The sequence below is a fragment of the Pezoporus wallicus genome, unplaced genomic scaffold (assembly GCF_028554395.1).
Source record: "Pezoporus wallicus isolate ANWC-B61680 ecotype Strahan unplaced genomic scaffold, APGP_CSIRO_Pwel_v1 contig_3952, whole genome shotgun sequence".
Taxonomy (NCBI): Eukaryota; Metazoa; Chordata; class Aves; order Psittaciformes; family Psittacidae; genus Pezoporus; species Pezoporus wallicus.
This window is the reverse complement of record NW_026635034.1, coordinates 6,214,274-6,319,685: the sequence shown is the minus strand read 5'-3', so window position 1 is coordinate 6,319,685 and position 105,412 is coordinate 6,214,274. Positions and strand designations below refer to the sequence as shown.

Below are 105,412 nucleotides of genomic sequence, written 5' to 3'. Positions count from 1 at the left end.
CCCGCTGATGAAGAAGGAAATAGGTGGCTGAAGACTGTAGGGTCACATTTCAGGGAGGAAGTAGATGAACAATAGAGAGCACTACTGGTCTGTAAGGGCTGGTAATGACAGAGAAAGAAACACTTCTAGCACCTGTTCCTGGGATGGAACAGGACCAAGAAGACTCTTGCCATTTATGGTGTCCCCAGATGTGGTTCCAGTGCCCAAATGCTGCTGTTGGCAGTACATGAGTCAATAAAGTTTGTCACTGGGTCATAAAACAGGATAAGCCCTTCTCTGCTGGGGGAAGCGCTGCTGTAAAACCATTATCTCAGGTATCAGGAGCAGACTAACAATGGAAAAAAAAAAACATTCAAGAAGCTGAACAAACATTCAGATGATTGGCCTGCACTGTGCTCAATGCCGATAGCTGTTCCTGAAGTACTGAGATCAGTGACAGGGTTATCGCCTTCAGTACAGACATGTGGCCAAACAGCTCAGTTTCACTTTCACATCTGATAGGATTTTGCATCTTTTAAACAGATACCTCATTGGAATTTAAATTCCCTTCTGAAAAACGTAATGCAAAATTTCTGAGTATAGGAGCAGTGAACTCTGATCAGAGTCTGTCCAGAATAACCCTGCATGCTGTGTCTCCCCTCTCCTATCTCTGTTATCTCCCCAAACCAGCCTTATCTCCAGAAGACTACTGGAGAGGTGGAGCTGGGTTGTGTTGTGTTTTTTTTTTATATTATTTTTAATACATTATTTGCTTTTGATGCCAGATGTGAATAGCTCTTTCTAGTAACAAATTTGGTGACCTTAAATGAGGAAGGAGCAGGATGTATGCCATTTTCTTCCAAAAGGAAACTGTAGACATTATTATGTAAACATCCATGCAACAATGTATTGCTAATGTCAGGATAGCAAAATTCAAAGTGACTAGATACTGAACTGAAACATCTCATTGAAATGTCCACTTTTAACTTCCTTTTGTCCCAGCATTGGTGTTGGCAGAGAATGCAGTGAATGAATAATGTTTCTAGTCTGCAGTGAAGGTGATCACATGCTAGAGCTCCAAAGAAGAAGAAAATGCATCCCATAGACATGCAAGGATGCAGCTTTTTCTCCTGTGTATAGGGTATAAAGTGTAAACAAGTTGCAAAGGTAAGAACTCTGCTCTGGTTTGGCCAGCTGGAAACTCTTCAACACACTGCAGAGAGTTTCTCCATCAAGCCGTGGTTAAGACGCTGGGAAAGGACAGGGAAGAAAAAGCAAATTTCCCTGCTATTAAATGAAAAAAACCCAAATCAAATGTTCCACATATTGACAGCACAGAAACACACCTCAGTACATACAGCAAAGGAGTTTTTAGTGTGCATAACCTGTCAGCCATTCATCATAGTGTACAAAGCCTGAGATGTCCTGCTATGTCACCTGTATTCTCCTCTTTTCTCTTCTATACAAAGGGAGTTCATCTACCCATTCTACACAGAAGTGGGAAAGAGGAGCGTAGAGAGTTTCTTCCAAACACTTCAAGAGCAGTTTGAGATCTTAACCATGAATGCAGGGGCACAGAGGCTTGCTGGTATGTACACTACATGTATATAGCCCAGGTCTTAGTGTACAGAAGTCAAGAGCTGAGTCTGTCTTGGGCAGACAAAGATCAGCCGGTCAGAGGCAGGAACACCGTGTCCTTACTGAGCATGGGAGATCTGCAGCAGGGATGGCTCTCTCCTTTCACCTAAGCCCTCCCCCATAAAATAAGATCGAGTCCCCTCTCACTTCTCATCCTGTCAGACTGGGGTTCTCTTTCCAAAAGTATGAGCAGGGGAGGGGAGTAAAGGCAGAGGCCCAGCAGGACCACACAGAGAGGTAGTAGGGTCAGGAGTGTGGTCAGTAGTGAAACCCATGAGCCACCCAGGACAGGTGGAGTCTGAGGTAACTGTTTTGAAGCCACTACCACACTACTGAATTTTGCTCTCCCAATAATTCCAAGGAAACACTGTTCTTTAGATATTGAGAAGCTTTAAGCCAGTACTGATCATTCTCCCCCTATTCATATAAGGAGAAAAATAGCTACATTCCTAGTTGACAATTTTCACAGGGAAAGAATTCCATTGATTCAAGAGTGTGGATCAATCTTTAAGAAAAGAGCATGTGAACATAAAAGGCCCAATTTCAAAAGAACCCTCCAAAGTCATGAATAAATTTTTAAACATACGCAAGTTTTGCATTAAATACTCCATGATCATAGTTTTGCACATATACATTTGTATGCAAACTGTCTCATATGTGAACCCTATCCATGTTGCTATCTTGCACTTTCCATTTCGTGAGGTGCTGCCTATATTGTGTCTGTAGAAGCCACATAGATTATTATATTTGCCTCTGAAATTCTGTCCCTGGCCACCTCACCATTTTTGCTTTCTTCGCTCAAATTTCGTCTGAGATCAGACTCTAAATGCTCTGCAGCGTGGCCACTTTATGACCAACTTTACTGTAAGATACTGAAATAAAAGTATTTTTTTTACTCATCTATCTATAGCTGATATAATTTTCTTTCCTTCTTCATTTCCTTTTCCTGTATGCAAAAATGTGCCAGCGATGATTACGGTGATTAGTATTTTGCCGATGTCCACAGTAAGCTAGTGCTTCTCTGTTAAATATTTTAATAGGAAGTTGTTCTGAGTCACAACTGAGCCTTTCCCCTGTGCAAGGCATGTCTGAGAGCACTGTCTGAAATCACAGAGCTACTTCGTGTAAGGCAGAAAGAGGCTGTGATGTTATATGTCCATCCCAACATGCACTGAAGGGCACTTACCGTGCCCATTAGGATGTTCTTAATTACTGGAGATAAGAAGCTCACCAGGGGATCTTGAGCCTTCTCTGTAATAAGTTTAAAAGGGAGAAGGGTGTGTGTCATAGCTGGAGCATGTTACCTATACTCGGTTTCATGAATCTTATACAGTGTAGCAATCTCCTAATCATATTAAATTAGACAATCTTTAAGGTGATTGCTTCAGGTGTGTAGAGGTGTGAACGTGTATCCTAGAGGCAGAAAAGATGGGAGCGCTTCAGTTAAAATTAACTTCTCTCTGACTGGGAGCTTTCCATTATTAATGGGAAAGGTTTGTATGGGATGGAAACGTTATCAGTGAGTATGCATTGCTGCCATTCTCTGTAGGCATTTCAGCCAAAGCTACAGCAGACAAAATATGCCTACAGTGAGTGCTGCTTAACAAGTTCCAATTCAACCTTTGTTTTCAGTTGCTTGTATATTTTTCATCATTTAACCATTAAAATGGAGAGTGTCCATGATGACTGCGTGGCTAAAACATACCCAAACCTCTTCTGACAATGACAGAGGAAGAAATCACTGTAAAATTACCAAATTGCCAGGTACCATGTAAACAGAGCCAAGTTGCAAGAGTCTGAAAAACATTCATATGTGCTCAGTAGGGGTTGATAAACAAGTCTTAGATGTTCTGTCTGGACTAAATGTGCTCTAGGCTAAAGTGAATGTGATTCAGCTCATGACTGTGGAAGCAAAGCTCATGAGAGTTAAAAATGGCTAGACAGTGTACCAGAGTGGAGGGATCAGGCATACATGCAGAGAGAGAGCTAGGAAAAGCTGGAAGGGGACCAGGAGCTAAAGCCTGGGAAGGACATAAGGAAAAGCAGAAAGGGGTCAGGAGATAGAGGTAAAACCAGCCACAAATTTAAGATGACAAAGATTGCAGAACATATTAGAATTCATCAAGAAAACCCACACATGACCTGACAAAATTCTGTGGCCCACTGTGTCTCATTCTCTGACGGTAACTTCTGCATACAAAGACTAATGATCTGTTACTATGCTGCCAATTAACTCATCAGCTTATGTGGAAATCTTGACACTGCATTCAAAGACACTGGACTCCATGACCTAGTAGAGTGTCTAAGTGGTAACCAGCCAGAGATTTTGTACTGGGGGATAAAACAAACAAACCAACCCAGAAAGAGATTATTAAAGACTGTATCACAAACCTCCCAAGAAGACAGCAGAATTAAAGTTGCACCAGCAGCCTGAGCCCAAGCATTTCTCAATGTTTGACTACCTGACTTTGCAACTTCACTGTTCTTTGCTTTTTCTCTTGTGGCATGTGAAACGCTTTAGCAGTCACTTGTTGAGAAACACTCATCAAAACCTAGCGCTTCCATTAATATGCAGTAAACATTACACATGATATGAAGATTACCTTGTTGGACAGAAGATAAGACGCACAGTCTACTTTGCTGTTCCCATAATTTTAAGTGTTTGGCAGAGGTGTCATTCATTGCAAGCAAACTAAGGACTTCTCATCTCCATTTGATATACTAATCTATAAAATGCCTCTTCAAATGGCCAGGTGAGAAACCCCATCTCTAAAATAAGAAACTCATAATACCTAGGAAAAAAACCCTGCAACAGACATTTCTCCTCTGGAGAAATATTTTAAATGTGTCATCTAAAGCCTCAGAGATTTATTGGCTGAGAAATATGCTGAGAGTTGGCAGGAACAATAAATTTAGTGCCAGATTCATGACACTAACCCCATCGTAGTTTCCCCTCATAAATACTGGAGAAAAGGATTTCTCTCACATGTCCTCTGGTACATTCGTCAAAGTACTTTTTGGAATGTGGCTTAATGAATTATTACATCCCAACATGGACAGCAGGACATATTTATTTAAGAAGCTTTGTATCTTCATGTCTGTGTCACCTGAATGACAGTGCTAGAAGCTGAGGAACAAAAGAAATAATGTGGCAAGCATGAAGATTCTTGAGATTGTGGCTGGTTTGTACCACTGGGTGATACTAGTACTCAAAGGCACTTGCGGGTAAGGACTGAGATATTGCTGGTGTTTAAGGTGTTGAGGAGAGTTCTCAGGCTGTGTGGCTGTGGTGATGCTGAGGGTGATGACCATGATGGATGCCAGGATGAAAATGGGCATGGGGAAGTGCTTGGAGAAGTAGATATGATACTGAGCCTAATAGGTTGCAGGGGAAGAAAGTCTTCACCGGCCGGGCAGAAAGTGGGGCAAGTTACTCATTCTCAACAAAGAGGGACTTAGCAGTCTGGGCAGCCACTCCTTTCCAGGGAGTGAAGGAAGCTGGAAGGGTGGGACTGAAGCTGCTGTGTCCACCACCACCACACTTGGTCTGAAATGCTATCACTTAAGCCTTCTAGTGTTCTCTGACAGGTCAGCACACCACCCTGTGCAATGCAGGAACTGGTTCCAGCTGGCTCCTGTGAGAGCTTCTTAAAAGCACATTTCTTCACACATTCCACATACCCACTACCTCCAGATCACGTTTCTTGTGATGGCCTGCGAGAGTGCCCCTTCCTACTTACATCTTGTCATGTGGCAGCCACATGTTGATTGTTTCCCCATTAACCATGCCAAACCTAATATCCTGCTCACCTATTTGTCTTTCAGAGATCTCCAGGCTATACTCCCTGCTCATGACACGTCCTTCATATCCTGCTTCTCAAGAATCACAACCTCATTTCTTTGGAATTCCTTCCCCAAAACTCCATCCCTCCCAGACACCCAGGACAGCTGATTAGGTCTACCACATCTCTAATGAGTGTGGGTTAGAGTAAGAATGTAAAGAGCCTGGAATTAAAGAGGTATATAGGATGAGAAGAAAAGGTCATGAGTAGGATGTGGAGGAGGAAAGGATGTTAGTGCGCTTAATAATAATTAAGATTATAACTTGTAATTAACATTACCTTGCCTGGTGTTTCAGTGATCCCTTTGTTGTATAATGTATCCCTTTCTCCACAGTCTGACTTTGTTTTCCTCAACACTGCCCTCTTCAAAGAAGGCACAGTTTTCTTCTGAGTTTGGAAAGTTATATGTTTATAAATAATAAATAGAATAATAATAAATCAGGGCTACTGCACTTGCTAGCAAACAGCCAATATGCACTAGATCTCTCAGAAGTCAAAGGGTCTGTTTCTGCTACTGTTTATGACTCTTTACCTACTGTGGATACTGAAGTTCTGATTCATATCACTGAGAAACTTGAGTTGCTAAAATGCGAACTCTCAGTAAGATACAAAGGAAATATAAATATTACAAAATAATACACACCCTAACAGACATGCAGAGAAATTATTATGAGCCAGGAGATGTACATATTTCTAGACAAGTGACAACATTACCATTTAATTAGAACATAGTGACTTGGTAAGCAAATGGCTTATTTCTGGACACTTGTTTATTTTCTTCTTTAGCTGTCACTTATGTTTAAGTGGATGCTGTCTTATTGAATATAAACAGTAGTTCAAACCTTCCCACTGTAGTTCAGAGAACTACAATGCTTCAGAATAAACAGAAAAATAATACCTATCATCTTCACTGAGTAGCAGCAAGGGGCTTAGTATATTGCTGGAAGACAAGCATAAAATATTTAGGCTGGTTAGTATTAAGAAAGTCAAAGAGAATATTATGAGATGAAGCAGCCAAACAGAATTGGCAATGATAGTCTTATAATGGGCAGGTTTTTATAGACTGTTACTCCCACTGGACACGATGCTCCTGATTTACTCAGGCAAACCTCCCACTGAAACTTTCAAAGGGCATATTGCCTGTCTAGAGATTGCTTGTATTGCATCCTCCCTCTGCAACTCCATGGGGTCTGACTGCTTGCTGTACTAGGCAGATGCTAGCCCTATGAAGATAAAAGTCAGTGTTTGCTGCCATGTGGCCCACGGTGCCCAAAGAGAAGTAGTCTGAACACTCAAAGCTGCTTTTTGTTGTCCAATGGTCAACAGGGAATTTCTGGAGCATAGCCAGCAGAGGAGTAGTAGAAAGGCAAGAACGGATACATCTGGCTAGGCACCACAGACCTTTTGTCTGCAAGCCTCAGTTTAAGCAGAGCTTGAATGAAGTCATTTTGGACCCTATCAACAGGTAAAGATCAACTTTTCCACACGTCTGTGTGGAGGACAAGTCTCAGGCAGCAATGGCAGATGAGTTGGTTTGCTTTCCCATGCAGTGTTCTCCTCTGCCCACAACCAGCCTTCAAGGATAGCTTTTACCTTACAATGGTAGCTTAGGGAACTCACAGCATGTAGACTTCAGCGTCCAGTATAGAAGGAATCATTTCCTGGATATCACTAACGTCCACATAACATAAAATTACAATTGGTAACAAAGGATATGGACAATCAAGATTCTGGGCAGTAATATAAACTAGTAACAGCAGGCTATTCTATAATTGAGAACCATAACATGTTTTACATCTAGTACTGGCCATTGTATGCACTTTGTGCAATTTGTTTATTTGTTTCAGCAATGAGACTTTAAATGAACAGGCAAAAGATGCTCCCATTTTGTGTTCATTTCCTAAAGCTGATGAAGTGACCTGTATACAAATCAAAGTGAGGAATTAATTTCTCAGCAAATACATAATTTACAATTACTGTAATTGTCACAAAGGTCAATAAGCCAAATGTTGGTGCAACTTTGCTGACACCAATATAAGGAGTAATCTGGCCAGTGTACCTGGTGTACCCATTCCTCTGCTGCAAAAGGTGATGAAAGGAAGCATACTCACACAAGCCTGCTGAGTGTAAAACTCCCATTAATTCTGACTGCTCATTTGCACAACCAGCAAGATTCTGCATTTGAGTTCTCCAGGCTACTAATGAAAAACTGGAAGATTAAACTTATACTACACGTTACTTATACATACATCACATGAAATTGTATTCGGTGCAGTATACACACACAAAGCTGATGTAAACCTTCAGACATCAGAATGTTAGATACACATCCCCTTATTTCCTTGAATATGAACTCATTCTCACACACACACATTCTCATACACACACACTGTAATGAACCTACTGGTTCTTACTGATCCTGAGAATCCCTGAAGGGCTGGGCGGAGGTCCAAACATCCGTCTCATAGTAGATCACTCTGCCATATGTTTGCCTTTCTACACAAACATTTGCCAGAAAATCTATCACCGTCAATGCAGCACCATCATGTGACATGATAATAAAAATGTTTATGTGCAGTCTCTCGGCGTTTTGCAGGGGGAAGTGTCTGTAGGAATGAGGATACTGCTGCACCCTCTCTTTTAACTGCCACGTTTTTTTTGGCTACAGCTTTGATCCTCTCAGTGTCCTTCTTCTGTCAGTAACCACTCTGGTTTGGATTAAGGACAAATGCTCCATTTCTCTTGTTTTTCTTAGTGAAATGCCCCTGCAAGCTCCTTTATTTGAAGCTTATGCTTCAGACCCTTAAAAACTAGAGCTTTGAGCACCTAAACGCCTGTCTCCAGATTCATGGCATGTAGTTCATTGCCAGAAATGTCAAAGGTTGCTGCCCTGACACACAGCATGCTCAGCTCCAGTCTTCCACTGAATGGGCAGCAGCATTTGGAGATGCTGCTACAGTAATAAGCAGAAGCCAAGTCAGAACATGTACAGTTGTTATTACAGCAGTTGATGGGGATCTGGGTTATGTTGTGATGCTTGTAAGGCCTGGAGCTTTATTGTTACTGTCTGTTCACATACTGACTGAATCACCCAGATGTCCTACAAAAATTCCAAATATAAATGACTGAGTAGAATGAAAGTTGTAATAGAGACACCTCCACGTGAAAAATCCTACAAACTAAAGATTCTTACTTGAATGTTGCCTCTTGATATTGTGTCACCATGCATTCAAATATGTCTGTGCAATGTCAGCAGCTGAATCTCTACTGGATTCAGTGGGGCCTTCGCTTTCTTGGCTAACAAATCTGCTGGGGATGGCTTTGCTTTTAAAATGTTAATTCGTTCCATCTTTAAGGCTGATGAGTGCCAATGTTGGGCATCTGTTTTCTGGCTGGTCAGTCTGAGTTTTTTATCTAAGAAAACGTGTCAATATGGTGACAAAACTGGTGTCATTTCTAATCCTTAAAACCTACAAATATCACACAACCTGGGTCTAAATTATAGCATACACACATGCACTGTTGGAGCATGGCTCTTGCTATTAAGAGGGAAAGTTTTTTTTCTACATTTTGGTGGGGTTTTCACTAGAAGTCAGGGAGGCACAGCTGGGGGCTCCTGCACTATTTAAAAGGATACCGCAGGGCTGTTTTAGTGTAAAAGCAAAAACAGATGACACTATGTGAAAAGGGCTTCTCACTTGCCAAAACCTTTACAATTTCAAAATTCATCTTTGCATTTTTTCATATTCATTTCTGTGATCATTTATAGCATAGAAATGCTTCTAAAGTGGCCTCCAAAGTAGACTTTCTAAATACCCTTGCTTTCCGTTGTACTTCTAAGCATCTTTTTTGTAGTGTAAAAGGAAGATAATGTTCTCTAAAATTAGCTTGCTTTCTTGCTTTCCGAAATACATGTATGACAACTCTTGCTTTCCTTACAATGCTAATGATGGGCATAACAGGTAAAAATACTAATAAAAACAATGGGCATTTTAAAGGATTCAGTAAGCTACATGTTCCTTCCAGCTGCAATCTCAATTATTTCATCAGAGTTGAGCACAACAATGTAAGTAAACTTTTGCCTAGTGTTTGATCCTCTGTGAAATAACCAAATCCATTTGCAGCTTTGTAGCTGCTATCCTAAGCTGGCCATGTGTTTCTCTATGAACATTGCTTGTACTGCCAATTCCTATCAAAACCTGCTCAAATAATTCTCAGTTTGGATCACTAGACCTTTTAGGATATTTTTGAGGATGCCATGGAGGCCACTTAGAACACTTTATTCATAGTAATTTTTCTCCTTAAACACTAAAATGGTCACCAGAGTGCTAAAGTAACTTAAAACGTCAATGCAGATTGGCGCGCTCATAGGGATAAGCACTACAAAACTAAGTTCAGCACGCTGTTTGGAAATGTTGTCGTGGAGTGTATAGAGGGAAATCAGAAACTTTCTCTTTACTCTGCACATCTAGCACACAGCCCAGTAGGGCCTACATCTGTGTCAAATGTTTGTCGCAAAAGCTAGGTACAGACAGGTTATGAAAACTGCCTACCTCTGGAGAAATGAATAACTTGCAGGCCCAGTATCATAGTTTCAAAATATGAATTTTATTCATGATCAGTGGTAAATAATGTCAAATATATTTGAATGATTAGTTCTGGCATATCAGGGAAGCTAATCTGTATGATTGCAAGTCTGTACTTGAGGAAATATATTCTGTATATTTCAAATATTCCAAGGCCACATATTCTATTTACCACAGAAAAATAATGTTGTTAGTGTAGATATTACAAAGAAAAATCATGTTGTAGTATACTGTAGTCAAATATGATGTTAGGAAGGAGTATGAAAGGATCTTCTGCCTCTTAAACATCACTGAAATGGGTAGGTCAATGGGTTCTTTGTGTAAGACAAAACTTGTAAGACACATGGTTTCTTCTAAAAATCAAAAGCCAAGCAGCCCAAGAATCCCTAAGATATGTCTAGGGCTGGTGTGAGAAGTGGTATGCCAAAGCAAAAGAGACAGGGCCAAATAAGAAGAGACAGAATCTGAAAACTCACTGAGAAGGACTTCTGAAAAAGCAGTTATGTGTAGAGGCTGGACCTTGGGGTGGGGAGCTGGATGAAAGAGCTTTAGGCCAAGATTATCTGATTTCTTCTTTAATCAGAAAACCTGTGACTCTGGATATTCATTCAAATAAAGAAATGTGTGTGAACTGAAGTAGTCCACAAGAATTCAGTATTGACTACTTGGGTTAATAGGAGCAGAAATGTGTTTGTATGAAAATTAACTGAAAGAAACACTAGCAGACAGAATCATGAAATACTACAAAGCTGGGATTCCAAAACTGGCTTTGGTCTGAGGATAAACCATGAAAGTTCTGGCAATTTTTTCTAAGAAAAATGAGAAGTCCACTGGGAAACTTTAGTTAAAAAGTTAATATCCCAGCCTCTCCAAGCAGCCTGTCAGACTGTCACTCACACTGAAAACTTTACCACCATTCCTTGGACACATGGCCACCAGCTACACTCAGTTTAAAGCAGCAAAAGCTGCAGCTGCAAATGGCCAGGGAAACAGTTAGAATGTGATCTCATATATATATATATGTACAATGTAGCTGGTGGAGATGCTCTATTTGAGCACAATCAAAAACTTGAAGTCTGTAGAAATCTTTCCATTAACTAATAAACTTCACGAGGGCCATTTTACAGCATAACTTACTCCAAATTGCATTGATCGTGCTGTTTGTACTCTGTACCATGCTAGACCAAGGTACTGACTGACCAACCCCAAAGATTCCAGATGCTGCTAGGCATTTTATTGTGACTTTTTATGGATCTGGGGAGGAAAAACCAGCACATACTTCTGAGTTGAGGTTTCCATGAGAAATGTTCTTTTTGTTTTGAGCTTGAATCCTGTTGTCAGGAGACAAACTCAGGGCTCTTCAGAATTATGCCTGGTGGACACTCCAAACCTCAGGAGCTTTGGAGGTTTGCTATTTCTGGTGCTGTCCCAGAACAAAACTGGTTTCCTTTTCAGAAATGGGAAGCCAGTGCTTCTGACAGATACCAAAGCTTGCAACCTACTGGCAAAAAACTACTGGATCAAGTCCTTAGCTTTATGCAACCTGCCCTGAGATGAGGAACTGGCAGCATACTGCTAACTGTACCATTGTGTCCAAAAGCACTGCAACTATTAATACAACAAAGGATCAATGAGGAAGCTTCTGCAGGACAGACTAGCGCAGGTATCATGACTTCAGCATCTTGATGATCATTTGTTGATGCAGCTACTGGCTCCTCTGAAGATACTTAGCACATGCTGGTGGTACTACCATGGTGTACTTGCTAGGACTTGTCCAGCTGGGCTTTCTCTTCTCCCTGGGGTCCCCTAAGTTAGCAAAAGGCGCATCTCCTGCGCAACTACTGCCCACACCATAGACATTCTGCTTTCTGCCAAGACACCAGGTCAAATGGACTGTTTTCTCCCAGAGGCGGTCCAAAAGTGTTACCATTACTGTGCTCATGTACAGATCCAAGTTAGATCATTTATTTTCTTTAAAGAGAGACATTCAGCTCTCACAGAAAGAACAGAGGGAAAAAACACATAAAGAATATCTATCCTGCCACTAATGTAGTGCTTCCCAGGCCTTTGACCTTTCTCAACAGGAGGGTTTTCCAAGCTTTGTTCTGTTAACAGAAACCTGTGTTACCCTGAAGTACTGAACAATTTCCAGCAGAGGTCTCTGCCTACTAATAATTAACGTGTGGCTGGCCTGCTTACTCATGGCAGGGTTCAAAAATCATTGCTAGGCTTTGTCCCTCCTCAGGCTTAAGAAAGAAACCCCAGGCTTCAAGAATCCGAGTGCCTGAGAAGTCGTCATGTACTTCACGGGGCAGTAATGCCCATCTATTACCTACACAGAGATTCTCAAGAAAGGTTTCCTTATGCAAGATATTTTAAATAACTCTGTTGAGGTTTGCATGGCACATGTAGGCTATCTCCCAAACCCAACATATGTCAAAGAATTTAAGAATTAAGAACCCCTCATTGTTAAATACATTAGAGAGTTATTAAGCTATAAATATCACACTTCTGGATGCAAACCAGACAGGTTTATTTCAAGTAAAGTAAAGTGACTTCTTCTTTCTTCTCAGAGTGGATTGTGATCCCTAAGTTAACATCCAACTATGGCCTTGGGGAACTGCTCCAAGAGATAGTTAGCTTTCAGGGTACAATCTCTTTGCTTCTCATCTAATACAGATGTACCGCCTGCTTATGAGGAAATGATTTATTTTTATGCCTACATTTCCCTGCCTCTAATTCTATTCACTTATCTACTTCACCTAGTGGAATGCACAGGTAAAATGCAAGGTGCTAAAAATAAGGATTAAACATTTCTACCTTTAGGTTGATATTTAATTGCTCTGTGCAGCATCTCAATTTACCACGAAATTTCAAGAAGTCTCAAACAGAGGCTCTTTTGAAGTTCAAACAGTATCATCGGGGTGGGGCGAGTTCCCTTCCCTCACCTCAGGAAAGAACTTTACCCTCCTCTGTGCCAAGCCTTTTGCTGGTGCGTACACCTTGTTATGGCAGAGAACAGTGTGATGTGAGAGTCTTGCAGCAGAATCATCCTGATTTCCCCAGCTCCTAGGGGACACCTAGGAGCACTCCTGGCAGCACTTGCAACACTTGTTGCACTCCTTGCAACACCTTCCTGTGTGAGAACTTTACAGTGACTCTGGTACAACACAAAAATACTGCTAATGGCTGTTCACCCTGGAAGCTTCTCAACAAACATATCCTGGCATAGTCCTTCAACGGGGATGTGAAAGGTGCACATTCCTTTCATCTCCAGCTTTCCAACATTCACAGTTCCATGTTTCAAACTGAAACAAGGCCACTGATCAGCGCAGCACATCTGTGTCACCACCACCAGCTTCTGTAAAGAGACCACTGGACAACTACCAATGGAGCATATGCAAGGTCTGACCCCACCAATTTCAGTGGTGTGACTCACAGCAGTGGGTTTTGTTAGGAATGCCTGAAGAATCACAAGCCAATTTCTTAATAGCTCTTACTCATGTCATAAAATCTAGCATTATTAGATGGTAACTCTACACACATAAATGTTCTCACTCACTCACCTAATTTCCACAAAATATTACAAGCTGGGGCATTGAGGCAGTACTGGAAGCTGCATGTATAGCTCTGAGAACAATACTGAAAAGAAATTCAGCCTTAAAACAACAACTGCAAATGAGAAAAGGTATTATGCTCTTTGCAGCACGTAGCACAAGACCTACAACTTACTTTAGCACAGGAGCACAATTTACCCTGACCTACACAAAAGTAATTTTACTGAAGATGGCATTATATGGATGCCATTGCAAGACAAATTCCAACAACACCATAATTCTTTTCTGATCTTTGACTCAATCTCTCCTATTCATGCACAGCTAGCAGGAGGTGTATGTACTGAACAAATAGTCAGATTATGTGCTCACTTGCTTAGTGACCTCACTATATCAAGTCCTTTGGGACAAAGTGAAAGAGAGGAACTGCTTGTGCACGAGGAATTTTAATCAAACAGTAAAAAGTTCCACTGTATCTCAAACTGAATGTTTTAGTCAAACCAATGCCTGCACCTATCTTCTGCTTATAATTCACCATGAGACAGAAGTCCCTTGGCACCCTGGTAGATACTCTGGCAGTCCTTTGAAAAAACTCAGTAGGCCTTTGATTTGCGAACTCTGGGTAGAATATGATTCATGTTATACTCCCTCCCTCCCAGCAAAAACCTGCACTCCAGCTAAAGCTGATCCTTGTTCTGTTAGTATTGTCCCTGATTTAAGATGGTGTGTTGATTTTTTGAGGAACTCACTGTAATCCAATCTGTCCTACCTTGCGTTTAGCTGAAGAAACATACTGAGTTTATGATATCAGGGAGATGAGAGGCAGACCTGCTTAACCTCTGGATATCAGGGCTCAGTTCCAGTTCTGACACTTTGCAGTTCAACGCTTTCCTCCCACATAGCTGCTGCAAGTCCTCTTTCTACCCTGCCAGATAATCTTATAACTGGAAGATCCTTGGAGAAGCTACAATGGGAGTCATAATTGTCTGAGAACAAAATAAAGACTTAATTTGGAGTTATGGATATTCAGAACCTCTGAAAATTACCTAAAAGTCGTAACAATATCAGAGACTACATCTGAGGAGAATATCCTTCTCTTTCTCTAAAGTCAAGAACAGCAATATTCTCCTCTATCCCAAGAATGACAAAGACTGTTTCATTGACACCTCTGAAGTTCTGCAGCTATCTCGCAAGTACCACTGTGGTCTGGAACAGTAAGTACAAATCACTTGAAAATGGACTTAGGTTACAAGTACAAAGGCACATTTATTGTGTTTTGCACCTGAAGAAGCTTAAAATGAGTCTATTCGATTTAAAGTTTACCAGAAAATCACAGATTAAAGGTCTGCCTTGGTTTCAACTATTAACTGGATTTTGATCCACACGAGGGACCATAACACTAAGAAAAGTATTAAGTAAAGAAGAGCAATAAGAAAGAAGAGAGAATATGCATTGGCCCTATTTGTGTCCAAAAGTGTCTCTTCTGTTCGTTTCATGTGAAGGACCAGAGCGACTGAGGAAATTTCTGTCCTTGTTTAGGTCCCTAAATAAGACTTATGTTCCTCCTTTCTTCCTGCTCCAAAATTTAAGGCCTTTCAGTAGCCCATAGCTACCTTCCAGAAATGAAAATAGGGCAAGAATGGACCATGGACCCAGAATAATCCAAGCAGTAAAGAAGATTTGTAGGTCTTTTTTCTTGATGTGTTCTTAGCAGAGAGGTTCAGAGCCATTTTAGCACACATCATTCCCCAACATCTATCTTTCTGCTTTACAGCTGCTAAAGCAAAGCATTTAAAGGTGTCCTTCTATTGAGGAAGTTCACCATTGACCTGGAAAAAATCATTTCCCCCACCATGGATTGACTTCATCTGAGATGCACATTTACTATGTGAAAGCAGAATCTGGGAATAACAGCAGAAGTGCACAAATTATGCAAGATCCTAACTTTTAATCTTGGAATGCAGTCCAGGTTTCAACACAACACAAGAAAACAACAGAAAGAAGCAAGTTATGAGATTACAATTCTTTACTTTCAGTTTTTGGAGCCATGAACATTAAGTTCTCAGAAATGTTTCAATACTTGCAGCAGAAGAGAATTCACATGTATTCTACCTGTCAGATATTTGGCATAATACTGCCATTATTTAGCTGGTTTACAAAACTGAGTGCTATTCAGTTACCTGCAGATGTGAATTCAAGGCTTTCATCAGATTAGATGTGTAATTCCAACAGCCACTGTCAATTTCATGCATGAGAAAGCTGCACAGACAGCATTCAGTTTTAAAAATAATAAAATAAGACTTCTACTGTGTATTGCTACTCAAAAGTTAGCACTTTAATGAGAGATAGCTTTTCAGGGCAAAAGGCCTGAAGAAATGTATGGGAAGGCCATGATTTGATCACCTGAATAGTCTTTCCTCATACCACAGTCCATATAAGAGAGATCTCATAACAGTCCTAGGGTAAAGATGCAACATTGGGCTTGGTTTTCACACTGTAAACAACAGATAAAAAAGAAGTACTAACAACACCTGGAATTATAATGTATTATGCTTTGGGCTGGCTGGAGGAATAAATGCTGAATATCTGAGCATTCCCAAACCACATTTACTGTTACATGCCAGCGGCACTAATTTCTCTATTCTTGCATCCCTTTTCTCACATTTCTAATCCCTACTTAACTTTAGATTCTGTAAAAATTCTCAGGACTGAGAATAAAAATACAGGTGCTTTTCCCCTTCATTTAATCAAACTATTTCTGGTGTTTTCCATCAGTGCAAAGAAGCCACATGGCTGCCAAGTAAAGTGTAGCACTTGGTGTATGCCAGGCCCCTAGGTTGGAAAAGTGGGATGAAAAAGTCAATCACGGTGTTACACAGAAAAAGCCTTAAAGCACACCCAACCTAACTATACTATTCTGGCACATTTTAAGCCATGCAGTTTGCAATGAAAATAATCATAGGTGCATGTATTTGTCTCCCTTAGGGCACTAATCCTTCAGACACAAGAAGGCTGTAAATGGACTCTTGCACCAGGATGGATATAGGACCATGTATCTGGATCCAGAAACTTGGACTATCCTCTAGCTTAGACATAGCTTCTATAAAGCATAGAACTATCTTGAGTATCCAACTACCCTAGTTATTTCTTCCGTACAGTAACCTACTTCCACTAATATGGCAGCATGTCATTATTTTTGACAAGAACAACAACAAATAAAGCATCCAAATTCTACTTGTGACTCAGTGTCAAGTCCCTAGAGAGGCTGCAAGGCCAAAACCCTGGGGAGGGAGCGTTTTCTTTTCAGTGTGTGTTTCACTTGAAAGTATTTTCTGTACACAGAATCAAACATTTTTATCTTCATTTGAAATGCCCTGAGACTCTCCTTTGCTATTCAGTTAGGAAAGGGGTGCACTCTGCTGTTTACAGAATTTGTGCAATTTTGGGATTTTCAAAGGCACTGCAGTAATTTTCCACTTATGTCCATGTTAAAGCACATGAGAAATACATCTAAGAAAGAGCTGTGATTTAATATAAAGATAGACACTATAAGGAGAAATTGGAAATCAGAAAGATATCTTCTCCATTTCTAGAAGAGCATCACTGCTTCATGAAGTATTCTCAATTTCAGGAGCAGGGTGCCAAGTAGGGTGATATTTCTGGTCTGTTCTGCTAAACCCTGTTCTGCAGAGATGTCTGGGATAGAGCCTGCTCACTTTTAGTTTGCAGGATTCTTTGTGGTATTTATATTAGTGCAAAAGTTGTTGATGTAATGTCACGATGGTGGTCTTCTACCCAAATCCAACATGTAATTAATGTGATGAAAACCACAACTTTTCAAAGAAAATTTGGCATGCTTTTATAGAAGGGTGTGCAGACTTCTTGAGTTTGCAGTACATATCTGAATGCAAATACGCATGCTTGATTTCCCCTGAGTGTTGTGTGAACAGTTATTATTACTGACCTGGAAATTATTCTACTTTCCCTGTTTGACTATTGTTTTTGTCTGGGTTATATGCATCCCTGAAACCAGATGTGCAACACTTGATATATTTCCATTACTTAACATGATCATGTGTATTTATTATCTTGAAGTTTGAAGTGGTAACAGTTGGTTTGTGCTGCACACTTCATGATCTTGGTCTGTTACAATGACCAACAGGCCTCATACAACAAAATACAGTGTGTTGTAAGGAATCTGTGTCGTTAGGCACTGCCCGGGATATTATTGCAATGAACCTCTTGAAACAAGACGAAAGAAAATTTAGATTTTATTTTTCTAAAGCATGCCTGTGTAAAATCTGCACAGATTTTACACAGGCATCTACCATGTGGTGGAACCACAATCACCTCCCACTGTTAGCAACAAAAAAGGCTGGTCTGGCCAGTTCTAATTCCATCCAGAAGAGTGCAGCAGTATATACCCATGCTGAACATGTCCTCACAGGACAGACTCAGAAAACGGCCCCCCAAAAATCACCCGCTCCCTGCAATAAGCCTGAGATGTAGAACAAAATAAACACCATTTTAACAACAAATTGATTTCTTTCAGTCACACAGAAGGGTAATGGGATAGGAGCTGACATCAAATAGTGGCTACTGCTCTTTAGCTCTGAAAACAGGGTAATTCACTTTTTATTGCCATTCTACTGTAAATAAAAAGACTGCTGATGGAGGAAGTGATTGGTTATGAATACTGAAGATTTTTTTAAAGACAAGGAATTAAAAGGTAGGGGAGCATAGTGCAGTTCAAAAACTACCTTTGCAATAATCCTCCATAGGGACACAAAAAGGATTTTGTAGAACTGAATTCTTACATGTTCTGCAATATGGCAGCATACACGCAAGCCTTTATTAACTCAGTTACTCTCACAATTTTATCAGGAGGGCAGAAACTACTATTCTGACTGAGGCATAAAATGCCTTTACACATCTTGCTTGAAATTAAACAGAAAGTCAAGAGATACGGCTGGAGTTTTCATGCAGCTCTCCTAGGCTCCAAACCATCTCAGTTACCTATAGATAGCCCTTTTCCTCCACAAGAAGAATGCATCCTTGGAGCATGTACCAGACTCACATCTGCTCAAGGGCACTAGCAAGAGAGCATTGTGTGTAATGCAGTGCTGGCAGCTAAACATGAGAGGAGGCACTGTTATTTTTCTTACAGCTGAACTGCATGGTCTGAATGAGGGGAACACCCCCATCCTTTTCCCAGAAATGTTATGGGTGTTCTCACCCATCATTGTTGCGGAGTTCTGGGTGAGAAATTGAGACTGCTTTCCAACTGTCCCTTACAAGTGTTATTTCTTCCGTCATGACAGAATACAGGACAAAGAGGGGACAGGAGCCCCCTCAAACACAACAGGGAAAAGTCTAAGAACAGAGAAATTGAATCAGAGAATACAGACATTTTCCCTTTCATCATCAACATGCAGATCTTTCTCCATTCCTGCTTTATCTCCCACAACACCACCACCCGCTCACTAGCAGTGGCTGTTGGTGCCTGCAGAGCTTCCAAAATAGGTTCTCCTCCATTTGTTTCCTACTGTTTTCTTCAACAAAGAAAAGGAGATGAAGAAATAGCTGAAGGGTAAGGATGGGCACAGCAGAAGCTGTAGCTACTCCACCAGCTTTTGTATATGCTGGGCAAAGACATGGGTTTTTGCTAAAGCAAACGGAGACAGAGAGCTGGGAGAGCAAGCTATTAGATGATCTCATTAAAGGATTTTTTCCTGCATATGCCTAGGAAGGCACAGGGGTTAACAGTCTACAGGACATCAGTGAAGGCTGGAAGCTCTGCACAGTGACTTTCTGAAGAAAGAGAAGCCCTCTTTTTTGTAGATATTATTAACAAGCTCTGCATTCTTGTGCATATGATAGTATTAGACAAGTTAGTTTGGAGCACATTGTATTCAAGCTGTTCACAGCCTGAGAAGCCTGCATGTACCTCTCACTTGCACATGGCCTCTCTGTGCTCAGGAATCCAACGTAAGGTTTATATCATCCCACACAGAGGTGCAGATGTCTGCTTCCCAGAGCAGCAATAACATGTCTCCTCTCTAATAAGTTATGTTGTTTTCCTAGCGTCTCCTCTGAAGTCACTCTGGCTGCTCCTGGTTCTTCCACATCTCTATACACCATACACTCACACGTTTCATTCTCTTTGAGAATTTTTGGCTGGAGAGTGTCTGAATGTCATAAGGTATCTCTGTCCAGATTTTGAACTTGCCTAAACTGGCAGAGCTCACTCTCAGAGTTAGTGTTTCATGTCTATACAGGATCTGTCTCCTGCTATCTTACCGGCAAAGATAACACTTTTCAAACTACATTTGTTACATTGGTCATGCAGGAATATAGCTGCAAACTAAGACATTTACAGTGGAGATGGGGGTGTAGAAATTAGTAAAACTTATTAGTTCTTTCCAAGTATTATATTTTGACCTGCTCCAGTAAGCTAGTAGCGATTACAAAGCAGTATAAGCAGCCAATATAAGCCTCTGTACTAACACATGTAACTTATGATCCTTGTTGAGACACGATTTCAGTAATATATGCCCTGTTCTACTGAATTCATTGAAATTACTTCCAACTTTTATTACCATAAATGAGAGTGGAATTAGCTTTAACATGAATATGCAACCCGATGCATATGCACTTATACTATGTATTGATGTATGTGTGCATAAATTACCTATGCATGGAGCACATATATATACTGTCATTCTTATAAATCAGCAGATTCAGATAAGTATTCTTCCAGAAAGAGGCTTATATAATGACTATAATTAAAAATAGTAATTTTGGAATTAAAATGAGAACTCCGGTTGAAATCTTTTTGTGTGCTCAGCTTTACTGCAGCGCAGTTTGCTCAGTATAGACCTTTACAATACTGCGTTACGTGCAACTCAAGCACCCCATTAAAAAAAAAATCATGAAGCCATTGCAGTTTATGATTGTGAACAAATGTTCTGAGTAGCTCTTTCTGAATTTGAATGGATGCAAAGAGAAAGTTAAAAAAATCCAGGATGGTTCAGTTCATAATTGACAGTCACCTCACTGGTAGCTGGGTTTATGGCTTTAGGCTTCAGAAAGAAAGGCAGGCTGGGCTTCTGGACTTGAGAAATGCTAGTCTGTGGTAGGAGATGTGCAGGCAGGGAATAAGTAGGAAATGTGTTACACATCTTAAGAAACTCACAGTCTGACTTGAAACCTCAAAAAGTCAACAGGGAAGCTTCAAAAGTACTGAATTCTCTCACTCATATCATCATATGACAGGCAAGGCTTAGGTGTTTCCTAGTGCTAGAGGACATCAAGCAGCACATCAAGATGCTTTCCCAGAAAAGGGTAACTAAGTCCAACCCTGACAGCTTCTTCCAACTTGCAACTACCCATTAAGTGTACAGTCTTCAGTGATTGCCTCTACTTCAATCTGTAAGCTTCGTAAGAGTGGTAGAGGTGGGAACTAATGATAACAGTAATAAGAGGACCCACTATGGAAATCCTTACACTAAATGAGCTGAAACTACAGAACAAGAAGACTAGTGACCAAAGATTTAAAAGACTGAAGCAAAGAATCAGCTCACACTTAGGACATGTTTGGATAGACCTCAATTTATTGAAAAGGAAAAAAAAAATATCAAAAAATGATAGAAGGATTGTGATATATGGTACTCCTTACAATTCAAACTAATGAGAGTTTTGCTAGAGACTTTGGCAAGCACAAGTTTGACAAAACTCTTTTAGTACTGCACTCAGGAGTTAAAAGCAACTTCTCTGCTTATTAAACACATGCATCAGCAGGCAATAGGCAATATGGCAAATAATTCACAGTCAGTTTTACCAGTTTAGGATAGGAGCTACAGAGACACAACACAAAGGGCTACAAGTGCTTCTGTGAAGCTCTAAACCGGTGCAGAATTAGATGAATTGCTCACCAGTGAGGGACTGTCCCTTCATGGCATTACTTTTCTTTCACCCGTTTGTAGAACACACATGAAAGCCGAAGGGTGCTCACAACGAACAGAGCTGACAGGGCTAATGCTTAACAGGGTGATGTTTCAACAGTACATTTGCAAGTTAGCAACTTCGTGTAATCCAAGGAGTGCCAGAAGGCATGGGGAGCTGAGGGGTGGGGGTGAGGGCAAGGGGAAATTAAAAACCAGTCTACCTTCAGAAACATGCTTGCTGAGGTTATATGGAAATCTCACTAGCCAGAAAACTGTTCAATAGGGTTTTCAACAGTTTACCAAGTAGATAAAAGCTGACTTGGCCATGCTATGTGTGCTTAATCCAACTTCACACCTTACCTTATATATACTGTTTTGCCATCCCCTCGAACTTGGGGGGACTGGCAATAAATGCTGCTCTGAACAAAACCTCTTTGATCCAGCCTTCCTTCTCTTATTTCACTGTTGTCTTTTTCCCAATTCAGAGTCAAACCCTCAATTCAGTTTGGAGATGGACACTCACTTGCAGGCTGAATGGAATCCTTATGGGTTGTATTTAGCTGCATTTCTTAAACCTATGCTTGCTGACTAATCAGAAGCTGCTTGTGAACCCTTTTCAAGGAGGACCTGGCACCCTATTTAAAAATCCCTGGACCAAATCCAACTAGTTTAGCTGTTTTTTTAGGCTTCCCTATTCAATGCAGGACATCAGACAGGTATTTTCAGAACTTGTTTCTCCACTTTGCTGGGTTTTACAGTGTATAACTTCACTAAAGATTCATCAGAAACAATAGCCTCTGGTTTTGCTGCAGTTCTTTTCAAAGTACTTAGAAAACTGGAGCTATAAAACCAGATCCCTTAGACTCCATTCAAAAAGGATTTCTGCAAATACTCCTGTAAGCACTAGGACACTCATTGTTCCAGAGCGATATAAGCTTGCTACCAAGAACTATTCAAAATACCTGTATTCTGAGAAATCGGATGCTCAATCGTACAGAGAGGCTACCCCGCAGTGTGCGTCTGTGCCTTCTCCTTTGGAATCACAGAAAGATGTCAGGATCTAGTTTTTGAGGCTCTTGTTTTCTAAGGAAAAAAAAAAAAAGAAGATACAAATAAAAAAAATGGAGCAACATACTTGGGTAGCAAAGGAGGGCATGTGCAGGCCCAGTTATTTCAGGTAAAGATTTGAGCCTCCAACCCTACACACTGGTAGCATCACAGATGTAAATAAACATCTCTGAAACTAAGCCTCAGTCAGTGGAAGTTGCTTCAGCTTTCCAGACCGACTCTGAGAAGCTCAGAAAAGAATGGTACTACTATTCTGAAGTGAGGTTGCTTCCTTCAACATCTGTGGTGAATATGTGATACAGGCTGCTATAAGCATCACACGTATTTAAAACTAACAGGAGATGTTAAGGCTTGGTCCAGCCACATTGTGGTCATTAGGAGGAGGGAGCTACACAAATGCTTCATGAGATACATATGCTGTACTAGAGTACTAAGGGCTTTGCCTATTCTGACAAATCTCCCATCCTGTCCAGATTTTTGAGAAATAACAGGAAAATCCCCTATCCAAAATACAAAGTATAAATAGGGCCCCAAATATTTGTCTTTTAGCACAGTCCTCAACAATGAGATATTTACCTTCTGTTTAGCTGATGGCATTTAAATTAATCTCTACCCTTGCCTACTGTACAAAGGAAAAAAAAAAAAAAAAAAAAAAATCAATAAAATATCTGGCAACATTTATTACATTATTTCTAATGGCTCGTTAAAATAATGACACCTCCTTATTATGGAATAAATTAGTACCATTGTCAAAACAGTGCTCTCTGCAGATGGAATGTGTTTTCAGATTTTTTTGTTTTTAATTAGGAATAGTAGGGTTTTTTTTTTCAATCACAAAAGCCTACTTTTCTGAATCAACCAGAGGCATTGTTATTTGTTTTTATTAACACATACAAAATTATTAGGGTATACAAATGCGTTTCCTTTTTGTACACAGTGAAAGCTAAATAAATGGGCATTACAGCATCAGTTTACATCACACTTTGTTTCAGAAAACACCGTTTATGATTAAACAAATAGGTTTATATATATATATATAAAAAAAAAAAGAGCTTGAAATAGCTGGATAACAAATCATTGATTTATACTATCAGAAGGCGGGGAGCAATTGTGTCTGTAATGATTGTGCCCTTAGCTTTCAAACCATAATCTCCACTGACATGAGTTCCCATTTAAAAAACACAACCAAACCCAAAACACAGCCGAACACCACCCAAAACCAAAAGTCCCAGAACACCAACCCCGCAGAACACAAAACCTCAAAGCAACGGCACAGCTTTCCTCAGGCCAATAACTTTTCCTGATGGCTTCAAGCACAAATGGATTATTTTAAATATCACATAAACCTACTGTAAATTAAAAAAATAGAAGATCACTTTACACAATGCATGGAAACCATATCTAGTGAGCACAAAACATTTACAACTGTGTCATGTTTTTTCCTTGCATAACCCATACTCACACACAAACCAGTTTTCAAAAGAATTAGTGAAATATTCAGTCCACTTTTGTTTCTTTTATACAATATGAAATGGTTACAATACCATAGTATTTTTTAGAATAAGTTAAACATCAAGACATATGGCAATAGCATTGTACTATTCTTTCTACATACATATGAAATCCAGAAATTCAGTCTATTTTTATTCAGTCACAAAAATGAATTAAGACTAAGATCCAGTTATACTGGAAAACTAGACTAGTTCTAGAAACCACAAATACTGTAAGCACTTTGGTATAATATGTACAGATTGTGCTGTCAATATCATGCTTGCATACTAGAACTGATCAACAGATCTCAGCTTGTGAATTGAAGGAAAAGAAAAAAGACACTGTAAGACCTGCTTTCTTATTTCTTTCTCTTTTTGGAAATGATTCAGTGAAAGAAGATGCACCACAAGTACACATGCAGCATTTTTATGATGTGACTACAAATTAAATATTAAAGTGGTTTTTAAATACAATGCAAGACCAGTCTCCTTAAGTGCACAGAACATAATGCAGAATACTGTTAATTACAGGGACAAGTACAAAGATATTAAATGTTTTAACAGATACTGAACAATGTTCTCATTAAAAAAAAAAAAGAAGGTATGAGTGAGAATAGGCATTCTTCTATTGTTACGAAGATCAACAAGTTTTATCTCCCACTGGTAGGAGAAACAATAACTGCCAATTCATGAAAGATATCTGCTGCATCCATTTTATCTGTCTCTTAAAGGCATAGAATTGCACCTTCAGACTCTTGAGCAGTTTGGATATTTGGGTATTTTTTTCCCTTTTAATTTATTTATTTATTTATTTTTAACAAAACCTCTTTTCCTGGAAGTGGAACTCAAAAAGTGCATTTTAAATTAAAGGGTTTACTTTTCCCCTCTATTTTATGAATGCATTTGCTGTGGTTTAGAAATTTTAGCTTAACCTATTCGTTCCTTCTATCACTACAATTTATCAGAATGTCTCAGATCTGTTGAGGCAACCCTGCCAAGTTAGGTAGCCCCTCCTTTTGCAAAGCAAATGGTATTAAATGCTAAGAAAGCCAAAATACTGCAATCTTTATCCAAGTGAAATGCCAACTTAAAGAGTAAGGACTGCAGGATTTTCAGATTTGAACTGTATGCAAAGTCTTCCCGAATTTGTAATTTATCTTTTGGATTTTGGGAGATACTAAAATGCAAATACCACATTCAAATAATACTGCAAGTCAGCTTCAGACTATGGTCTCAGGAACGAAATGATAGCCCCAAAACTCTCAACCCAACCAGAGGAAACTCACCCCAATCCTTACTCATTTCTCCCACAATAAAACAACTAATTTAACATGTAAACACAAGGGATGATGTTTCTCATTTGAAGCTCCTACTGTTGGCAAGTAATACTTCATAGGTATCAAAAATACTTTAGTTAATGTCTCCATATTTCCCCCATTTCTAAGATGCTTTCTTTTCTTTACGGAAGCTTTAGCTATTTAACATCAAGCCAAACAATTGCACAAAAACTACAGCACCAAGCTTTGCTAAATGAAACTGCTGGAGAGCACACACAGGAGAAAAGAATTTGACCATGTTTTTTGAGTGGGCTAGCAGTCAAATGAGTTTAAATAAAACTAATGTTAACACATTCCTTAATTGAAATGATTCTTAGCAGAAATAAATGCAGATCAGCATGATCTTACTGTAGGCTAGTTGGTGACCCAGCCAGACTTTTGTGCAGGTTAGGATTTTGACTGTGCCTGTTCCGACTGCGAACAGATGAAAACATGGTGTTGCAACCTGGGACTTTACATTTGTGGAGCTGGCGAAGATGCACAGTTTTGTAATGAGCCCTGAAAGTTCCTTTATTACTGTAAGTTTTTTGACATATATGACAAGTTATCGGCAAACTGGAAGCTAAATTTGTAAAGTTTTGATTAGCTTTCTCTATTAAAGTACAGTCTTGGTAGAGTTCATCATTGGGCATTAGGCTGGGTCCTTCACAGCTTTCATCACTATCATCCATGGGCATGGTGCATATTTCACTTCCTCCATCAGAATCCCAAGAAGAATGAGCACTGCTCTCAGATTTAATGCTGGAAGTAGTGCTTAGATCCAGAACAGCTCCATCATTCGATGGATCGTATCCATAACTCTCAGAACAGGGTTCTCTAATTTTGCTCACTGGAAAAACGAAGCTGCCTGTTCTGTTCATTCCTTTGAAGATTACAGAAGTATGTCCAACATGTTGTTTTAAAGAGACATCTTGGCAAAACTCCTTAGCCATGTCTTTCAAGAGGTATGTTGCATTGAAATGGTTGTTGAATTCCAGTGTATCTTTAGTCAGAAGCTTATGATGAAGATTTAGGTTTGAACTATGTCTAGAAGAACAAAGACAAGCTTAGCAAGAAAGCGTTTTGCCCCACTTAACAGCGGTTTCATAATGATTATTAACAAAGAAAAAAATCAATATTTAGTAGCATGCATGAACTGTATACTTCTAATTTGACCAACTGCCACACTGGGAGTGCACACAGATGATCTGAACTTGCTTGCACTGGCATATATCAGAAATAACTCTACAGAAATCAATGTTTCAAATTCTCTCCTGCATTGTGGATAGCTGTCTGCTCCACTAGGTCTAGTGCTGGGCCTAAAAGAGTTGGAGGACAGACCAAAAACCTGCATACTGAACCGAGACCAGAGAATGGACTGAGGGCAGTAAGAAGATTCTTTCCCAATGGACAATGCAGGAAAGGAGTGACACCTGAGTCTGCAAAAAATACTGATGATCTCAAATACTGTAACCATGTGCCAGGGTGCAGCTGTACACATCAGTACAGAGCTTTCACTTGACAGGATTTTCCTTGAAGTAAGGAATTTTACATTTTATGCAACTTGCAGGTTTCAAATGGGCATCTCTAGATTCAGTTTAAAACCACCAAAACATATGAAAATCCCTGCTGGCCACTGAATACAACCAATCAGCTCACTGAAAATTTCCAGGCTCTGGATAGGAGATTCAATTTATTGCAAGACAGGGAAAATATTAATTTTTCTCTTTGCCATTATGGTTTAATCTGAACCGTGAACTGTTCAAATGTGCATAGAAATGTGGCACTTGCAGTCACAGCACTCGTCTAGAAACTTCTGCGAAGTTTCACATAACTCAGTTGTTTCACATAACTACTGTTTTGCACAAAGCTTGTTAACTTTCTTGTGAGTTGGCTCTGTTATTTTGTTTTTTTTTTTTATAAACCATCTTCCAAAAGCACCTATGTTAAAACTTAATGTATGGGTGCAGAAAGGAATTCATGGCATGTGAATGCAAATCCTACTGCTGGCCTTCTTTCCTGTGGCCCATATCACAATTACAGTGGAGAGGAATTCACATCTGGGAAGATGCAGGCAGCAGATGAAGCTGTGCATCTCAGATGCAGCGGCCAGTCCTCAGAGACCAGTTCATCCTCTCTCTGGACTGCATCAGCTGGCTCCAGCACTCCTAGCAGATTACAGACAATCTAAACCTTGTGTCACTCTGAACAACTATCCAGGCATGCTTCCTGCAGCCAAAAGCTGCAGTAACACTCTTACAGGAGAGATAGAAAACTTACAACACTTAGTTGCACTTTAACAGGTTTGTTATCTATTACTTATCAATTCAGATACATAACTGATAGTCAACAATAAAGCTTCAGTTCTTGCTTCTATGTATACAATAGGCTGAAATGAAGTGATTTACAGCAACACAAGACTGCAGCTAACAGTAAACTGAATTAAAATCATGATATACTTTAGGAATTAGTATGCAATCACACATAAAAGCACTACCAATGTGGATACACACCAGATAGTGTTAGTTCAACTAGCACCATGTAATGTTAATTTTTGTACCGACATAGCGTAATCTTACTTTTCTTATGGGTTTTTCCCCACCAGTCTGTTCAAAATCCTTGAGTAAAGCAAGGACAAGAGCAAGTGAAGACTTCCTGAATTGATCTCATTGCTTTTTCGTTAAAGAGCACTGTATATATTAAAATACACATGATAGTACATAATAAACATGTAAGTTCACACATGCATCTATTGGCAAATTGCTGAATTCATACCCTTGTGGCTTTCCCTTTATGTTCTAAAGTATTCTTTCAACTATTGCAGTATTTGTCAGTTATGAAATTTTCATGGCTTTATTTAATACCTTGTCTAGTGGAAAGGAAATGTTTCTTTCAATGGATTTTCATTTCATGAATGTTCTGATAAATTATCGTACCTGTTATATGAGGATACACAAAAAATCTTTGCAGGCTCCATTCCTCAAACACTCATTTTAAATTCAAATTAGGCTCCATTGTGATGGTAAAATAAATACAATTTTGCTCATAATTTTCTTACCTGTCTCGACTTCTACGAGAAGGGAAAGCAGCATTACAGCCCTCAACTGTGCAAATATGCATTTCTTTGAGATGTACATTTTTAAAATGCATTTTTACACTGTAAGGGTTTTTAAAAGTCTTCTTACAGATGTCACAATGAAAGCGGCTTTCTTCCTTCTGAATCCCTAGTGCATGTTGACTGACATGATCCATATCTTTAGAGTCTTCAAAACAAGGAATGGCAGCACCCCTGTTTGACAAAGTGCTGAAAAACCCCCCGGTCAGCAAGTGGTGTTGCAATTCAGGGCAGTCATCTTTAGGAATCCTGCGCTTTGACTGCTCTTTAATATACACGGGGGGTTCAGTCATTGGTTTTATAACATCATTGTGGTGGTGTTTTGGATCTTCATACATAATCTCATGGGAAACTATTTTTAATGGCTGGTTTTCTTCTGGTTTAACCTCTTTCTCATAGTGATGCAATTCATTCTCAGAGATATCCTTGATGTATTTGTTATCTGGTGCAAAGACAGATTCAAAATACTTTGGGCCCTCTACCCCAGAGACAGATTTCCATGAATTACCTGAATGGGGGTGCTTTTCCACCCTGTCGGTCACCCGCTTCTCTATCTTATGCTCACAGGTCTCAAGCTCTCCGTCGCTTACCACTTGCAGACGTGTATCATCTTCAGAACTGGCAACATCACTGCTTTCATTTGGTGTCTCCACAGCTTCTTTCTCTATCTTAATAGGCATGCTTGATTTACGAGATTTCTTCTTGGGTAGCATGTCAAATGGCAATTCATTTGAAACAAGCTGCTCTGGTATAGAGGAGGAAACAAGAGGCAGAGAAGGAAGAGTACCTGGAGTATTTGCAAGCTCAGCTGGTGTGACTGGACTACGGTAAAAAGGAAGAACAGGCTGTACTGTCTTCAGGTTTGGAAAGAGGACACCATTCTGCCCAATACTGGGAAATCCAGCCTGACCCTTTGAATCTGTACAAGAGCTGGCATAGCTGGTAATAGTTCTGCTATCCGGAGCTAAAATTGTAAACTCTGTCCTTTTACTATCTCCAGGTCCAGCAATGGTCAAACCATTTCTTAGATCTTTATCCCTGTTATTTCTATTCATTGGCATATGGAGTCTGGGGTTAGGATTTGCACTATGACGATTTCGACTACGCAGAGAGCTAAATACCATATTGCAACCCTCAATTGTGCATTTGTGCTTTATCTTCAGATGAACAGCATTGTAATGTATTTTCAAAGTACCTTTGTCATAAAATGTCTTTTCACATGCAGTGCAGAAAACACGCCCTTTCCTTGGCCCAGCGCCATTCTTTTCAACAGATTTCATTTTGTTTTCTGGAGATAGTGCTGTCATTTCAAGCTTTGCTGCTGCATTATGTGAACTGGAATCACTTAAAAGGGCATCATCTTCTGTTTTAGTGGTGACATCTGGACCATTTATGCTCCTCTCATTTTCAACTTGAAATGGTGCAGAACTAGAAGTTAAGAAGCTGCTTTCAGAAAATGGTATCTGAACATCTTGTTTAGTTTCACTGCTATGGTCTTGACCTTGCTCAATCAAATGTCTTTCTGGTGGTGAACCTATCAAAGGTGGAGGCACTGGACTGAAAAACTGAAATGGCAGCATGAAAGCCATGTTATTTACAATATTCTCAAAGGGATGAATGTTGGTGGGACTCATTTTGTCCAAGGAAGCAGAAAAATTAGGACTGTGTTGATTGCAGCTCTCAATGAATGCCCTAATATCCAAATTGGCAGTTGGTGGTGGTATTATAATGGACTGCCCTTCTTTCTCTTGAATTGCCATTAATTCTACAATGGACTTAGTTTCTCCAAAACGAAGAAACTGCTGCAAAGTAGCCAGTTCTTCTTCAGCGGTCATTATGCTCCAGTGATCCAGCACCTTTCCTGAAGCATCCTAAAGCCAAAAATATTTGAATGAGTCCAAAATTAGTTAAGGCAAACAAAAAACCCCTCCCCTGAATCTCTCATTTTTTCAGGGATTAAAACTTCATATCTAGTGAAATGATAAACTTGCTCTATTTAATGAGAGATTAATGCCAATTCTGTGATACCTCTTTCCAAATTTTACTACAGTAGTTATATTATTTCTTTCAGACTGACAGTAATACTTTCCAATAAACTATTTTTTTTCCACAAAAATTAAGACACGTCATTTGAACAACAGTTAGTATCATGTAAGTACAGACAGCAGAGATGGAGCAATCAGACCAAGATTTAGCTCCTCATTTAAGTCAAGTATTCTTTCATAGCAAGTTTAATAATCTTCCAAGCAACTAAGATCAGAGAACAAATGAACCTGTATTGATCTATTGCCAGTGTTCACAGAGCACAGCTGTAATTACACTAGTGTTGGAGTTCTTTCAAACTCTAGCTATGCCTAACTTTTCCCAATAACTACAATAAATATTTTATCACAGAACATGTATTTGATGGCCTACTGAGATTTTTCACAGTGCATGTAAGAGTTCCTAAGATGATGAAGAACGTAACATTATAAATTTTTCATGTGGTAGAGGTTCAAGGTAATTGATTCCGTATTTTTAATCCTAACACTAAAAAGCAAGATTATCAAGACCATTAAATATTGATTCGTGTCATAATTTAAGATCATAATGTTACTTTACATAAAAGGTAACTTCCACAGTAGCAAGGACTAACATCAGTGTAAGCACATAGGGCCAAATTCATTCTTGATGTAGCTCCAGTAAGGTCAGTAGCACCACACCAGAGATGAACATTGTCCCTGGTGTTTAAAAAGATGGCAATTTTATTTGTCAATGTATTATGCTACCGTATAAAAGTAAACTCCCTGTTTAAATAATACTAGCACAAATTCTAAAGCCTTTACTTTTATACATTCCCAGTAACTTTTCTTTTTTCTCTTGATTTACCTTTGTTGATGGATATGAACAAAGTAGGAAGATTTCAGATAAGCCTGACTAAAGGCGAGAGCAATGACCAAAAATCCACCCTTTTTTTTCCAGTGCTAAGCTTGTACAAGTCTATTACTGCCTTTCAGATGTATCACATTGTTAACACATTGCAAACCACTGACAAGACTAAGCTAGAACACATTATGAATTACATGTGTATATTTAAAAAGCCCCTCTAAATACCTGTAGCACATATCCACGTATATAATCCTGTAGTGTCCAATCCAGGGCATGGAGAATCTGTATCACCTCTTCCTGCTTCAGTACACTGAAAAGCCGATCTAGCAGAATTTTAAGGCGCACAGGAATGGCTTGGGTTCCATACAACATGAGGCTACTGATATCAAAAACAACATTGGATTGAACTATTTCTACCTGGCTTGATGGGTAGAGGCTGGGAATCCTTAACTTGCTCAGGGCTGAAAATAAAATTACAAAATGTAAATAAACTTGAGTCACAAGAGATAGATAAAATTGAATATAACTAATACTGGGGTTTGGGGGGGGGGTGAGGGGTGGCATAAAAAGCATGCTATAGCGAGGAGGATCCTAAAAGGTTTTATATAGATTGCAAGAACAAATATTACCATGTGCTACCCATCCATGCCGGCACTGGTCACATTGTCGCTGATTTATTTTCCCAGGTTTGAAACACTGACAGCTACAGTTCACGAGAGTGCATCGGATAGCCTGGAAATCAATAGAAAGGATGATAAGTAATATATAAGCACCGTCTAGAGTGTGCAGAGTATAGATATAAAATCCACCCATAAAATCCACATGAAGACAGAGTTAGCATACCAGCACATACCTATCAATGTGCAATAGAAATAGCCTAGGCAAAACCTGAGTTATTCAAGATTACCTCTGCTTTAAAGAGGATCAGACACCGTATAGAACACTAGAATATTATAGAAACAAAATATTTAATGTCATACATGCAACACTTCTGTAGATTTGTTTAGGCAGAAGCACCTTTATAACAATAATAAAGTGTTCTTGTGCATTCACCTCAGCTACCATCTTCATGCAAGCCCACTTTTTTCAAGGAAGGTTTGAAAATAGACATACAGATGAAAGTCCCACTCAAAGTTTTGCTGGAACTCTGTACTGCAATATAAGAAGTTCTAATGAGCAATGCCTTATCTCTGCATAGATGCCATCCCTTATGTACAGCAGTATCCACATAGAAGATAAGTATCCTGTCCAAGATACAGGAGTCCACTAGTGCTTCTCAGTAACAAAGCTCATCAAAAAGTACTCCAGCTCCTCACACACTGTAGCAGTCACACTTGATAAGAGAAATGCTTAAAAGATAATAGGCAAAATAAAGAACACGCAGAAATAGCAACCAGTTGCACAGTTCAATTTGTGCATCACTTTACTCTCACCGAGGTCATCTATAATGCAAATCAAATTAGTATTCAGATATTCCTAACCAACAGGGTGAAACAAACTTGCTTCCAGGAATACATGCTTACTTCTGTATGTGCCCATCTGCTGCAAAAGGCAGACAGACAACTTTGAGGTCCTAGTTAAAGCACCATAGGGATCGCTATAGAGCAAAGCATTTGTAAGATTCTGTATTGCTTAGATCTGATACTGAGAATAGTTCCTGTATAAATGGAGTATTTATTAAGAGAGGGAAAGTGAAGAAATTAATGTGCAGAAAGTCTGCACTGGAATAAATAAATAAAAAAGATTATGCAATTGTAACGTGTCTGCAATTTTCTGGTTTTAAAGAAACATGTTATGTTTTGAAGTACAGACAGCAAATATGAAATAAGGCAGTTATACCCACCACTGGCTGCTACTCATGCTCCAAGGGTCATATGCAAAATGGGGACTTCCTCTACTTATTAATACCCATAGAAAAGCAAGACAAGACTTGAAAAGTAACTTCTTTTCAATGCAGGCATCCCCACATTGGCAGCTTTGAAAAACACACAAAGAAGCAAGTTTTTGGACAATCAGACTAAGGAAAATGAATGCAGGAGGTGCTTAAAATGAAAATGACATTAAGAGAAAGATAATTTCACTGGGTGTTGCAATGCACATTTCTTTAGGTTTGAAGAATTTGACTGATTAAGGGCAGAACAAGACACTACAACAAGTACAACAATCTATTACAAACAAGCTTGTGCAGGATATTTGGATGCTTAGTGCTTTAAATGACTGGATTTGGACTGAGATTTTAAAATCTCAGTAGCTGGCTTATTGAGGAGTTAGCTTACATGCACGTCTCCAAACTGCAGTGACTTGATGCTGAGATTCATCTTTATTTGAAGAATCAGAACAAGTGGCAACAGGGCTATTGAAATCTCTGAATCATTTTGCCTTTAATCTTTTAAAGGAGCCATTGCAAAATACTGAATTCTTGAGAAAAAACTCTGTGTTCCCCATAAAGTGATAAAATACACATCAATACCCCACACAGTGTGAATTGCTTCACTTTAATAGAGGATATATTTTCACTTAGATGCTAAAATACTTTCATATAACAACAAAAAGCCATAATTTTTTTACAGAAAGGTTGGAAAAAAAAAAGACACAGTTGGCTGCTGATTCATTTCTATCACAAAATATCCAACAATAATGCAGTTGAAGTCTTCTCCCTCTGTACATACATAATATTCTGTGCCTCGCACAGACTGAACCCCTACCATAAGCAACCCTGCTAGGTTTGGTAAACTACTGTGAATTCCACGAATGCATCTTTTGCAGTCCCTCCAGACAATATTACAGAAGATTACTTCCTTTTTCTGCAAGAAGTAACAGAAATATGCACAATGAAGAAAGCTGCCATGATGATAAGTTAATTAAGATTTCAAAATCTTTGAAATTCCTTTTCCTTTGGACATGTTCTGCAAACCAGTGACCTTCAAAACTATTTTTTCTTCTTGATTTGTGTACTTAGACAAGAAAGATATACTGCACAAAATCCCACATTTCAGAGCTTTGCGTAACATCTTTTTTCTATATGATACATGTATTTATTATGTCTTCCTGCATATGTGTAGAAGACTGCACAGGCAAAAAGTAAAAGGAGGACATTTTGCTTTATGTCTATGAAAGCGGCTATTACAGAGTGAAGTTCCCTTCTCTTCTAAATATGGAACTGATCCCCTCTCAAGTCAATATGTTACTGCTTCTGGACACCAGCCTTAGATGAAATTAGCTTGCATACTGCCAACATATCAAAGTATACCCTCAAATCAGGGATCTGCTGCTGATTTAAAAAATGGCTTGTAAGAATCCCTGAGAAGAAACATGCGTGATTCAGGTTGGTAGCCTGCCCCTTCATTTGTGCTCAACCCAGTTTGTGTCTCTTAAAACTTCTCTGGCAACATTTGTGTTAATATAGTCACAGAGAATATATAACATGGCAAAATTAACTTTTAAAATAATCAGTGAGTCACAATTCTAAATCTTCATTCATTGTTCAACTTAAAAAGGCACTTCTAGAAGATGCACTTTGATTATCTCCCAAGTTAACTTATATCAGAGTTCAATGAAGAGAAATTTGGCAAAACTTCTTGAGATTTATATGCTTGTCTTTTGCCTGTTAATCCTACTGTCCTTTATATGCTTATTCTAAGGTACTGTAATTATATCAAGTCTTTTAATGAGCTTTATTTTCCTAACAAGTGGAATGTACATACAATTTCATTCTATAGAACAAAGGAATAACTTTCTATATTGCATACATGTAAAACTTCAGAATTGTAATTAAAGGATTGGAAATGTAGATGGAAATTAAAGTGGAAATTTTTTAAAGTTCAATCCTTTCATTTAGGTCTATTAATTTAGTGTCATTTTCCAGAAACATAAGGCAGATATTTCAAAAAATAGATCTTATGCTATCATCATGGATCTTGTTATTGCTTTCCAGTCACTCTCTCCCTCACAAATGGATCTTTCTAAACCCATTATCAGCAACACTTTCTTCATTTTATGTATTATTTTTTAATAGAGTTGAAAATTCTGATCAAAATTTCCTGTGGTTTTACCAGCAGGACTGTGGAAATCCAAATGTCGGATTTTTTAATGCAAATAATTCCTCATTACGAGAGAAACAGATGAACGATTAAACTGGCCATTATAAAGCATCTAACGACGAATCGCTGAGAAAGAAATCTTAACATCTGTTGCCTGAAAGTCATGACTGCTGACATCTTTCTTTGCCAGATATTGATGTGGCTTCGATTACGCTTTAAAACTTACTGAACATTACTTTGCAACCCACTCGCCGCCTTCACAGAAAAGCACAAGCTAATAGGACAAATTCATTCTCATTGTGGGATATAATCAGGCTTCATTTCTAAGCAGGTTTGAGATCATCTATACTCTCCTGAAGCCTTTTGGGACCTACTCTTGCTTGCAACATACTAACAGCAGGTTTAAAACAAAGCAGCAAGAGGAGAAGGGCTGTATAACTGTACCAAATCTCATTTAGTGTTAAGTGGATTCTGGTTTGACAGCACTTTGGCTTGGGAAATAAATTAAAAAGTAAGCAAGTATTGAAGACTCTGTCAGGACCGAGTTAGAGATCTCTGCTCACACTGGAATGCCAGTCTGGCTCTCTGCATGCAGTGAGAGCTGCAAATGCAGACACCACTAAAATGGAAGAGCAAGTCCCAGATTACCCTGATAGTGTTTAGTGTTGGTATTGCACAGGTCAGCAGCCTCCCTTGTTTCTGGCACCCAAGAAAAAACCTTGTTCTCTTTGCACAATGTTACCCCTCCCTTTAGAAACTGCTATTTTAAAGCTACTGCCATCCCATGAAAAGCATGAGAGCTTTGCTGCTCTGCTATGAGGATTAATGACAAAACGCTGCCATTGATGCTGTGTTACAGGGACATCTTTTCCAATCAGGGGTTAGAAATTCCTATCAATTTAAAATGCAGGGTTCAAATAAAAATAGGAATTACATGAAAGAAATGTGTGAAACTCCCACTAGATGAGACGTAACTTTTCATGTTCTTCTAGCAACAAGCTGTATCTCCTATAGCCATCTCATCTTCATTTCCCAGAAAAAGTAATTCCACTGAATATATGTAACCCTCCAAGTTACGTGCTCTGGTGAGAAAATATCCTATAGGAAAAAACAGGGACATGTCCCACTTCTATAGAATAAACTTGCAGGGGCTCTACAGTAAGAACACTTGTGGAGGAAGAGCCAAGAATTATAATAGGGGAAGAAGATCAATTTGTAAAGCATTAGGATTTTTGGTTTTGTCTGCCAATCAGCTAAACCATGAAAGTCTTTGTACTTCCTAGAGTACAGGTAACAATTTTCTCACATATTAAGAATAATCCACAGAAATTAAGCTCTGTTTTGTTTACAGAACTAAAATTAAACATGGGACATATGTATGGTTATTAGGAAATACTTTCTTGCTTGCACTTCGCAAGAGATTTGCAAGGGAAGTAAACGGATGGATACATTTATCTCTTAAATTAGAAGTACAATCCACAGCTAAAGGACAAATCCGAATCTGTGTGCACCTTTCAGTAAAGAAAACAGTAACTATATATGACAGCGAAGTTGCCTTCCTGGCCAATTTGCTTTCTTTCCTGTTAGTGCCGTTATCCACTGGGTTTCTTGTGGTTGCAAAGTTTAAATAAGTCTTCCTTTTTCACCACCCATTTACATTTGATTACTTCTGTGTTTGAATCCTTTGAACAACCACTGAAAGCAGAGATTAATTAAAACCCCCTTTATCTTAAGCACCTCTGTCAATGCTTTGCTTTTCCACACCATACAATGAGCAAAGCTTTGGTTTAGCCTTTTTTTTTTTTTTTTGTAAGGCAACTTCTACCACTTCACCTAAGGATATATTCCACTGATACATAATACTGTCTTTTTTATCATGATTTAGAACAAGTTCTCAATTTACATTTTGTCCACCTTACTTTCACTGTACCACAACTCAGCTGTGCTTATCTGTCTCACACCAACACCATTTTTCCATCATCTATCCCATACGTATTTGTACCCACCCTGTCCCCTCCATAGTACATATTTAGCCCTTGTGCGTGTTCTCCCTAAACACGGACGTCAGCTTTTTGTACTCTGTGGAGCTCTCTGCAGTTTACTGAAATTAAAATATATTCCAGTATATTCCAAGTGCAATCACAAAAGGTGTTGGGCTGCTCCAGATGGTGTTAAGTACTTACTGAAGATATAGCTCAACAATTAAACCTAAAATGCACGCTGATATATCTGTTAGAGTTTAAATTAAATATCTTACATTTCTATTGTTCCTTGAAAGCTTCAAGGTATTCCCAGTTTACTAAGGCTATAAATCCCATCTGCCTGTAGAGAACATTAGGGGAGCCCCTGCAGCACCTTCAAAGAAAGGCTTTGGGCCATTTTCTTCTTCCTTACATGCTCACTTCAAAGGGGAAACAGGGATGCCTGGAGGATGGACAGAACATGGAAACCCTTCAGTGCCTGTAAGCAGAGCTGGGAGGACCCATAGGGAATGGGGAAAAGAGACACACCAAGCAATAGTGCACTGAAACACACTTACATGTGTACAGGTCTGACAGCAAGGGCCGCTTTGAGTTACTCTGCACAAGGTAGACTTGGCCCATGCTACGACTTGGCATGAACTTGTTCAGTTCAATTTTGTGGTATTTTCTGCTATCATGTGTTTACAGTTCTCAGTCATGGCTGAGGTCAAAGCCATGCTGGTAAGTCACACATCACTGATAATACACATCCACTGCCTGCCTCAGTCCTTGAAACAAATGGATTTCCATTCATGGACATTTATGCCTGTGCAAGTACATCTGGCTGTTGCAATCTCTGCTGTTTCTATACTGAAGTTTAAAATACTTAAGACTAAAATAATTACATAAAAGTATTAAAACAAGGAAAAGGTCCCTATAAGATTACCAATTATACTACACTGAATGCTGCACACACTATTTCCACAGTCTTATCTCACAGAAAATGTTTCTTACAAAGTAACAGCTGCCTTTAATACAGTTATTTAATAAATATAATAAGTAACAACAAACTTCTTTCATGAGAAGCAAACAAGCAAAAACAGACCTTACAGTTTGTTGTATCCATATTTTGAGCTTTTAATTAAGCAGAGAAAAGTTGCACACGGAAGTGACAGAGTAAACAGCACCGACCAAATAGCTCCAACCTTCTCCATTAGAGGACATGTTTGAAATGCTAGCCCTCGATGATTCATCTGACAAACTGCTTATTAGTGAAATAATTTAGCAAAATTCTTGTCTCCTGCTCAAGAGACCAAGCAGGAGACAAATGAAAAAGATGGGCCATGACTTGCCTTTTGCAGTGCCACTAAACACAAAGTTACACTCATAACTCAGTGCCTAAATCCACGATGGCTCCTCAATCACTGGGCTGGTTTTCATACGCACCAACCATACACACTAGCTCCTACCAAGCTCAGGAGGTGCAAGAACCTTTGAGAAACCCAGACAAAAATCTTTTGTTTCAGAGGCCAAACAACACCTGTTGTGCTGAAGATTTTGGCTGGTGCCAATACCACTCAACTCCCACTTACCCCTTCTCTGCGGGGAAATTATGTTATGATTTTTACTCCTAAAAGAACACAAAGGCCACAAGTTGAATACATTTTCTAGATAAGACCACAGAATACATCCCATTAATTATCTGGATCCTTATGTATATATTCATACTGTTTATTTGGGGTCAGATACCAAAACCTGACCTCCTTTTAAACAGCCACAGCTTGAACATACACATAAATAAGAGTATTTACAACCCAGATCCTGCAGCAAGTTGCATTACCCCATTAGCCTCTCCCTCAGTGGGGCTGAACAAAGATAATTTGGGCCTAGAATTTGACCAAATCTCTCTCTTGTGGGTGTAGCTGAGCACCTTGAGCTAAAAATGTTTAACTGTCCTTGTAATAATTAACCAAAATATCCTCAAAACCATCTAAAACGTGAAGGGAGGAAGTGAAAAAGCTCAGTAAGATGGAACTGAAATTAGGTAATACTTTCACACGATGGCACCACCCCATCAAATCAACCATGCTTGTGGATTTAAAAGACAGTTTTAGCTGGCTACGGAATTATGGGCCACAAGTCCATGTGTCACCACTTTGTTAAATAAATTCTCTGAGAACAGACCTGAGACCAAGGAGCTGAGATGAGACTGAACTAAATCAGACTCAATCCTAGAGCCACTCTGGGCTCAGCAGCAGCTAACGGAGAGGAGCTCAGGGCAGTCCCGGGCACAGCAGCAGGGTGAGGGAGCAGAAGGGAGCCGTTTCTGAGAGAGGCAGCATGCTACAAGGCCAAACTTTAATCGCAGCATAACTTGTGGGATGAAAATCACTCCTCATGCATGTCACTTACCCTAAAGGGCCCCTTAGGGCAACTCTTGTTAATGGCACTGTCAAAATAATTATAAAGAGAAAAGAATGTGAGCACACGCGTGTGTGTGTGTGAGCACACACTCAGACTGCTGCTCTTTGAACAAAAAGCACTGGACAGTAAAACTTAATTCTGCCGTTCAGCAACATGCTTGTAGATACATTGGGTTATGGTGCAATTAATCTCACTTGTTAACAACAGGTGTGTGCTGACAGACAGCTTGGTCAGACCTGGGCACGCATTTAGATCCTCTTTTACCGTTCAGTTTGGAAAAGAAAACAAGAAATACAAATTGAGGAATGAAAAATGTCACATTATCATTTTCTTACAATTATTTACTTTTGATTCTGAAAGAGACTACAATGCTACGGTTCCACTGGCATACCTGCCCTGGCCTGCATAGGGCAGAAATGTTTTGCTGAGTATTAAGCCGTGTCTATCACAAGGTATTGAAGTGACTTCCTTTCTTCATAAATTTACAGGAAGAATTGTTCTTCTTAGTGCATTCCAAAAATAAGTAACAGAGTGCTGCGTGCTCATGACAAAAAATGCTCAGGCTTTAGGAGTCTGGATAAGTCACTGGACAGAAATGGTGTGAAAGGTCTTATGATAAAGCACAAGATGCCATTTAATGTAGCAAATAAATTGTGTGCATACTGTTCATCTGTATTGCCATGCTATGCGTGCCACAGTAAATGGTGAAAGTACAGACCTATCCATGAACTGAAATTTAATTAAATATATAACACCAAGCCCCATGTTAGCAAGGAATAAGTGTTATAAACCCAAATTCACAAATATCATAGAAATGAAAAATATTAGTATAAATCAACGGCAAGCCCTTTAAAATATGTCTTTACCTAGCTTATAAAGTGTTATATATGCAATGTTGGTGAGTTAATGTTTCAAAGACAATCCTAACTTTTCAGCTCCTCACACAGATGCTTAAGTCTCAAAGCCATGAAATATTAATGCCTATTTTTTTTCCTTTTTTTTCCCCTGCTACAGAGCAAAGACGTAGATTAAAGAATAATAATAAAAAAATAACAGCTCTCTGAAACATTCAGCATTACACAATTTCATTTAATGAAATTTCAGAAATTTTAAACCCAAACAGTATTTGTACACATACACGTGATACTATCTATGGTGCTGCAGTTACGCAATATTTTACGCAACAGGGTCGGCTCCATTGGTAATTTCACAATTTAAAACTTGGAAACTCAGTATTCCCTTTTAGTGAACACACGTGAGGAAGATCTTAAGTGGCTTTCAGATATCAGGTCCTTTCAAATGAAAAAATACCCATTTCTCATTGATAATCAGCTATATTTGAAATTCGAAGTCAAAAGTTTGTGTTTTGCCACTTTTTTTCCCACTTATTTGTTTAAAGAAACAATCCTACCATGGTTTTAAAGTGTGGAATGAAAACGTCATTCTTTTTTATTTTCAAAATGACTGAGGAATGTTAGAAATTGACACTTTTCCTCATTCCCTCAATAATATTTTTTTTTTTTAGGCTGAATATTGACATTTCAGTCCCTAAGCAGATTTTTGAGATTGTAACTAGCAATAAAATAGCAAGAAGTAAAAACTAAAAAGAAGACAGACAATGATGCTTGCTATAAAACTTCAACTGTAGCCTCTGTTAGGACAAAAACTACTGGCTGCCCAGTACATAGACACTGGGAGAGCTCCTGCACCACTGAAGTAAAGGAGGGCAGGAAATGATCCAGAAGGCCAAACCAATAGTTTTTCTTCCCTGGATAGATGTTTTTCTGGAATGATGAATTCAAGTTCCATACCTAAAATTTAGCTCAAATCTGCATGAAAAATGTTTACTCAATGCCAAATCATACCAAAAAGTGCATTTAGAATGTGTCTATGTAGCAAAAATCTGAAATTAAATGAAAACATTTCTGTTCTTGTCAGAGATGTATTTAACATTATCATAATGAAGTCTTTATTACTGAAAACAAAATCAGCCACTGGCTGGTTTGATGAGAAATGGGATGAAACGCTCAGCGTTGTATGAATGAATTTTTAACAGTATCATGAACAGGCATGGAAGCTGGAAGTCAAGACATATGGTATCAAAAGGCAAAAGCTTGTTGCAGCCTAAGCAGGCAGAATTTCATCTCTGCTATAGTGAAGCGCATGAAGTGGCCCAATAATAATTTTAATAATTTTGCCTGTTTCCTTGAAGATTTGGCTTTCCTGCAGGTTTGGATATGTTTGCAGAGACCATTATTTTAGGGTTCTGGAAAGGTTAGAGATGGTTCAGTAGTTCAAAGAATAATCAAAAAAATTAATTTATAAAAACCGATCAAGCAAAAACATATCTATAAAATAGAACAAAAATGTATTTTCCATAACATTAGTTTTCTCATGTTCACCTATTATCCAAATAAAAGTCTGATTAAGCTGCAAACTGTTAAAAACTCTAGAGTTTAAATCAAACAGAAATGAAATTATGCTGATTACGAAGAAAACTTACTAACAGTATACACATAATGGTAAGTAGATCTAATGTAATATAAATGATACGCTCTTCAAAAGTCTGTATTTTCCCCCTTTTCTGTAAAAGCAGCAATTAGAAAGTGTATATTGTTTTAATCACTAGAACAAAGAAAACCAACAGGAACTGTTAGTAGTTACAAATAATGCTAGTCCTACTTTGCACCATGACCTAAGTGGAGTGAGGCTCCCCACCTCCCACTCCTCCAGCACTGAGAGCTGAGCCACAATTTCACTGTTTTAAAACCAAAGTACAGAAACAGAGACATTTGTCTAACACACCGCTTGCATATTTTTCAGTGAACTGCAGTAAACAGAACTGTATTTTACAAAAGGAAGTTAAAAATAGAAGCATATGATCTTTTCCCACCTAGAATTGTATTCTTACAATTAAAGACTATTAGCTGGCATCCCTTTTAACCGTCAAACTCAGACAGTGGCAGTTCTATAGCCACAAAGAGAAGCAGTAAATGAGAAGAACATGTTACTACACTGCATTTGAGAAAGTTTGGCTCCAAGCTATGCACTGATTAATATCAGATCTCCTTCTTTACTTGCCTCTTGACAATCTTGTCACATCTGGCTGACAAATCCTTACAAGCTTATCCAAACCAAGGCAGCCCAGATCATGCTCCGGGAGTAGCTTGAAGGAAGCGGCAACACCAGCCATGCACTGATGTGCCATCATGAAACTAATGAAGCTGACTTCACTTGCAGACTGCAGGAACACGAAGAAACACAACATGCCTCAAGGTTTTGCAACATAACACAGAGTTAGCTCACCAAGATAAGACAAACAATCAGCTCCCGAGGTTCAAGAAGCCAAGTAGTTACATGAATTACAAAAATTTATACAGAAATCGCCTGAACAACAACCTCAGCTAAATGAGCACAATAAACTCCAACTTCAGATCAGACGTGAAAATTGACTGCTAAATGCCTTTCAAACAATGTTGGGGCTTTTTTTTAATTAAAACAAAACTAGTTTATTTCATTTTCTCTCACCCACATCCCCAAAATACCTGCATGTTGCCTGGCTCCTGGCTCTTAATGAAAAACATTAAGAAAAAAAAAAAAAACAAGAACGAAAAGAAAAACCAGGGTCACTTTTTATCCGCAGGATTTTACAGAAGGATAAACCACAGCCTGTGTATATCAGTAGTCCTCCCCTGGGTTACCGATCTGCCCTCGCCTCATTTTTAAACCAAGGATTCGTTACGCAGAGAACTAGAAGTATTTGGCCAATTAATAAACCAGAAAGTAAAATGCTGTATCTCACACACATCTAACAAACCCTCATTATGTATGGGCTGACAATTAAACCATGTTTATTTTTCTATGTGAGGAAAAAATAATCAAAATAAATTAAATAAGCGCCTTGTATCCTGATGCATTTAACCTCTTAATTAGTGCAATGTATTTAAAAAGCCGGACCCCCCAATACACACACACACAAACACTCACTTCCCCCCCCCCCCCCCCCAGCTCCCCTGCCTCTTCCCCCAAAATACAAACAGGCTGATCCTAAGAAAATAATTACTGGCCTTATTTTCTGGATGCTAAATAGTCAACAATAAATTGTATATAAAGGGCATACATTAGATTCCACTTTAGTGGTAATTTCTGAAGAACTTCGTAGTGAAATTACACTGTTGTCTGCTCTCCAGTGCATTTATACGTCATGCTAATGATAATGTATCTTCTTTAAGCACTTGACTCAGAACACATCTGAGTCACAAATCACAGATTTTATTGCTATTAATGTATATTGAGGACTCGTACAATTAAACATTGTCAAGTATTTATGATTTACATGCTACTACTTCAATTGGAAAACAATTACACAAGTGATGGCTCTGCTTATTATAATCAGCCTGCAATTCTGCATTACTGACTGTAGAACAGAAAAGTCATACAGTTGTTTACAGTGCACAGCAGAAAGAAAACCAGGATTTTTCACATAAACTAGTTTTCTACTTTCACAGTACCTTTCGTAATTAAGAAATGGAGAGTACAGCTCCCTACAGCTCTCATCTCCATTGTTCATTACCCAAAACAACACCATTGCTAGATTTTTTTATATCTCCACAGTGCATAACCACAAGTAAAAGTTGCACAGCAAAAAAAAATACACATTCATATAGAACTGCAAAGAACTTTCCTTACCTCAGACATTCTTACTGTGCTTATGTTTCCAGAGCTATAAAACAGTTTCCCATTCCCTCAGTGAGTTGTACAAAGAAGTACTGGAAACACTCCTGCCTGTACAAGTACTAAGGCAGAACCATCACACGCCTCTTTACTCTTGTCTGACTCTGAGCACCTCAAGGTCTGATGTATGCTCAGGCTGTGCACAGGGGAGTGAAATAAGATCCTCCCCCTTGGTGTTCTCCAGACCTACAGTACGAAGTTGTGTCTGCCTCTCACCTCTGCAGCCAGCTCTCACCTCGCTGCCCCGCAGTGGTGTGCTCCAGCGCGCTCCTCCAGTCGCAGGGCAGTCCCCTCACAGCTGGCTTGAAGAGGGCATGACACTCATCTTTCACAGAGATTTGATCAAAAGGAGGCTTGAGGCGCTCCTAATGCAGCGCGAGGAGATTCTACCTCTGCTCTGGCAGCCTAAGTAATGCGTTAAATCAATGCAGCTGACCTAAGGCCTATTACAGGGTTTTTTTTTTCTCTTCCCGGAGTGTACAACTATCTGCAAATAAGCTATGAGGTACTTATGATTAAAATTACTTTTTTTTTTTCTTAGCGTCAGAGTGTTGTTTTTTAAATTGCAGCTGCTGTGTTATTTGTTTCTTTTTCCTTTCTTTTTTTTTTTTTTTCCTTTTTAAACATTTGCAGGTTTCAAAGCTCCACCGACTGGGGTGTGCATTTTTTTTAAAGTTACAATATTTCCCCCCATCAGTTTAGTTTTGAGTTAGGGCTGAATTTTATTTCTTTTTATGAAGTTGAAGCTTCCTATTAACAGAAGCACAGGTCATAAAGACAGGAGAATTACCTTCTAGTAATTGGGCCAAAATCTGGTTTCAGTTATTCAGGTGTTGGGTTGCATTCGTGAGTTACAGCAGGATTTTTGTCATAGTCATTTCTCACCTATTTAAAAAACCAAAACAACCCCCAAACAAAACACTTCTCCCTCCTCTAGATAATTTCTTGGCACTCTCTTAACTCAGGAATACACAGTACTACGCCCACACGAGCAAGACGCATTGAACTCAGTGGGAATCCTTGTAGGAACATACCAGGACAGTATTTGACCAGATGAATGCCTGTAAAGCCATAGGAAAGGCAGCAGGAAATAAGATGGCTGTAGGGAGAAGACAGCTAACGTATTATTACTGTTGGTTAATTCGTTGTCTTTTTCTAATCCCGTTTACTATTTGCTAGGTATATGCACAGTGCTTAAGGAGAGAACCTAATTTACCTTTTACTAACTACTGGAGTAAACTTAATGTTAACTCCATGGAGGTAGCTGGAACCAGGCCAGGAGGTTCCACATTGCTATCACATTGGTGATAACCAGAATGTGGTCCCACAAAGCGCTACATGAAGCACATGCTTTCCCTAGGTCTCTTGGTTTCTCCACCCTATACCTTATTACTTCACTGAGCTACTGAACAAGCCGGAAAACCAGAGAGGGGGATTTAGTTTCACAGTATGGTCTGCCAGATACTTTTGCCAAAACACGCTGGAGTGTGAGGACAGCCAAAGAGCCAACCACCAGTGGTCACTTGGTCCTTCCCAGCAGAGGGGAAGGGGGCTCCAGGGACACCTCTGCTCCCTGCAACATGCCTGGGACAATTCTCTCTAGGGAACAGTTACACATGGATTATCAGCTGTCTTTTAAATGGTAGGAAAAAGCACCTAAGAAGTCAGGTCGACCACCATGCTGTTTGAAGTGACTCTTAACAGCACTATTTTAAATGCATACATTCTGTGACGAGGACAAAACCTAACTGCTCTCTCATGATGGGAACTCAAAGCTGAAGGCACACCTTGTTACTAAAATCGTATTACCTTCTTAATAAAATAAGCAGCGATGTAAGTAAAAAGGACTCTACCTGATTGAGAATTCTGCAACAAAAGTGGGAAGAGTGGTTTAAGATTACATAAACTGCCAGAAGCTCTGAACTGACTTCAAAATGATAAGTGACTAAAACTTAGATGTGTGGAGAGCTGCTCTCCCCTCTAGCCAGTTCCCAGGAAAAACCTATTTACTAGCTATCTGCCATTTGCCTGGAAGATGATAATTCTTATTAAAAGGGCTAACTATCCATAGCGAACAATTTAAGACCAATTTACTTTTGTTAATTAATTATCTACTAACAGTCTTTTATTTTAAGCGTTGTTTTCATTATTCAAGCTTTTTCAATGAATATTTTATGGGAGCATATTTATGCCTTGCTCTTTTTAAGCTATCCACTATTACTGATTAGCCTTTTTTCACTGTGTTACTATCTGAGCACCTTTTTGTAAAATCCAACAATCTTTAGCGCAATGTGACATGTGCAAGGCACAGTTTGTTCCTACAGGTCAGCTTGGAAAGAAATACTGGCACATTTATCAGTGTTTTCAGTAATTTCAGCTGATCTGTAGTTCAAGCTTGCTTGTACAGAACAGTTACTGAGGTGTTTCCTGAAGAATGATCAAAATGGAAACTCCTTTTCCAGTAAAATCTAGTGGAAAACCAGCTTCTCATGTACAGAAACTGGTACTGGGAGAGAGCAATAGGCTTGAGCCAGAGGTCCTGGGCTTCATATGGGGCTCTGCCACTGAGTTGTTGTGTGACCCTGGGCAAGCTATTTCAATTCTGGTTTCTATGACTTCACTTTTGAATGTTTTTTTTTTTTTTTTAATTTTTATTTTTTTTCAATCTATTTGAGTTGTATGCTTTTTGAGGAAACCACAGCATCTTACTGTGTTCTCAGGGACAGTGCCAAGGGCAAAGTAAAGGGGTCTGCAGGTTTGGACTCCATGTAAGTCACAACATAAATACCCAGAATCACAGTGTAACAACTGTCCAAGGAAAGCTGCTTTCTCCTCCCACCTGTCCCAGCCTGTTTCTTCCTCTCCATGTCTCAGCCTGTGTGTTCAGAACACCATGAGTGTTAAGAGGATGTAGGGCAGATTGTGGAGTGTTAAAACTACTTAACCAAGTACAAGAGTATTCATAGTTTGAAGAAGGGCCCCCACACATGGAGCCAACTATAAACAAGGAGCTGCTGCTCTTACCTAGTTTCATTACCTTGGGACACTTAAAAAATGGGTATTAATCCTAAGGAATCACTACAGTTAAGCCAGTGTGATACAGCACAAAAGCACAATAAAATATCCAGGAAAAGTTTTCTCCTGACTTTTCAGTTTAAATCATGACCTGAATTTTAGTGTTTGATTCCAGAAAAGGAAAACCAAAATTATTCTAAAAAGAATATTAATAAACTATTCAAGAACCAACTAAACATTAGGAGCAGGTCTGGTCTTTTCTGCTGTGTTCTCTAGGCAAGTGTGCCCATACCTTCTGCAAGAACTTGCTGCCTGCTTCACACTGTTTCTACCAGAGTTAGCTGCAAAATGGTGTTAACCTCCGTGTCCTCCCTGCTTGGCCTACATTCCAAACACATAATACACTACGTCCCTCTTACTTAAATCAGTGCTGGCAAATATCTTAGTGCTAATTTAATGCTCTGCTCGCTTATCGCCTTGGAGAGATGTGTGGATTAAACATTTCACCTCTTTGAAGTCATGGTCAGCCCCATGATCATACAGATTCACACAGTTACCTTTCAGGAGAAAATCCAACAAGAGAAGGGGGTGCGGTCCAGGACTGAAAGGACACAAGATTTTGGCCAGGTAGGAGAAGAAAGAAGAAACAGACTGTGAAAACCAGGAGAACTGAGGTTCTGTCAGCAAGATATAAAGACAATTGTGGGTTTCAAACAACTTGCAAGCCCAGTGAAAACAATTTTAAACTTAGTGTGCTACAGCATAGGTTTTGGGCACAGGCTGGTTAAAGGCTTAAAGTACTTGATAAAGTTTCTTAAGATCTGTGGAAGGTCAAGTAGAGCACTCCAGTTCCCATCCAAGCAACAGAGAACCCCAAATCTCTTGTTCAGTATTTCCAGGTAGGCTGATTTGGTAAAGTGGTCTGAGCAGATAATACTGAGCTATAATGCGTCCAAAACTTTTCCATTAACAGTTTAATCAGAGTTCAAATGTTGACCCCTGTCTTGGTATTTACATTCTAATGCAATTAAACAAACAAACAAAAAAATCCCAACAAAAATAAGAACACTACCTGGCTTTGCACTCCTGCTTCAGGACTAATTTTCATTTAACTGCTCACTGCATTACTTTTCTTCTGTAGCTCAAAATGGCAATGAAGTCAAGTGAGCACCAGTATTACCAAATGCTAGTATTTCAAGTAGTGCCTATGCAGACCTAGAAAGACATCACCAATACCAGATCGTACCACTAATTCCTTCCTGGGGAACTGCCCCTCCACTGAAACAGTCATTAGTATCAAGAAACCCTGCAATTATCTATAGTGAAAAGACCTGTCTGAATAGTAAACTTTTAAAATATAATTTATTAATTATTGCTCTATGCCACAATGTATTTGTCCTTGAAAAACACGATTCTATAAGAGTTTGCAATCTAATATAGTTTGGTTTTTTAAGTCCTTTCCCAAGGCCAATTTCTCACCATGAATGGTACAGTATTTATACAATATAGCTTAATTATGCATTGCAGAGTAAAAATTTTTTAATATATTGGTTTTAAAACATATTGCTTTAAAATGTGAAACAGAATAAACCAAAGAACTTGGTTTGACTTCTTTGTGCTAATCACTACATTTGTCAGTAAATATCATGTCATATCTTCTTAATCTCTTTGCTAATGGAGGTGGTTTTGTTGATGATCCTCCAAACAAAACCTTCCCCTGCTTCCAATGATTTCTATAGTTGTGTATTTTGAGTCCCCGATTTTCATTCTTCATTGTTTAAAACTTTTTGGAGATGTTTTAGGATCACCAGAAGACACACTGCTCCACCTGACTTTTGGATAGCATTAAAGTATTTTAAATATTACTCTATTCCACTCTTTTGCTTTCTACTATTTTAGTTTCCTCCCTTTAATGCTTTTTTGCACTGAATGAGAGAGATACACAACTTTCTCCTAATGAAAGCAGTAGCATTAATTCATCGTTCACATCTGCCATACTGGTGAGTTCACCCAGTTTTGTGATAACTGGACCGTTCTGTTGAATACTTACAATTTCATTCCAGGACCTGGCAACATTTACAAAAACTCTAAGTGACTTCTTTTCAGCATGCTCTACTTTGTGTTTTTCAACAGCTCCATCTGCTCTTTAGGTAGGTTTCTCTGATCCTTTCGGAGAGCTTGCAATTCAGAATCTTAATGAGTCTAAAACATGTATCTTCTCTGCAAGCAGCATTCCTCCCTTCCACTTTCCCCAGCTGTTTAACAAACACCATCTGACCCAATGTAGAGCCTGGAGCACCCAGCTAAACTATCAGCCCTTTGCAAACTTGCCAGTTGCTCCTATTGTGGGTTTTTTTTTTCTCTTTTTGGCAGTTTATAATGTTAAAATAAACATATAACCTTTCCCCTTCTTGCTTAGTAGCTTTCTGTACTTGGATTTCAACATGTGTAACCCAAGAGTAGAAGAAAAGAAATTATAAGAAGCTTACATAGTGACATTATTTTTAACATGTTTTGTAAAGCAGATCAACCTCCACAAATTTTTAACTTCAAGGAGAAGAGAGTGTCACAGTCCAAATCCAGTCTGTAACTAAGGCTTGCAAACAGGCTAAAAAGCACCAACTTGTGTTTTGTCTAACTTAGGGGTTTGTCTAACCCCTAGAAACATATTTATTTGAAAGTACAGAAATAGAGACATTTTGTATATACATGTATATACATGCAGTAAATATCAAGATTGGAAAAGTTGTTACAAAAATATGGATTGCAACACATTGCCATCCAAAGTAAGCATATTTAGAGAGTCACCTGAATCAGAACAGTTTTAGTCATGGAATAAAGGACTTTTTTTGTTCCCTCCTCCCACCCTGGGCTTTGAGAAAGCAAACTCACTCACCCAGGGATTCTCTTCTCTACCTTTCTAATTATTGTTTTTAAATTACAATGAAGTATACAGCTTCCATCTAAATGAGTGGCATAATTCCGTCATATGTGAATGTCATATGTATGAGATACCTGCCCAGCTAGAGATATTGCTCTACAGTGAGATGGGAACGCTGCAGCAAAGACAAAATATCTGAGTGTTCTCAGCAGCACTGCCCATCTCTCTTTGTGTGGTCAGGCTTGGTTGGGGTGGGTTCACATGGAAGAGATCAGAGAATGCGAACCTACAAACTTTTGGGCTAGATGTGAAACGTGTTACCAAATGAAATGCAATTTCCATAATATTATCTAATAACCAAATAATAACAGGAATTGAAAACTTTCTCTGTCAGGGATTAAGGTAGGAGCTGTATTGACCACACATTTCCACTTCTGGACAATTCTACTGACCACCCTCTCATGTTGCGAGTCCTGTGAGGAGTTTAAAACATTTAATTACTAACTCTATCATTAAGGAATCTACTTTGTCAAACTGCAGCTCCTAACATTAAGTCTCTTAGAGCAAATCAGTTTTGATACTGATGTTTCTCAGAGGTGCAGCATTTAATCCTCAAATTACAGCACAAGTTTTAACAGGCAGGTTCTGTCTGTCACCAAGATTTAGTAATTAACAAAAAAATTCACCCCCCTTCCCAACACTAATGGTTTATCAAAAGAATACCAGTAATTTCAGTTAAGATATACTGATGAACTAGGCAGAAATACAATGGGGAGACAGACATATTTACCCTATCTGATTGAAAGGGCTGAGACAGAATTCCAGAGACATCGTGTTGTCATAAGAGGAATAGTCAGGAACCACGTTTGTGCCCCCAGGCCAAAGGGTGTGACATCGGGCCAGAGGTTTGTTGAAGTCAGAATGAAATGCCTGCCATAAAACCTAGCCACTCATATTCACATGGCTAAAGAAAAGGAGCGTCGGCAATATGATACCTGAAACAGTAATGCTGCTGGGGTTTATTCCAAAGACAATTTAGTCCTACCAATACAAGAGACATTTACTTACAGTATGGAGCTGAGGATTTCTTTTCACAGCCTCCAGCATTTTCCTTCCTTTTGCTTATGGGTTTGTTGTTGAGTTTCTTTTCTTTTCTTTTTTTCTGTCCTCCTTGTTCTGTAATACCAGGTAGTGGTTTTCAGCCGTTTAAACTATGGCATATAATAACTGATGAGTAACACAGCAGTAATAGCAGTGGTGGCAATTTTGCTTTGTTTCATGGGAGTGTTAGAGTACTACAAAGATGACTAGGACATGTCTCAGTGGCAGACTGATAAATTGAGAGATGAATTTTCCCTGCCTACAAGTGTTGTCAAGTTTTAGTCATAAACATCACACGGGTTACAGGACACTTATTTTTCCAGGCAATGAAATAGGAAGCAAACATTTTGTATTTTTAAATGAACTTTTGGATGAAGAATTATTGGAAAAAAAATTACTATGGAAGATTTTTTCCCAAGCTCGTAAGCTACAAATTTCTGACCAAATGGTTGAGTTTAACAACCATGCCTGAAGTACTGTTGCTAGTAGGACAATTCATGTTTATTATGGAGGCATATTTAGCAGTTCTCCCACTCTGCTGAAGACTTTTCTTACAACTTCATGTTTCAGCCAAAACTTCATATTGTTACATTTTTCCATCTACATCCTCTTCTTATTGATTGGGAGGAAGAAATTTCAGGTTCCTATTTTACAGTGAAATTCCAAGAAAACTTCCTTGAAAGGGTCACCCATCCTCCACTTCGCAGATTCCTTTAAAACTTCCTCTTTTATTAACTTACTCCAGACATGTGCCTGTTCTTTTTATGTCTAAAATACATGTTGAACTTCTGAAGTTTACCCAGGAGTGAAAGCAGAAGGTATAGCAATGTCCTGGAGTAGCATCTAACTACCCCCTTCAACCAGGATAGCACATCAATACCAGGACGGTTTGCAGTGAGCTGTTTTTAATGGACAGCTCCCAGGTGACACCAGCACTGCTGCAGCAGCAGCCGCAATATCATACATCCTTGATTGAACTTTGATTAATTTTCCAGACTTTCAGAGCCTGTGGCAAAAGGATCCACAGCGGTAGCTCCAGCCATTAACTCCATCTTTTGTGATTTCTCCTTCTTCATTATGTTTGGGTCTTGATTGAACTTTGTTCCAAGTTAGTAGCTTTTGGCTATGGACAAGGGAGGTAAGACTTTAGAAGCGAAGTGCAGAAGGATAATATGTGAAAACCTTGCAGTGAAAGCTGCCTGGCTATAGTTGGAGGTAGCCTTGGCTATACCTTGATGATGTGAGTGGTGTTAATAAAAATGTTGAAGTTCTGCCTAACACCAGTCTAAACAACACAAACCATCAATTTATGCAGCCCTAGTCCAAATGTCTTCCAACATTTGTGCATAGCGGATGCCATTTTATTACATCGAAAATTCTAAGTTGCTGCAGTTACATAATGAATAAAATTACCGTTCCTGGGCAAAGCCAGAACTTCACAGAGGCACATGTTTAAAATACAGGAATAGTTTCAGTGGCTTCCAAAGATTATTTGCAGTGTGCTGCTAAATGGTGCAAGCAACTATTTGCCTGCTCAATAGGACATCTTTACACTGCAGAGTCAACCTAGTGTCTGTTATATTATCCAAAAAAAAGAAGTCTATCGGCAGCTAGGAGAGATCTTATGGTTCTTGAGAAAAACCCTAAAACTGACAATACTTTACTCAAAATGTTACACTGAATTTGTCCAAATGATCCTTCACTGTTTTCACTACCTTACTCTTACCTCCCTCAGTTTTGGTCACAGAATGTCTAAACACTTTACTAGTAAAGGGCCAGTTCAAGCTTACGATTACTTCATAACCTAAAAAAAAAAAAGGGGGAGGGGGAAATGGAAAAAAACCCACAACACAGACACCTTCCCCCCCTCCCCAACCCCCCCAAATTCCTTACTCTTTTTTTCAATTACTGCTTGAACCTACCACTGTGATACATTCTCAGAATCACTTATATCTAGTTTTATTGCCTCCTGTTGGTATTTGCCAATGGTGGTGTATGCAATGGTATGCAGAGGTGGCTGTAGCCATCTGCAGAGATTTTTGCCAGAACCTACAAATGCTGTGTAAAAGCCCCTTTCAGAGCTTGAAAACTGAAATTAACTGATGGGAAAAAAATATTAAACTATTAAGGGTGATTCAAAATCCACTATGAATCAAAGATATACATGATGTTTCCACAACATCTGACACAATAGGGCTTTGTCCCTACAAGAGGCCTCTGGGCATTCCTGTGATATAAGCAATAATGGATTTGTCTCTGCAAAGCTGAGTTATTGTGGCACCTCCAATACAGGCAACCTCAGAAATAATTGAAAACCTGGAAATAAAGGTAACCTTTAAAAAATAAAATACATACATCCATACATATACATATATAAATAAATATAACTCTTCCTTGCTTTAACCTTTTTATTCCTTGCCAAGAACAGCTGGCTGAGGAATCGGCATCTGCCGTGAACTCTCATTTATTTTCCGATGCTGCCTCGCCCCATTGCCCAGGCGGTCTCCGCAGTTCCCCTCCTCTCATCCCCTCACCACTTTGCCTTCCTCTGAACCCAGGATGCAGAGCAGCCTTCCAGCACAGAGCCCTTCTCCACTTACACACACCCAGGTTTCCAGCCCCTTTCCCTCCTGCCAATCCCAGTCTCACTGAGCTTTCTGACAGGAGACTGCTTATACAGAAAAAACAGAACCTCTCTGCTACCTGGTATTTTTTAGGCAGCAGTAATAAGACTTTTGCACTGGAAATTATTAGCTTAAATGTGTTCAGACTGGAGTGAAACTCCTTGTGAGCTCAAGCTGTATCTATCTGGGTGATCTGGACACTAGACTTGGGTAAAGTGGCTGGAATGCTTATTTAGACATCTAGACTTTGGGAACTAAATAAATTGTGGGAAAGTTTGAATGTTGCAACAGGTAGAAGCAATTCAAGGAACACAAAATGTTGCTATGAATAAGTGTTGTGTTGGCTACTGAGTCCCTTAAATGTTAGCATCCATGCCTGAAATGCACTTGAACAAGCACAAGCCTATTCTACAGTGAGACCAGAGCTGCCCTGTTAAAAATGTTGAAGCACTGGACTGGTTACCAGGTCTTCCCCTCCATTACTACCCTGGTTTAAAATAATAGGGGAGTATGCATAGCATGAAAAGTGGAAAAGCAGAAAAGTGCTTCAAGACCAACTACTTTTTAGTGAACGCTTGGGAACTGCTTGGAGGAGCGCCAGGCCTAGAACAAGGTGCGAAATCATACAATTAAGAGAAGGATGGCAGGTGTAAAACAGAAGTCTCTTATGGAGCAGTGGTTTCGGTATAAGATCTGCAGGAAGCTGACTGCCAGACCGACACAGAAGTGATTGAAGAAGGAGGCCTGGCAGGATTACCACAAGGAAGTAATGAGCCTTCAGGTATACTAACACACACACAGTTTGTGTGACTTCTCACAAACCTCCTTTTCTCTTTTATGTTGTCCTAATGTTAAAATAAACCATACAGTGGTGGTAAGAAGGAGCCTGAGGCTCCTTAGAGAAGAGCTGAATGGTCATTGCCCTGTACGATGTAAGGCAGCAATACTGCAACAGGCTGTACTGGAGCAGCATGGGGTTAATGGCAGTTCAGGATTACTTTTGATGCCTTTTTCAACGGCTGGGACAGGTGTCCCCTCCTGCTGAGGGTCTCCACAAGCTAAAGGACTTCATCCTGCCTTTGCACTGCCAATGTGACTTGTGTCACTTGCTTCAAGGGAAGCAGTATCAAGCCCCCTAGCAGTAACTGTGAGACACTTTGATTAGCCCAGCCACATGCCTTGTTCCAAAGCCTGCAGCTCGTCATAAATTTTTCTGCATTAAACTCTTCACCCCAATATGGCTCTGCCATACACAGCTTGCCCAATAGATTATTAAGAGAATATTCTTTTTGAACTGTCTGTTCTACAAGCAGGAGATGCAGCTGACATCCAGCATCTGTGACTCTCTAGTAAAGGAACACTAAACCTCTACATTGACAACAACCTGAATAGGCAAGAAACACTGAACTCAAAATCAGCATTTAGTGCTATCTTGTTTTGAGATCATTCATGCTAAAATGAGGCCATGATATTGTCATCACAATCTTTACTAAAAAACTGTTGCAATTGTAAAGAAACTAAATTAATTAAATACTTGGTGTGATCTTTAATTTTCTCTGTAGAAAGGACTACTAAGAAAGAAATGCCTTTTCGTACTCTGAACATATTCAAATCTTCAATGGTATAAATCCATTTAGTTCCAAGAGATGCAATTTACAACAGGTCTGTAATAAATTCCCTGTAACTCCAAGGCTGTTCTTTTCAAGTAATTTCAACACATTTGTTTTTTTTTATATTTTATTATAAAAACACCAATAAAAGCCTGACTCTAAGCTTACCATTATCTCCCTTTTACAAACTGGTAAATCTGTGATTTACCCAAAGTTATACAACAAACCTGTGACAGAGCCAGCATGTCATTCGGTCAGTTCTGTGGCTTCATCCTCCTCCCAAGAATAGCACTTTCTCCTGACCCCCATTTTAGCAAGTGAGTGACAATTGCCATTTACAAAAATAGTAGACTATAGGTACAACCCCTGCCTGAAGAGTGCTGGAAACTCTTCCTCAATAGAATTAGAAACAGATGGCTTTGTGCAGAACCATATTATACTGGCCAGTAAAGAGAAATAGCAGTCTTTGCAATACATCTATTAAAAAAATAGCTTCTTTAGTAAGCTCTAAAAACTCATTTCTAACCATAGAAATTGTATTCTGTTTATCAAGATGCTTCCTCCACACTCCAAACTGCATTATCTGGATGGCATTCATTGGGAGCCATCACCCTCACAGAATGTGAAACACGTGTTTACAGGGAAGGAGGGATGCAAGCCACTTTTATATACAGATTTTGTGATGTAAATAAGCTGTTGAAAAGCCAGTTTGTGACAATGCCAGTATTTGGTGCTTCCTTAGTCTAATTAGAAAATGCTCTGCACAGCCCAGCCATTAGCAGTGGAACATGCTGCTTATTTTACTCACCAGTTGAAGTGTTGCATTGCACCTAGCCAGTCGTAGTTGGAAAAACTGGCACGATGAGCACAAGTAAACAACAGTTGTGACCAGGAGTACAGCAGATACCTACTTTATTATCTCTCTAGTAAATACACAGAGTTTCAAACAAGTATTTATCAAAGACCTGCAGCCTTCAAACCTCGGGTGACTAACAGCTGTATCCAGGACTGGAAATTACCGACCATATACCAAGTTCTGAACACTCAGCTCACTTCAAAACGTGGCTGACAAGTAAATGAGCTGATAAAATAACAGTGATCTTGGGAAAAGACAGACATCCATATAAAAGAGCATTTGCTCCTCCTCTCTGAAATCCCACAGTTCTTTACTGGGAAGCACAACTATCACTCAAGCACACACCTCGGGAACAGAGAGGGGACACCAGGTCTGGCATCCTGCTGTGGTGCCTCAGGCAAAAATACACCCAATTACCAATGCCAGTACCTGCACCGAGTAGTTAGGGCTGCATAGCAGAAGTGACATTTGCACTGATCTCCTTTCAACATACCCATAACTATTTATGCTTATTTTACTTGATTTATAATCATTGCATTTTTGAATCAATGAACTTGTGTTTCTCTTAATATTAACAGTAAAAAGATTGTCAAATTATTTTCCAAGTATGATTAAAAAAAAAAAAAAGTAAAAATTAAATTGAGCAGCTCTTTGTAATTTTATTTGGTGTCGAACTGCTGAATCTGTGTCAAAATTGGTTTATTTCAGATTCAGATGGTTTCTTTAAAGTTAAATTAAATTTCAGCATAATATGTTTTAAAACAGTTAAGTGACTTGTGCGTCACTTAAATTTTCACCCTACAGATGAAAGTGCACAAAGGATGTCACTGAACCTGCAATTAAAAATCAAATGACCAGACCTCAACCACAGGAGTGAAAGGTTTTCTCCTTGCAAAAAAATTCTCTCCCTCCTCAGACAAACTAAATCCACAGGTCCCACGGTGGCACAAGCAGGTATTTAAAATTCTGTTTGAATTTAGCTGTCGAGGAAAGCATCAAATGGAGGGACCTGCAGGCAGCGACTAGGTGTGTACGCTGTCCTGCCCTGTCCCACATACCACCCAAATCTAGCTCTGAAGAGACAAACTCTAGAAATCATGTTCTCTTTTACAGCTCACTCAACTCTGCTTTCCCTGATCCTGCTGAATATGATCTCATTTACCAGGGGGAAAGAAAAAAAGAACAGAAAAAAGGATGGCAGTTTTAGCGATGTGTACACCTTCCCATGTGAGAACTAAACTGAATCCATATGGGAACTGAACTGACACCTATCAACTTTCACTTCTACATGGTGGAACAGTTTCCAGTCATCGTTATTGAGGTTAAAGACAGACAGTAATCCATCCTGTTCTGAAGTTATCTGTACCATGTTTTGTGAAATTCATTCTGCTGTGCAATGATCTCATGTAGAAGTGATGAGCCATAGGTTAAGTTTTAAAATCCAACATTTTATCTCTGCGGAACAATGATGGTTTTTATTTGTAGAAGATATATTTCACCTCTTTACATACAGCAACACCAGTACACTATTGGAACAAGCATCACATGTTTCTTTGTCCACTTACATTGCCATGCAAGTGATGTTAGGCACTTCTTTCAGTTACACCTGGGTTACCAATGATCTATTAAGAACAGGTGAGAACAACAGGAGGGTGAACTTGAAAGTGAAGCAAGGCAGGGTTTGGTGAACCGTTAAATACTTTTCTGCTTATGCTCACTTTTTTTACCATCTGTACCAGAAACCAAGGACCTCTGTCCACTGTAATCGCCAAATTTCATGTTTCCATCAGTAATAAGGTAAGGACACTACCTTTTTCTGTCTGGAGACAATAACAGACGCTGGCTACAAAAGTACACTGGAAAAGGGACACAAAGCACTGAAGAAAAGGAATTGCATTAGTGATGTATTTGACTTGCAGGTTTGCTTTATTTATTTATTAAGGTTTTTTTGGAAGTTCACTTCCCACATGCCTTTCAGCCAAAGTTCTTTTTGGTTTTATTTATGTGCTAACACATACACACTCTTCCCTTTTATAACGAATTAATGTGCTCCAAAGCACACCCCTGGGCAGCTGTTTGTACCCCAGAAAAGCCTGCATTTTACTGTCCTCACTACTGTGTCTGTAAAGGCTCCTGGGAAGCACAGGCACCTATTCTGATCTGCAGTGTCACATTAACAGGCAGATAACATTCAACCACAGACCCATTTCTCAGTGCCTAACAGAGACATGGGATTTCATGAAACAATGTGACTGTCACTCATTTCAGATGAGGTAGATGAGATAGGGTTTTTTTTGGCTGGAGAAGGATTTGGAGTTCTGCGTAGGAGCAGTGCCTGCTCTGCATACTGACTATTCTTGGCTTATGGGTTTATATACAACAGTCTCATCTAGTGAGCTGCCTGTTTATGGCTGCGGAAGAGACCCTGCAGATTCACCTTGCCTTGGTCACCTCTATACAAGATTGATGCAGTGCATTCTTCTAAGCTGGGCTGAAAGTCAGGCAGGTGCAGTAAAGCATCTGTTTTCCCCTGGAGCAGACAGAACCTCTGTGAGCAGGCAAAACCTGCATGCCGACCGTTCCCTGAGTTCAGGTGATTTCCTGGAGCCATTCATTGTGCTAGCAAAGTTTCTTCCAAGACCTGTGCAGTTCTAGACTCGATGGTAAGTGATATCCTCGCACTGAAAGTACTGTCACAGCTATTAAGATCTGCCAGGAAGCTCTTGCTCTAAGACTGAGGTAAGATCTCCTGGGACTGGCAGGCTCTCAACTAATAGTCTCAGTCTTTGAAATTCATTCCCTTTGGCAGCTTCCCAAAGCCAGATGCTAATGACCTTAGGCATGATGCAAGACCTTTTTATTGGTGTAATTTATATTTTTTTTTAATTCCTGAGGTAGCAATGAAGCCAGACTTTTCTTATCTTTGGAGAAAATGCCCATTTTAGCACTGCAAGTAATCACCTAACTTCTGCAGAAACATGGTCCAGATCAATCTTACATGCGAAAAGGTCATTCACTCAGCAGCATTCACTAAATAAAAGTTTTTGAAATGCTCTTTCTGTAACAAAGCAAGACCTTATGATGCAAGTTTAAACAACTAGTACCTTTGGTCTTCTATACATTTATTATACAGTTTGCAAGTGAATTTGGCCTAATCACCTAAATGCTGACTTTGGATTCAGAGACCTGGACTGTACTGCCAACCTTCTACCAAACCACTGTGCAATTACAGACAGGTGATTCCATCTCTCTCTCTCCCCGCTATTGCCTGCTCTATTTGCAGAAGCAAGAAAGTACCTTGGGCTGTGCTGCTATGGGCTGTTTCAGAGCCAGATAGTCTAATGCTATTGTTCCATTAGTTAACCTCTTGTAAAGATCTGAAAACCATATGTTCGAAAGAACAGAACTTGAGAAAACTGATTTTAGCACAACAGTTTCTTGACTTCTCTCATGATTAACAAGCACCAGTAGAGGATATTCCAAAAGATTATTCTCTCCAGGCTTCCTCTATCTTTACTGCAGAGAAAGAGGCTCCTTCTGTGGATGTTTCAAAACAGGAGCAGATATTCTGCGTAGCTCTGCACAGTACTCTACAGAAATGTTGATACAGGGGGCCTGGGAAGATGAGCTTAATTAAGCATCATCTTTCCTCTCTCTCATCTCCTGCCTCCAAAAATATTGAAGAAAACACTACCAAATCAAGGTAATGTCACACACCAACAGTTTTCTTATTTTAAATTCCTTTTAAAGCATATTTAAAATTAGATCCCAGTATGCTATCAGTGATAAAAAGCAGCAACAGTGACTGTATTCCTGCACAAAGGTACAGTAAATAATAACAGGACACACTGATAGTCTGTGGTAAATAAATTTTAGTTTGAGTTTTAAATATCTCAACTCTTTTCTTGGACGGCCATTTTATAGCAAGTCCACAAATGCTCTCTCTGAACCTTCTCAGAAATGGGTTTCTGCTCAATATTTCCATCAGCTACCATAAACACAACAAAACCAGCTGAAACTCACTTTCACAAGAACATAGGCACAACAAGCAGGTTTTCATCATACTGCAAGGAACATCAGCTTCTAAACAGACAGAACACCAAATTAATATGTAACAGACAATGAAAGACTCAGTTATATTTGAAACTCAGTAATTCTAATGAGAAACAAAGTCACTGGTATTTTGCTCTTCTCCCATTTTAAACTTAAGGAAAATAATTATTGTTGGAGTACTTTGTTTAGTTTTACCATCTCAACACTAGGTTATCAGGGCACAAATCCTCAGTGGCAAAGTTACAAAGGTGCTGCGGCACTAACTAGGTGAGCACAGAACGACGGGAGTGCTTCTCGTCACTCCTCCAATCACAAAAAGGGAAATCCCAATTTCAAGACCAATGCGAGGAAGAAAAATATGTTTAAAAAAATCTCACCCCTAGAGATTTTCACCTGCTGACAAAATCCTCTTTTTTGAATGGGAAAATTCAGCTTCCTCTTGCTAAAATTCAGCGTGCTGCATCTGTGAATTTGCTCAAGGAACCTACATAGCTATCTGCATCGAGCTACTGTTCAAGGCTTAGAAAACAGCTATCATATTAGCTGTTATCTGGAAATGAGGCAGGAGCATGAGCTGTACAACTGGAGCCAAAGGACGGAGGCTCACACCGCATTTCAGTGGCAGACTGCTACTCTGTGCATTAAAGAAATGTAACCTCAGCTGAGCAGTGGGGTTATACTGGACTTCCTGTACTTCACTGTGAGAAGTACTCAGCACAGTTTGCCACGCTAATGGTATTTAAGCTCTTTGCAAAGGTTGTCCCCAAAGACATAACTGGGACTTGTCCTACCCTGCTTTTATGCTGGCTGGAGGAGCCAATGTAGTAAGCACTCGCTGTTAAATGTTCTTTCTTTGACAGACGCTGCTGCAGTACTCTGCAGGATTCTGATCAGTTGCACCACGTTTACAGTTCAATTGTGGATACTTTCAGAGTTATTTCTAATGATCTATTATTAATTGCCAAGAATTACATTCCAGTCTTAAATTTGGAAGGGCGAGAAACTGCAACTTTCAACTGTCACGGACAGTAATTCAGTACTTAAATCATAAGCGTCAGAAGTTATAAGTCTGCTGATTTATACTAATTTGCATGACCTTGTTCATCTAGGTTAAATCTGTAAATAATGAAAGAAAAACAGTAAACTGCTATCACTAAACCAGAATACAAGTGATTAAATCAATGAAATAAAGATGTTAGTATTTTAGTGAGAAGTGAGGACTACAAGCTCACTGCAAACTGTATTTGGAAAGGGTCAAATAAAAGGAAAAATTCAGATTTGCAAGCCAGACCTTTAGTATACCTAGGAGTGGTAGAAGACCACTAAGGTCAAGTTAAACTGTGCCATTTTCCACTGACTTGAGGTTTTGTTCTGTGTTTGTAAAAAAGAATATGGATGTTAACTGGTGTGTAAAAAAAGACCTGGCAGATCTGCAAAATAGTTTGCTGCTTGACTTTTCAGTTAGGGTATGCATTCCATGGCTGCATAAAGAAAAAGGGGGGGGGGGGGGAAGAAAAAAAAAAGAAAAAAGAGGACTGGAAACTCCACCTGGATGCTATCAGTCTTGCCCAAGTAAACAGTACTGACATTAGTGCTAGCCTGCTGAGTGGTACAGGTTAGGAAGGGTCACAAAGGCAAAATGGTGACCAAACGTGCCTTGAGGTAGAGATGCTCTGGAATCTGTCACAAAAGGAGAGAGCTGAAAGCTCATTTTATCTAGGAGTCATTTCATTTTAGAGTTCAAAACAATTAAAGACATTGAAAGAATTGTACAAACATGGATTATAGCAAGACAGAAACAATCTCCTTTTTCATATAAACATTCACTCAACTACATGCATACGGTGTGATGTGTATTGTTCTTGAGATAACAGCACAGCACACCCATAAAATGGCAAGGGAATGTAAGAGAGATACAGAAAAAACCCTAACAAAACCCAGGAAGTTTGCCCCATAATACTAAATAAATACTCATACCCATGCAATACAACTAAGAACTTTGTTTAAAAAAATAAGACGAAAGCCTTTAAGAGGGAACTGTCATAAAAGAATTTCATTGTCATGTCCCAGTAGCTAAATGAAGTATTTTGCTGAAGCTGCTTGAGATAGACTTTCTTTTGACACTCAACTTGTTAAATTTCACCCAAACCTGCAAGCCAGAGAAATATCTATTTGCACACATTAAGGACTGGGTTGTAACAACGCTTCCATGAAGTTTTTTCTGCACATAGCTTTAAATTCACTTGAAATCCTTGTTAAGGGAAACAACATTCAGTAATTACTCACTTGAGTTTTCTAGTTTGTTTTCTTTCTTCTCTATCTACAAAAGCAACCTTGAAACTACACCTGGAAACCCCGGCTCCTGAAAAATAAATTTTACCAGTTATACTATCCTGTAAAAAAAGCTACATAGATGATATTTCCTAATATTGCTTCCAGTTCCCTCCCAGTGCTTTAGTCCGTCCTAAGGAAACAGAACAAAGCACAAGTGATACTCACATATGGCATTAAGCAACAAGACTCAAAGTGTTTGCATATTTTGACAACTGTCCAAATCTACAACCAGGGTGGGAGGAGGCTATGGCTAACTTGGAAATTAAATGGTTAAATCTTAAACACAGATCCTTTTCCAGGCATGGTCAAATGCAGTAAAAAAAAAACCAAAAAAAAAAAAAAAACCAACAAAACCAGCCACAACTGTAAAGTGAAGTTCTGAACTAATTTTACTTCTCCTACAGCATGCCAGGAAGTGTATTACATGCCATTGGCGAGATACCAAACCTGTGACTCTAGGGGGATGACTGAAGGAATCCTCGCAATTCTACATCTTGGAAATAAATTCTATGCTAGAAGAAAAAGCTCTGTAACACATGCCATCTGGTACCCTTGGCCTTCTTTTAATGAAGAGGGAGCTGAGAGAGAGAAACTGCTTCCTCATACATAGACTAAGACACTGTGGGCCAAAACCAGCTTATGGCAACAGCAGCAGAAAGAGCAGCTCAGCTGTTGCTTTTCTCTCCCAGTTGCACCTCTGAAGAACACAGGCATTTCCACAAACCTCGGTATTAATCTGTGTTATCTCAGATTTATATCAGCCTATTATAATAAGTGGGAGTGTCATTTGGCCCATTAATTGCAGGAGAATAGCATCTAATTGCATTGTAAATGGAAAGGATTATGCTGAAGCCAGTGCACTGCATTGAACTCATCTCTCAGCTTTTGTATGATTTTTCCTTTATAATTGGTAATGTCTTGAGCAAAAATTTTAAGGTTAAAACCTTAAAATAAGTAAATAAACTGAAATCAACATTCTATCATATTCAGAAAATCCAGATGAGAAGCAATTACTATTTCAGGATTACTGAAAGGATATTTCAGTAATTCTTTCAGAAACACTCAAAAAAAATAGAATTCAAATACAAATAAGACTCTTATCCAGACAGGTAAAGAACTGTCTAACATTCATTCCCACTGCCCCAATAAGCTGTCCTACCTATTCGTTATCCTGCTAGGAGTTAAAGTAGAAATGGCTATGAGCCAGTGCGAGGTAGCCCCAAGGAAATTCCTGCAGAGTAGCAGGAGGCATGTTGGGGATGTGGCTTGAGCATTTCTGCATTCCAGCTCTCTCCAGCGGCTGTAATGACCTAACGGGGCCATCTGCAGCCACATTTCAGTTTGGGCAACACCCAGGCTACTCTAACCTGGGGTACAGACCCAAGTACCACATCTGGCTAAAGATACAGATGCTGCAGCGACATAAAGCTCCTTTTCTTGTATATGAAGTACTGTACTGATACAGTGATTTATTTTGGTAATTCATTAAACTGTTGAAGGACTTGTCCCATATAAGTTAAAGTTAGTGTTCAAATCTTGTAAGACAAATAACACCTCATTTATACATTTATAATGGTAAGAAATCACCAGCATAATAAAAAAAAAATCAATAATTTATATCATAAGGCCAAGCAATACTATTGTAACAGTTTGTTCCATTATGTCAGTAAAAGTTATTAAACAAGCAATGTTTATTTATATTATGTAACAGACCCATACTTCGTATCATGTCTGGGGTCTATTTTCCTCTGAGTGCAAATATTTAACTCCCATTAATGTTAACAAGAGGTTACCTAGCATGTATTTTGGCGAGAGAATAAAACCTGAATTTTAACATTAATCTTACACAAGCTTTCAACTTGAAAGAATCTTGAGAGTACCTGGGATTAACACTATCTTAATTGCTTTGAAATCTGGATTTTGTGTGAAGCATATACACAGATAAAACCAATTCATGTTAACTTTAAATTGCACATTTTAGGATAATGGGAAATAATTGTGTGTCACCCTTCTGTAAACTGCATAGCTCACTCTGGGCAGGCACTGTTAGCAGAGACAACAATAAAATCTTTGAGGAATTCTCTTCATTTCTAAGACTGTTCTTCCCCAGCCTTGCTTCCCAAAGGAAAATTCACAGAATTTTTCACAGTAAGAATGGTGGAGGAAATTCCTACTATATTTGAAAAAGAAACAACTTTTTGGCATTGGCTATTTACAGTTTGGGGGATCTCCTTGTTCACATACGCACTCTCACTGAGGACAGTGAGGTAGCATAGATATATAGTGCAAGTAGAATCTGGCCCTTTTCATTTTGTGAAACTGCTTTGATCATGACTCTCTCAAGACATTATTTTAAACTAGAATGCAATTGACCGCTATTGCACCATATGTTCCTTATGTGTGAGCTCTGTCTTGTTCATTAATTTTTATGCCACTACTGTTGGAATTCAGCCAGTGTAATGTGGAGGCAATTAGCAATGTCAGAGTGTTCATGCCAGCATATAATGAGAGAGAGAGAAAAAGAGAAAAAGAGAGAGAAACGGGGATATTATACTTCCTGCTACAGGCAACGGTCCTCTTCAGAGGGTTTTCTTTCCTTTTTTAAAATGTTATTTGAGAAGTGAAAAATCTAATAAAACCAGACAGGTGACAAGAAATAGAAGTCTTGATATAGAAGTCAGATTTACTCACTTATTAAAACTCTCCCATAGGTTTTTAACATGTTCACCTATTTTCAGAGGATGAAACTGAAGACACCCTGTGGCCCAGTGACCTCACCTTCTAATCTTACAAACATTGCAGTCTGTTTTTGCTCTGTATCAAAATGCTTAATTTTAGCCTACAAAAAAGACGCATGCATATACTAGAACAGAAACGTACATTAAATAAGACATGTCCCTATGACACAGCATTTACTGAACAAATCTGTGGCTTGTTTTCTTAAAAAAAGAACTACTACTGCAGATCTTGCCAGCTGAGATCTAAGTTATTTGCCATTCTTGTTGCTATTTGTGTTCCTGAAAATTTAAAGATAAAAAAGTAAGATATCTGCCTGGAGTTGCAGGGAGTACTGGAGACCTCACTAAAGTATCTGCCTTTTCCCATCCTAAGCTCGCACACACACAGAAACATCCACCCTTTCCCTTCCAGTGAGGAAATGGGCCCGTTTCAGAATGTAGTTTCTGGCTTATCTCAGGATACAAATGCACCTAACATAAATGCTGTAAACATGCTGCATTATAAGAAATCCTGTGCCCATAAACCCCAAAATAGAACTCTACTAGAATTATACCTCTCACAGTATCTTCCTATTGAACTCCATATTATTCTCCCATGAGACAAAAGATAAACACCATAGACACTGAAACCCCTTCATAGTTCAAGACTTGATAGCATTTTTTGCTCTTCTCTAAACACCTACAGGTATATTTACAAAGTAGATAACTTGCAAAATAAAAGAAAGACTTATCAGAAGAACGGCTCAAGCTGCAAAATCTAAATCCATATTCTTTTATGCTTCTTTCCACTTCACATCCTAAGTGATTCAGACCCAGGCCTGGGTTTTACAGTCCATTAAGGAGACAACTTTGAAGTTCGCTGGGGACACAATTTTCAGTTCTGTATTGTTTAATGGTTTAATTATCTATTTGCCTGTGAAGTCATTAAGCAACTCTGCACTAGCAATATGGTTATTAAGAGATACCTCCCACTGAAGTCATTTAAATACCAGTTACAGTAGCATAGTGCTGCTTGTAGTAAGGGTCTTGTGGCTTAGTGGCAGCCTTTCGCTTTTGAAAGCTTGGCAAGCATATAAAGGTAGTTTGACTAATCCACCTTAATTCCTACTGGATATTTACCCTCATCACCAAAATCACAGCATCTAGCCAACTTTGTGCAATTTTCTTTAAAGAATCCCCCTCAGAGGTTATCAAAGGTATTGCTGCACACATAAAAAGCATGATACAAAGCCCACTGAGGTCCAAGTCATGGCTTATTGGGCTGAAAAGTAATAGAAGCTGTTTGGCAGCATGGAGTGCCTAGGAATCCAGCTACTGCCTTTTGTTCCAACTTCAGGAACAAAAGAATTCAGTCAGAGTTTTTAATAAGTTACTAAAGCAGCTCAGAGAAGTGTCAAAGACTTTCTAAATTGGATGAGTTTTAGTGAAATCTAGTTAAAATGGAGTGCTTTGGTAGCATGACAAAGTTTCATTGAAAAGATGGAATTAATCACTTAGTTTGAATTAAATTATGAAATATTTTGCTTTGAAAGTACATTTCTTTTGCCCAATTCAGTCAGACTTCTGTTTACATATTTTTTTTAATATTAGGAAATAAATGTGGAATAAAGCTGGGCACTTCCAAAAGGACAGATTTCTGTAGCTTAGCAGTTCCACACACTCATTTGTGTCTTCCTCAGTGGATTCAGTAAAAGACTCCTACAGCTATTTAAGTCAAGAGCAAACCCCACCTTTACATCAGAGACAAACAATATCTAGTTGTTACTCAACATCTACTTATTCTAGTAGTAAGGGGACAAATTATGTGCTGGCATAAATCCAATAACATCAACTGTCAGAGCAATACAGTTTAACTGATAGCAGTAAGCAAAGCATTGACATTTGGAAAGTATGTGCTTCACTTACTTTCATGTTGTTTGCAGTAATAATACAGGGGAGTTTCACTTTAATTGCATGTTAAGAATAGAAAAGAAAGGAGAAGGCTTTGAGAGTAATCATGAGGTGATTGGATTAAGAAACAAAACCCAGCACTACTGCTAGCCTAGTCAAATGTTATTAGAGCAATTAGTATAGTCCCTCCACTGCAAACTAATCCAGTGATTTCAGTTTCATCTGTTAAGTTTGGAGTTTTTAAAAAACAAATGTTAATATATTTGCATGTAGCATGGGACCAAGTTAGAAAAAAAGAATCTTTTATAGCTTTGCAGAACTAACACATTAGTAGGTACATTTTGCTCATAGACCATATGAGCAAACGGTGTCTCTCACATTCCCATCACAGCTCCAACAGACTTTCCTCCACCTTTTCTGATCACCCAAGGAGCGTGACTGCACGCTGCACACTGAGCCTCTGCTGCCGCCTGCCCCGTGGCTCTCCTCCTCTGGCACTCGCTTCTGAGGCCCTCCTCCTGCAATGCTCCTAATGCGCTCAGACACCCAGGACGCAGGGAGAGGCTGTGCGTTCAGCATGAGGCATGACAGAAATGCCAGCTACAATCACAAACTTGCCCCAACCAATTCTGCTTCCGACATAATTGTGCGTCAGGCACAGAGTTGGCAGGAAGCAGTTTCATGGGCAAATGGCAACAAGGGCAGCAGAATTTTATTTCTGAAGCAAATCTCTGCTTTGTTCCCTCCTGTCCTTGTCTAGAGGTCTCTCCAAGGCTAAAGTATTCGCACAGTATGAAAAACAAACTCCAATTTTTATGCCTCAAAATCTAAGGAATGTGCTGTATGCTGCAAACCTGCCAGTAGAGCAGACACGGTGCAAGGACTCCTAGTCTCTAAGAAGACCTAGGCACAGATAGTGTCCGCTTGATGAAAAGATACCCTCTCACATGGAATGTGTAAGCTTCCCAAATGCCGTAACATGCATATGATGTGACCCTGTCACCTACTTGGGACAGCACAAGTCTTCCCCAGCTTAAACTTGTGGGTATTTATTATACTTAACTGAAGATTCCCTTCTAGTTGTAGGTTTGGCACCAGAGGTTCCTTTCTCCTTCTTGAGGCCTTTAACAACACGTACCCAGCAGATCCCCTGTCTCTGTTCAGACAGGTTGCCTGAAGACTGATCACTTCTTCCCAGCGCAGGATTTTGTGTATCAGGCCCCTAACAGTATTGGACACCAGCAGTAGCAGACTGAGCAGTGTTGGTATGTTCCCTGAGATATTGCCTAGGGATTGCTGCTACGGTGGCTACTACACAGTCTATATTACTGCCACATTTTCAAGTTTCCCCACTCAAAGTGAAGACCAGAGGATGCTTAATTCAAAATCAGTCAATTTTGAGAGATGTCCAAGATACAAACTGGTGTAGTTACACAGATCACTGATGTGATCCACAGCAGCTGCTGGCATAAGAAATTCAGGCTCCAGAAGTCATCCTTTTGCCCACAGTTTTCAGAGGAAGGAACTTCTATCCTAGTTCTGAAATGGATCTGACATTTACTTTTGAGCACATCACCTATAATTTCCATACCTTTCTTTTCTCACATACAACATAAAAAACATCATCTATCAGCTGTGCCACTCATCAGGCTGTGCGTAGTTTTTGTCAAGGCCTTGAGATGTTCTGGGATAAGGTACTGTACATATGAAAACTATTTTTACTCCATTCTTGTAATAACTCCAGAACATCCCAAGGACTCCAACAGCAAATCTCTCCCACTAAACACAAAAATGGTTTTACAAGAAGTAAAAATTAAAATAATTATAAAAAAATAAAACACTGAACATTCAGGGGAATTAAATAAAAGACCAGCTTGTAGTTTTCATGTGCAGTCATCTGAGTCAGCTCTCCAAGGAGTGCCAAGGGCTAAATTCATCCTTGAGCTATGCTGGCTTCTGCCAATGTAAACCAGGACACGCGGCCTCTGCCAGCAAAGAAGGGAGAGGCTGAAGCAGTGGAAAGCACTCAGAGCCTTCCTCTTTGTTGGGGGTCTAAATGCAGCAGCACTAAGAGAGAGCAGCCTGGCCAGGGCAGGTTCACAGCTATGGCAGCCCAAGGTATCATGGTGTAAAGCATCTTCTACTGCAGGCTCTGTTAGAGTCAAAAAGATTTTAAAGCAGTCTTTAGCAGAGCATACTGCAATGAGGAATAATGGGGACCAAACCCCTCAGTAAGTCAAGGCAAGTGAGCTTATAATGGAAGTGTCACTGTCACAAAGTAAACCCACCTCTAGGGATTTTGTCCATCTTCAGATTTTTCTGTGCTGTTTGTATCAGTGGCGAAGCTTACCAGCATGTGTTGCATAACACAACTTAATGTACAGTCAGATCAAGCCTGTGATTTAACTGGGAAACAGCTGTGTGACTCAGATGTTTTAAGGGGAGGGCAGAATACTGTGTACAGAAAACTGTCCTCATTCCACCATGAAAAAACGAGTGGCAAAAACACAGGCACCTCCACTACGCAAGCTATATTGCTGCAGAGTAGCAGTCCTCACTTGGCAAGGTATAAAAAAGGAGATTAGCAAGTATAATAGCATTTTACAGTGCTCTTTAGAGTGAAAAATCATTTGTATGTTACCACTACTGATGGTCCAAAACCACAATACTGAAACTAAACAGGGAATCCAGATCTGAACCTTCATCCAAACCCCACCCTCTGGGTTCAGTTCTTTGTTAGATCCAAGACTGGAAGGTACCTATTTTCTGTTTTCTGGGAGGCTGGTGTTTTGCAAGGCCTCATCAAATTCATACACTCCACAGCTGAAAAGAGAGGAGAATTGCAGTTTTGACTGCCACAAACCAGACTTGCCAACCTAGGTCTCAACCAGAAGCATGCACCACTGCCCAGTCTTTCTCAGGGTGGAGCTCTGCCAGGAGAAGAGGCCAGCAACCGCCCAGGTACAGCTCCATTACATGATGAGGATGGCTCCAAGTTTAATCCGGAGGAATACACAAAGATTTGGCTTTCTGTAAAGGCTAAGTTGTGACTGTCTCATCTTGGTCCCCGTTGGAGCAGAGCCCAAAACCACCACACGCTTTGGCACTGTTTGTTGTACTTGGCAATCTTTGCTCAAGCTAGGTGGGTGCATTGGCAGGACTTGTGAGGAACCCCTCCTCTTTAATTGGTGGGAATGTACCTGTAAGGCTGAGCTGTGTTTGGTAAGGCTAAGTGTTCCCGCAAGGGAAAACGACTCGAGACAATGCAGTTGGTGTTTAGAGTAACAAGACAGAGGATGACTGAGGCACTCTTTCATGTTACCTGGAGGGCCCTGTTAAGCTCTCTTACTTCTTTCTGTTCTTTCACCATGAAACTCTGTCCCTTGCTGTAGTTAAAGGGAAAGCTGATGAAATAGTGAGACAACCCAAAGCAGGTTTTTTTTTCCCCCTCAATAACTGGGAGAAACTGAGACCACATCTACCTTTTTGTTCCATGTTAGAGGTTAAAAACCAACACAAATGCAATTTTTGCCATGAGCTGTCTAAAGCAAAGAAATTTAAAGCTACAAGTGCTGCTCTTTTTAATTTATTCAATTAATTTCTTGCAGACAGTAAGATTACAGGAAAATTAAACTTTGTTCTCCTTACAGGCTGCCTAGTGCTTTTTTTTTCTTTGGTATGCGACAAGCGTTGGTGACGATTACACATTTCCTAAAGCTAAGTATACATTTCATGCATTGACTTGAGAGCTATTAATTCTACAAGCACAGAATACAAGGGCTTTATTACAATTTTAACGTTAGTATGAGTGCTTTCTCCAAGCCCCATGCCTTTGTATTAGACGACAGAAGACTGTATATCACTTTCTGCACAAAATTAAAGATGTTCAGAAGTATGTGACCTCTGCTGTCTGAGCTAATGGAGTCTCAGATACCTCAAGACTGAAATTATTACAGATAGCTGAAATATCATATCTCATATCTCTATTCAATAGAGGGCAGTGGCAGATAAAAGCCATGCACACCTATTAACCTATTGAAAGTCCTGTCTCCAAACTGTTTGTCATGAATCTAATGGCAGCGAACACACTGGACAGACAGAAACAAGAATGGTAATTCAGTGTTTTGGTCATGTTCCTCTGCTTACTCTCTCCCATCTCCCCTCCCACCCCCACTCCTTCTTTTTTTCCTTCTGCAATGGATGGTATCACCAAGGCCTTCTACAAGGTGTTCACCCTGGAAAGGCAGCAGGAAATAAAAATGCTCAGAACCCTGTGGGATCGAGTTTTTAATGGCTGTAAATGAGAGCAAAGTAAACACATGCACATGTGCGTGCATGCACACACACACCCAGCATCTATTTGTCAGACCTTTTTACCAGACAAGGAGAACACAAGCTGGAAAAAGACTTGCCTAGTGGCAAGGGCACTCAGAGGTGTGATGGGGAGAGTAAGTTTTAGTGCAGTCCCTCCACTTAGCAAATTAAATTAATCAATTCATCATACAGTGTCATGATTACAATTAAATCTAAGTGCCAAGAAATGCAGCAAGAATGTTGTATTTTGGTAATTAGCTCACAATTGCCCATGCAGTGTCGCTTCACAAACAGCCTGTGCAAGTGAGTAGGAAAAAGACGGATACGTACATTGTTAGAATATATACCACTGTACATTTAAATTCACATACATGAATATATATGAACAACTGCACATACTCTTAACTTCTGATCTAAAAACCTTAAATTGGAAATCTTAAAGCATAAAAGAAAAGAAGGAAAGCCCAACTGAACAGTGGAGAGATTCCAAGTGGGAGCATAAGACCAAAGAAATAGGGGCCAGGTCTGGAATACTGCAAACAGGAATTCTGAAACAAATCTTGCTCTGTTTTCAGGGGGAAAAAAAAATGCAGCCCCACTTCTTTTAGTATAGGCAAGGGATAATTCTGCCACAATGAAGTAATCTTTATGACTTATTACAATTATCTTCAAAGAGATGCGCTACTGAATGTAAGAAGCATGGTGTGTGTATGTCTTTACATATTCACACAAACTGCTATCAGTGAATGGCAAGAAATACCAATTCATTTAAAAACGTTCTCAGCAGCTTAACTGGAGGAGGGGAGGTCGGAAGGAAGGCAATGACTACTGCATGCACAGCTTGCCATAAAGACAAGTTACTGCAACATCTCTAAAGACCAGACGGTTTTACCTGCCTGGCTGCAGACTGGACAAGGCACACAAGTGCATGTGCTCTGCCCATTGAGAGCTGTCCTGCCCAGCTGTGCCTCAGCATGCCTGCACCTCCATCCCCACCTTGGCTCTGCAGGCTTCAAGTTCAGTTTGGACTAGGGCCCTTCCAGAGACCTATCTGCAACTGTTGGACTTTATAGCTGTTGAATGACACTTCCTATCAGCAGCTACTTAATGAAAGAGGCTTTCCAAGAGAAGGATCAAATGTCAGTCTATTTTGCCTCTTCTCCTTCTGTTCTGGAAAACCATGCAGGTCCACATGAAAGGCTATGTAGCTGCCATCTCACAGGATTCCACTGTGGCACTTTAAAAGTGGCCCAGTTTCATCACTGGGCTGGTTTTCTTTTCAGCTGGCATGGATTCACTGGTGGAAGTGTGATACTCTTTCCTCCCACCCCAGAGCACTGCTGAAGGCACTACTTGTGTCTTGGGTCATGTGGAAAAGTCAAAGCTGAGTAGCTCTGCCATCCCACATTCAAATGATAGCGGCATGTAGCCCAGCTCTTTGGAGCTTCTTCCTATTGCCTTTACCAACTCATTCATTGAATCAGGAAATATGGCTGGGGAAGATCCCATGTGTGAAATGCCTTTTTAAAAAATGCAGATTATGCTTCACTATCCTAACACAGAAGTGTGGCTTTACTCTGCTCTCATTTCAAGTATTCAGTGTTTCACACTGAATTTAGCTGAACTTTATTTGCATTGAGGAGCAAACACCATACTTACTACTCTAAATGATGCTATTCTGCTTACATATATATTTGTACATAAGCAATAATAACTTCCACCTTTTATCTCCAATAGACTTTAAATGAAAAATCACAAAATGAAGAAATGCACACTGGTACAATCTACACTGAATTATGGTACTTTATAACAGCAGTAGAGAGACAAAAAGGCACAAACCCAACACTGAATAGGTAGAATTAAACGTTTGGTACTTGAGAAGATATAACTGTCCTCTTCACAGAGGACCAAAGAAGTTTCTCATTAGCAAATTGGCAAGATTTGAAATACTATTACCTGATACAGTTGATAGCTGGTACCCATTGCAATCGCTTGAGGATATCTTAGTATTCTTTGCAAATTTAACTCCTCCATAAAGTGTCTGGAAGGAAGCCTTGGAGGCTATCTAACACTGACTCAGCTACTTGGTGACCAGCTGGCTTTGCTGTGGTAGCAGTAAACTGCAAAGTCCTGTACTTACAGAACACTAAACAGCAAACCTTTGCAAGTACAGAAACAATACACTCAGCAACTATTTATTTTCTGCCTTGTCTCTCTGGGAAAAGCCCGGCAACTTTCTCATAGCCTGTCCAACACAAGCCCTGCATGGATTTCCTCCTACATGATACCTGGGAACCTACAGCTTTCTCAGAAAGAGCTGTAACTTGTAATCTTTGCCCAGATTCGTACATCCAGCCATTGGGCTGAGGCTTGGCAGTGGTCAGTATGCAAAATGCTCCCACACACAACTAACCTCAGAGGGAAAATTCATAGAGAATCCACCTCATGTAGACTGCAGAGGCAAAGCGCAGCTGTCTGCAGCTATCCGAATGTCTCTGGCTTGGTCATCTTGATCTTTTTAATGACCCCGTATCAGTAGAATACAGGCATCTGTTCAAAAGAACCTAGCAGCTCCTGACAGAGCAGAGCACACATCAAAGCAGAGTGGGTCAGATTCTGCCCTCACTAGATGCATTCATTCAGAATAACTGAAATGAAATCAACAGAATTATCTGTCATTAACACTACACTAACCAAGAGCTAAATGAGCACTATGCTCTCTTCTCCGTAGCTTATACAGATACCTGTACATATCTGTACAAAACATATCTATATGCTTTACAGCCTATTTTTCATTATCCTCTGGCAAAATCAAGGGTACATTCTAAAGACAACAAAAGCCTGACTGTATTTCTATCAGAACCTTTTCTCAGTGGCATTACTGAAATGCCAGCACATGCAACAGATCTGCAACACATCTCAGGGTGCAAAGAGTTAATCTCCTTTCTTGCAGATCATCTGTATCAATCCAGATGCTTGGTTGGGAGGAAATATAACACAAGTGCCTAGACTAGTGCAGCAGACTAAAGAATAAAAATATTTTTATGTACTGTGCTTAGAAAATATTCTATTTGCTGTGCAGTACTGGGTATGTTTAGAACCTTCCTTCAAGGACTTTCTTTCCATATTGAGAAAAATAGATCCATACACTCCTTGTTAAAAACCACTCCTGCCTAAATGTCTAACCTCCTCTCTGAAAACTGATCCTTTGCTGTTGGTCTGCATCTTTATTAGTGCCTTCAAACCTATATGTTAAAATAAAACCAAGCCAATGGAAATCACAGTAAAGTGCCACTTAAAGTCAACGTAAAGTTTATAATCCTTTGCAGTCCATTCTTCCATTACGCTGATGACAAGTTAATTTGTGTGATAAAATGGAAACAAAAAGCAAGGAAGTAATCCTGTTTTACAGAATATTATTCAAACAATAATAGCTTCCTTCGCATAACACTTATTTCATTCCATCATTACTACTATTATTACTACTATCTTAAGCTATGACAGATTGTGAAGGGTCAAAGATAATTTTTATCAATCAGCCTCCCTTTGTCTTTGGCAGGTTTAATCATGTCACTTGGAATGTAGCATGAGGGGCCTGATGAAATTGGAAAAGCATGTGAAGATAAAAATCACTCTCAGATGAATTCAGACACTTCCTGCCACTCTGCAGATGCCACAGTGCTGCAAGCCACCCTCCCAGGAGAGATGATTCACCTGGAAGGAGGGCCAGGCTCTGCCAGATGTGTAGGAGGCTGCCTGAGACCCACATGCTAACACTGTCTCAATTGTATGAAGCATATGCTTTCAGTCAAGGGTGAAAAATGCAGGCACCAGCACATGCCAAAAGTCTTTCAAGCATGGCCCACCAGTCAGCCTGAAGCTTAATGCACTGATCCATCGAGTCAGCAGATGTGTGTCACCACAGTACAAGTTGAAGCTGGTTAAAGCTATAAAAGAGTGAAGTGACCTAATCCAGACACATTCAGATCTCACAAAGAAAACCATATTGTTGTCACTTTGGGGGGCTTAAAATGGGACTTTAAGCACAAACACTGAAAGCCTTCTTGGAGTAAAAAGATACGTTGCTGTGAAAGCATAAATCCCAACCCTGAGCCACACTTGTACTGACTTCAAGTTGATCTGATAAAACCATAGCATGGCTTTCCTTTTTAGTACTGCACATACGAAAAAGAACATCTGCACTATTTTATTGCTAGAGCCATAAATGCTCCTTATCCGCTTGGTTTGAGGCAGAAGTCCAAAAATACCTGGATAGAAAGTTTATTTGCAGAGTACCACTACGTACATGGTAGAGCCAGTGAGTTATACAACATATTCTTTCACTCCTGGCACAGTGCTGGTGGTGTCAGATAGGACTCCGGCAGCAAAAGCCAGCTCCGTAATGCCTGGGAACTCCTCCCTCCTCTCCATTTAATAATCATTTAGCGGGTACAGTATTTCCTGACACACTCAAAGTCAAAGCACACTTTACACTGAAAATATTCACTTTGTTCACATGCAGAATGATTTGTTTAAAGAAACCAGATCTCCTTAGCACTCAGAGATCAACCCAACACTGGACGTGTGCAAACCCACTTCACTGTCAACAGCAGTTGTTTTAAATAGCTTGTTCAGAGATAAGGGATAAGATGTAGTTCTCACTGGGCAAACACAATTAGGCAGACATACAGATTTTTCTTGGAGTCTTTTCTGTCTTTCACCTGGAATCCAGTTCACAGAGCTTTCTGAAGTATTCCTCTCTGTAATAGCCAGGTCTCGGGAAGAATACTGATGTTTCACAATGACCTCATTGTGCTTTGACATAGCTTTCCCGAGCTGTGGCCTGTGGCAAACACACACCTGTTCCATTTATGCCCAAGAGGCCAAAAAAAAAAAAAAAAAAAGCAACTTCAAATAATGTTCAAGTTCAAACAACAGCAGAGCTCCTCTGCCTTCAGAAAAGTCCATCCTGCAATCCATTTTGCCAAAAACATTGCCTGGTCATATAAAAGTTAACTCTTTTAGTAACCACCATAGATCAGAGGTAGGAAAGCCCAGGCCAGCTGAAGGGGAAACACCCACTGCACATCCCCCCCCCCACTCATTTTTCCATTTATGTGGTGAATGTTACCACTGCTTATTAACTGAGGCTTTCTGTAGCCTAAAATCAGGATTAAGCTGGTAACTGTGCTAGGAATCATATGTATCCATAACGAAAAGACAGTCACGAGACCAAAATCTATATAAGCTAATACAGGATGAGAGGGAGCAGACATACAAGAGACGGGTGGCACTGCCAGGAACGGAAATACAAAGTATAAAAGTGCATACATACACGCATGGGTATACACACACACACACTTGTCTCCTGTGTTACTCCTATCCAGATAATGAAGGATGTTGATCAAAACAGTTTTGAACTAACTGGGTTGGGGTTTGGTTTTCTTTTTTGTTTTTCAGTTCTGTCCTGATTTCTCCATTGCCCTTCCCACCTGCAACTTATAGTGGGCCAGGAAAGATTTCTGGCAACTGCCTTCGAACCAAATACCTTTTGCATGTCAGCTATACGATACTTCGCATCATCCATAGTCTCCATTAGGAGATTTGCACTTTCACCCCAATGGCACCCATATCATAATTTCCACAGCTTCATAGGTTTTTCCTCTAAACCAAAGCATAATTAGGGGTGGTTTCAGGGCAAATTATTTGATTCTGGTGCTGGAGCACTAGTAAGAAGAAAAAATAGGGGGGGGGATATCTAACTGGTTTCAAAAGAAAATGAGTAAGACAAAAGAGCCCCATAACCATGATTTTTTCACAACTCCTCCTCTCTTGCACCTTTTGTGAAAGAACTGCTGAATGCTACTTTCCCCATCCAAACGGCTTTTGTTTCTCAACAGGGTAAAGGATGTGCTATGGCTCCTATGGAAGAGTAACTGAAGCTTAATAGAGGAATGGAAGTGGAAAGGGTCCTCAAGACATTCCCTATGGTGCTTGAAGGCTTTGATTGTCATGGTGGGTCTGAATTCAAATTAACACTATCAATACTTGTGCAAGATATTAAAAGTGTAAACAGAGATGGGAAGGAAAAGATAACGAAACAACTGAGCACCAAAAAATAGCAGGAATCGAGTTTTCGTATGGTGTAAGACAAAACATGGCTTTGCACTACACAAACGCCCCTGAAACCTCACATGACAGCATTTGTTTTCAGGGGTTTATATATATTTTGTCTCAATATTAGCTAGGGTAAAGTTAAATTATTCTTTGTTCATAAGATAATAAATCAATTTTCTGCATTATGTGCTGTAGAAGCACTCATTGCTCATTTCTTTATTGGGACTAAGATGGAAATAAATGAAAAGCTTTTCAGGCTTACCACTTTTTTTTTCCCCCTGAGTGTGTGGACACTGGTGAGCACAACAGTAGTACTGCTGTGACACTGCTTATTAGGTCATGCTCCCAAAGAGTATAAGGAAACAAGAAATTCTGCAGAACAAGAAGAATGCATCAATTGAGATATGCTTATGGTTTTCTGCAAAAATAAACTGTTATTAAAGAGTTAAGCCACTGTATGTGTGGGCGAACTGCTTTCTGTAATTGCTATCTATATACAGATCTTGAGAGAGATGTTCATCTTCTGAAATGAAGGGTGCAGACGCAAGTCTTTTTAAACCAATAAAAATACCAACATTTAAGTGTTTTTTTTTTTTTGCCATAGATCCTTTGTATGCAAATCACTCAGGTCAGATAGAAAATTAAAGATGTCTCCTTGGACAAAACAACTGTCATTTGAATTTAGGAAAATACATGGCTGCCAACAGAAATCTAATCCATATTTGACAAAGTGCTCCACTTCCCCATCAGAGAGGCTCATTATATGATTTATATTGGGAATTTACACATATTACTATTTAAAAATAATCATGGCTGTCCTTCTGCTTCTTTGGAATAAGCTGTTCTGTAGCACTACATATGTTATGTCAACCACCAAAATCCTCTGGCTTTGCACTAAGAAAAACTCTCTCCATCTACCAGTAAAGCAAAAAAATCTAAAACTTGGACCTTCACATCCCAATCAAAACATGTTGATGTGTGTACACAAGTTCAGAATTATTTCAGATGGATCTGAAATATCCTAAATAAATATTTTTAACAGCATATCCTAGTTGTGGATATAAAGCAATATTTATACCTTGCAGTGGAATACTATGTAGAAAGAAATTAAACACTGAAAACTGTATCTGACTGCTGCCAGTCTTGAAACCTTCTCTTATTGCTCCGTTTTCCAGACCTTTCCTTGTGTAATACCTTATTCAATACAAATTCAGTGTAACGCATACATGCTTTTTAATCTTATATTCAGTGTAACCACACATTTTCCTTTCCTTGGGCTTGATCTTGCAAAACATTTTCTCCCATGAGCAACCTTCTCTCAACAAAGGTGTACCATGGAGGTCCGTAACTCAAGTCGGAAAAAATACTTCTGAAGATAGAATTAGAGCACGAGTGCCAAGCAAACAGCTGGTGGGCTTACCTAGTCTGCAAAACATCTCCTGGCCCATGGACTCCCCATGAATGTTGGCTCATGTCAAAACTGCATAGCAGTGCATGAGGCAGAACGCTGACTCACGCCATAAGATTTCACGAAGCTCTGCAGACCTGTCTAGAGGTTCCAGTTCAAGCCTGGAAGCAGTAAACTCATATTTGCATTGCATCTTCCTCACAGGGGTTTAAGCTAGGAAGAAACACTATGTAAGGGTAGCTATGGCCCAAAGCAAATCAGTCCCAAACTGGTTCAGGCAGTGCCAAGTATCAAGGAGCAGCATACTGGTATTCAAATTTAGATTTTATCTATGTATAACTGTGCAGAATTTAGTACCGCTGCTGTAAGTGGCCCTTCTGCACACCAGAATATAAAGTAGATTTGGCATCCTTGCATTATAGACTGGTGCCTGCAGTTTGCAATTCATTGGTTCAGCTTTTTTAACTTGCAGTGGTTTAAGAACAGTCATGATTCAGTGTTTTCAACATGCTTTGATCCAGCTGACTTTTCCTTTAGCATGTGGAACTGAAGGAAACCAACCAGGACTTTTTCTATCCCTTTATGTCATATTAATGGACCAGTTAGATTTTAAAACCCTTGCACTCTTCAGAGGACACAAACTAATTCCTGCTCCTTCCTTGCACCCCAAGAGGAGTGTTACAACCAGATATAAACAAGTCTCATTTTAATTCCTACCACAACTATGAAAGTAGGCACAAGATGGAGCAACACTTGTGCTCCCCAGGAATGCCAGACAGTATTCAAACAACACTCAGCAGAACCACCCTGAGGTGTATTTGCTCCATATTGTTCCCACCAGGAACAGGCAGGCCCCAAAATTAACTGTGATCCATTATTTCATTGAGTTTGAATATGAGGTCAGTGGGAGTTGTCTGGGTCAGCCTTTCTACATTTATGGAAGGAAATACTTCCTTTTCTTTACTATTTTTTATCTAGACTACTTGTAGACATAACATTTGTTACAGGTACAATTGATTAATTAGAATATTTCTATTAAAACTTACGTTAATTCACTGACCTCATTCTTCTGATTTTCCAAATACTTCTCTTGTTATTCCTTTTGCGTATGAAACTGTTCTACACAATGATCTGGCTGTGCTGTTTGTAGTTTTCTGACAATAATTCACTCCAAGAAGGGCACCCTCTCCCCAAGTGTGATTAATGATGAATGGATTTGTGTACAACTAGTCTAGTACAGACTATTGGATTCTTTCACTTCAGTCAACACTGCAAAGAAGGTGAGCATGCTGCACATTTTAGAAAGGAACATTTATGGCAGGCATTGCACATATACTACGTTCATTTGTATGAATAAAGCTGTGACCTCACCAGGTTATTTTTGGAGAACTTTCTAAGCTTTTGAATGCAGTTAGGCCTAATACATATTCTATTGTTTCTAATAAATTATTTGCATCCTTACACAAGGGTTCCTACAGAATGTAAAAAGAATCAGATTATGGGCAACAAAAACCTGTGCTGCTATTATAGGGTTATTCATGGGAGTAGGACATTTACTCAGAAAACCTCTTGTAGCTAGAAAGAGTCTGTGGAAGGAAGCAATCCAGGGAGCAGTTAATGGTTTTGGGTTTTTTATAGTGGTCTTAGGGATCGGTGTTTCAGTTCAGAACTTACATTTCACTTAAGCCTTTGCAATGTCCTTCACAATCCAACTACAGAGTCCTCACAGCTATGTTGGTCCTGCAGCCAGGCAAGCTATTCCAGCTTCAGTAGAAAAGCTATTTTTTTCCCCATATACTATGATGAGGTACAAATACTGAAGTCAAAGTATTATTAGAGAAATGCCAAAATTGACTTCATTCCCTGCTGAATGCTGACCCTCAAGGTACACTCAGCAACTGCTGTAACTAAATGCAAACGGCCGTAACTGGCATGCCCTGACACTACGTTTGTTCAAACAGATATTCCACATAGACTGATGCCAGAACACACGCATGTTCCAACAGTGAAGGCTGTGAAACATCAGGTTGTGACAGCTGGCTTTAACATAAAAACTGTCCAATGAAATATATGAAAACATAAACAAGAGGACTCTTGTTAGCCCAGGGGATTCAGTCATTTTTGCAATGCTGGTTTTAACTTTGCTATGTTTATCAAATTTGTGCCTTTAACGCGTACATAGTTCCACCTACTTATAAAGTGAACAAGGGAGTATAAATTGAAGAGTACCTTCTGTGCAGAGAAATAAAAGATAACATCATTCAGCTTCTTCGTTACTTTAATCACTATACGTTGCACAAAGCAAGTAAAGAGATCAAAAAAATGCTGTGACTGTCCCACGTTCACATTAGAAGTCCAGAATCAGGAAATTCAAGGTCACAATAGTTGCTGTATTCCTGCTTTTCTCACAGATACCCCCTTGCAGAAACCAGAGAGAGTACAGACATACACTCATCTACAGTTTTAGAGCTACAAGACAATAAGGAATTTCATGAAGAGCTGCAATTTCTAGAAACAGTTCACCTGCATACAACCTACAGTGTAACAGCTCTTCTGATGTGGAAGGTTCCACACATCCAGTTGCTTTCACTCTAGAAATCTCTTCTATTTACTAATTAGAAAAAGGCAGGTTGCTTGAAAGCTGCTGACAGTGATTAGATCACAACTGCAGTTAGGAAACCCATGACACTCCTACAGGCCTCTTCGGGGAAAAGAGCTCAGAGTCAGGTCTCCAGTCTTCCATAGACTTCATTTCAGACTGTGACATGAATCAGGTCTTTCTGGGGAATAGCTACACACCGTTTCTTTGTTTTGCAGTACCTTCCCTGCCAGATAATAATTCAGTGTCACTCTGAAGGTAAGGCTCTAATTTCAAGTAGATGCCAAGATTACTTTTACCTTTTCCTCTTTAACTTAATCTTTCCTGTACACCTTATATACCATCTAGCACTACAAAAATCTCCAAACAAGCTCTTCCCCTAGGGTGTAAAAGACCAAAGGAAAAACCCCACCATATATCCCTACCTCTTAGAATGAATAATTACTGCAAAAGGACACTCTTAGGCTTATGAAGAACAGTAGTTTCAAAGGATAAAATTATATAAATTAGAGTCTTTTAATGATTATTTTTGTCTAAAGGTGGAGCTCCTCTAGAAAAGAGGGTGATCATTAAAGGTAAAATTGAGAGTCAACTCCACATAATTATTTTTTCTGCCCTGTAAGTCCCTTTAGTATTAATTTTTCCAGTCATGAAACATCTATTTGATCATTCTTTTCATGTGACACGCCAGAGCACTTTTTCTTGCCTTACGGCATCATTCTAAATGAACCACCCAGCACTATTTGATTCTTCACCTTAACCAAGGAATATATGCATCTCAGACTTCTTCAGACCACAAAAAACCCTCATTACACAGAATCCTGCTAAACACGATCTAGAGAAATAAATAAAAGTCATTACTTCTCATCTGTCCCCTTCCAGTTATCCCCATTTCCCTGCTCTCATCTCTTCCACTTACATTTTGAAAACATAAATATCTACTTGTGAGGGCTGTTATTTCATTTTTGGGTAAATAAAAGGGAAACTTGAGAGAAAACTTAATCAGGAATCTAAAAGGAAAGCCTATAGCTTGTGAGTTTTAATAAGGGTAAGACACGAACTGTCAGTTTGAAGCATATAAATGGTTTATGTTTTTGGAAGGAAACAAAAACACTATGTCCTCCCTAACTATTTATTGAATGACTTGGTCTGAAATTATGATATTTCTATTAAATGTTAACATTTATTCTAAATTATATTTTATTAGCCTGCAAGCTCTGTTCTGTATACATAGACAAGTATTACACCTGTGTCCTGTAGATACAGCCATAGTCTACTGGAAAAGTTGCAGGCTATAGCTAGAAAAGAATGACTGCCCAGAGAAAAATGCAGTTGCAACTCCAAATGTATTAAGGGTATGGATAGGGCAAATGGTCAGGCTTTGTTTGTCCACTTGATAGGCTTGCGGGCAAATGTTATCTGCTTGGCCTGAGTCTACAACAGCCACTATTTTCACTGGCTAAGTGAACTCCTCTGGAGATATTCTACCAGGGACTCAGGCAGGCTGAGGCTAAGCTGCTGTTCCCCTTTGGGTCCTAAAGGCCCCAGGAAAGGCAAGTAGCAAGGGACAGATGCAGTATTCCCCCACTGAGTCTCCCAGGTGGTGAGGGATGACTACAGAGTCCCTCTTTACATCTGCAAAAGATATAATCCATGTTCAAAAAGCCTTCTCTGCAATAAAGCATAGAGCACAATTCTTCATTTACATGAATATGCAGCTTTGATGACCATGGAGATGGTCTGACACAAGACATTTACCAGAAGTACTAAGACAGACTTTATACATGTTTTATGCTGCTACAGTGCATTTGCTAAACGGTACTCTTATAAAACTGAGTTAAAGAATGATTTTTATAACTTTTAAGTAGTACCAATTACACTGTAAAGGTGGACACTGCAGAAAATATTAGAGGTCTGTTGCTACAAGACTGTCTTCTTCCTTTTATACAATATTTTTTACTACCTATTTTATAATACCTCATAGAATTATATTTACATAGATATTTTAAATTGAATCAGACAACAATACAGTCCTTACATTTTATGCTTTGAACTGCACAACCATGGTATGGTTTTGTCATTGTTACAGTAGAGTGAGTCTGGTATTTCAGATCAAACACAGTATGTAGTCCAGATGTGTTAGCTGTCACTCTGTGAGTAAACAGTTCTGATGGACAGTGTGTTAACAACAGATTATTACTCATGATGTTGCATGATGGTTACAAAAAGTTAGCCTGAGTGTCAGAGATAACACCAGTGGGAACTGCTGGTGGAAGTGATGCAGACTGGTATGTTTACAGTGATTTCTGTCATGTGCCTCCCCCATATACTCTTCAAGGGAGAATCAAATATGATTTGAACAACTCCCCATAGGAATTATAGTGGAAGCATGGAGCTATTTGATCTGAGGGGCAGGACTCGTACTGAAGCAACAGCTATCAAGGAATGTTAAGCAATGCAATATTAAATTCGTAACTGTGCAGTTAATCTATTATATACATGCAGCCTTGCCTCAAGTGCTAAACACATTAATTTATGCTGTCATTTACGTGCCCTTTAACAGGGATACTTGTGAGGTGTCTCAGATTAACAGATGTTAAATGACAAAACATTTATCAGTCCATTCAAAAAAGGCAGGACAAGCAATAGTATCTGCAGCTTCTGACCTCAGCCTGGTCCAGAAGAGACCCTTTCAAGACAAAGCCACCATTTATCTTCTATAAACACTGACCCTTCTGTCACAGGGAGGAGGGGTATCCAACTGCCTCTGTGTCCTTGGCACATCTCTAGAAAACAGGATGCAGGAACAAGGCATGGCATGCAGATCATGCAGTGGGCACCCTCTGTCATGCGTGTACAGCCCAAATGAAAAAGCTCTGCTAGACCTGTGCTGGCTTTGTATCGGGTTAAGCCTGGGTGTGTCTGCACCTTGCTCCTTGAACTGGAAGCAGTGGCAGCAGAAGATTTGCTGGCAGTAGTAAAGAAAGTAGATAGCAAGTGACAGAAGTCCTGAAGATAGTCCTGGCAAGGTGTGAAAGATTACCTGTTTCTTCCAGGCTGGTTAGCCTATCTGCTATTTGAGAACTGTTAGTATAGATCCCTCAGCTGCCCTCATGGCCATGACTTCTGTCTGTTGAGCTGAGTGGAAGCCGTTTCAAAGTAGGTTTTGTTGTTTTTTTCCCTGCACTTGTTAGAATGACTTTTGTGACGCTCTGCTTCACTTGTCACTCCTGACAACTGGAAATAACAAGCAGTATCTAATATGCCATTACATTCCTGCCAAAGACCTGGAGTCCCATGGCTAGGTGCGTTACACCACAGACTTTTACAGGTGATTATATAAAGAATTACATATTCATATGCCAGCTAGTATCACAAGACATGCAATGAGAAGAGAAGATGACACTGGTCTATTTTTCTTCCCTATATCTGTTACTATACAAGGTAAATTCTGGCCAGCAGGTTACAGTGTCCTTGGGACCACCCAGCAGCTCAGGCTACTCAGGTCTGATCGTTACCCAAGATCTTAAACAACAGTTTGATCTCTCTTGAATTCAACAACTCACAGAAAAGATAAGATTTTGCATAAAGTGTGGTTAAGGAAGCTGCCCCATTTTCTTTACTGAAGAGATGTTTCCTAGTACAAAATGGGACTTGGAAATTTCAGCTGCTTACTGTACACTAAAAACCCCTATCAAACGTACCCAACTAGTCCACCTGAGAAAACACAAACTCCCTCCATGTTACAAACTCACATTTTTAAATTTATTATGCCACTCTATCACCTCAGGCTAATCTGCACAATATCACTGCCTCCAGTTGAATCACACTGATTTATGCCAACTGGAGAGGTAGCTGGTCCACCCTCAGTGCCACGAATTATAATTTTCAGACTTGGATGAAAACATAACAAATTCAGAAAACTGCAGGGAGCACAAAGTCCACTGCCCAGCATAGCAGGGATTAATTTTATTCTTAAAAATTGCAGCAATGTATGCTTCTGGTCATGGAGGTGTGCCAGTAGTGCTACAATTAGGGTTGTGCTGTCACTTCAATTATAAACCCAATTTTTTGAGAGTTTACTAAAACTCCAGATTAAAAAGAAAAGATTGCTGCAGGCTGAAATGTTTTGTGCAAGATCTCAGCCAGGGGAGAACTTGTTTCCAACATTCTGAAGAAAAATGAATCAGGTGCTTCAAATGTTAGAATTTAAATGTGCTTGAAGAGACAAAACATTACAACAAAAAAAAAAAGAACATTTAGTTATGAATTCTCAGTGCAAAGCAAGTTGCTTCGTGGTTCCTATCAGAAATACTATGCAAAAGCATGACTGCAGATTATGCAAGTAGAGAGAAGGAATAAGGAAACCAAAATCCAAAATGTTTGGAAGGGTTGTGTTTTGGTTTTTTAAACACGCACCAAGCAATTTTGTAACTGGGATTAGCAGGATCAAAAAGAGACAGTGACCTTTGCAATTTTGAGGAGGGAGGAACACAACACCTTTCTTAAAAGTAGAAAGTAGGGCTAAGTAGGGCAAAGACCACACAGACAATGCAGGATTCCCTCACTCAAGTGAGGGACGAGCCAGAGGTGTGACAGTTTTTATGTGCGTGCTCTGCAGTCCATGGTATTGGCAGCTAGTGTCAACATGCCTCAGACTAACGGAAGATGCACAAAGCTCAGTGTGGGCTGCAGAATTCAAGTGAGCAGGCAGTTTTATACTGAGATGATTATCTCACCATGAGCTCTTTGCTGAAAACACTGCATCTGAATAAGAGTTCTTGAAAACCACCCCAGTTAAACTTGCATTCACACTCTTGACTGCAGTGGCCAAGGCTGGAGACCATTAGTTACATAGAGAAATGGTACCACACATTACATAGTAGTGGTTTCTTCATGCTGCCTTTGCTCTTTTCTACAAACACTTCTTACAGAGGAGGGATATCTTTTGCCCTGAAAATTTATTCCTTGATCTCCCATGCTGGCAGGCTGGTGACACTGACACCTCTTTGCTATTCAAACAACTATAAAACACATCCATGCAATACAAACAGAGCCTTGTTTCTGCATCTCTTGCAGCTTAGAAAGTTCCAGGTCCCACACATTCATTTTTGCCAAATTGGCAGTTGCTAGGAAGCAAAAGAAAAATGCTGGCAATGGTTCTGTGGGACTGGGGAACATGCAGGCACTTTTTCTGCAGCACAGGAAACGACAGGAATTTTCAAATGACTTTCCGGGCCAGGAACATCCAGGGATATCTACTAATAAGGAAACCAAAGTAACTGCAAGGGGATGATGGAAATTGGCTGAACAATAATGATGCAGCATTTGTAATGAATTTAAACTGGACACCTTGATTTACTTACTTACTCTAGTTGAAGTTTCTACAGAGGCAGAGAAGTTAAACCCCAAAAGCCTGCACAGTCTATCACTGCACAGCAGGAGCAAGTTTTTAAATGGGAAGTAGTCAGCCTGAGCTGAAAGACAAAATATTAAATTGCAACTGCTCATTTTAATTAAAGACTCCCTTAATACATGAGAAACAGTTCAAGAACTGTTCAGAAAATAATCCAACACTGCATTGCTGCCACACTTTAGCAGGGGAAAATGGCACCAAGCTGAAAGACTGAGAGAAACCTGCAAGGTTAAAAGTATACCAATAAATAGAAAGGTCAAACCCCTACTTTTACAGAGCACCCAGCCTAACTATTTATTGCTTTTTACTTTCAGGAGAGGGGCTTGTGAAAAAAAAAAAACAAAAACCCACAAAAAAAAAAAACAACCCCCAAAAAACCTTAAAATTGGTTACGAAGACAAAAGATAAAGCAATTGTATCTAGACTGGTGTTTTCTGAATGCTATTTTCATACAACGGTGAAAAATCACATGGACAACTGCACTTGGTAGCAAAAGAAGTGCAAGATTCTGCCCACTGAATCTAACAGCAATGTATCAAAGTGGTAAATTCCTGCCATTTAAAACACAGGATTTAAACATGTAAAAAAAAGATTCTAAGTCCCCATTATATATGCTGTACATAATGTACTTTGAACACACCATAGAGTGATCAATACCCAGCCCTCTACCAGCAGGAGCCTTCTTCATTCCAGCTGCCTGATTCTTGCAAGAAGGTTCATCAGGGCTCTCAAAGGCAATCGTAAGCTTTTTTGCTCAGGGTGTGTAAGGATCTGCAGGATTTTTCCCCCTCTCCACTTCCTCCATGGTGCTCATTTATAGTAAAATAGGGAAAATGCTTTTGGCAAGAAGATACAGGAATGATTTCCTTCTCTTGCTACTTTGATGATTCCCCTTAGGGGACATAGAACAAAGAAAATCAACACTGGTGGTAGCGGGAAAGATCCAAAAGTCTCTTTTAGGGCAAAGGACACAGGTTGCGAAAAGCTCTCCTCTTCTGGAATTATTCAATACTATTCAGTTGTAAACTCCATCTACCGCACTACACCTTCTTTTATGTTGCTGCAGTGCCTGACACCTCATTCAGCAGGGCACTGCACAACCTCTGCTTCTGATAAACAGAAGAAAATAAAAAGTAATCCCCCTCCCTCAGCAAATGGAGAGTTACTACAAAAGGCAATTAGGGGAATTTTCTTCCCTCAAGAAATACCAGTATTGTCTCAAATTCAGGGATGTTTGTAGAAATTCACCAAGAATTGCTGCTTCTAGCGACACTTCACCATTTTAACACTACAAACAGTGAAAACCTTCCTTAATCCAGGTTTAAGATGACAAAACATAGAAAAGTAATAAAGGTAATTTTGCAAAAAGCAGCAAGTGTCTGAAGTACATTTTGTTCTCTTCTTAGTTCTTGACCAGAAGTACATAACGCATGGAAAGATAATCGGGGAAGCAGGGTGATTCATGAGACCTCTGATCTCACAGAGTTCTGCATTTGGCACACTTCAGGAAGACTAAAGCCTGGCAGTTCAGGAAGGCTGCTTGTTGGACTTTCAGCTCTGTGACTTCTATGTGGAAATGCTGTACCACATTTGACTTCTAAAGCCTGTGATTATTTACTAGATACACTGTAGAGCGAAAAATGTAAGCAAAAACTGGTTTGGGAAATCTGTCAACTTTTTAACTTAAAGCACCAACATCTCCAAAGCATACTTCTCAGTCAAGTGGTTGCACAAAGAAAAGCCAAGCTAGTGTGTAATATGTTACACAGCTCCTGATTCTTTTTGGTCCTCAGTGAGATCCACTGGCATAATTTAAAGTAAGTCTCCATAGGGTCATAAATGGATAAAATATTTCTTACCAATTTTCAGAGGCAAAGATACCTTTTCACAAGTTTTGAAAAGAACCAAAGCTAACTACAAGGTTAATCAATACAACAGTGTTGAGTCAGAAACCCCACTTCACTTACAGTTGTATAAACGCAGAATGAATAATTCAACTTGGAAACTCATCCCCTCATGTCTGTTTGTATGTGTGCACATATACACAAGCATGCTTACACACATGAAAAATGAGTCCAGGACACAGGGCTACTTGGAAAACAAAAGAATATTCATGTTTTGGCAAAATACTATTTTGCTTTTACTGGCATGTAAGACCAGGCTGCACTAGGCATATTTTAGCAATAACGATCAAAGCACAGGCTTTCCCTGAAGATTAATGACTGGCTAAGAGGATAGTTTGAGGTCTGTTTACCCCAGCTGGTCCTTAATTCCCAGGAAAAGCATCTGCAAAGCTTATTATTGCTATAAACTTAAGATGGAGGGAGGGGTTATGCTGTTTCAAATGATATGTACAATGACTTTTTAGAGACTTAATGTTTTGTATATTAGTCAGACTGTTTAAACCATCTCTTAAAGAACTATTCATCTTGAAAGTAAATAACTTCAAACTTCCGTAGCAGCACACTTCATGTAAGCACTGCAAGCTCCTTTACAATCAATTCATTACCCCCCCTTCCTACCCTCCTGCCTGCCTCTATGGCAAGTGAGGAAAGAGATATACAAGGATCATTTACCTCTTCATTGAAATACAGCTACATCTGGGCGGAGAATGAAAGCAATTTAACAGCAGACACAACTCCTACGTAATGTTTAGGACAGAAAGCAAAGAATATCATATTTACTTTAATCTGAAGAGGATTTAGCAACATAGAAAGCAACCGCTTGACCTAACAGAAGCTAATGTGTAAAACTCTTGGAAAATATGCATGTAGTTTTCCAGGCAGATTGTGAATCTCTTATCCACACTGCTGAACAGCTACTCAAAGGAATAATTTCATTAATTTAATGGAGGAACAGTTCCAGTTTGAGTAAGAAGTTTCCAACCTGAATTTTATTTATCACAGTGGTCAAGAATGTCATGGCTCACCAGAAGTTCCCAAAAGCCTGCATTTGAGATAAAATTGTTATTCCTTAAAATATATGGAATTCTCAGCTATAATGAACTTACATCCTAAAATGGATAAAACAAACAGCAAAGATAATATGCTAAGCTTTAATTTACATCAAGTTCTGGATTACTAATAGCAATTGTCCCAAGAAGGGACTATGGATTTTAAGTTTTGTAATGTGGCAACAAACTGACAGCTTAGATTCAGATCTTGAAGGTGTTTCATTTAATTGTATATACGTTAGCAGTCATGTTTAGACTTGAAGTAGGCTATATACTATACTTTCCTGTATATTTTCCCACAGACGTAATCTAAACAACAACAAAACAAGTTGTTTTTAGCATCATTATGAAAAAAAAAATAATAACTGGATGTTCCAAATTAAGCATGTGATTCAAACAGTCCCTTTATAAGCATGAATAAACCAAACAGATTAATTTATTAAGAATCAAATGACTGAAAGCCTGTTCAGAAACAGCAAAAATATTAATGGCCTTGATGAGATTTGCATATGCAAATCCCATGCTCTAAAAAACCTTTACCTTTTCTTGCACAAATAAAGCTGCTTTGCTATGTAGAGCAAGTTTCAGAAAAGTGTGTGACAGTTTTGTCACTGAATTATTTTCTGCTTGAATCCTACTGAATTTTCCACATCTATCACTGTTTTAAAAAGACAGGTATAGTAATTCATACACCCTCAATTTGTGTCTCTGGATTCTTCATTATCAGTATGTAAGGTAGAGAGCAGACTAAGTAAACAAAAACAACTTAGGGGAAGATGTGGTAAAAATGTATTTCTAATTATTCTCATTATCTGAAACAGAGCTCTTAAAAATGCATTAAACTTCTTCAATTGCTGCACTCATTTTGGAAAGATCCAAAGATTTTTGAAAAACCAAATTCCAACATGTTTGAATTTATGTGTGTACCTAGATCCTTTCTTATAATAAAAAGGGCCTTTCAAACCATGAGCCCATAGGCTTTCTGCAGCTAGTAGGAATGATCCTTCTCTCCATGACAACTTTTAGCTTGTTCCAACGTATCTCCTAAATGAAGGCATCCATAAATGGAAAGGAAGCTGATCTCAGTTTTGCAGGTAGGTGTGATGCAAAACAGCAGAGTAGCCTGGTTGTTAAGACGCCCAGACCTATACTTACCGGGAAAACACTGTTTGGACATTAAAAAGGGCCACTGCCTGGTCATGACAAGACATGAGTAACATAATTCATAAGCAGAGCAACGCATGGTATTTCTTGTCACACAGGCAACAGTGAAGATGCCAAAGGAAGCAGAACTCTGCTGGTACATGCTTTCTCAAACCTTTTACTTTCATGCATCTATTGGGGTGGCAGCTTTACTTTCATTAAAAAGTAAAGATTTTGTTTATGAAAAATGCTGATTTTTATGTTTTTATAAGCGTACCACATTTATTCAAGGTGCTGGGTAGGCTGACACTATTTATTAGCACATCACTGTGTGATCTTACACTTCAACACTTTGTTCGTTTCCTGGTTTATGCATATAATGAATCCGTGCAGCTGCCTTCTTTTTTAATTTGGCCTTGTATAGCTGAGCCATTATTTCTGGCTTCAGGCTCCCTCCAGAAGTCCTGACTAGCCCAAATCTACATAATTTTGAGAGAGAATACCTATGGTATTGTGATCCTCTTGTTTGGTTTTGGGTTGGATTTTTTTTTCTTTCTTACTCCTGGTATGTTGTTTTAATAAACTCTTATTGGCTCCATATTCCACTATTCCAGACTACTTCAGACAGTTACAGTGTATGAGCTCAGATGGTACTATATGAGAACACAAGACAAAGATAAGATTATAAAGAGATCCCCCAAAATATAACTGAAATGACCTGGTAATCCAAACAAGATTCAGACAGCAAAGATAATCAGAAAGATAATCCACTGAGTAATACATATTTGATACTTAAGTCTTCACTGCTTTTCAGTTTTTATTGCATCAGGTATATCACCCAGACCTGTGCAAAGTCAATATAAAGTGATGCCAAGACAGCCTTTGGTGTACAGAGAAAGGTACCAGAGAAACAGCTACTTCCCTGATTTGAAACAGGTTAATGTGGAATCCCAATACAATTCTAGCTGCATAACATCTTAGGGAACAGGCTAATGTCAGCAATGTTTGAAAACACAATCCTATCCTAAATCTCAAAAATGACTGCAAATTTCTAAACACTTTTGACAAAGAATGTCTAAACCCAGTAGTTTCGCAGATGTATAAACTGATCTGTAGCGTTTTTATCATACACCCTTGTACATTAAGATGAAAAGAACTACCCGGCTACCAGTGTAAGTAACTCTGTCTGGCAAAAAAAAAAAAACAAAAATCCAATTTAAAACACCTCAATAACAGCACAACATTACTTTTCTCCTTTAAAATAATTGCAAGCTCAACAAATCAAATCACAGGGGAAAAAAACCCAAACAAAACCAACCGACCACCCCCCAAACAAAACAGGAAATAATAATTAAAATAGAGTGTTAAACATTTTGTTTCATATAATATTTAATATATAATTATATATTAAAAACCTAATTGTGTTTCTTTGTCAATAAGGATTTAACATTGCTCTTGCTCCCACATTCAATATGAGTTTTACTATGACAATAAGGACAGCAGAATTGGTTCTCAAGGTCCTGTTATGGGATTTATCCCAACACAAATTGAAATAAAATAATAAATTATTAAATATATTTTATTATTTATATATAAAATATATATATTTTTTTAAAACAGTATCCCTGGCTTTGGCACAAGTACCCTTTATCCCTTGGAATGTCATTCAGACCTGAATCCACCAAAATGTGCTTCTCAATTTGGAACTTATTTATTATGAATGAGGCTCCAATTTCAGACCCAACTGGACAATTTTGAACTTCTTCAGGAACCGATATCACATTGAGCTCTGAGCTCCTAGAATATTTTTTAAGCAAACAGTATTTTAGAAAACTGAATTGCACAAAGCAGTTTAGTTGACTTTGTGACTGCTCCATCCCTGGCAGTGTTCAAGGCCAAGTTGGATGGGGCTTGGAGCAAGCTAGTCTGATGGGAGGTGTCCCTGCCCATTGCAGGGGATTGGAGCTTCTATTGTCCCTTCCAACGCAAACCATTCTGTGATTCTATGAAAATACATTGCTTCTATAGAAAATAATGGAATTTTCATCCAAATAATAAATGTCCAAAAGAACAGAACTTTAACCCTGACACATTATATCATGCTATATCAGAAAGTTTTTAGATACTAAAAATTATGTCGATACTTAAGCGCTATGTTATGTTTCACCATTATGAAAGCACAATCACATTTATCATTATGCTTTAAGAAAGTGAAGCTGAAAAAGCAATGTTATGCTCTAAGCAGGATCACTGCTTTTGTATTACACTTCTGCAAGCTGGAGCTGGGGGTATGCCTCAACTTATTTCCTGAGTGAAAATTAAGAGTCCTGTAAAAAAACCAACCAACTTGTTTCACTTAGTTAACATTTATTACATGGGGGTATTCTGTCAAAAAATTAATGCTACACATTTTGTTCCAACTACTGTTAATTATTGAATATTTAATTGTGTCAGGATAGAAAAAGTAAAGAATAACATCAATTTCATTATGAAAACAAGTGCTTGTAAACCTATATTGAAACTTCCTATAAATCAGTTTGAAAGATGCCAAACCATGAACATAAGTCTTACACCTGAGCTCCATTAATGTATCAGCTAATTATCCAAACTGTCTTTAGTAAAGAAGCTCATTCCCTACTTTCTTCATTCACTGTACCCGCTATATTTATTTGCCAATGAAGGACCAGAAAGTACGTTTATTTAAACGTTATTTACAAGCACCTTCGATGTGCCTCCAATGCAATACATCATCAGCGTGCTCTTTGATTTAATTGTTGCCGTCATTCATTTCTGTGCACTAACACATGTAGGCCTTCCAAATGCCAAAATACTTTTGCCTTTTTTTTTTTTGTGCTACATACCAGATTTTGTAACCTGTGTCAAGCTACCTCCAATGCTTACAACTTGTGAACAGAGGCCAACAATGAGCCTCCCCAGACACTAAATCATAATCTTCATGTTTTTCGTATTTCACATTCTAGCCACAGTTTCAACATCCATACCCCGTGACATTAGGGAAGGATAAATCAGTGAGGATGACAGCTCCCTTGTAGAGACTGGTACGGCCCTGGGATCTGCCACACCCAACACCCACAGCTCCTGCCAGATGTCTTGAAGAGTTTTGTGGTATTAACCCCTTCAGGAGTTAATACTAAGGGGTTTGTGCTAAGCCTTTAGTAAGTAATTGCTCTGTCTTTTTTTATAGAAAGAGGAAAAAAAAACCAACTCACAACATGATTGATCCAGCTTAATAAAACTTTAACTGAAAGACAGATATTGGGCTATCAGTAAGAATCAGCAAATAGTCCTTATATTTCATTAAAAATGGGAATTAGAAGTTAAAACTTAACGTTGTACAACATTCCTTCTTTCATACCATGCTTCGGTGCACAGATTTATCTAAAATGGCTCAGTAAAAGTTCCAAAACAGTTTTATGTTCACTTTTTCAGACCATCAGTCTTTTACCTTCTTGGAATCAGAGTGCCCATTAACTGCCCTTCAGCCAAACAGACAATTCAGGCCTTAAATCAACAGGATTTCTAATTCCAAATCTGTACTGTAAGCTCTGTAACTATTTCTCTGGGTCTGATCTGGCCCCAGGGACATAAATTTGCATGCAACTTCTAAGTTTGTGAATAGTCCCTGGGCTTAAAGTTGCACATGTGCTTAAGTACTTTGTTCAGTCTGGGTCTACGACAGCTACTTTAAAATGAAAACAGAAGCCATGTAAAGAATAACATTGTTAAAACCAATTTTCCTCAGTAAATATTGTACTGAAGGAAAAAATGTAACAAAATAAACATACTGATTCCTAAAAGCACATAGTGACCCAACAGTAGGTAAACAGCAGGTAGAGCCATCAGCCAACATTAATGCATGCCACTTCAAATAAACGGGCAGAAACAATTCTATTTCAAAATAATAATAATAAATTTGAACTGTAGCCAAGAGTCTTTGTGCACTATTGTAGGGAAAAAGCATCTGTAGATATAAACAGCAAGTGATCACAGTTCTCAGAGTAAGACTGGCCCCTATTCTTCACCTAGTTTATTTTATAGATTTGAAAGTAGTTATCCAGGCAATTTCATTTGTCTCTCCTATAAAAATATGTTCACCTCTGCAGTTTGTGTGTGGCTTTTCATTTACCCCCCCCCGCAAACAACTCAGTAAAAAATATTGCAAGGCTAGTACTATTGACAAATGTACTTCTGAATAGCGCACTTCCTAAAACTACTCCTGATTTGTTTTCCAATGGGATAGGATTCAAGCTGAACAGCGGTATTTCTTTAAACACTTAAAAAGAATACACTTCAGGTTTCCATCATTTGTGGAAGAAATTACACGGAAAGTAATAGTTATTTCAGCTCTTGTTGAAAACAAACATATAATAATCAGTGTTGAACTTGGTCAAAAAATATTAACATGCCTGCAACTACTTTTCATTTGGAGAACATGCCGCTAATAACATTAAAAACACTCAAAGTAAGAATCCACTGTTCACAAGAAACAAACACAGATGGAGTTTTTCTAATTTAAATGAATTGCTCCTAAATGTCAACATTGATTGGCTGAGGGCTTATTCTCATTTACTAACATGTGAAGACTGAGGATTAATATTTCTTTGCATGGCTCACACCAATATCTTGAGAAGAATTTTCTTCCCTAAGTTTGCCCTTTACACATGTGCTATATGAGTTAAAGGGTTAAGTAACCATTATATTCTAAAGAGCAAACTGTTTGCCTTAGGGCCATCTCCTCCTTACTCCTGATGAATTGCCTGACACTCCATGTATCATACATTACTTTTCACTAGGAAGTAACACTTGGTTCCAGTCATGGTGTAAGACCTGACTTGGGAACTATGAAGCAATACACGATAGACAGAAAAAAATTAAAGTGCATCATCATCTGCCAAATAGCCTGTACCTAAATAGTGATATACAAATTGATATATATGAATGTTTGTACTTAAAAAATGGGCAGAGAGGTATGTATAGAGAAAGTCTATGCACATGAAGATGAATAAAAAACCAACTGTGAGCATAAATATTCTGAGTGACAAGACACTTTTCTGGACTAGAATCAAAGAAATGCTAATGTTATCGAGGGCTTTGCAATAAAAATATTTGTTAGATATAAGCTAAACACAATCGTAAAACTTGAAGTTATTTTTAAAAGAACTATTACATGCAAGATTGAAGCAGGAACAGCCCAACAAGTAGCTGGCAGAAACCAACCAAGGTTTCAGCATAAAAGCACAGTATTGATTCTTTTCAGTGTATTCTGCAGAGGAGAAGAGGTAAAACTTGTTGGAACAACAGCAGGAAAGCAAAAGCAAAAACAGTGGCATTGACTTCTGGTTCAGATTTTTTTTTTGTCACAAAACATTTAGATACTTCAAACACAATCCTGGATGTGTTGTCACCTGTGTGTGTGTCAGAACTTGCGCAGGAAGTACAAAGGCAAAAAAAAAAGAAAAAAAAATATTCCACTTGCCAGTGCTCAATTTTTCCAGGCTATTCAAAAGCCAAATTAATGATTTCTGCAAAAGTCTCTATAAAACCATAGTATTCAAAGATACTATATTAACTTTGTGAACTAAAACACTTCAGTAAGTATTTCAGAGCCATTTGCAAAGCTTTGCAAATATTACATTAGACAGAAAACCAATCTTCTATAATTAAAAAGTGTTTGAAATTTTTATTAGGCAGAGATTGAACTTGAAGAGTTAAGCTTATGGTTTTCTTTTAATTTGAAATATATTTTGCTCTACATAGAATTATAGAATGGTTGGGTTAAAGCTCTCCTAGTTCAACCCCCTCTTCCACTAGACCAATTTCCTCAAAGCCCTGTTCAACCTAGCCTTGGACACTTCCAGGGATGAGGCAGCCACAGCTTCTCTGGGAAACTTATGCCAGTGTATCACCACCCTCACAGTGAAGAATTTCTTCTTAATATCTAATCTAAATTTATCCTCTGTCAGTTTAAAGCCAATACTCCTTGTCCTATCATTACATGTCCTTGGAAAAGTCCCTCTTCTGTCAGCCCCTGGAAGGTACTGAAAGGCTGCGCTAAGGTCTCCCTGGAGCCTTCTCCTGGCTCAACAGGCCCAACTCTGTCAGCCTGTCTCCACAGGAGAGGACCCTGATCATCTTTGTGGCCTCCTCTGGACTCGCTCCAACAGCATCATGTCCTTCTTATGTTGAGGGCCCCAGAGCTGGACGCAGTACTCCAGATGGGGTGTCATGAGAGTGGAGTAGAGAGGGAGAATCGCCTTCCTTGACCGCTTCTTTTGGTGCAACCCGGCATACAGTTGGCTTCCTGGGCCACAGAAAGTACACACTGCTGGCTCATGTTGAACTTTTCATCAACCAACAGCCACAAGTCCTTCTCATCAGGGCTGCTCTTGAGCCATTCTCTGTCCAGCCTGTATTTGTGCTTGAGACTGCCTCAACCTATGAGAAGGACAATGCACTTGGCCTTGTTGAACTTCATCAGCTTCACATGGGCCCACCTCTAAAGCCTGTCAATTTCCCTCTATATCCCATCCCTTCCCTCCAGCATGTCAACCACCCCAGCCAGTTTGGTGTCATCAGCAAACTTGCTGAGGGTGCACTCAATCCCACTATCCATGTTGCTGACAAAGACTGAGCAGTATTGGTCCTGACATTGACACCTGAGGAACACCACTTGTCACTGGTCTCCATTTGGACATCAAGCCATTGACCACAACTCTTTGAGTGCGACCATCCAGGCAATTACTTATCCACTGAGTGGTCCATCCATCAAATCCATATCTCTCCAGTTTACAGAGAAGGATGTCATGTGGGACAATGTCAAAACCTTTGCACAAATCCACCAATGCTGTAATCCCATCATAGAAAGCCACCAAATCCATCAGGCATGATTTGCCTTTAGTGAAGCCATGCTGGCTGTCACCAATCAATTCCTTATTTTCCATGTGCCTTAGCACAGTTTCCAGGTGGATCTTGCACAGGTGATACTGTCTTGTAGTTCCCCTGGTCTTCCTTTTTAGCCTTTTTAAAAATGGAGGTTATGTCTCCCCTTTTCCAGTAAATATCCCAATTCCCCCCCTTTTCTTTCTGTCTTGCTTCCTAGCAAAACCTATGCTTAATGGAGAAGATTTTTATATTACTGCATCATATTACTTACTTATCATGCTGTGCATTTCAGGATATAAATGTCCCCCTGTAAAATGATTCAAGCTACAGAGACTAATTTAAGGTGAACAGGCATGGAGATGTGTGCTTTTCCTTTGTGGAGGGCAGCTCTTTCCATTAACTATGCACATGATACTTCTATGGTGGAGTACTAAAGAAGGAATGTGATTTAAGAAAAACATCAGCAGAGAAGGTCTGGCCACAGAGGAAGGCGAAGCAGGTAAAGAAAGCACAGATCTTGGGTGGAGGTTCTGCTCCTGGGCTTGGCCCAAGCACCTCTGTGATCTTAGGCAAACTGATCTTAAGGGTTTCGTGTGCAGCTCCCAGATTCAGGATTATGAAGCAGCCAGTGCTTCACACCTCTGAATCATCCATGCACCTTCCTCCCTCTCTTCTGCAGATGGGAAAATGAATGCTTCCTTACTACAAAGGTACAGCAAGGGTTAATTCATAAACATTTATAAAGCACTTGAGATTGCACAAGCCCTGGACTGCAGGGTATGCAAGAACTGAACATGAATTTTGATTCAAATACCCCTATTTGATGAAAAAAGTGGCCAGCGTAACAAGAGGTACTAGAACAGAGTGGAGGAAGGATGCCTTTTTTTAACATATGTTCACAACATTCAGATGATTTAGAAGAAAAATAAAATTTGCTCTTACTGTAGGGAAAGAGACAAAGAAGCATGCTTAGGTGACAAATGCCAGGGAAGACAGGGATAGGAATAGTGGACCAATGCAGAAGGGTTCAGAGCTCAGGAATGTAGATTTCTCTAAACAACAGCAAACAGATACAAATACATTTACAAAACAGAACTGTGATCTCTCCCCAGTTAAGCTTATTTAACAGCCTGTTTACTGTTACCAGTAAGCCCAGTGAGGTGAAGTCCCAGGGTGTGAAGCTCCTTCTACAGGCTCTGCCCTTTAAATCCTATTGTATAGCCAATGAACATGGTTCTATGGGTTTTACTGCAGAGTTTTTTGCTTAAGTGAAAAATAACATTAAAAGACACACTGGGAAAAAAAAAAAAAAAAAAAGTTCAGGTTTCAAATTTCCCCTGTAATGAAATGCCAGAGGGTTTGCATGTAAGTGTGCACCACAATTTGGGTTTATGTCTTAGAGTATGATTATCCGATTAATCCATTAAAAAGGACACAAGACATATCAAAGATCTCCAATAAGTCAGCATTATCCTTTATGTGTGCTGAGTGAACCATGCTCCCTGGAAGGCACATAATGATAAATAATTAAATGAGTACCATAATGCAGAAGGCAGCCACATTAAGATTGTCCAGGCAAACACCATTCCTAATTTGAGAACCTGGCTTTGCAGCTTTTTCTTTTTCTTTTCCCTTCTCTCAAACACACGGCTTCCTGCATTAGCAAGATGGACACATATTTGAGATCGTCGCTGGCACTCAGAAAATGCTCAAAACTTAGAACCAGTCTTCCTTCTCACCTAAGAATTCACTTCACTGAAAACTTCCAAAGCTCTCTTTGGCATCTGACTTTGAACAATGGTGTTTCATGATTTATCTGCCATAGGTTCTTGTCCAGCACATATCACTGACAGACTGCTATGTTAGCTAAAATCATTAAACCTGGCACATGTTCATATATTTGATTTGCTATCCCACCCAGAATTAATACCAGCACTCTTTTTCTAATTACCATAACTGAAAAATAAAGGAGAGGACAGAAAAAGCTAGAATGGCGACAGCCAGTATAAACACCAATAGATGAGGAGATATCTTTTATCCATTTCTTTATTCACATGAGACTATAAAAGAGCCAGAGGACTGATTTTTAGTTGCCTTTTTTAATAGAAGCATTCCTGAGAGATTAAAAAACCCCCTCACTAATTCAAAACTGCCCTTCAAAGCAGTCATACAGCAGCTGAAGAAGTGACCAACTGAAGCAGACATGAAATGAAACGGTGTAATTAAGACAATCTATTTCATAGATAAGCAGTTCAATCTTTTGAAGGTAACACATGTGCTGATTTGGCTACAAGAGGAACTGCGAAAAGGGTTCCAGGAGAAAATGCATTAGGATATAAAGGAAAAAAAAAAAGGATAAAAGCATTTTTGCCTTCCCTTACAGTTGCCTTTTTGGTTTGTTTGTAGAGACCTTTGTACATGAAAAGGTCACATTCACCTATGAGTAATAAACATAATCAGAAAGTTTGCTCACAGGAGAGCTCAAGCGGGTTCCAGCCTCTCAGTAGTTGAGAAAGAAAAGGCACTCCCAAAACACAAGATGGGACGTTTGAATGCGGGAGGAAAGAAACCTTAAACATTAACTCATAACTCAAAACCAAAGTGTTTGTGTAACTCCTTAAAACTTGAGTATCAAAGCTAAATCTGAGAATTTACCTTAAACAGCAGGATGAGTAAGACGAAGCCAGAGGGGCTCTGGAAGATTCCTAATGTTAAAGCCTATGCTGTTGCTGTCAATTTTTCAGTGATTTCATGTACATACATGTATATTTCAATAACTTCCTATGATCACAGAAACATTTCCTTTACTGCTATCAAAGTCTTTAAAAAGCAGCAATTAACCATCACCTCACTGCGTGACGCTCAAGGGTCCTAACAGAAAGGGCAAAACCTCATGTCCTCTCCCAGTTACATAAAACAAATTCAAGAAACCTGAGGCCTAAAGCAACCTTCTACCTTCCCGGAGCATGGAAACGGGAGCGGAACCTGCCCGCGCCCCTCAGGCGTTTCTCCACGCGCTGAGGGGACGCGGCCACAGGGGCTCTTTCCCGTTTACACGACGCTGCTCGTCTCTTCTCGCTCACGGGTCCGCCGTCCCCCTCCCGTCCCGTCCCACTCCCTTGTGTCCCGTCCCGTCCCAAGAAGCGGCCGTGGCGTCGCGGCAGCTGCCACGTGCCGCCATGCGGGAGCGGGAGAGCGGCGGCTGGGTCCGGCCCGCCAGGCTCCGGGGCGCGGCCCCGCGAGGACCGGAGCTCCCACCCGCAGGGACCGAGTCGTCCCCGAGCCAGCCCCGCCGGCACGTCCCAGTCAGGGACCGGGTGGCCTTCCTGAAGGCGCCGTTTCAGCCGCCGCCCCTTCCCAGAGGCTTCGGCAGGGTCTCCCCCGTTCCCAAAGCGGCGCCACAGAACCCCGCTGAGGAGAACCCCCATTGGGACCGCCGCTGGAGAAGAAGCCGCCCGCCTGCCCCCTTAACCGGCCGGAATGTACTTACGAGCTCCATGTCCGACGGGGCCACGAAGCACCCTGCTCAGGGGCTGGCCTTGAGGTGACCCGAGCCAGCGGCAGCGTCCTCTCCTTTCCCCAGAGGGGCGGCCTTCTCCCCCTCATGATTTAACGCCCTCTGCCCCTGGCCGGGGGAGGGTGACAGGCTGATTGTCACCTGCGGCTGTCACCCCGCTGGGCGGCCCCGCTCCGCCCCGCCACACCTGGCACCGCTTTGCAGCCCCATCCCCGGCTGGAGGGGCCGCCACCCGCCTCGTCAGCTCCGCCGCTCCCTCAGCGCAGGCGAGCTCCCAACAGCTGCAGGCCGCCCCTGGAGCACGGGCCTGGCGACACCGCTGGGCCTCGAGCCCCCTCACGGTGGGCTCAGCGGTTCGGAGCCACTTTGGACCTGGAGGCTGCTTCTGGCTTGGAGGAGGTCACCGCCTGGGGATGGTGAGGAGCACGGTGCTTGCCTCCTCCGACACAGCGCTGAAAGGCGGTCTCTGGTGGGCACCGGCCACCTGTGGAGCAAGCTCCTCTGCAGCGCTGCCACCCACTGAGGGAAGATGCTCGGTCGCCTTTGACCAGAGGTGGCCTTTCCTGTCAGTCACTGCATCTGCTTGGGAAGAGTTTCATGAAAGGCCTGAATTTGACTTCTAAAATGGTGCAGAGTGTGAGTGACCCCACACCAGCAAGTGAAGTTACATCAGTGTGAAACTGGGGCAAATGACAAGGGAACTAATCTTCTCTTTCAGAAGCTTCCCCAATGAAGGGGCCATCAGTGTGGTCAGGAAAAGTGAATAGTTTTCTGAATTTCGTTTACCTTTCAAAGAAGATACAGTCATTTAGAAATACTGACCCCAAGGTATGGATCGCTATACACATAAAAAAAGAGACTATTGAATATTCATTAGGTGCAATATACAAATTATAAATTTTGCATACCATATACATAGAACAAAGGGGGAAAATGTTCTTGCCAAAAATAAGTAGTATCTTTTTAACTAGGCTAAAAGGTTATTTTGCAGTTCTGGAAGATCAGTTTGCATGGCTATAGTTACACCTTTATAGTTTTTTTAAATAATATATACTTAGCAAGGACCACTGTAAATGATTCCACAACATCAACAGGGGAATATAGTTAGATGCTCATATGGTGTAAAAAAATGTGAACCCTTTAATCACTTAACACCTACTGCAATCTCATTGAGTCTTAGTGAAAACAGTAACTGAAGTCAACCAACTATCCATAGTTAATCACATGAGAAAGTGTTTACAGAATCAACTTACTAATCAGACAAAAATATTCAAATAATGAAACAAATCAAGCATATTACAGGTGGCAAACTGTGCATGTAATATGAGGGGTTTGATATCTATATGTATCTGCACAGAAATTCCTTAATGCCAGGTGTTATAATTATTCAGAAGGCAAACAGCTTTGAGGGAAAAAGTTGTATTGGTTTAATGTTACGAGCGAAGCTCCTACCACTCTTTATTTAGTCTTGTGCTAAAAATGTGGGAAATACACAACAGAAAAACATCTCTTAAATGAATCTTTTATAAATGTTTAGTTTGTGATCATGAAATAGTGAAGTTCACTAAGCCATAATGTTTCTTCTTCAAGTAAATGGGCCTTTTCAAATTCAGAATATTTAAGATGCATGTGAATAATAGAGATCTTATAGACAACTCATTGTACACACAACTCTCCTGGTTTATGTCATGATCATCATGATTCTCAAACAGAATCAGAGAATCTTCAATTCTATAAACAGGAGTTTAAAGACTCATTATTTTCTTCTTTGAAATGAGTTGATGCTCTAAAAGCATAGTGCTGAAAGGCTGCCAAGCTAATAGTCCAGTGAGCACTAGGAAGAGATTAATTTTATACCTGGAATGAGTATATACAATTTCCATTCCATTTAGTGAAAGGGCTGGAATGTGACCTAGGGGTTCCTTCACGGTGCCGTGTTGTGTTAAACCCTGGAGTAAAGAGTTGGCCTCTACAAAAGAGAGAGTCTGAATTCAGGACTGTGACCATCTATGCATGTTATTGCACAAAATGTAAACCTAAGTGGGGTGTTTGAGATGCTTACTTGCATTTTTTTTTCCCCCACTATTTTGCTAAATACTGGTTCTGGTACTCTGAAATCGATGTGAATATTTGGGAATGCAAATATGTTGTGAACACATCTTTTTACTTCAAAACATGAACGGATTGAAATGGAGAGGTGTGTGTGTGCCATTTCCTCACCTAGAGAGCTCTGCCTGAGGTGTAGCCAGAGTTGTAATCTCCAAGTGTGTTCTTTCTGCTTTTTAAAGGATGTCTGTTCAATAAAAAGAGACAGAGTGAAGCCAAGGCAGTGGATCTACTTCCACAAACAAGGTTAGCCACAAGTAAGTAGCAGAGGAGATTCAGAGTTACAGACCGGTTTTGGAAACTTTACCTTTACAGGTTTTCAGAAAAGTTGTATTAAATTGTCCTTTGTTTTCCTGTTACTCACTGTTGACTGGGAAAACACATGAATGGATTTCTGTTAAAAAAAAACCAATCAGTGGGCCTATGTCATTATTAATCGCATGGTTTTTGGTGCAATGCATATGGTCATATTACCAGGACCTGTATATTGGGTCTTCTTATTGGGATTATTCAAATTAATGTCATTCAGTGTGAAGAAACATACATGGAAGATGACGTGCTCCCCATACCTTTTATAGGGGAGCTGGAGAAGAAGGCAAGCATTTCTTCCTTGGAGGAATTCAGTCTCTATTACTGAGTGAGAACAATGCTGAAGGAGGGATTTTTTCCTAAGCAAAACTGTGAGTAAATTGTATTCCTGAAAAGTTATCATTTTCTAACTGATGTTCTTGGCCAGAAGTAAATGGCATAGGACATCATGAATATTTGGAATGATCAGAATTAGCAAAAGCATTATCAGATTTGTTCCTTTATGTAGCATGTCATGTGAGATTCCTGTTCCAGACAGGAACATACTGAAGTAGGTGACCACACCTCAAATTTTTGTAAGAAGAGGCATTGAGTCATCTGCTTTGTCCAAGAAAATCTCCACAGGCAACGGTTACAGCTGGTTGATATAACAGATTCCTACACCTAGAGACTTACACAAGAATTGACTGTTAAATCAGGAAATTGATAAGCCAGGGAAGGTTCATTTAAAACTATTTGAGAGAATGGCTGGGCCTAGTGGAGTGCTTAACGTAACACTAAATTTCAAATGAATACCCAAACTTCATGGCTAATTTTTATATTTGTCTGAGGAAGAAATTTGAGGAACCTCTAGAAGGTTTTGTCAAGAATCACTCGGAATGTTTTTCAGTTGTGTAAAGATTCATATTGCACAATACTAAATACAAACCTGCATAAAGCATCCTTTTTTCAGGCTCTTGGAACC

General features: G+C 39.5%; 1 protein-coding gene across 2 annotated transcripts; it reads right to left on the bottom strand.

Moving 5' to 3' along the window:
- Positions 1 to 25,393: 25,393 nt before the first annotated feature.
- BNC1 (basonuclin zinc finger protein 1) lies at positions 25,394 to 102,105 on the bottom strand. 2 transcript variants are annotated; one of them, XM_057430778.1, is made up of 5 exons: positions 102,007 to 102,105; positions 32,032 to 32,134; positions 31,628 to 31,863; positions 28,478 to 30,405; positions 25,394 to 26,466 (listed from the first exon to the last, which is right to left on the bottom strand). In XM_057430778.1, exons 1-5 carry the CDS (start codon positions 102,013 to 102,015, stop codon positions 25,785 to 25,787), a joined length of 2,958 nt encoding a protein of 985 aa, XP_057286761.1. In that variant the 5' UTR covers positions 102,016 to 102,105; the 3' UTR covers positions 25,394 to 25,784. The 2 variants fall into 2 exon arrangements, with proteins under 2 accessions (XP_057286761.1, XP_057286704.1); XM_057430721.1 differs by lacking the exon at positions 102,007 to 102,105 and adding an exon at positions 44,517 to 44,653.
- Between the last annotated feature and the right edge of the window lie 3,307 nt (positions 102,106 to 105,412).

Bases quoted from the DNA above. Each gene is read 5' to 3' on its own strand.
- BNC1 (XM_057430778.1), bottom strand. The intron at 30,406-31,627 runs GTATTTAGAGGG...TTTTGGCTTTAG, and splicing joins TACGTGGATATGTGCTACAG to GATGCTTCAGGAAAGGTGCT. The intron at 26,467-28,477 runs GTAAGAAAATTA...TTGTTCTTCTAG, and splicing joins TCTCGTAGAAGTCGAGACAG to ACATAGTTCAAACCTAAATC.